This window comes from Oncorhynchus keta, chromosome 11 (genome assembly GCF_023373465.1).
Source record: "Oncorhynchus keta strain PuntledgeMale-10-30-2019 chromosome 11, Oket_V2, whole genome shotgun sequence".
Lineage (NCBI taxonomy): Eukaryota > Metazoa > Chordata > Actinopteri > Salmoniformes > Salmonidae > Oncorhynchus > Oncorhynchus keta.
This window is the reverse complement of record NC_068431.1, coordinates 44,782,193-44,912,984: the sequence shown is the minus strand read 5'-3', so window position 1 is coordinate 44,912,984 and position 130,792 is coordinate 44,782,193. Positions and strand designations below refer to the sequence as shown.

General features: G+C 43.5%; 2 protein-coding genes across 7 annotated transcripts; one reads left to right on the top strand and one right to left on the bottom strand.

The window, feature by feature from the left end:
- The first annotated feature begins 26,208 nt into the window (after nt 1–26,208).
- On the top strand, nt 26,209–36,972 carry LOC118390311 (erythropoietin-like). The gene is made up of 5 exons (XM_035780754.2): nt 26,209–26,432; nt 33,420–33,550; nt 33,749–33,835; nt 35,430–35,594; nt 36,269–36,972. Exons 1-5 carry the CDS (start codon nt 26,417–26,419, stop codon nt 36,422–36,424), a joined length of 555 nt encoding a protein of 184 aa, XP_035636647.1. The 5' UTR covers nt 26,209–26,416; the 3' UTR covers nt 36,425–36,972.
- Nucleotides 36,973–37,580: 608 nt separating this feature from the next.
- Nucleotides 37,581–117,347, bottom strand: LOC118390310 (neuroligin-2-like). Of its 6 annotated transcripts, none has more exons than XR_008060598.1 (10): nt 117,166–117,347; nt 88,962–89,790; nt 80,929–80,982; nt 73,550–73,699; nt 47,679–47,864; nt 44,745–45,010; nt 44,439–44,592; nt 42,905–43,271; nt 38,528–42,721; nt 37,581–38,373 (listed from the first exon to the last, which is right to left on the bottom strand). XR_008060598.1 is itself a non-coding variant. In XM_052457316.1 (9 exons), exons 2-9 carry the CDS (start codon nt 89,455–89,457, stop codon nt 41,797–41,799), a joined length of 2,598 nt encoding a protein of 865 aa, XP_052313276.1. In that variant the 5' UTR covers nt 89,458–89,790; nt 117,166–117,347; the 3' UTR covers nt 37,581–41,796. The 6 variants fall into 6 exon arrangements, 2 of the variants coding, with proteins under 2 accessions (XP_052313276.1, XP_052313277.1); XR_008060601.1 differs by having other exon boundaries at nt 38,556–42,721; XR_008060600.1 differs by having other exon boundaries at nt 37,581–38,681; nt 38,908–42,721.
- Nucleotides 117,348–130,792: the final 13,445 nt, after the last annotated feature.

The window sequence follows — 130,792 nt, the reverse complement described above, 5'->3', positions numbered from 1 at the left end:
GTTTGCCCTGCGAGGTGGGACAGAGAGCCCGTATATTTACCACTTATTGCTTAGCTAATAAAAAATACATAGCATACAATCGGTGACTCATTGTCATATTTATCCTGATACCAGATTCGAATTGACGCAACCCTAACAATTGGTGACCCCGAAGGTGATCTGGTGAAGGACTTCGCTGGACATTGGCGTACCAGCCAATTAGCCGTTACTGTCGTCGGATGGTGTCTCTCAAAAAGACCGGACTACCAAAAAGGTAAGCAGACACCTATTGTGAAAAAACGAAAGTTCTGCATATTGGCATTATCCAAATGTATTTTGTGAGAATACCTGTTTGACGTAAGTTACCAAATTATAATTCCCTTATACCTAGTCTAAAAATATTATAACAATGTAGACAAAACTGTGGTGAATGCAATTTTAATTGATCATCGCTATTTTGCAATGTGTAAATGAAATGTACTTGTATGAGTGGATAGTCAGGGACTACATGAGACGAATGTGAATATATGAAAAATAGTCTGGGACTATAAAGTATAAGTACTGAATGAGTGGATAGTCAGGGACTACATGTTATGAATGCGAATACATGGAAATAGTCAGGGACTATTGGGGGTAAATTACCATATGATAATGAATGCAATGTACTAGATATGTTAGGGACCTGTTGGTTTGCATGTGGGTGGGTCGGCGTACCTACTAGTGTGAGTGTGGGGGAACGGCAATATAACAGGTCAGGGACATGGGTTATATTGGAAGTAAGATAAGTTCGCCGAGTGACTGTGGTACATTGGGTATTAAGTCAGGGTACTAATACCATGTGTGAATGACCTAAGGGGTTAAAGAAGTGTCGGGGACACAGTTCATATGGAATAATTGACCTAGCGTATGATAGTACATTGAATATTGCCGTCAGGGACTGAATATTCCTAGGGGACCCACATTGCAGGATTGAGTGTGTTGAGAAATAAGGTAGATTTATTTTGCTTTTTCAATTAATTTACACAAGTATACACAGACATATGTACTACAATGTTATTAGAAGTAGAAAAGGTACTGAAAACGTTGATGTCCACGTATGTTTCCATGTTTGAGTGATTCAACCGTGTGTGATTCCAGGTTTGAGTGATTCAAACTGATGTATGTTTGCAGGTTTGAGTGATTCGAACTGATGTATGTTTGCAGGTTTGAGTGATTCGAACTGATGTATGTTTGCAGGTTTGAGTGATTCAACCGTGTGTGATTCCAGGTTTGAGTGATTCAAACTGATGTATGTTTGCAGGTTTGAGTGATTCAAACTGATGTATGTTTGCAGGTTTGAGTGATTCGAACTGATGTATGTTTGCAGGTTTGAGTGATTCGAACTGATGTATGTTTGCAGGTTTGAGTGATTCGAACTGATGTATGTTTGCAGGTTTGAGTGATTCAAACTGATGTATGTTTGCAGGTTTGAGTGATTCAACCGTGTATGTTTCCAGGTTTGAGTGATTCGAACTGATGTATGTTTGCAGGTTTGAGTGATTCGAACTGATGTATGTTTGCAGGTTTGAGTGATTCGAACTGATGTATGTTTGTAAGGTTTGAGTGATTCGAACTGACGTATGTTTGCAGGTTTGAGTGATTCGAACTGATGTATGTTTGCAGGTTTGAGTGATTCAACCGTGTGTGTTTCCAGGTTTGAGTGATTCAAACTGATGTTTGAGTGATTCAAACTGATGTATGTTTGCAGGTTTGAGTGATTCGAACTGATGTATGTTTGCAGGTTTGAGTGATTCAAACTGATGTATGTTTGCAGGTTTGAGTGATTCAACCGTGTGTGTTTCCAGGTTTGAGTGATTCAAACTGATGTATGTTTGCAGGTTTGAGTGATTCGAACTGATGTATGTTTGCAGGTTTGAGTGATTCGAACTGATGTATGTTTGCAGGTTTGAGTGATTCAAACTGATGTATGTTTGCAGGTTTGAGTGATTCGAACTGATGTATGTTTGCAGGTTTGAGTGATTCAAACTGATGTATGTTTGCAGGTTTGAGTGATTCAACCGTGTGTGTTTCCAGGTTTGAGTGATTCAAACTGATGTATGTTTGCAGGTTTGAGTGATTCGAACTGATGTATGTTTGCAGGTTTGAGTGATTCGAACTGATGTATGTTTGCAGGTTTGAGTGATTCGAACTGATGTATGATTGCAGGTTTGAGTGATTCGAACTGATGTATGTTTGCAGGTTTGAGTGATTCAAACTGATGTATGTTTGCAGGTTTGAGTGATTCAAACTGACGTATGTTTGCAGGTTTGAGTGATTCAACCGTGTGTGTTTCCAGGTTTGAGTGATTCGAACTGATGTATGTTTGCAGGTTTGAGTGATTCGAACTGATGTATGTTTGCAGGTTTGAGTGGTTCGAAATGATGTATGATTGCAGGTTTGAGTGATTCGAACGGATGTATGTTTGCAGGTTTGAGTGATTCAAACTGATGTATGATTGCAGGTTTGAGTGATTCGAACTGATGTATGTTTGCAGGTTTGAGTGATTCAAACTGATGTATGTTTGCAGGTTTGAGTGATTCAAACTGACGTATGTTTGCAGGTTTGAGTGATTCAAACTGATGTATGTTTGCAGGTTTGAGTGATTCAAACTGATGTATGTTTGCAGGTTTGAGTGATTCAACCGTGTATGTTTGCAGGTTTGAGTGATTCAAACTGATGTATGTTTGCAGGTTTGAGTGATTCGAACTGATGTATGTTTGCAGGTTTGAGTGATTCGAACTGATGTATGTTTGCAGGTTTGAGTGATTCAACCGTGTGTGTTTCCAGGTTTGAGTGATTCAAACTGATGTATGTTTGCAGGTTTGAGTGATTCGAACTGATGTATGTTTGCAGGTTTGAGTGATTCGAACTGATGTATGTTTGCAGGTTTGAGTGGTTCGAAATGATGTATGATTGCAGGTTTGAGTGATTCGAACTGATGTATGTTTGCAGGTTTGAGTGATTCGAACTGATGTATGTTTGCAGGTTTGAGTGATTCGAACTGATGTATGTTTGCAGGTTTGAGTGATTCGAACTGATGTATGTTTGCAGGTTTGAGTGATTCGAACTGATGTATGTTTGCAGGTTTGAGTGATTCGAACTGATGTATGTTTGCAGGTTTGAGTGATTCAAACTGATGTATGTTTGCAGGTTTGAGTGATTCAAACTGATGTATGTTTGCAGGTTTGAGTGATTCAAACTGATGTATGTTTGCAGGTTTGAGTGATTCAACCGTGTGTGTTTCCAGGTTTGAGTGATTCAAACTGACGTATGTTTGCAGGTTTGAGTGATTCAAACTGATGTATGATTGCAGGTTTGAGTGGTTCGAAATGATGTATGTTTGCAGGTTTGAGTGATTCGAACTGATGTATGATTGCAGGTTTGAGTGGTTCGAAATGATGTATGTTTGCAGGTTTGAGTGATTCAAACTGACGTATGTTTGCAGGTTTGAGTGATTCAACCGTGTATGTTTGCAGGTTTGAGTGATTCAAACTGATGTATGTTTGCAGGTTTGAGTGGTTCGAAATTATGTATGATTGCAGGTTTGAGTGATTCGAACTGATGTATGATTGCAGGTTTGAGTGATTCCAACTGATGTATGTTTGCAGGTTTGAGTGATTCAAACTGACGTATCTTTGCAGGTTTGAGTAATTCGAACTGATGTATGTTTGCATCGTTGAGTGATTCGAACTGATGTATGTTTGAAGGTTTGAGAGAGTCGAACCGTATGATTGTAGTACATTAGGTATTAAGTCGACGTACTAATACCAAGTTTGTATGACCTTCGGGTAAATAACAGGAGTGAGACCTAGGTTATGTTTTGAAACGGTAAAGGAGAAGTGCACGGTGTTTTCTAGACAGTGGCTAGATTGGGACACATTCTAAGGCAGCATACAATTGAACCTTATCATTTCTATTGTATTCAAATTAAAACAAGTAATTGAAATACATTAGACAATGGCTAATCAGGAGGCAGAGAAGGTATTGAAATCAGCATTAGAGACCAATGGAGGAAAAGAGGGAAAAGATTGGAGAAAGAAAGGAGAAAAATTATACAGAAGATGGATAGAAGAGGGCAGTATTGCCGGGCCCAACGGGCTCACAGTCAACGGGAGCCTGGTAGAATGCCGGATGCCCTGAAGCGTAAAACATACAAAAACTGTTCCGAGTGGAAACAGGGAGGTGAGCCGAGTAAGGGTAAAATCAAGGAAGAAATGGAGAAGGCTAAATTGAAGGAACGCATAGGATTGGCTATGCTGGAAAAACTCAAGAAAATGTGCACGGATGAAAACCCACCAAAACCACAGGGAGGTAGACTATACCCGGAACTCCCTAAAGCGCCACCACCCTATGATAGTCCACGAATAATGGCACCTGTACTGGATCTCTCAGCCACAGTAAACTAACACAAAAGACCAGATGATGGCAGCAGTGGACAAGAATGGTGCCTGGCGTCAGAGGGAAGAAAATAAGAAATACAGGCTCTGGTGGAAGCTGCCAGAGAGCTGAGCAGAGGAGTGGCTGAACTGAGTAAAGTACAGATGGAAGGAGGAAATATGAGCATAGACAGCAGGAGTGAAAGTGGATCCTCTGATAATGGAATCAGATGGACTGAGACAAGCCTAACACATACCCAAGAGGAAGAAGAGGAGCGGAGGAGAGTATGGAATGAACTCCAAGACAAACTCAGAAAGGAGGAGGGAGCAGTGAAAATACTGGAACGGAACCTGAAAGACATGGAATGGATTGAAATAAGGCGTAAGGAACAGACTAAGCTGAATCAATGCACACCGACATCAGGGCCAGGTGTACATTTCATCAGGCTGGTTACGCACAGCCAAGGAACAGAGGAATATGAAGATGGTGAAGACACACCCCGGGTTGGGCCCCCACAGTGTGAGCTTGACCAAAGATTCATCTGTGGTGGTATGTTTGCCATAAAGACTCCATTTGATCAATACCGCAATGGGATGTGGACTGCCATCAGTTGGAAATACCCCACTCAACCCAGGCCTCAGTTGATGAAATCATTGACCCTAAAAGAGGATGAAACTGTGCCGGTTTATATGAAAAAAGCCAGGATCCTGTGGAGACAGGCCTGGAATGCTGAGCCAGATTAGAATGAGATGAAACATATATTTCTGGAACAGTGCATGAAAGGGCTGCCGGACCAGGTGCGCACAGAGTGTGAAAAAGTGCTGGGGATCACTGCGAAGAATGTGATGGAATTCACTGAGATTGCACAACACCATGTGGAGCGATGGAGAGGAGGAAAAAGGAAGGAAGAGGATGAAATAAAGCAACTACAGAAGAAAGTCTTGAAGAAGCAACTGGCAGAGGATAAGCTATCAAAACAGATGCCTCTAACCAGCACTCCTCAACCTGCACCACAACCTTCTGGAGCCAACACCAGTGACACTGTTACCTGCTGTGGTGCAGACTATGGCGGGATTGATGACACCTCAAAGGAACCACCTTCTACAGCATGGCCAAGCTACAATCAAGATCCAGACAGAGGGGCTAACCTCACCTGTTATAGATGTGGAGGCTATGGTCACTGGGCACGGAGTTGTGGGCAGTCATCGGGAGTAGTCCGGAGAAGAGGTAGGGGACCTTTTGGACCCCAAAGGGGAAGAGGCCAATAGGGGACACGCAGGAACTCAGAGAGCTGGCAGGGTCAGAGAGGGGGTTCACAAGGTCAACAATACCAACAACCACAATGGATTGCAGGTTGAGTTTATTTGGAGAAAGATTGACTGAGTTACATGAAACATCGAGTAAATGTAAAACTAATGATTGGAGGGAGTACAATTCCATTTACCCAGAGACATGATATCTTATAGGGTACACTCACATATGGAATATTCAAGTTTTTATTTTCTGAGTTTAAATAGGTGAAATCTTTTGATAAAGGAATGTTTGCTGTGTCTGTCAGCGTAGTGTCCAGAGCATGGAGGCACTACCAGGCACTACTTCCGCCTTTGTGCAAGGAGGAGCAGGAGGAGTACTGCCAGAGCCCTGCAAAATGACCTCCAGCAGGCCACAAATGTACATGTGACTGCTCAAACGGTCAGAAACAGACTCCATGAGGGTGGTATGAGGGCCTGACGTCCACAGGTGGGGGTTGTGCTTACAGCCCAACACCGTGCAGGACGTTTGGCATTTGCCAGAGAACACCAAGATTGGCAAATTCGCCACTGGCGCCCTGTGCTCTTCACAGATGAAAGCAGGTTCACACTGAGCGCATGTGACAGACGTGACAGTCTAGAGACGCCGTGGAGAACGTTCTGCTGCCTGCAACATTCTCCAGCATGACCGGTTTGGCGGTGGGTCGGTAATGGTGTGGGGTGGCATTTCTTTGGGGGGGCGCACAGCCCTCCATGTGCTCGCCAGAGGTAGCCTGACTGCCATTAGGTACCGATATGAGATCCTCAGACCCCTTGTGAGACCATATGCTGGTGCGGTTGGCCCTGGGTTCCTCCTAATGCAAGGCAATGCTAGACCTCATGTGGCTGGAGTGTGTTAGCAGTTCCTGCAAGAGGAAGGCATTGATGCTATGGACTGGCCCGCCCGTTCCCCAGACCTGAATCCAATTGAGCACATCTGGGACATCATGTCTCGCTCCATCCACTAGCGCCACGTTGCACCACAGACTGTCCAGGAGTTGGCAGATGCTTTTGTCCAGGTCTGGGAGGAGATCCCTCAGGAGACCATCCGCCACCTCATCAGGAGCATGCCCAGGCATTGTAGGGAGGTCATACAGGCACGTGGAGGCCACACACACTACTGAGCCTCATTTTGACTTGTTTTAAGGACATTACATCAAAGTTGGATCAGCCTGTAGTGTGGTTTTCCACTTTAATTTTGAGTGTGACTCCAAATCCAGACCTCCATGGGTTGATAAATTTGATTTCCATTGATAATTTTAGTGTGATTTCAACTAGCACATTCAACTATGTAAAGAAAAAAGTATTTAATAAGAATATTTCATTTATTCAGTTCTAGGATGTGTTATTTTAGTGTTCCCTTTATTTTTTTGAACAGTGTAGTAAGAAACACTTCTTTGGAGGGATGGTATGACTTATGACCTCCATTGTAACCTTCCTTTGTGGTCTGATCAGCCTCATTGGAAAGCCATTTGGATGGAGAATCTAGGGTCATTTGTAATACTGATATTAAGGTAATTTAATACAAAAAGGCAGTGAAATGTACATTATAGTGTCATCATATTTTCTCTGATGAATGTGGTGTGAAAATGAGTTTGGTTTTAACACCTGTGTATAGGAGGGTGCCAGTGTACCTGTGTAATGGGGGAGGGTGTCTGTATGGGGATTACATGATAACCAACTTGGGACAGTCTTGGGATTGGAGAAGAGGGTATCCTTAGAGCATAGGGGATCCCACAAAGGTGGATAGGTTTTCCATGATATGGGGAAAACCTGGGAGCACTGTTGAACTCTGTATAGGCGATGAAATCCTACGAACCATTAAGTCCATTAAGCTTTCTGATGCAGGAACCTATACCCTCGGTCTGGAAAGGGAAGGGGTTGACACGATGGGTGTGTTCCCTGTAAAGGTGCTGCTGAGGTCACAGCGGTCCCAGATGAACCAGAGCCAGACCCAGACACACTCCTCCACCACTCCAAGCCCAACCCTGCCTCCACCAACCAAATTACCAAACCCTATCCAGGTAATTAATGTTAAGGATATCACAGATAGCGACCAATTGGGTACTGAAACTGGATATGACGTTAGGGAAAATATGTGGTTGGCATACATGCAATATACTGCCAAGACATTACAAAGGAAGGACTGTGTTATTTGTGGCCATACTAGGCCTGTATTGGCTACTCATCCATTTGCCTTGGGAAAGGGGGAAGGATGGAGGTGTATGCTGGAAAGTTTTTACCATGTTAAACCCAACTCCACCCTTTGTAAGACTCTGTCTCTACTGTTCCTGGAAGTCCCTCCTCAAAAGGCTCCATGGGGTGTTAAGGCGTACGGAGGTAACTATAGTTGCATCACTGATACAGGTAGGGGTTTTGACTATGGGCGGTTGCCTGCAGCAGATTGTAGTAATAACATAACCATTAATGCCACCGGGCCAGTGAAAGGCTTGAATCAAACTAAGGGTGTTGCTGATGTATGGTGGATGTGTGGCCCAAACAGGCATTTAAGACCTGTCCTTAGAGGTAACTGGCAGGGTACGTGTGCTTTAGCCAGTCTGATAATACCACTAACCATTATCGAAGTTACAGCTAATCAGCTCCTGGGATCTACTAGAAAAGCACCTAATGATGTTCACCCGTACTACAGATATAAGCGTGATGCACCTTGGTCTGAGGTAACAGATAATATACATTTCAACCTACTAGGTGTTCCTCGGGAATTCCAGGCCCTAAACGGGAATGATGGTTTATGGCATCTACTACCAATTCTTGGCCCCGCTATTGTGGATGCCAAACAGACCTCATGGATAAATGATATATACTATAATCAACAACGTTTTGTTAATTACACCCACACAACTCTTACTGGTATGGCTGAGCAATTGGAGGCTACTACCAGGACCGCCAGGCAGAATAGATTGACTTTAGATATGATCCTGGCCAGTCAGGGAGGGGTTTGCAAAATGTTTGGTGAACAATGTTGTACATTTATACCTAATAATACCAGTCCTGATGGGAGTATATCAAAAGCATTGGTTGGGTTGGAAAAGCTTTCTGCAGAAATGAAGGGCGTGGCTGGGGTGGAGGAGTCTGGCTGGATGTCTTGGATGGGGGTGTGGCTGGGTGAGTATGCATCACTGGTGGTTACTGGATTTCTGACCCTAATTCTTGTGTTTTTGTTATTGATGTGTTGTGCTGCTTGCATCATACCTTGTTTGAAGAAGTCTGTTACAGATGTGGTACAGGCTTCAGGTATGATGCCCTTTGCTTGATGCTTCTGAAGGAGATGCAGATACAGAATCTAACTTCCGGGGAAAGATGGGGCTAACTGAGGATGACCCCTGGTTTGCTGTGGGTGAGGTCGTGGAATGATAACTTCTTAAATACATAATGTGTCTCTTATGTGAAGGTTTGGAGTCCCTGGGTGGCAAGGAGCCCACCTGGTACAGGATAGGAGTAGCTGAGAGGACCAGATGGTTTATAATAATGCTTTGCTTTGCTTTACTCTGTTTTCCATGACCAAAGTTTTATCCTATATCTAACATGTCAATAAACAATAAAGTTTCATCCTATTTTTGGTAAGTGACACCCTTGTGGGTGTCAAAAGGGGGAGACAAAAGCATATATCATTTGTTGATTTTTTTTTCTATTTTTCTTTGTTGATTTTTCTTTTCTGTATTTCTGTAAAAAAACAAAAAAAAAACGTTTTATTATTTTCATGAAATGCTATTAACATATTACTATGTTGGGACTGCTGAAATAAAGGATAATGAGTGACACCCTTGTGGGTGTCAAAAGGGGGATTCAAAAACAGTTTATATATATGTTAATCAACAAAGGGATGTGCATCACTTCATATATTCACAAAATAAAGGTTTAAAGTTCCTGGCTTCATCAGCAACCTAGTATATCGGATGGTGTGGTTACACCCCTCGGGGGTGTAAAAAGGGGGATTATGAGGATTCTGTGTTATGCACTATAACCCGTTACCATATACAGTATGTGATTGAATATTATCTGCTGTTGGCTTGTGTGGATGTATGTGTTATGCAACATAGCTGACTTGAAACATTGTTAACAGTTTCAGGGCCATGGGCCTTTCTCATGATGGAAAATACAGAATAACATGAAGACAGGAACTGTGCAATGAGTTGGGGGGGCACATTCAGAACGTAGCTTGGATGGGGATTGTCACTGCACAGCTATTTTCAGGTCTCTCCAGATATGTTTGATTGGGTTCAAGTCCAGGCTCTGGCTGGGCCACTCAAGGACATTCAGAGACTTGTATCCCTTCTTTCTTTTCTCTCCAAAACTCTTGAACGTGCCGTCCTTGGCCAGCTCTCCCGCTATCTCTCTCAGAATGACCTTCTTGATCCAAATCAGTCAGGTTTCAAGACTAGTCATTCAACTGAGACTGCTCTTCTCTGTATCACGGAGGCGCTCCGCACTGCTAAAGCTAACTCTCTCTCCTCTGCTCTCATCCTTCTAGACCTATCGGCTGCCTTCGATACTGTGAACCATCAGATCCTCCTCTCCACCCTCTCCGAGTTGGGCATCTCCGGCGCGGCCCACGCTTGGATTGCGTCCTACCTGACAGGTCGCTCCTACCAGGTGGCGTGGCGAGAATCTGTCTCCTCACCACGCGCTCTCACCACTGGTGTCCCCCAGGGCTCTGTTCTAGGCCCTCTCCTATTCTCGCTATACACCAAGTCACTTGGCTCTGTCATAACCTCACATGGTCTCTCCTATCATTGCTATGCAGACGACACATAATTAATCTTCTCCTTTCCCCCTTCTGATGACCAGGTGGCGAATCGCATCTCTGCATGTCTGGCAGACATATCAGTGTGGATGACGGATCACCACCTCAAGCTGAACCTCGGCAAGACGGAGCTGCTCTTCCTCCCGGGGAAGGACTGCCCGTTCCATGATCTCGCCATCACGGTTGACAACTCCATTGTGTCCTCCTCCCAGAGCGCTAAGAACCTTGGCGTGATCCTGGACAACACCCTGTCGTTCTCAACTAACATCAAGGCGGTGGCCCGTTCCTGTAGGTTCATGCTCTACAACAGCAGAGTACGACCCTGCCTCACACAGGAAGCGGCGCAGGTCCTAATCCAGGCACTTGTCATCTCCCGTCTGGATTACTGCAACTCGCTGTTGGCTGGGCTCCCTGCCTGTGCCATTAAACCCCTACAACTCATCCAGAACGCTGCAGCCCGTCTGGTGTTCAACCTTCCCAAGTTCTCTCACGTCACCCTGCTCCTCCGCTCTCTCCACTGGCTTCCAGTTGAAGCTCGCATCCGCTACAAGACCATGGTGCTTGCCTACGGAGCTGTGAGGGGAACGGCACCTCAGTACCTCCAGGCTCTGATCAGGCCCTACACCCAAACAAGGGCACTGCGTTCATCCACCTCTGGCCTGCTCGCCTCCCTACCACTGAGGAAGTACAGTTCCCGCTCAGCCCAGTCAAAACTGTTCGCTGCTCTGGCCCCCAATGGTGGAACAAACTCCCCACGACGCCAGGACAGCGGAGTCAATCACCACCTTCCGGAGACACCTGAAACCCCACCTGTTTAAGGAATACCTAGGATAGGATAAAGTAATCCTTCTCACCCCCCCCCCCCTTAAAAGATTTAGATGCACTATTGTAAAGTGGCTGTTCCACTGGATGTCATAAGGTGAATGCACCAATTTGTAAGTCGCTCTGGATAAGAGCGTCTGCTAAATGACTTAAATGTAAATGTAATTGTCCTGTTGGAAGGTAAACTTTCGCCTCAGTCTGAGGTCCTGAGTGTTCTGGAGCAGGTTTTCATCAAGGATCTCTCTGCACATTGCTCCGTTCATCTTTCCCTCGATCCTGACTAGTCTCCCATTCCCTATCGCTAAAAAAACACAGTATGATGCTACCACCACCATGCTTCACCGTAGGGATAGTGCCAGGTTTCCTCCAGACGTGATGCTTGGAATTCAGGCCAAAGAGTTTGATCTTGGTTTCATCAGACCAGAGAATCTTGTTTCTCATGATTTTAGAGTCCTTTAGGTGCCTTTTGGCAAACTCCAAGTGGGCTGCCGTGTGCCTTTTACAGAGGAGTGGCTTCCGTCAGGCTACAGAGATGGTTGTCCTTCTGGAAGGATCTCCCATCTCCACAGACGAACTCTGGAGCTCTGTCAGAGTGACCATCAGGTTCTTGTTCACCTCCCTGACTAAGGCCCTTCTCTCCCGATTGTTCAGATGGGCCAGGTGTTGGGTAGAGATCACAGCAGTGATTGAATGAGGGTGTGAGGTATGAGTTGGTGTGTTCAGAGGCTTGACTTCAGTGCACGGCAGGGGTTGAGGTGTTCATAGGCTTCAGTGCAGGACAGGCTCATCATGGATGGATGGTGTTGGAGAAGAGCTCAACTCTTCCACTGAGTGCAGGACAGGATTTGACTGGGAAGACAAAAATCAATAACACAACACACTACACAGTTAGAAAAAAGAACTAAGAATGAGTTAGTCCAAGCAAGTAGTAAAATCATTGATGTGTAATAATGTGATTGTTTGTGTATATGAATAACTCTACATACAATAAATAATGAGCTACAATTGACAGGTCTACTCACAGTGCTTGGAGAGGAAACATTCAATGTGCCTGTGGATGAGAGGCCACATGAGACGTGGCTTCATTCCATGTCAGGAGAGAGTTGACAATGGTAGTGGAGTGGAGCTGTCATCACCTCTTAAACAGGGAACAGGAGGGGACTTGGCTGTAAATACAAATAGCAGATACATTCCACTACAGCAGCTCTATCACTTGGGCAACACGTTTCTCCATGAAGTTAATCTCAGACATCTCAGAATTCCTAAAGTCAAACAGACTGCTCATCTCGCCCGCTTGACACATCAAAGTAGCCCAAGAAACGTTCCTGAATGAAGCCCTGATCATCCACACCATCATCCACATCATCCGTACCTGATGATAACTGACAACTGCAAGCAGACTGGTTGTACCATAGGTCCCAGAGTGGTGTAGAAATGTTTTCTCGCTGGGGCCTGGCGTTTTTCCTTATTTGGTAACCTAACCAGGCAAACTCTGCACCCTAAAGTTTTATACGGGCTATGATGGGACCAGTTTGTCTAATCAGGTCACATGGTTCTAAAAAAATATTGGAAGAACTCTCCTGGTCCTGGGGAGGACAAAACCCTGTCAAACTGCAGCTACTTTATACTTGTTCATATATTAATTATATTTAGACGAGACTACCAAGACACAGAGACAACAACTGATAGACAATAGAACTCACAGGGCTGAGCTTGCTTTATGCATGTTTGCATAATGTAGGCCTATGCAACTGTAGGGCTTATAAAAAATGTATTCACAGTCTATGTCATCACTATTATGTTGATTGATTATTTCCAGTTAATAATTTTGGATCAAAGAAACTCAAATGTTGTATGGAACAAGCCCAATACACCACACTAGGATCATTCCCTGATCCTAATCCTTTGATTGGTTGGAGGATGTCCTCCGGAAGTGGTCATAATTACCATGTAGGTCTATGGAAGGGGTTAAGGCATACAAGCCTCCTAGGTTTTGTATCGAAGTCAATAGCTGTCCTCCGACTACACCATGGTGCTAGCCTAGAGTGTGTTGTTGAGACTATTGTAGACCTTCATTGCAAAACAGTGTGTTTTACTCAGGTATTTGGTGACCTGACTATTTAGTACAGTTTTATCTAAAAAGGAGAACTTTTTTCATGTTTAATTATTTTTTTAAATTCTGAAATTCACTGAGTAGGATGGTCCTCCCCTCCCTCCACTGATGCTGACATGTTCTGATTTACTTTCCCCATTCTCCTATGACATTTGCTTTTATCATGCTTATTCTTGGGTAATTATTTATAACCTGTTCAGGTTATTGATAGTTAGTTAGCATTATAGTACAGGTACTTTATGTAGAGATATAGAAATTGCTGTTTGAACAGGTCGTATGGTTTCCCTTTTCTCTATGAACTAATCAAAAACCACAGTTTCCTCAGAGAAGTTCCTGCACACTTTTAGAACTGGTGTTTGTCCTGACCATGTGACCTAACCAGGAAAAACTCCTAGCCCTAATTAATGCCTCATAATTAATTTCCCTCTCAGAATTAATATCCCTCTCTTCATGTCAGTCAAAGATGACTTTGACTGACATAAAGTCATCCTTCAAAATATCCCCATAACTCAGAACACGTTGAGCTCTGGTCAATTAATCAAAGTGTTTGACATGTGCATGGTAAAATTTGAATGAATGGTGTGTGAGTGTGCGCGGTACGACAATTATTGCATAAAACTTCTGGTAAACTACAGCCACTCATATCTGATGATGAGGAAGGACTATTTATTAGGCTGCCTACTGTTCTCAGTGCAATTAAACATGAGCATTTGAACATGTGATTCGTGATGTGGGAATGACAAGAACTGTGAGTATCAAGGTTACAGGTGAGTCCTGGCCAATCATATATAACACTGATTTGTATAGGGGGGAGTCGTGAATACGTTTACATTTACATTACATTTAAGTCATTTAGCAGACGCTCTTATCCAGAGCGACTTACAAATTGGTGCATTCACCTTATGACATCCAGTGGAACAGCCACTTTACAATAGTGCATCTAAATCTTTTAAGGGGGGTGAGAAGGATTACTTTATCCTATCCTAGGTATTCCTTAAAGAGGTGGGGTTTCAGGTGTCTCCGGAAGGTGGTGATTGACTCCGCTGTCCTGGCGTGTGTGTTCCACCATTGGGGAGCCAGAGCAGCGAACAGTTTTGACTGGGCTGAGCGGGAACTGTACTTCCTCAGTGGTAGGGAGGCGAGCAGGCCAGAGGTGGATGAACGCAGTGCCATTGTTTGGGTGTAGGGCCTGATCAGAGCCTGGAGGTACTGAGGTGCCGTTCCCCTCACAGCTCCGTAGGCAAGCACCATGGTCTTGTAGCGGATGCGAGCTTCAACTGGAAGCCAGTTTAAGTTTAGTGAAGGAAGTGCTGTAATGCTGACATACTGCTGAATGGTGCCGACACAGAAACAGTGACAGATGAGTGTGAAGGTACCAGGGCAGTATTAAATATGGGGCTATTTATATAGACTTAGCATGGGGTCTATATGGTGGCAGCCTTGGAGTGCTGCTGTGTGCATTTTCCTCTGGGTGCTCTGGGCCTGGTGTGGTGTGGTGGAGGACTTTAACCATGTGGACCACTGTAATGACTCCCCTACATGCTCAGCCCACCACGGGGCTACCTGGGGGGGGCAGCAACCGGAAGAAGATATGCCAGCGCCTGGAGGACAAGCACTGATTTGTCACCCTTCTATGACCCCCGCAGACACATGCCCCTCTAATCTGCCTACACCTTCAAATGGTCTGACGGGGAGAAGTGCAAGGATCCGCCCTGAGGTGAGTTAAGGTCTGGGGACAGAGGGAAGATGATCATTGTAACAATAGTTTACCCCCCCCCCCCCACCACCACCCCCCACACACACACTATGACAATTCACAGTTCTACAACTTAAATTGTGGTCTTATATGAAGAAGACTATTCTGGTCCCTTAGAAATGGACTTATATATAAACTGAAGCTCACTGTCTTGATCAGAGAATGTGTGAGCCTTTGTTTCGCCCACACATTCCATAACTCACTATCTTCCTTTAGTAATAGCATGAATCCCCGCAGTAAATATAGAGCTCTTGAATTTCACCTAATTACGGCAGTAGGTTATAATTTAAAAGATAAGATAGTAGATCGGTAGACAGTCGGGCACTGCTTTCCCGCAGTTCTGCTAACGACGGCAAGAGCAGGTGTTCGGGTACAGATTGTAAGAAGCTCTGGTAAGCAGGTGCATGGGGTTTCTCGACTAGTGATTCCGAACAGATGGGAATTAAATCAGGAAGCCCCTTTGTTAAAGAAACAGACAATGTCACACAGTATACAGTCTGATAAATAAAATCTTTGGCTTTGGAAATAAAAGATGATTGAAACACTGAGTTTTCATCATTCCTGAAATGTTACATCTGCACACCCTGTACAAAACAATCTGTATCAATAGGCACCTGCCTCGCCGATAATCAAATTGATGACCTCTCTCTCTCTCTCTGCCTCTTTCTCTCTCTCTGCCTCTCTCTCTCTCTGCCAATCTCTCTCTGCCTCTCTTTCTCTCTAGTTCTCTCTCTGCCACTCTTCCTCCTTCTAGCTGGCCTCCAGTAAAGCCAGTAGTAATATGGAGCCCTTCCACCAGTCGGCCTAGATGCACATGCGTCTCATGGACAGTCAGGCGGTGCTGGATGACTTTGCAGATGTGACCCAGAACAAGAGAGGCCAACTGAACCCAGACCAGCACCAGTCTGAGCCCCTGGAAAAGGCAGCCACCTGCACCCTGACCAACGTAGTGCCTTAGATCCGAGAGTTCAACACCGGCCCCTGGGCCCAGCATGAGGACCGCATCAGACAACACCTCAACAACTACTGCGGTGGAAATGCCTATGTCAACACCAGGAGTCACCTCGGCCGGGAACATGATCAGACGGTGACAACCAGGACTGTGTGGGCATACCAGAGTACATGTGTACGGCCTACTGCTGTCCAGACTATTACCACAATGCCCCCTACCTAGAGCGCTACCGCCTCCCCGTGTTTGGGGCCTACGGCCTGAATGATGGGGTCAACAATGCTGTGGTAGAGGTGCCTATCAAGACCCTAGAGAAGTTTCTGAAGGGACGGATGGACGTGGACAAGAACTACCAGATATTCTACAATGAAAGTGTGCCTGATGACATGTAGCCATACTAGAAAATATTTTGTCTCTAGCTAAATGATTATTATTATTATTATTATAAATGATGACAGACATAAAAGCAAGGTTGTAGTATTGTGATGTGGATGCATTTATTCATACATACACTAGAGGGCGCTTCTGACAAACGTCTGTGGTCAAATGTTTCTTCATGTTTCTTTAATCTGCTTTGAAGCGACCTTTAATGGTTATGTGATTGTGAAGAAACGCATAAGACTGATGCAACAATGTAATTTCATTTGTGTTGATTGACAAAGAGCCGGGAGGGAGAATCGTGCTGTGCTTGGTGTAACATTCATCTATTACATCCAGGGGAGAATGACTACCCCTCACAAGTTGACCGACCGCGGTACTGCAGGTATTGTCTCCAGAAAACAGGATACCCATTATACAGAATTGGGAAATGGCGATCTCCTTGGTCAATATTCATGGTATACAGTGCACTCGGAAAGTATTCAGACCCCTTGACTTTTTCCACATTTTGTTACGTTACAGCCATATTCTAAAATGGATTAAATAAAAATAAAAAATCCTCATCAAATCTACACACAATAGCTCATAATGACAGAAATATCTTATTTACATAAATATTCAGACCCCTTGCTATAAGTCTCGAAATTGAGATCAGGTGCATCCTGTTTCCACTGATCATCTTTGAGGTGTTTCTACAACTTGAGTGGAGTCCACCTGTGGTAAATTCAATTGATTGGACATGACTTGGAAAGTTCCACATTTGATAGTGCATGTCAGAGCAAAAACCAAGCCATGAGTTTGGAGGAATTGTCCGTAGAGCTCAGAGACATGATTGTGTTGAGGCAAAGATCTGGGCAAGGGCACCAAAAAATGTCTGCAGCATTGAAGGTCCCCAAGAACACAGTGGCCTCCATCTTTCTTAAATGGAATAAGTTTGGAACCACCAAGACTCTTCCTAGAACTGGTTGCCCGGCCAAACTGAGCAATTGGGGGAGAAGGGCCTTGTTCAGGGAGGTGACCAAGAACCCAATGGTCACTCTGAGAGATCCAGAGTTCTCTCTCTGGAGATGGGAGAACCTTCCAGAAGGACAGGTTCTCCCATCTGAGCCACTCCTCAGTAAAAGGCACATGGCAGCCCTCTTGGAGTTTGCTTAAAGGCATCTAAAGAATTGTCAGACCATGAGAAACAAGATTCTCTGGTCTGATGAAACCAAGATTGAACTATTTGGCCTGAATGACAAGCATCAAGTCTGGAGGAAACCTGGCACTATCCCTACGGATAAGCATGGTGGTGGCAACATCATACTGTGGGGATGTTTTTCAGCGGCAGGGACTGGGAGACTAGTCTGCATCGAGGGAATGATGAACGGAGCAAAGTACAGAGAGATCCTTGATGAAAACCTGCTCCAGAGTGCTCAGGACCTAAGACTGGGGCAAAGGTTCACCTTCCAACAGGTCAACGACCCTAAGCACACAACCAAGACAACGCAGGAGTGGCTTCAGGACAAGTCTCTGAATGTCCTTAAGTGGCCAAGCCAGAGACCAGACTCGAACCCGATCAAACATATCTGGAGAGGCCTGAAAATAGCTTTGTCACGAAGCTCCTCATCCACCCTGACAGAGCTTGAGAGGATCTGCAGAGAAGAACGGGAGAAACTCCCCAAATACAGGTGTGCCGAGCTTGTAGCATCATACCCAAGAAGACTCCAGGCTGATATTGCTGTGAAAGGTGCGTCAACAAAGGGTCTGAAAACTTATGCAAATGTCATTTCATTTTAAAAATTTGTTATGCATTTGCAAACATTTCTAAAAACCTGTTTTTGCTTTGACATTATGGGGTATTGTATGTAGACTGATGAAGAAAAAAAACAATTCAATCCATAGATACATCCATAGAATAAAGCTGTAACTTAACAAAATGTGGGGAAAAATCAAGGGGTCTGAATACGTTCCGAATGCATTGTATAAAAAAATCAGCAAACACAATCATGGTACCAGTAATTGCTTCAATTTCACCAGATGTCTTTCACCAGATGTATGTCCTTGAACTTTAAAATCCCTCAGCCTGCAATACCTCGTCAGCCGTCGACTTGAGAAAGTCAATGAGATGGAACAATACTGAGCTACCCTCCAACGTCACTTCCTAGAGTAGCTCACATTGTGTATCTAATGTTTCCAACAATTCCTCCACGTAGCAAGATGGTGACACTTCCTGACATTCTTGCGCAACTGAGCATTCTCATCGGAAACAATGAGATGACGTCATCGATGGCATTGTCACATTTTTTTTTTAATACCGTCTATGATTACATGAGAGTAGACTTAACAGTAAAATTCAGGTTCTTAGACAAGCATTACATCACTGCTGAAACATTACGCCTTGAGCCACTGGCTGTGACAGAAAACCAGAACCATTAGGAATGTAGGTCAGAGGACCGGAAAGGGTTAAATGCACCCCATTTGCAGAATTGACCAGTCATAAAAGGCTTTAAGATGCATCTGTCTCTTCTTTTCACTGCTAAAGCACAGCTGAGTGGTTCCTCTGTGGTTCCTCTGTCCTTGTTGGCACATGTAGTTTTTTTGGTCTAAACAACTCCCGCAGCGATATTTATAGATCTGTATTCCTAGAACTGCAGGTAACAGCAGGTAGTCTAGTGGTTAGAGTGTTGGGTCAGTAATTGAAAGGTTGCTGGGTGAAATCCCAAAGCTGACAAGGTAAAAAATGTGTCGTTCTGCCCCTGAACACGGCAGTTAACCCACTGTTCATAGGCCATCATTGTAAATAAGAATTTGTTCTTAACTGACTTGCCTAGTTAAATTAAAAAAACTGCAAGTCATCCCAAACAGCACAGATTATAGGCTACACATCCCCTGTATACCTGCATATGTATAAACTCCTTGTGTAGGCCTGTCTGTGCTAAATTACTTTCCACACACATAAAACAACTGAGAAAATATATTCAGCTCAATAATAAATTAGGTCTTTGAATCAATGTTCATTCAAACCACAGGGCTGGTAACCTCAGGGGCCCCCAGATAGGAACATTTGTTTTAAAACGGCTAAATATTTAGCTCAGCCTCATGGCAAATTGTGAACAAAAGCAGACGATGAGCTCAAAGAACAGCAAATAAAGATCTCTGCCTCATGACAAAAATGTGTAGAATAGCATGACTAAACAGGACAGTTTCCTCTCTGCACCGTGGCACAATGTGTTGAAATGCAGTGAGTTAGCTGATCCCCCACTCTGAAACCCCCCCAAAGTCGGTGCCCTGGGGCCCGAAACGCAGTAGCCTGGTATTGGTTACCCAAATACATCAATGCCATCTCATCTAGAAAAGACCGCTGAAGAATGACAGCCTCTAATTGCAGGTTCAGAATTCAGTGGTGAGATAAATTCATAACTGCATAGCAGTTTGCCAAAACACGACCCAGTCAAAACTTCTTTGGGAACGGGGGGCAGTATTGAGTAGCTTGGATGAATAAGGTGCCCAGAGTAAACTGCCTGCTAATCAGGCCCAGAAGCTAGAATATGCATATAATTAGTAGATTTGGATAGAAAACACAAGTTTCTAAAACTGCTTGAATGATGTCTGTGATTATAACTCATATGGCAAGCAAAAATCTGAGAAAAATCCAACCAGGAAGTGGGGAATCTGAGGTTTGTAGTTGTTTAAGTGATTGCCTATCCAATATACAGTGTAAATGGGGTCAGATTGCACTTCCTAAGGCTTCCACTAGATGTCAACAGTCTTTAGAACGTTGTTTCAGGCTTCTACCATGAAAGGGGAGCGAATAAGAGCAAAACACACATTTATTGTCTAATATGGAGTCCTGGGAGTACCATCCGGTGAAGATCATCAAAGGTTAGGGATTAATTTTAATGCTATTTCTGTCTTTTGTGATACCTCTCCTTCTTTGGAAAATGGCCGTATATGGTTTTCTGTGGCTAGGAGCTGACCTAACATAATCGCAAAGTGTGCTTTCGCCGTAAAGCCTTTTTGAAATCAGACACTGTGGCTGGATTAACAAGAAGTTTATCTTTAAAATAGTGTTTAATACTTGTATGTTTGAGGAATTTTAATTATGAGATTTCTGTTTGTTTGAATTTGGCACCCTGCAATTTCACTGGCTGTTGGCGAGGTGGGACGCTATCGTCCCACATATCCCAGAGAGGTTTTAACCTGTAATGAAAGTATTCCCCCATAGTTCTCCTCGCCTGGGCATGTTCAGTACAAAAACTTTTTAGGGAACGGTGCAGATGGAAATCTATGAACGTAACTGTAACGGTTCTCCTCGTCATCTGAGGAAGAGTAGTCAAGATCGGACCAATGCGCAGCGTGGTATGTGTCCATGTTAATATTTAATAAATCAACTGGACACTGAATAACAAAACAACAAAGAGAGTGAACGAAACAGTCCTGTAAGGTGCAAACACACAAAACAGAAAACAACTACCCACAAACACAGGTGGGAACAGGCTACCTAAGTATGGTTCTCAATCAGAGACAACGATTGCCAGCTGCCTCTAATTGGGAACCATACCAGGCCAAACACATAGAAATACAAAACCTAGACTACAAAACCTAGAATGCCCACCCCAACTCACGCCAGGACGTGACCCCCCAGAGGTGCGGACTCCGGTCGCAAAACCTAAACTCATAGGGGAGGGTCTGGGTGGGCATCTGTCCGCGGTGCCGGACAGGCGAGTCGACTCCGGCAGCGCCAGAGTGAAGGGTGACTCCGGCAGTGACTCCTCTTTCACCCCGGCTGCCAAACTAACCCTGATACAGTTGACCATCCTACCCATGCCAGATTACGGAGACATAATTTATAGATCGGCAGTTAAGGGTGCTCTCGAGCGGCTAGATGTTCTTTACCATTCGGCCATCAGATTTGCTCCTTATAGGACACATCACTGCACTCTATACTCCTCTGTAAACTGGTCATTTCTATGTAACCGTCCTCACTCCCCCCTGAAATATCTACTGCAGCCCTCATCCTCCACATACAACACCCGTTCTGCCAGTCTCATTCTGTTAAAGGTCCCCAAAGCACACACATCCCTGGGTTGCTCCTCTTTTCAGTTCGCTGCAGCTAGCGACTAGAACGAGCTGCAACAAACACTCAAACTGGACAGTTTTTTCTCAATCTCTTCATTCAAAGACTTAAGCATGGACACTCTTGTGTCTTCTTTCTGTGATGTATTGTTGTCTCCACCTTCTTGCCCTTTGTGCTGTTGTCTGTGCCCAATAATGTTTGTACCATGTTTTGTGCTACTACCATGTTGTGTTGCTACCATGTTTTTGTTATGTTGTGTTGCTACCATGCTGTGTTGTCATGTGTTGCTGCCTTGCTATGTTGTTGTCTTAGGTCTCTCTTTATGTAGTGTTGTGTTGTCTCTCTTGTTATGATGTTTGTTTTGTCCTATATTTATATTGTATTTATGTTTTATTTTTAATCCCAGGCCCCTGTTTTAATTTTAATCCCAGGCCCCTGTCCCAGAAAGAGGCCTTTTGCCTTTTGGTAGGCCGTCATTGTAAATAAGAATTTGTTCTTAACTGACTTGCCTAGGTAAATAAAGGTTAAATAAAAACAAAAATAAATAAAATGGTATTGTAGAATTCTAGTGGCGCTGTTTACTCAGTAGTGCTGAATTTCAGCCTCAGCTGAGTTTCTTTAAATCAATCAAATGTATTTATAAAGTCCTTCTTACATCAGCTGATGTCACAAAGTGCTGTACAGGAACCCAGCCTAAAACCCCAAACAGCAAGCAATGCATGTGTAGAAGCATGATGGCTAGGAAAAACTCCCCAGAAAGGCCAGAACCTAGGAAGAAACCTAGAGAGGAACCAGGCTATGAGGGGTGGCCAGTCCTCTTCTGGCTGTGCCGGGTGGAGACGATAACAGAACATGGCCAAGATGTTCAAATGTTCATAGATGACCAGCAGGGTCAAATAATAATAATCACAGGGGTTCTAGAAGGTGCAACAGTTCAGCACGTCAGGAGTAAATGTCAGTTGGCTTTTCATAGCCGATCCTTCAGAGTATCTCTACCTCTCCTGCTCTCTCTAGAGAGTGGAAAACAGCAGGTCTGGGAAAGGTAGCACGTCCGGTGAACAGGTCAGGGTTCCATAGCCGCAGGCAGAACAGTTGGAAATGGAGCAGCAGCACGACCAGGTGGACTGGGGACAGAAAGGAATCATCAGGCCAGGTAGTCCTGAGGCATGGTCCTAGGGCTCAGGTTCTCCGAAAGAGAGAAAGAAAGAATTAGAGAGAGCATACACACAGGACACCGGATAAGACAGGAGAAATACTTCAGATATAACAGACTGACCCTAGCCCCCCGACACATAAACTATTGCAGCATAAATACTGGAGGCTGAGACAGGAGGGATCGGGAGACACTGTGGCCCCGTCCGACGATTAAACATTTAGATTTTCCTTTGTACTTCCTCATTTCCACCATTTGTTTGCCATGCATCCTTGATAAAAAAAATAGCCTTCATTCCAATGCATTAGCTGTATCAGTTGATTCATCATCGTTGCTTTTGTCGGGTCAGTCAGCTGTTAAGAGAACTCATTGCTTTGTTTTTCAGGTGTGCGAGGGTATTGGAGTTCTCCTTGCTGTCTGTGGTCAGAAGAGTAGCCCGTTTATTTAGCTTCATTATTTTCTATCAATATTTGTTGTCTTTCCTGGAACAGCTGATGATGGTCGACAATATCAGTAGACAACTAGCCAATAGCTAGACACCAATACGCATCCAATCCATCCAACAAGCATATGTTAATGACAGTAGGCCTATAGATTGACTCTTTTGGTTAGAAGCATTTGATTTGGCAATGCCACAGGCCTACATTATTTTGTGTGCCCATGAAAACAGTTTTCAAGGTGAAACATAATGACATGTTACGTTGGCATAGCAACACTTACAGTGGATTTTCTGAGATCTCCAAGATTCAGGTATCGTACAGAGTTTAAGTTCAATGTTTGAATTCAGTTGTTAAATGCTTAATAATGACAAATACATGTCATTAATGTACGGAAAGAAAGGTAGTGTTTAATGTCACAGGATCTGTGAAGACTCCAAGCGTTCAACTCATGTAGGGCTATTATATTGAATGCAGGCTACCTGTTCTGCATGTGTTCATATGTGTAAAATGTCCTCGGCTGAAAGGGGAGGCTACCGGCAGTGTTTTATGCCTAGTGGAGGGTAAATGCAAGTAAACACAGTTTACCCTCCTTTTTTTTCCAGAAAAATACATTAAAAGTATAGGGAGCGTAATTATTTTCTCTCACCGCGACCGGCAATCAGAGTTTACCCAACTATTTAAAAGAAATGTTTTACCACTACATCACTGGCTACTGGTAGGCCTATTTGACGTTCATGGTAATACACAATAGCCTATACAAGTAAATTAACTGTGTGTTAGGGTGACCATCACGTTTTTTCCAGGGATGGTTTCAGACCCATTTCGGGTGTCCCGACTTTTCAGGCTACAAATAAGGTCAATTTGTCAGCATGATGCATCAATTAATGTAGACCTAATCAATGGCAATCACTGAATGTCATTAGACTCACTTTTTGGTGTGATTTGTAAACAGATGTTGATTTCCATTCGTCAAATGGTGCGAGAATACATGCAGTTTGGATGCTGGAATTATGTTGGAGTAGACAAACATGCATAACAGGTAACTTACTTTTTGAAGTGACAAATCATGTTCATGCCAAAAAGGTCATACGTTTTATCGTTAAATTATGTCTTTGTTATTAGGCTCACAACTTCTTTTTTTTAAGAGACCCCCGAATGTCACAGTGTAATTCACACCCTGACTGGATCGCCCTGCCTGTGTACCAGAGTCCTAGCTTAAAAATGGACCAATAGAAGTATAAAGAGGGGTTCCGATGGAATGTAGGAATGGCAACATGCAGGAACGCCCCGAATTGCTGGGCGCAAATGCACCCTTTTCGAGATTGAGAACAACAGATGCCGGTGACCCAGTGGCATGTATTCATGAATGCCAAGGGAAGACAGGCTTCCACAAAAAATGTACCAAGAAAAAAATGACCAATACTAAATCATTTATATTTTGTCTCTCTGAGGTTTCATAATTTCCCTTCCATTTGCAAGAGGCTGAATGTATCTCAATGGAGGAGGGTCAAGCGAAACAGCGCCCATCTGGCTCTGTATGTGTAGCCCATCTATCTGATGCTGTCTTGTCAAAAAGAGTATGATATTGTTGCTGCCCTTTGCATTGAATGCAAGGGGAGCCAGCGAGCATTTGGCCTCCCATGATATTTTAAAAAAATACAATAATATCCAAACAGCTTTGAGCTAAACTGAGTGAGCTAAACTGTGAACGGTCCTGGCACACCAAAAAAAAAAAGTGTGAAGGGAGGCCAGTTTGGATTTGGCTTCACACCAATCACACCACATCAAGCCAAATGTCATTGACAGAAAAAACATGTGAATTGTTTCATCTTGTTGTGTTGTTGTCCTCAGGTGACTAGCTAGTTAACTAAAATTGTCCCTTTCCTAAATTAGCCATGGACTGTGATAGGAGTTTGGACTTGTGGTTTTGCTTAATTATCCATACTGGCCAATGATTATGATGTTAATTCTGATCCAACCATAAATTCATACATTGTGCCTCTGGCCTGAGAGGATGGAAGTTCAATATGTAGCTAGACGTAGTAGGCAAATGTTAAGTAGCTGGCTAATCGTTTTCCATGAAAGAAAGTTAGGCTAGCGATCAAGCATTTTAGCCAGGTAGTCTAGGACAACAAAAACTAAAAGTGTGCACTGCGTAACAAAGTCATAGACTGTTTCGGCAACATGAAAAAGGAGGTTGGCAATTGCAGTTTCTCTACAAGTAGTATGAGTCAACATGTTTTTTCTCCTTATGCACACACAAACACACAAATCAGTATCACGGACTGCAACATGAATGTTTAAAGTCATCAGTGTATTAGACTAAGCATAGGTGGTTTGATGATGTTGAAATGTTGAAGTTGAAATGCTGGTGTGGTACTGTTTTCTTTGCAAATTGTGTTAATTTTCTGGTGTTCTAAATCAATAGTTGTTTAGTAGTCTGACAATCTCGGCAACATTGACTTGATTAACCATGCTGTAGGTCATGTAACTAACTGTTCGTTACATGCAATACGCTTTGTGAACTCCACCAGACATGTTGCTCTCCGTTTTTGTGATGAAACAAAGGTGTGGTTGAATCTATTCTGTGTTTTCTTATTGTCTTGGCCTTATGCCTATATATCACGGTGGCAAGTCATATGAACTAGCCTGTTATATAGAGCAAACAACGCAAGTATCACAACACATCTGTTGTAATATGTCTTTTCCCTGGCTTGGCTTCCTCAGTGACTTTACTCATGCGCTACTACTGCGGTGACCATAGCAACGAAATAAACAAACATTTTCAACATGTGAAAGAGTGAATAGTTGTAACACCAACAGCATTCATAAAAAACGTATTTAAAGGCAGGATAAAATATTAACTCAGAATTAAGTTAGAAAACAATGATTTGTTATTGTTAGACGTGACTCTGTGAACCTATAATCATATAATTGCACAGTCAGCTAAATTAGATGATCTGTTAAAGGACGTGCTGAGTTATCACCACCCAGGCTACTTTGTGTTGAGCGTGTTGGAAAGGGGAACGCGCCTCAACCAATGAAAACTGTTGGTGGGCGAGGCCAGCAAGGGGTACTTGCTCCGGTGTGCACGCGGCATTTCTTTGCGCTCGGAACAATGGACAAGGATACAGGTGGAGAAAACGTAGACGAATTTCGAGAGAATTTCTTATAGGCTGCTGGAGTGTAGGCCTACAAAATAGATAATTTGGTCACGGATGTGTTTTTTTTTACTGTGTATATTACACATTTACTTTGTTTAGCAATGCATTCTAAAAATGTTGGACCATTTTGCGAATGTCTTCCATTTCAGGTAAGATATCTATAGCACACGATTGAAACAATTCTTAATTTGATAACCATACTGTGTTGGTGATATAGCTTAAAACTGAGGCAAACATATTCAGGAGAATATATCTATCCATGAACTTTAGTGCGCAAAGTTCCAAACGCATTCTTGAAGGTTTCCAAAGTACCCTAGATTTTCAGAGGGGCGTGCCTACGGTGCCTTCGATGGTATCCGTATGGTCTCATATTTAGGTATCTTAATAATAGATGCACTATTACAACAACGTCGAATCATCATTATGGCTGTTCTCAAACGTGTGCTTCTGCCATACCATTTAGTGAATATGCCAAAAGGCTAAACAACGTTTTGAAAACCGTGCTGATATAGCTGATACCAGCTCCATTCCCCCCACTGGCCAGAATAGGCCCGTGACTTAACTTCTTCTCACTGAAGGTCAATGGTGCGTAAAGAACCCCTCAGGGTTGAATCCCCGGGGCACATTTTACGGATCAAATCGTTGTAGTTGAGGGTAAAAACTATTTTGTAACTCATTTATAGCCCTCCACATCACAATCAAGTTGGTCATGCTGGTCTATAACGCACACATGAAAGTTCTATGTGTGAATTCTATGAAGTCAAAGGAATGTCATCTATTTTCCCGTTCACAAAGCATTTATAGCTAAGCACGTCATGGTAATTAACTGTGCAGTTTGCCACTCTGATCTATAACAACAACATTAAAGGTCACTGTTAGAATTCTATGCAATCAATGTAATGTCATTTCTATTCTTCCATTCATATAAACATACCGCACTTATCAAAAAGAACACGGACACAACGCAGAATTTTCGGCCTAAAGAAAATATGAACATTTTCTAGATGAAGCACATTAAACAATTGCAGAGGACTTCGCGGAAGAATCCTACTATTGACGTTGTATATGTTTACTTTTTCTTGAATAGATTTAACACAGATTCATATTAAAAGCATTCCAATTAAATTCCCCATTTCAGACTCATAGCATTAACTATTTAAGTGAGTAAAACATACCTCCTACACAGGGTGTTAAAGCTAGTAGCTAGCTAGCCATTTCACACCGGTTACACTTACCCCCATTGTTCATTGTGGCCTGTGGAATGTTGTCCCACTCCTCTTCAATGGCTGTGCGAAGTTGCTGGATATTGACGGCAACTGGAACATGCTGTCGTACACAGTCCCAGAGCATCCCAAACATGCTCAATGGGTGACATGTCTAGTGAGTATGCAGGCCATGGAAGAACTGGGACATTTTCAGCTTCCAGGAATTGTTTACAGATTCTTGCGACATGGGTCCGTGCATTATCATGCTGAAACATGGGGTGACGGCGGCAGATGATTGGCACGACAATGGGCCATCAACAAAATTACGTGTTTTTGTTGTCTGTAGCTTATGCCTGCCCATACCATAACCCCACCGCCACCATGGGGCACTCTGTTCACAACGTTGACATCAGGAAACCGCTCGCCCACTCAATGCCATATACGTTGTGAGGCCGGTTGGACGTACTACTAAATTCTCTAAAACGATGTTGGAGGCGGCTTATGGTAGGGAAATGAACATTCAATTCTCTGACCACAGCTCTGGTGGACATTCCTGCAGTCAGCATGCCAATTGCACACTCCCTCAAAACTTGAGACATCTGTGGCATAGTGTTGTTTGACAAAACTTCACATTTTAGAGTGGCCTTTTATTGTCTCCAGCACAAGGTGTAACTGTGTAATGATCATGCTGTTTAATCAGCTTCTTAATATGCCACACCTGTAAGGTGGATGGATTACCTTGGCAAAGGTGAAATGCTCACTAAGACTAATGTAAACAAATTTGTGCACAACATTTGAGAGAAATATGCTTTTTGGCATATATAACCTTTCTGGGATCTTTTATTTCAGCTTATGAAACATGGGTCCAACACTTTGCATGTTGCGTTTATATTTTTTATTCTAGAAAAGTCCAACTGAAAAATGTAAATAGTATTAACTTTAGTAGGAATGATTATTCAGCGATGTCCTCAACATCCTCAGCAAAAAAACATTTGGTGCTAGCTACATCTATTAAATTGAAATAAGATGTTCATATTTCCTTTAACATTCTGTGTTGTGTGCATATTATTTTGATACGCCTTATTAAGTACTAGTCAAAGTTTGGACACACCTACTCATTCAAGGGGTTTTCCTTATTTGTACTATCATCTACATTGTAAAATAATAGTGAAGACATCAAAACTATGAAATAACACACATGGAATCATGTAGTAACCACAAAAGTGTTGAAGAAATCAAAATACATGTTATATTCTTCAAAGGAGCCACCCTTTGCCTTGATGGCAGCTTTGCACACTCTTGGCATTCTCTCAACCAGCTTCACCTGGAATTATTTTCCAACAGTCTTGAAGGAGTTCACACATATGCTGAGCACTTGTTGGCTGCTTTTCCTTTACTCTGCGGTCCAACTAATCCCAAACCATCTCAATTGGGTTGAGGTCGAGTGATTGTGGAGGTCATCTAGTGCAGTACTCCATCACTCCTTCTTGGTCAAATAGCCCTTACACAGCCTGGAGGTGTGTTGGGTCATTGTCCTGTTGAAAAACAAATGATAGTCCCACTAATCACAAACCAGATGGGATGGCGTATCGCTGCGTACCTTGCTGGTTAAGTGTGCCTTGAATTCTAAATAAGTCACAGACAGTGTCACCAGCAATGCACCATCACACCTCCTCCTCCATGCTTCACGGTGGGAACCACACATGTGGAGATCATCCATTCACCTACTCTGCATCTCACAAAGACACGGAAGTTGGAACCAAAAATCTCAAATTTGGACTCATCAGATCAAAGGACAGATTTCCACTGGTCTAATGTCCATTCCTTGTGTTTCTTGGCCCAAGCAAGTCTCTTTTTCTTATTGGTGGCCTTTAGTAGTTTTTTGCAGCAATTTGACCATGAAGGCCTGTTTCAGGCAGTCTCCTCTGAATAGTTGAGATGTGTCTGTTACTTGAACTCTGTGAGGTATTTATTTGGGCTGCTATTTCTGAGGTTGTTAACTGTAATGAACCTATCCTCTTTATTTTCTTGTGGCGGTCTTCATGAGAGCCAGCTTCATCATAGCGCTTGATGGCTTTTGCGAATGCACTTGAAACTTTCAAGGTTCTTGAAATGTTCCAGATTGACTGACCTTCATGTCTTAAAGTAATGATGTTTTTTCTCTTTGTTTATTTGAGCTGTTCTTGCCATAATATGGACTTGGTCTTTTACCAAATAGGGTTATCTTCTGTATACCACTCCTAGTCACAACACAACTGATTGGCTCAAATGCATCAAGAAGGAAAGAAATTCCACAAATTAACATTGAACAAGGCACACATTGTTGATTGAAATGCATTCCAGGTGACTGACTACCTTATGAAGCTGTTTGAAAGAATGCCAAGAGTGTGCAAAGCTGTCCTCAAGGCAAAGGGTGGCTACTTTGAAGAATCTAAAATCTATTTTAATTTGTTTAACACTTTTTTTGGTTACTACATGATTCCATATGTGTTATTTCATAGTTTTGATGTCTTCACTATTCTACAATGTAGAGCATAGTAAAAATCGTTGTTAAAACTTGTTTTTCAACCACTCCACACATTTCTTGTTAACAAACTATGGTTTTGGCAAGTAGTCCTGTAGCTCAGTTGGTAGAGCATGGCGCTTGTAACGCCAGGGTAGTGGGTTCGATTCCCGGGACCACCCATACGTAGAATGTATGCACACATGACTGTAAGTCGCTTTGGATAAAAGCGTCTGCTAAATGGCATATATTATTATTATATTAAGTCGACATCTACTTTGTGCATGACACAAGTAATGTTTCCAACATTTGTTTACAAACAAATTGTATCACAATTCCAGTGGGTCAGAAGTTTACATACACTAAGTTGACTGTGCCTTTAATTAAACAGCTTGGAAAATTCCAGAAATTATGTCATGGCCTTCAAAGCTTCTGATAGGCTAATTTACATAATTTGAATCAATTGGAGGTGTACCTGTGGATGTATTTCAAGGCCTACCTTCAAACTCAGTGCTTCTTTGCTTGACATCATGGGAAAATTAAAAGAAATCAGCCAAGACCTCAGAAAACAAATTGTAACCCTCCACAAGTCTGGTTCATCCTTGGGAGCAATTTCCAAATGCCTGAAGGTACCACATTCATCTATACAAACAATAGTACGCAAGAAAAAACACCATGGGACCACGCAGCCGTCATACCGCTCAGGAAGGAGACGCGTTCCGTCTACTAGAGATGAACATACTTTGGTGCGGGAAGTGCAAATCGATCCCAGAACAACAGCAAGGTACAAAAGTATCTATATCCACAGTAAAATGAGTCCTATATCGACATAACCTGAAATGCTGCTCAGCAAGGAAGATGCAAATGCTCCAAAACCATAAAAAAGCCAGACTACGGTTTGCACATGGGGACAAAGATCTAACTTTTTGGAGAAATGTCCTCTGGTCTGATAAAACAAAAATAGAACTGTTTGGCCATAATGATCATCGTTATCTTTGGAGGAAAAAGGTGGAGGCTTGCAAGCCAATTAACACCATCCCAACTGTGAAGCACTGGGGTGGCAGCATCATGTTGTGGGGGTTCTTTGCTGCAGGAGGGACTGGTGCACTTCACAAAATAGATGGCATCATGAGGTAGGAAAATTATGTGGATACATTGAAGCAACATCTCAAGACATCAGTCAGGAAGTTAAAGCTTGGTTGCAAATGGGTCTTCCAAATGGACAATGACCTCAAGCATAGTTCCAAAGTTGTGGCAAAATGGCTTAAGGACAACAAAGTCAAGGTATTGGAGTGGCCACCACAAAGCCCTGACCTCAATCCTATAGAACATGTTTGGGCAGAACTGAAAGAGCGTGTGCCAGCAAGGAGGCCTACAAACCTGACTCAGTTACACCAGCTCTGCCAGGAGGAATGGGCCAAAATTCACCCAAATTATTGTGGGAAGCTTGTGGAAGGCTACCTGAAACATTTACCCAAATTAAACAATTTAAAGGCAATGCTACCAAATACTAATCGAGTGTATGTAAACGTCTGACCCACTGGGAATGTAATGAAAGAAATAAAAGCTGAAATAAATAATTATCTCTACTATTATTCTGACATTTCACATTCTTAAAATAAAGTGGTGATCCTAACTGACCTAAGACAGGGAATTTTTACTAGGATCAAATGAAAACTGAGTTTAAATCTATTTGGCTAAGGTGTATGTAAACTCCTGACTTCAACTGTTTACAACAAATACACTGCTCAAAAACATAAAGGGAACACTAAAATAACACATCCTAGATCTGAATGAAATATTCTTATTAAATACTTTTTTCTTTACATAGTTGAATGTGCTGACAACAAAATCACACAAAAATTATCAATGGAAATCAAATTTATCAACCCATGAAGGTCTGGATTTGGAGTCACGCTCAAAATGAAAGTGGAAAACCACACTACAGGCTGATCCAACATTGCTGTAATGTCCTTAAAACAAGTCAAAATGAGGCTCAGTAGTGTGTGTGGCCTCCACGTGCCTGTATGACCTCCCTACAACGCCTGGGCATGCTCCACGGCGTCTCCAGACTGTCACGTCTGTCACATGTGCTCAGTATGAACCTGCTTTCATCTGTGAAGAGGACAGGGCGCCAATGGCGAATTTGCCAATCTTGGTGTTCTCTGGCAAATGCCAAACGTCCTGCACGGTGTTGGGCTGTAAGCACAATCCCCACCTGTGGACGTCGGGCCCTCATACCACCCTCATGGAGTCTGTTTCTGACCGTTTGAGCAGACACATGCATATTTGTGGCCTGCTGGAGGTCATTTTGCAGGGCTCTGGCAGTGGTCCTCCTGCTCCTCTTTTCACAAAGGTGGAGGTATCGGTCCTGCTGCTGGGTTGTTGCCCTCCTACGGCCTCCTCCACGTCTCCTGATGTACTGGCCTGTCTCCTGGTAGCGCCTCCATGCTCTGGACACTACGCTGACAGACACAGCAAACCTTCTTGCCACAGCTCGCATTGATGTTCCATCCTGGATGAGCTGCACTACCTGAGCCACTTGTGTGGGTTGTATAATCCGTCTCATGCTACCACTAGAGTGAAAGCACAGCCAGCATTCAAAAGTGGCCAAAACATCAGCCAGGAAGCATAGGAACTGAGAAGTGGTCTGTGGTCACCACCTGCAGAACCACTCCTTTATTGGGGGTGTCTTGCTAATTGCCTATAATTTCCACCTGTTGTCTATTCCATTTGCACAACAGCATGTGAAATTTATTGTCAATTAGTGTTGCTTCCTAAGTGGACAGTTTGATTTCACAGAAGTGTGATTGACTTGGAGCTACATTGTGTTGTTTAAGTGTTCCCTTTATTTTTTTGAGCAGTGTATATATGGGGGATTGGAAATGATGCAGACAATAACATTGATGGAAGGTACAATCTATCTGCAATATCAATACCCCCCTCCCCCCAAAAAATAAATTAGGCCAACGAGGTTTCAAATGGCACTCTATCCCAGATCTTCCAAAGTGAAAGTGGCTCATTTTTTTGTTTGATGTGGAGATAGAGCAGTGTCTGAACTAGGGCTAATGTTGTCCAACGGTGAGGAATGGAGCTAGACCTGCACCGACCTCTATGATGCGTAAAGTATGCAATGTCTCCTGTCACTCCCAAATTCGGGAAGACTATCAGGGCAATCTACCCTTCCAATGAGTTCTTGCATTGGAAAGCAAAATAGAAACCACCTAAACTAAATGCAAAACTGTTTGGACAGCCGAACAGTCGGCAGTCAGTTACTCCACAGTATTTCCAGTAAATCTGCTTAAGGGATTCCGCTAGCTGACATCCTCTGTTCTCTGGTTGACATCACAGTCTGTTATATGACTGTCTGTATCTGCTCTCAGCCACCATTTCCAGCGTCTGCCTGAGGATGTGTGTTGTTCCCCCAGGGCTGGTGGCGGTACTGCTGACGGTACTCCAGTGGGCAGGGCGAGGCCTCCCTTCTCCTGTCAGGCCCATCTGTGACCCCCGCGTTCTGGACCGCTTCATCATGGAGGCCCGTGACACAGAGACCGCTCTGGTGAGACACTGACTGACTGGGCCTAACCACCACTAGATGGACCTGGGCAACTTTTACATGTCTGGAAAATGTCACATTAGAAGTGAAATGGATGAGGATATTATTACAGTGTATTATGTACAGAGACACTTCATCTTTATTTGTGTGTCTGATCTTGCTCTAATTGTCAATCTGTCTTGCCTTCTTTCCCTCACGCAGCGAGGTTGCAAGGCAGGGTGTGGCGTGACAGGCACCTTCGTGGTTCCACTGACCAACGTTGACTTTGTGGTATTGGAGACAAAGGATGTGAGTACCTGTCTATCAGTTAAATACCTACTGTACATGAATAGCACAAGCCAGGGCCATATAGTATAGAGAGAAGTGTTTGACCCATTTCTTCTGGTTTCTCTACACAAAACATGTAAAAAAACGTGTACAAAACATTAAGAACACCTTCCTGATAAGAGCTGCAACTCCTTTTGCAGAACAGACTCAATTTGTCAGGGCATGGACTCTACGAGGTGTCGAAAGTGTTTCAGAGGGATGCTGGCCCATGTTGACTCCAATGCTTCCCACAGTTGTGTCAAGTTTTGAATCCGGTGTCATTTTGTGTATCAGTTCATAAACCACATGGAATCGGTACATTGAAAATCTCTTCACAACTATTTCTAAATCTGAATGGCACAGCTGTCTTCTTTGGTCCTTAAATGAAACTGGTATAATTTTCTTTAACTTATTTTTGGTCTTTAATACAGGGCCGACAGACAAGTTCCTTACTTTTTCCCCTTTCCACTTGCCTCTTTCATTTTTTTGCGGTAATGCTACAATTAGTTGGATGTAATTTTGGGTAGAGCAGACATTTCCATATGTTTCTCTTGCATGTGTGACATAACTCCAGCATTCATTTTTATGATATCATTATCAAAGATTAAACCGTTTTTAAACATTTCGTCGCCCAACATTTTTAAAAATCAATTTGTAATATTTGAGTTTAACCATAGTATTTGTTTATTTGAGTTTAACCATAGTATTTGTTTATTTGAGTTTAACCATAGTATTTGTTTATTTGAGTTTAACCATAGTATTTGTATATTTGAGTTTAACCATAGTATTTGTATATTTGAGTTTAACCATAGTATTTGTTTATTTGAGTTTAACCATAGTATTTGTATATTTGAGTTTAACCATAGTATTTGTTTATTTGAGTTTAACCATAGTATTTGTTTATTTGAGTTTAACCATAGTATTTGTATATTTGAGTTTAACCATAGTATTTGTATATTTGAGTTTAACCATAGTATTTGTATATTTGAGTTTAACCATAGTATTTGTTTATTTGAGTTTAACCATAGTATTTGTTTATTTGAGTTTAACCATAGTATTTGTTTATTTGAGTTTAACCATAGTATTTGTATATTTGAGTTTAACCATAGTATTTGTATATTTGAGTTTAACCATAGTATTTGTTTATTTGAGTTTAACCATAGTATTTGTTTATTTGAGTTTAACCATAGTATTTGTTTATTTGAGTTTAACCATAGTATTTGTTGTAATATTATTGTATTTTTTCTGGTGGATTAAAGTTCAATTGCGACCAGCTTTCTATGGCTTGTTTTTAAAAAGCAATATTTTTGGAGATGATTTCATTTTCAAATGACCAGAAGTGAGTGGTTGTAATCTGAATAAAGGACAAGTCCTGTATGGACTTCCATTGAGTCCATTGAGCTCTCTCTGCCAATACATTTATTTACGTACAGTGTACCCATTAATACTGGGATACATTGGCCCTAATGTGCATATGGTTCTTTTGCTATATATGGCAATGTATAATGACATATTCAGGGACTTGTGTTTTAACGTATGTGTTTATGTAATGTGTCATTTGTGTGTGTTTTCCCAGACTGAGGAGCAGGCTCTGGAGGTCCAGTCGGGGCTGTTTCTGTTCAGCCAGGCCCTGGGTGCTGTGAGGGAGTCAGTGAGCCGTGCTGCCGTAAAGAGCCTCATCGACAACAACAAGAGCAACATCCACAGCCTGGGCCAGGTGCTGCGCAGCCTCCACATCAAGGTGACTCACTGAGGACTGTGAGTGTCTCGTCTACAGCATGACCAGTGGATGGGACTGTGGTGTGAGCAGGGGTTCCGTGTGGCTCAGTTGGTAGCGCATGGTGTTTGTAACGCCAGGGTTGTGGTTTCGATCCCCACGGGGGACCGGTATGGGAAAAGTATGCACTCGCTGCTGTATGAGTGTTTACTAAAATGTAAACAGTTTGTTTACGTAAGACCAGGAGATGTTCCTGGTCTGATCAGTTGACCAGGGAAAAACTCCCGTCCCTTTTTAATTGGATGTGTCTCAGTGTGCACATACTGTTCCTCCACAGCAGAGAGCCTAGTTGTAGATTGGGATCATGGACCATGGGTACAGTCAGTCAGACGTTCCTCTCCCCTCAGCGTGCCACCACCTGCCTGCTGTGTTTGTTTGCTTCTCGGTCAGAAGCCAGGAACTTTTCAGGGTCGGGCAGTTCAGTGACTGAAACGGCATTGAGCAGGCCAGACATAGCAGTGGGAGTTATGGAAAGGGAACAGAATGTGTCTTCTATTTGGCTGCGTGTTGTTTTTGGTATGGAGTAGTGGGGCGGGAAGAGAACCTGGAATAGAACCCCTTCCACAGAACAGATGAGTGGTGCTTTCTTTTTAGGGTTTGTATGTTAGCCCTTGTTCTTCCTCTCATCCATTGAACAGGACCTGTCCCTCTCTCCAGCGCCAGCAGTAGGTGACTCAGCGACCAGGAAGGTGTCGTCCCTATCCGAGCTGCTCCGTGTCCACACCAACTTCCTACGAGGGAAGGTTCGCCTGCTGCTCACCAACGCACCTGCCTGTCAACAGAACAGCACGTGATTGGAGCTTTCCCTGAAGACAAGAGGCTGTGATTGGACCATTGTTTAGAGAGAGGATGAGGTCATTGGACTTCTGCTGAAATCTCTGAATGGACTTCCAAGTATGGAATGTGTAGACAAGGTCGTTGTTGGCTGGATAGAAACTGGTGGGAAAGTCAGTTGATGTGGGTGGAGCTGATGAGAAACCATGAACGAGTGAGAGAGAGAAAAAGGTCACTTCTACAACTCATTGACCTCATCGGTTCCTAGTACTACCTGTCAGTACCACAATGAGCTCTGATGCATGCAGCGGGAATAAGCTACAGACAGTACCCGCTGGGCACAGACGCCAATTCAATGTCTATTCCATGTTGGTTCAACTTAATTTCATTGAAATGACGTGGAAACAACATTGATTCAACCAGTTTGTGCCCAGTGGGTACAGATCATATGAGAAGATGATATATAAAGTCCTAAATCCAATGATTTCGATTTTTCATTTTATTTATACATTGTCTTAAAATGTGTTTTTTTAAAATAACTTTTGTGTTATAAATCTCTATTTTCATATACGAGTGTGTACTTGGAAGTCTTTGAACCATATTTTATGATTGATGCTCAGGTTTAACATACTGTAGTCAGTGGTTTGTGTGTTCATGTAATATGCTTGTCAGTACTGTTATAATTCAGACAATGTATTAGTCACTTCTCACTGTGTGCTCTCTGCACTCGGACTGTCTGTGTGGCCCTCCCTCCGACTTACCCTGTCTTTGGGGTCAGAGTAGACATTGTAATTTCACCACCAGGCAGCACACACAGCTCTCTGGCCTAACAAGCAGAGCACTGAGTCTGATAATGAGATCAGTTCCTAGTCGAGACCGTTCTGGACTCTGCTGCCCTCTGCTGGATAGACCTTGGCATCGTTGCCCTACTTATGCACTGGTTATACAAAGAACACAACCGGCTCTGGCTCTAAAAATATCATCATGAAATCATCTCATTATGTGTATATAGACCTAGTCATTTTCACAAAAAAACTAAACAAAAGAACACCAATCAAAGAAGATCAATAATGTCAACATGGGTAATCATTAATCAGATTAGCAACCACTCACAGATAAGCGATGATAAATCATTGGATATTGTGTGTTAAAATATAGGGAAAGCAAATATGATCATTTGTTTAAGGATATCTTTTTAATGTTCTCCAGTTCAGACACACAACATACAGTGTGTCATAGCCTCTATATGAAATGTTAACGTCATTCTTTAAACCCGTTCGTTATGCTTTCTTACAGTGTCTCAATCCTCCAGTAGGTTACGGATTCCAGACTAAATGAAAACACACAAACAGGTGCAAGTCTTTTTCGGCAACCCGGCGCAAACCTTGGAAAAGTAGAGATTTGCATCTTTGCAATGTTTTTTTTGTTTGTAACATTGAGCCAACGCCAGACTTAGTGTCACCGTGTAAACAGGTGAGAGTGTGCTTCCAGTCTGTTGGCTGTCATATCCCCGGTTTCCAAATTTCAGTCACATTTTTTTTAAATAGAAAAATACTGCCTTTTCTTTGTTCTTTTTTTGGAAACATGGGCATCTCAAATGGACAGCAAACAGGTGAGCTGATATTCCAGAAAATGACTTAAACAATGTGCATGGCAGACATTATAGTAAAGGACAGCAAAGCAACCACAACCATCAGAGTCTGAAACAATACTGAAGAGTACTGACTGAAGGTGTTGACAACATACTGTACCTGCTCTAAGCTATTCGGTAATACTATGTCACTTCTCAGGACAGTGAGTGTCACTAACAATTACCAACAGCACCACTATCAAGATTAAAGTTCCCTTGTTTTGTAGGTTTGGGTTGAGCACAGTTTCAAACCATGCCTACCTCTACCATTATCACTGCTTTCCTTTACCATTATCACTGCCTTCCTCTACCTCTACCATTATCACTGCCTTCCTCTACCTCCATCATTATCACTGCATATCTACCATTATCCCTGCCTTCCTCTACATCTAACATTATCACTGCCTTTCTCTACCACTACCATTATCCCTGCCTTCCTCTACCATTATCCCTGCCTTCCTCTACCTCTACCATTATCCCTGCCTTCCTCTACCTCTACCATTATCACTGCCTTCCTCTACCTCCATCATTATCACTGCATATCTACCATTATCCCTGCCTTCCTCTACATCTAACATTATCACTGCCTTCCTCTACCACTACCATTATCCCTGCCTTCCTCTACCATTATCACTGCCTTCCTCTACCTCTACCATTATCCCTGCCTTCCTCTACCTCCATCATTATCACTGCATGTCTACCATTATCCCTGCCTTCCTCTACATCTAACATTATCACTGCCTTCCTCTACCACTACCATTATCCCTGCCTTCCTCTAACATTATCACTGCCTTACTCTACCACTACCATTATCCCTGCCTTCCTCTACCATTATCCCTGCCTTCCTCTACCATTATCACTGCTTTCCTCTACCATTATCACTGCCTTCCTCTACCTCCATCATTATCACTGCATATCTACCATTATCCCTGCCTTCCTCTACCTCCATCATTATCACTGCTTTCCTCTACCATTATCCCTGCCATCCTCTACCATTATCATTGCATATCTACCATTATCACTGCCTATCTACCATTGTCACTGCCTTTCTTTCCTTCAGTCTCTCTCCCTATCGCTCTCCCTTTTTCCTTTCTCTCTGTATCCATATTTTCTCTCTAAATCCGCTATCTCTGCAGCTCTTACCATTGGCCACTTAACAGATGCAAAAGAACTCCTCTTAAATGAATTGTCATTCCAGACAAAAGCTGTCTTCGTGATTGATGTGGCAGTTGACAAAATGTGCAAGTAATGCCGACCGCCCCCAGAACCCCACCCACGTCCAGTATGTCCCTCCTACCCAAAAGAAACCTGAGCCATATCCCTGTCCCCACTGCTATTTATGTTGAACTCAACCATGCTAGGATTTTAGATGTAGTTTTCATTCACAGATCATTCATGTATGTTAATAACTGTTTATATGTGCCCATAACTTGTTGCACTTTGACCTTGAAAATCTAAGATATGAAAGAAAATCAAACAACAAGAGCTCAAATCAGCCGTCTGAACTTGCACCTGTTGTCACAAAGGAAAGATTTGGCCCTTCACTCATAAACCAAACCATAAACATAATATTTACAAATACCAGTTTGTTCTCTTACACTTTAACATTTTTTTTTTTACAGTTTGCTTTCTATGTGTGTTTTGTTCTTTTTCTGAGTCCCGGTTCTCTGTCCAGTCCCCTGTGATGGACCCCAGTCTATAACCCCGGAGTGTGATCATCATCATCATCATCATCATCCCAAAACAAGACAGGAAACAAAACAGGAAAAACATCCCACTAGGTGTGTTGTTTGTGTTACATGTGAGTAATGTTTATCAAATGTTTTTCTACTCAAGTTTCAGAATGTGTCCTCTGTGCACCGGCGACATGGCAGGTGCCTGCTGATGATTAGTCTCTCCATTGCCATTGTCGTTTTCAACGTCAATGTTTTCCTAACGTCGTCTCAACTTCGGTAAGAGTTTTGTTTCTCACGAATGCCCAGAGTTTGACGTGTCCCTGTGTTCAGTTGTGCAGTTGAAAGATCTGAAACGTGCGTACAAGTTTTTTTTTTCACCTTTGACCTACAGTATGTCAGTCTGAGCCCCCTTCAACAACAGAGAGAATCTCAGAACAACAGAAGAGATGAAAAGGCTGACATATCCAGTATCCAGAAACCTGTAGCACGCAGCTAAAAGTCCACTGAGGAGAGGATAAGAGTGCTTAAAACTAAGATAATTGTTCAAAGACAACCCTCATTTCCAGGAAAATATTTAGAATCATATCCATTTTTACCATTGAGGCAATTCACGTGAAATATGACATTTTCACGATTGAAAAACGAGTATTGGCCTATCATGGATAAACACTGCAAGCTGACGGAGTGGTAAAGTCCAACAATATATATTTTTTTTACAGAGGAATGATCAAAGACAATCTTCAGTTGAGACGGTAACGCGATGACCGTGCAACACTTCACAGCTGAAGAAAGAGTGAACTAAAAAGAGGGGGGGGGGGTGAGACAGGGCTTCAAACAGTCTCTCAGGGCAGCAGGTGCTCGTGGCACAGCCTCGGTGATAAGAAATGAAAAAAATATAATAAAGGACATATTTGTTCTTCTTGCTCTAATCATAGTCAATATTCATCCCCTGATACCTCTTGTGAAGTATCTACAGAACAGAACATAGTTTCCGTCATGAAGTGCACAAAGTTCAGCAGATATAGAAAAACAAAGAGAAGTGACTTTTCAAGAAGAAAAGAAAACAACAGTGAGAGAAAACAAGGCCAAACGTAAAAAACAAACACACTTTCCACTCCGATGTCCGTGCTCCGTTTAGAAAAAAGAAGAAAAAAAAAATCATGCAAAAGCTCCCAGACAGCAAACCAGTTATGAATCTTAATATTCTCTTTATATTTTTTTTACAAGGATATATTCAGTCTTTTCCCCCTTGAGTAAAGCCCAGCCACAGTGCAACACTGAATGCAAGAAAAAAACGAAACAAAGTGCGATAGATCAAAAAGAAAGATGAAACATTTGGCACTTTTTTGATGGTAATTCCTTGTTTAAGATCAAGTGAGGATGGGCCTCTCCTGGTGGTCCGTTGAACCCTCATTGAGAGAGGAGCGTTATCACAGTTCTTGGCAACAAGAATGCTGGTAAAAACGAGATATCAGAACAACCACTTTTTTCATTCATATCCTTACAATTTATCAATAATACATCATTTACATTTATGTGTTTGTATAAAAGACTCCAAAGAGGAAAAAAGGAGTCATGAAGAGGTTTATTTGAGAGAGAAAGGAGGACGAAAATGAGACTGGGAGGATTGTGTGAACGTTGCGATCAAGAGCCACAGGAACAGACAGGAAGAGAAAGTGAGTGGGAGTCAGAGAAGAAGAGAAGCAGTAATATGGGTTGAGAGAGAGAGGAAGATAGACAGAGTGAGAGAGAGGAAGAGAGTGAAATACACAGATTGTACAGACATATGAACAGATTGGAGGATGTGTGATAGAGTTGTGTTAGTTGTAATGATGGGTCTTTGTCCCAGCAGTCCACAGCCTGAGTCAGACTGAGCCATGTGTCCCAACGGTAGGGGGCGACAGCACAGCCTCACGGGGAGATTGACAGAGAACAGAACAACAGAGAGAAAAAAAGAAAAAAGCAACACAGAAAAAGAGTCCCAGGAAAAAGCTGGAGGATAATCCCAGTGAGAGAGAGAAAGAACAGGATGGGATCCATCTGGGGTGTTTGTTTGTATCTGCTGAACCACAGGTTGTGCCTGGTCCTATACGCGGGTGGTGGAGTGTTGGTGTGGCAGGGCGTTGTTGCTGTGGCCAGGGGTGGGGGTGGTGGGGGGCGGGGCGGGGGGGTAGGTGTTGAAAGGGTGGAGGGGCTGCATGCCGCTGATGGTGCTTGGGATCATGGTAATGGTGTTGGCCGTCATCAGCGGCACGTCCTCCGGTGCCCGCCGCAGGGCCAGCGTGTAGTCTGGTGGGCCCACCTGCGCCCGTAGAGGCTCCAGGTCGCCGTGGAGACCCCGGGAAGGGAGGGGCGTGCCGATGCCATGCTCCATCTCCACCCTCTGCTGCTTCATCTGCAGGGACATGAGCTCCTCCTCCTGGCTCAGCGCCAGGTCGTTGTGGGACGGGGCGCCCACCCCTCCCATGGTGGTGCCCATGCCGCGCTGGGGGGACAAGCGGCGGTGGCGTCTCTGCAGCAGCTCGTGGCGTTTGTCCCGTTTGTAGTAGAGGGCTGCGAAGGCCAGCACGTTGAGGAAGAGCAGCGAGGCGCCCACCGCCACTGTCACACTCAGCTCCGTGGAGTAGTCCCTTATCTCGTCGGGGAACGGGTTGCGGCGGGGCGGCTCGGAGGGGTCTGGCTCAGGTTCAGGGGGGTTGGTGGAGATGACGGGGTGGCGGGTGGAGCGTGCCCCAGGGGGGCCAGGTCGGTGGACGCGGGGACCTCCTCCTCCAGGCGGCAGGCGGGTGGTGATGGGGTAGATGTCCTCATGCATGGAGTGCAGGTGAGGCACCAGCTCCAGCCAGAAGGCCACCTTGTTGGCCCGGTAGTTGTCCCTGACGCGGGGCTTCAGGCCAATGTGGAGGTACTGCTTGTCCTTGGAACTGAACTTGGTCCAGATTACCTCCTCAAAGCGGTTGGGCTTGGTGTGGATGAATTTAGTGTCCTGGGGTACAGGCAGGTTGGGATCCCTTATGGGAGGGAGTGAGAGAGAGAGTGAGAGAGTGTGAGAGAGAGTGAGAGAGAGAGTGTGTGAGAGGGAGAGAGAGGAAAAGATTATCACAAGTATTGAGCATGTACTGTATGCATCTGATAAAGTTTCTAATCTGATATTTCAATGCCGTGTCTAGGTCTTGTCTAACTCCAGTACTGACCCGGTCTTGGCAAAGTTGGTCCAGTACGTCATGACCACAGCGCTGAGCATGACGTCATTCTTGGAGAAGTTACAGGGGAACAGGTCAGTGGCTCCCACCATGGGGACCCCAAACACGTAGGGCAGCTCATCCCCGTGGGCCGCATCCGCCCACTCTGGCCGGGCCTCCGTCTGGCAGTGGTGGTGCAAGGTGTAGAAGTAGACAGGAGACTGGAACTCAGCGTGCAGCTTGGCTGTGGCCACCGCTGGCGCCACCCACTGGTGATCTGTGAACAGTGCCAGCAGGGTCTTCCTCCTCATGTCTCCGTTGTCCCTGTCGGCCCAGTCTGTGTACATGAACTTTATGGTCTCCCTCAAGATGTCCTTACCTGGAGACAGAGACAGACCGAGAGCAATGTAGAGAGCAAGCAAAAGAGATTAGAGACAGAGAGAGAGAGAGAGAGAGAGAGAGAGAGAGAGAGAGAGAGAGAGAGAGAGAGAGAGAGAGAGAGAGAGACAGAGACAGAGACAGAGACAGAGAGGGGGGAGAGACAGAGAGAGGGGGGAGAGACAGAGAGAGGGGGAGAGAGAGACAGAGAGAGACACACAGAGAGAGAGAGAGAGGGGGGAGAGACAGAGCGAGAGACAGAGGGAGGAGAGAGACACACAGAGAGAGAGAGAGGGGGGGAGAGCGATAGATAGGGGGAGAGAGATATATAGGGGGAAAACAGAGGGGAGAGAAAGACAGAGGAGAGAAATAGAGAGGGGGATAGAAAGAAAGCAACAAGAGACGGGGAGGAGATGGGACAGAGAGACCTTGAATAGCCAGCAATGAAATACTAAACAATAGTAAAATAAAATATATATCTACTCTTAACACACATAGGTAACTGGAGCACTACTTCTGCTCCTGTTGGGATGTTTAACATGCAGTGGTGTAAAGTACTTGAGTAAAAATACTTCAAAGTACTACTTAAGTATTTTTGTGGGGTATCTGTACTTTACTTTTTATATTTTTGCCAAATTGTACTTCTACTTCACTACATTCCTAAAGAAAATAATGTATTTTTTACTCCATAAATTATCCCTGACACCCAAAAGTACTCTATACATTTTCACTGGAAAATGGTAGAATTCACACACTTATCAAGAGAACATTCCTGGTCATCCCTACTGCCTCCAATCTGGAGGACTCACTAAACACAAATGCTTCGTTTGAAAATTATGTCGGAGCGTTTGAGTGTGCCCCTGGCTATCCGTCAGAAAATTGTGCCGTCTGGTTTGCTTAATATAAGGATTTTGAAATGGTTTATACTTTTATTTTTGACACTTAAGTATATTTTAGCAAATGCATTTACTTTTGATACTTAAGTACATTTAAAACCAAATACTTTTAGACTTTTACTCAAGTAGTATTTTACTGGGTGACTTTCAATTTTACTTGAATCATTTTCTATTAAGGCATCTTTACTTTTACTCAAGTATGACAATTGAGTATTGTTTCCACCACTGCTAACATGTTTGTGTGTATGAGGACATTTATAACAAACTCTCACCCTCAGGGTATCCATACAGGTTGTCCACAAAGTTGGAGATGGTGTAGTCGAAGGAAGCTGCAGAGATCCCATCATCCCCCTCACTGTCGTCCACAAACTTCAGCCCTTCTCCCTGGTTCACCCCCAGCAGGATGTCATAGTTCAGGAACTCCCCCTGGTGGCAACACACACACATAGCATCACAGAACAATGGAGGAAGAAAAAGACACTGCGACAGCAACAGTAATTGCATTAACATAAGAGACTGAGGAATCCAGATATTTGTATTTTTTGTAATGGTGACTGGAGCCAGAGGCTGAGTCTGACCTGTTGCATGAGAATCTCGGGGTCGTCGGGAACCACGTCTCCATCCACCACGGGGCCGAAGGCGATGTGATACCTGGCCGGCTGGATGTCCTGGTCCACCAGCTCCCTGAAGCTCTTCCTCCTCAGACACTCCACCAGGTCGCCCGTGTCCCCGTAGCTGCAGCCTACCTTCTTAGCCAGGATCTTGGTGTACATAAGGGGCCGGTAGTTGACCGACCAGCTGGAGATGGCTGAGCCGCTCTGGGCTATGGCCCTCTGGAACAGCCCTGGGGGCCACAAGAGGGTCAGAGGACTTAGTGTAGTGTAGAATGTGTAGATCCCTGAGTGTATAAATATAAAGTGCATTCGGAAAGTTTTCAGATCCCTTCACTTTTTCCACATTTTATTACGTTACAGCCTTGTTCCAAAATGGATTAAATAGTTTCCCCCCCTTCAATCTACACACCATAACCCATAATGGCAAAGCAAAAAAACATGTTTCAAAATCTTTGTAAATCTTTATAAAAATAATAATAATGAAATATCACATTTACATAAGTATTCAGACCCTTTACTCAGTACTTTGTTGAAGCACCATTGGCAGCGATTAGCCTCAATTCTCCTTATGTATGACACTACAAGCTTGGCAAACCTGTATTTGGGGAGTTTCTCCCATTCTTCTCGGCAGATCCTCTCAAGCTCTGTCAGGTTGGATGGGGAGCGTTGCGGCACTGCTATTTAGATTTTTTTCAGAGATGTTCGAGCGGGTTCAAATCCGTGTTCTGGCTGGGCCACTCAAGGACATTCAGGGACTCAGGGTACTCTTGCGTTGTCTTGGCTGTGTGCTTAGGGTCGTTGTCCTGTTGGAAGGGGAACCTTCACCCCAGACTGAGGTCCTGAGCACTCTTGAGTAGGTTTTCATCTCTGTACTTTGCTCCGTTCCTCTTTCCCTTGATCCTGACTAGTCTCCCAGACCGTGCCGCTGAAAAACATCCCCACAGCATGATGTTGCCACCACCATGCTTCACTTTAGGGATGGTATTGGCCAGATGATGAGCAGTGCCTGGTTTCCTCCACATGTGACGCTTAGCATTCAGGGTAAAGAGTGCAATCTTGGTTTTCATGGTCTGAGAGTCCTTTAGGTGCCTTTTGGCAAACTCCAAGAGTGCTGTCATGTGCCTTTTACTGAGGAGTGGCTGGCCACTCTTCCATAAAGGCCTGATTGGTGGAGTGCTACAGAGATGTTTGTCCCATCTCCGCAGAGGAACTCTGGAGCTCTGTCACCTCCCTGACCAAGGCCCTTCTCTCCAGATTGCTCAGTTTTGCTAGGCGGCCAGCTCTAGGAAGAGTCTTGGTGGTTCCAAACTTCTTCAATCTAAGAATGACGGAGGCCACCGTGTTCTTAGGGACCTTCAATGCTGTCTCAGAGCTCCACAGCCACGGCTTGGTTTTTGCTCTGACATGCACGGTCAACAGTGGGACCTTATATAGACAGGTGTGTGCCTTTCCAAATCATGTCCAATCAAGTTTTAGAAACATCTCAAGGATGATCGATGGAAACAGGATGCACCTGAGCTCAATTTTGAGTCTCATAGTAAAGTGACTGAAAACTTATGTAAATAAGTTATTTCTGTTTTTATTTTTTTTAATACATTTACAACAACAAAAATATTTGTTTTCGCTTTGTTATTATGGGGTATTGTGCATGGATGGAGGAGCCACCACCGTGGTACCGTGAAGCATTACATATGGAGGGAGCACTGTTCCGGGTACACTACCTCTCTCCAAAGCCCCACTAAATCATTGTAAACATTAGGCTTGGCAAATCCGCTGGTTTCCTCACATCACATACGGAGGCAGCGACAAGAAAATGGCGACAGGCCCGGCACACAGCCGGAGGGGGGAGAGAGAGAGAAAGAGAGAGATAAAGAGAAAGAGAGAGAGAGATAAAGAGAAAGAGAGAGAGAAAAAGAGAGAGAAAGAGAGAGAGAGAGCACTGCTGCACCGTTATGTAAAGTGCCTTGTTGTCCCCCTGTTTTCATCTGCAGATTCTGACATTAATAATTAAGACCCCCTCCCCTCCATTCCATCCCCCATCCTCTGCAAGTGCCCCCTCCCCTGCTCCTCTCCCTATGAAATCAATTAAGACTCGTCTCAGCTGCGGCTCAAGTCCCGAGCTCAGCTCAGCTCTGCTCTCTCCTGCTCAGACAGACATCCATATTTTCAGTCCTCATTAGAGTTCTGTCAAACACCTGTCTCACATACACAGGCACACATCCATATTAACACAGTCCCAAAGTCCTGACTCACACGCCAGTCTCTCCCTCTGATAGCTACACAAACTGAGACTCCTATTCCTATACCTAAGTCAAATTCATATGGCTGTCTGGTGCATATTGATCTGATTCTACGAAACCTATTCTATGTTTCTGATAGTCGTATCCACACGGGCCGAAAGTTATATCCAATTGTATACCTCATTCAAATTCACACATCATCCTAGGGTTCAATGCCATACTACCTTGTTGCTCAGTTAGACACTATGAAACTGAGGCAAAGAGGGACATTTGTCTTTAAGAACACCTTTCTGGGTTTCCTTGGTGACACACACCTGAAGTACACTTAAAATCATCTTGGATGTTGCTATGGTAGTGAGGATGAAAATGACAGTTTGTGATAACGATGACAGGTTTGACAGTGACGGTGGGGATTGTTGTCCTAGATTCGTTTCAGTAGCAGTTTATTACATGTTTACATGTAGGCCGTACTTGGCAGCTGAACGATGAATTTCAGTACACGTCACACACAAGTAAATACATCTCAAGGCACTTTAAAAGCAACAATGGTGATGATGAGATGGCTGTCATTATAGAGGATGACTGATGAATATTTTTGATGATGTTGGCTATGCTGCTGTTGTTGCTAATGACTAAAACGATGATGACTGGTCCTTACCCTCAGAGTGGTGGGAGAGGATGAGCAGATTGACACAGGAGGCTCCGGCGCCGGAGCCAAAGATGGTGATCCTCTCTGGGTCTCCTCCAAAATGGCCAATGTTCTCATTGAGCCAACGTAGAGCCTGGATCTGGTCCAACAGACCATAGTTCCCCTTGGCTGACTGGTCCCCGGTACTCAGAAACCCTGCAGGACAGAGAGTGAGAGAGAGGGGGATGGAGGGAGGGATGAGGCATGTGAGGGTGACAAGGGTGATTCGATGACAGAGGGAATATTAATGAGAGAAGAGAGCAGAATGAGAGCAAGGAAGAAATAAGAAGGCAGAGGGGGGTTAGTTGAAGAGGAGTAGGAAGAGATTCAAGGAGAGAATACCAAATAATTTAATATTTCATCCTGGTATTTTTCTGTTCTCCACAAACAAAGATGGCAACAGCATTCGGTGACAGTGGCCTGGGTATTTACGAGGCCGCAGCTCGTTAGCATCCTCAAGTGCTTTAACAGAAACTTTGCTAGATTAGTCAAGCACTGTATTATCTGATAAAAGCAATGACACTCATTTATAATACCCTTGTCGTTAAATGAACGCAGTAAAGAGAGCTCGTTAGGAGAGGCACAGGAGACACGTTTCATATGCTTCCAATATAGTGGAAGAAATGAGTGCAAGTGGCTTGCGAAAGTATTCACGCCCTTTGGCATTTTTCCTATTATGTTGCCGTACAACTTGGAATTAAAATAGATTTTGGGGGGTTTGTATAATTTCATTTACACAACATGCCTACCGCTTTGAACATGCAAATGTTATTTTAAAGTGAAAAAAACAAGAAAAAAATCAAATAAAACTTGTGCGTGCATAACTATTCACCCCCCCCAAAGTCAATAGTTTGTAGAGCCAATTTTTGCAGCAATTATAGCTGTATGCCTCTTGGGGTATGTCTCTATAAGCTTGGCACATTTTTGCCCATTCTTCAAGGCAACAACACTTCAAGTTGGATGGGTTCCGCTAGTGAACAGCAATCTTTAAGTCATACCACAGATCCTCAATTGGATTGAGGTCTGGGCAATGAATAGGCCATTCTAAGACATTTAAATGTTTCCCCTTAAACCACTCAAGTGTTGCTTTAGCAGAATGCTTAGGGTCATTGTCCTGCTGGAAGGTGAACCTCCGCCCCAGTCTCAAATATCTGGAAGACTGAAACAGGTTTCCCTCAAGAATTTCCCTGTATTTAGCGCCATCCATCATTCCTTCAATTCTGACCAGTTTCCCAGTCCCTGCCGATGAAAAAACATCCCCACAGCATGATGTTGCCACTGTGGGATGGTGTTCTCAGGGTGAGGAGAGGTGCTGGGGTTGCGCCAGACATAGCGTTTTCCTTGATGGCCATAAAAACTAAGATGTTAGTCTCATCTGACCAGAGTACATTCCTCCATATGTTTGGGGAGTCTCCCACATGCCTTTTGGTGAACACCAAACATGTTTGATTATTATTTTCTTTAACCTGTTACTCCTACCCCCTACTTTTTCGAACATTCTGTTAAAAATCGCGCAATATTTCAGCGCCCTGCTGCTCATGGCAGGAATATAGTATATGCATATGATTAGTATGTGTGGATAGAAAACACTCAGACGTTTATAAAACTGGTTAAATCACGGCTGTGACTATAACAGAACGTGTGTTTCATCGAAAAGCGCAGGAAAATCTGATCACTGAAAATGGAAATATATATCCATCCACCACTTCAACCCATTGATAAAGGCGAACCACAATAAATGGGGCTGAGGTTGCAATACCTACAGCTTCCACACGATGTCGACAGTCTTGCCATTTGCCTAGGCTTTGTTTCTTGGTCAAACGAAGAAGAGACAAGCCATTTGTTCAAGCCTCCGACCGGATATTTTGGTTGAGATTTACCCGGACATTATTTCCAGACGGACAGCTAAAGAATATACTTCGCCTCGTGATCAATTTGATCGCTTATTAACGTTTACTAATACCTAAAGTTGCATTACAAAAGTATTTCGAAGTGTTTTGTGAAAGTTTATCGTCAACTTTTTTAATTTTAAAAAATGAAGTTACGTTATAAGACGCTATTTTTTTCTCGATTTTCACAGTCTTCATAGATCGATATCTAGGCTATATATGGACCGATTTAATCGAAAAAAAGACCTAATAGTGATTATGGGACATCTAGGAGTGCCAACAAAGAAGATGGTCAAAGGTAATGAATGTTTTAGATTTTATTTGTGCGGTTTGTGTAGCGACGACTATGCTAATTATTTTGTTTACGTCCCCTGCGGGTCTTTTGGGGTGTTACATGCTATCAGATAATAGCTTCTCATGCTTTCGCCGAAAAGTATTTTAAAAATCTGACTTGTTGCCTGGATTCACAACGAGTGTAGCTTTAATTCAATACCCTGCATGTGTATTTTAATGAACGTTTGAGTTTTAACTAGTACTATTAGCATTTAGCGTAGCACATTTGCATTTTCAGATGTCTAGATGGGACGCCTGCGTGTCAGGTAGGAGCAAGAGGTTAAGCAATGGCTTTTTCTGGCCACACTTCCATAAGCCCAGCTCTGTGGAGTGTACGGCTTAAAGTGGTCCTATGGACAGATACTCCAATCTCCGCTGTAAAGATTTGCAGCTCCTTCAGAGTTATCTTTGGTCTCTTTGTTGCCTCTCTGATTAATGCCCTCCATGCCTGGTCTGAGTTTTGGTGGGTGGCCCTCTCTTAGCAGGTTTGTTGTGGTGCCATATTCTTTCCATAGTTCAATAATGGATTTAATGGTGCTCCGTGGGATGTTCAAAGTGTCAGATATTTTTTATAACCCAACCCTGATCTGTACTTCGGCACAACTTTGTCCCTAACCTGTTTGGAGAGCTCCTTGGTCTTCATGGTGCCACTTGCTTGGTGGTGCCCCTTGCTTAGTGGTGTTCCAGACTCTGGGGCCTTTCAGAACAGGTGTAAATATACTAAGATCATGTAACAGATCATGTGACACTTAAATAAAGTCCACCTGTGTGCAATCTAACTAAATATTTGACTTCTGAAGGTAATTGGTTGCACCAAATCTTATTTATTTAGGGGCTTCATGGCAAAGGGGGTAAATACATACAGTGGGGCAAAAAAGTATTTAGTCAGCAGAAAAGGTATTTAGCCAATTGTGCAAGTTCTCCCACTTAAAAAGACGAGGCCTGTAATTCTCATCATAGGTACACTTCAACTATGACTGTAACTTCTTCTTTAAGAGACACCTCTGTCCTCCACTCGTTACCTGTATTAATGGCACCTGTTTGAACTTGTTATCAGTATAAAATACACCTGTCCACAACCTCAAACAGTCACACTCCAAACTGAACTATGGCCAAGACCAAAGAGCTGTCAAAGGACACCAGAAACAAAATTGTAGACCTGCACCAGGCTGGGAAGACTGAATCTGCGATAGGTAAGCAGCTTGGTTTGAAGAAATCAACTGTGGGAGCAATTATTAGGAAGTGGAAGACATACAAGAACACTGATAATCTCCCTCGATCTGGGGCTCCACGCAAGATCTCACCCCGTGGGGTCAAAATGATCACAAGAACGGTGAGCAAAAATCCCAGAACCACACGGGGGGACCTAGTGAATGACCTGCAGAGAGCTGGGACCAAAGTAACAAAGCCTACCATCAGTAACACACTACGCCGCCAGGGACTCAAATCCTGTAGAGCCAGACGTCCCCCTGCTTAAGACAGTACACGTCCAGGCCCGTCTGAAGTTTGCTAGAGAGCATTTGGATGATCCAGAAGAAGATTGGGAGAATGTCATATGGTCAGATGAAACCAAAATATAACTTTTTGGTAAAAACGCAACTCGTCGTGTTTGGAGGACAAAGAAAGCTGAGTTGCATCCAAAGAACACCATACCTACTGTGAAGCATGGGGGTGGAAACATCATGCTTTGGGGCTGTTTTTCTGCAAAGGGACCAGGACATCTGATCCGTGTAAAGGAAAAAATGAATGGAGCCGTGTATCGTGAGATTTTGAGTGAAAACCTCCTGCCATCAGCAAGGGCATTGAAGATGAAACGTGGCTGGGTCTTTCAGCATGACAATGATCCCAAACACACCGAAGGAGTGGCTTCGTAAGAAGCATTTCAAGGTCCTGGAGTGGTCTAGCCGTCTCCAGATCAACCCCATAGAAGATCTTTGGAGGGTGTTGAAATCTCGTGTTGCCCAGCAACAGCCCCAAAACATCACTGCTCTAGAGGAGATCTGCATGGAGGAATGGGCCAAAATACCAGCAACAGTGTGTGAAAACCTTGTGAAGACTTACAGAAATGTTTGACTTCTGTCATTGCCAACAAAGGGTATATAACAAAGTATTGAGATAAACGTTTGTTATTGACCAAATACTTATTTTCCACCATAATTTGTAAATAAATTCATAAAAAATCCTACAATGTGATTTTCTGGATTTTTTTTCTAATTTTGTCTGTGTCACGCCCTGGTCTTAGTATTTTGTGTTTTCTTTATTATTTTGGTCAGGCCAGGGTGTGACATGGGTTAATTATGTGGTGTGTTTTGTCTTGGGGTTTTTGTAGGTATTGGGATTGTGTTATAGTGGGGATATCTAGAAAAGTCTATGGTTGCCTGAAGTGGTTCTCAATCAGAGGCAGGTGTTTATCGTTGTATTTAGGCAGCCATATTCTTTGAGTGTTTCGTGGGTGATTGTTCCTGTCTCTGTGTTTGTTTGCACCAGATAGGCTGTTTAGGTTTTCACGTTTCTTGTTTTGTATTGTTCGTGTTTATTTGTTTATTAAACATGTATCAAAATTACCACGCTGCATTTTGGTCCTCCTCTCCTTCGACGGAAGAAAACCTTAACAGAATCACCCAGCACAAAAGGACCAAGCGGCGTGGTGACAGGCAGTGGCAGCAGGATCAACAAAGTCTGGATTATACGATTTGGGAGGAAATAGACAGGTGGGCGGTCGACCCAGGGAGAATGCCGGAGCCCGCCTGGGATTCGCTGGAGCAGTGCAAGGAGGGTTATAGGAGAATGGAGTTGGAGAGACGAGCACGGAAGCCCAAGAGTCAGCCCCAAAAATGTCTTGGGGGGGACAGGGAGAGTGTGGCAGAGTCAGGAGTCAGATCTGAGCCAACTCCCCCGGTTTATCGTAAGGAGCCAAGGAGGAAACCAGAACTAGAGCCGGTGTTGGAGGTGAGCGAAGCTGAGACTGAAGGAGTTAACCTCTTGAACCTCTGGGGGCAGTATTTCATTTTTGGATGAAAAACGTTCCCGTTTTAAACAAGATATTTTGTCACGAAAAGTTGCTCGACTATGCATATAATTGACAGCTTTGGAAAGAAAACACTCTGACGTTTCCAAAACTGCAAAGATATTTTCTGTGAGTGCCACAGAACTAATGCTACAGGCAAAACCAAGATGAAATTTCATACTGGAAGTGAGCCAGATTTTGAATGCGCTGTGTTCCAATCTCTCCTTATATGGCTGTGAATGCGCAAGGAATGAGCCTACACTTTCTGTCGTTTCCCCAAGGTGTCTGCAGCATTGTGCCGTATTTGTAGGCATATCATTGGAAAATTGACCATAAGAGACTACATTTACCAGGTGTCCGCTCTGTGTCCTCCGTCGAAACTATTGCGTAATCTCCAGGTGCGTGCATTTTTCCATTTAGTTCAGAGGAGAAACCAAACTGCCACGAGTGATTTATCATCGAATAGATATGTGAAAAACACCTCGAGGATTGATTCTAAACAATGTTTGCCATGTTTCTGTCGATATTATGGAGTTAATTTGGAAAAAAGTTTGCCGTTGTAATGACTGAATTTTCGGGTTTTTTTCTTAGCCAAATGTGATGAACAAATGGAACGATTTCTCCTACACAAATAATATTTTTGGAAAAACTGAACATTTGCTATCTAACTGAGAGTCTCCTCATTGAAAACATCTGAAGTTCTTCAAAGGTAAATTATTTTATTTGAATGCTTTTCTTGTTTTGTGAAAATGTTGCCTGCTGAATGCTAGGCTTAATGCTATGCTAGCTATCAATACTCTTACACAAATGCTTGTGTAGCTATGGTTGAAAAGCATTTTTTGAAAATCTGAGATGACAGTGTTGTTAACAAAAGGCTAAGCTTGTGAGCCAATATATTTATTTCATTTTATTTTCATGAATAGTTAACGTTGCGTTATGGTAATGAGCTTGAGGCTATAATTACGCTCCCGGATACGGGATTGCTAGTCGCAACAGGTTAATGGGGAAATTGGAGGAGAGAGTTAAGAGGGAGTTGCTGTGTTGGTGCATGAGGTACGGAATTCGTCCGACGGAGCGTGTCGGGGATTTGATGGCACCTGGGTCAGCTCTCCATACTCGTCCTGAGGTGCATGTTAGTCGGCTGGTAAAGATTGTGCCAGCCTCACGCACCAGGCCTCCTGTGCACCTCCCTAGCCTTGCACGTCCTGTGCCAGCCCTGCTCTCAAGATCTCCAGTACGCCTTCACGGTCCGGTCCATCCTGTGCCACCTCCACACATCAGCCCTCCGGTGGCAGCTCCCCGCACCAGGCTTCCTGTGCGTGTTCTTTGCCCAGTACCACCAGTGCCAGCACCACACACCAGGCCTTCAGTGCGCTTCGCCTGTCCAGCGCTGCCAGAGCCTTCCTCCTCTACAGCGTTGTCGGAGTCTCCCGCCTGTTCAGCGCTGCAAGGAGCTGCCAGTCTGCAAGGAGCTGCCAGTCTGCATGGAACTGCCAGTCTGCATGGAGTTACCAGTCTGCATGGAGCTGCCAGTCTGCATGGAGCAGCCAGAGCCGCCAGTCTGCATGGAGCTGCCAGTCTAAATGGAGCAGCCAGAGCCGCCAGTCAGCATGGAGCAGCCAGAGCCGCCAGTCTGCATGGAGCAGCCAGAGCCGCCAGTCTGCATGGAGCAGCCAGAGCCGCCAGTCTGCATGGAGCAGCCAGAGCCGCCAGTCTGCATGGAGCAGCCAGAGCCGCCAGTCTGCATGGAGCAGCCAGAGCCGCCAGTCTGCATGGAGCAGCCAGAGCCGCCAGTCTGCATGGAGCAGCCAGAGCCGCCAGTCTGCATGGAGCAGCCAGAGCCGCCAGTCTGCATGGAGCAGCCAGAGCCGCCAGTCTGCATGGAGCAGCCAGAGCTGCCAGTCTGCATGGAGCAGCCAGAGCCGCCAGTCAGCATGGAGCAGCCAGAGACGCCAGTCAGCATGGAGCAGCCAGAGCCGCCAGTCAGCATGGAGCAGCCAGAGCCGCCAGTCAGCATGGAGCAGCCAGAGCCGCCAGTCAGCATGGAGCAGCCAGAGCCACCAGTCAGCCAGAGCCACCAGAGCAGCCAGAGCCGCCAGTCAGCCAGGATCCGCCAGTCAGCCAGGATCCGCCAGTCAGCCAGGATCTTCCAGATCCGCCAGTCAGCCAGGATCTTCCAGATCCGCCAGTCAGCCAGGATCCGCCATCCAGCCAGGATCTGCCAGAGCCAACTACCTGCCTGAGCTTCCTCTCAGTACTGAGCTTCCTCTCAGTCCCGAGCTTCCTCTCAGTCCTGAGCTTCCTCTCAGTCCCGAGCTTCCTCTCAGTCCCGAGCTTCCTCTCAGTCCCGAGCTGCCCCTCAGTCCCGACCCGAGCTGCCCCTCAGTCCCGACCCGAGCTGCCCCTCAGTCCCGAGCTGCCCCTCAGTCCCGAGCTGCCCCTCAGTCCCGAGCTGCCTCTCAGTCCCGAGCTGCCCCTCAGTCCAGTGGGGCCCTTGGTGAGGGTTACTAGGCCAAGGTCGGAGGCAAAGGTCGCCAATCAAAGGACGCGATGCTAAGTGGACTAAGACTTTGTTGGAGTGGGGTCCACGTCCCGCGCTGGAGCCGCCACCATGGACAGGCGCCCACCCGGACCCTCCCCTATGGGTTTAGGTGTGCGGCCGGGAGTCCGCACCTTGGGGGCGGGGGGGTCCTGTCACGCCCTGGTCTTAGTATTTTGTGTTTTCTTTATTATTTTGGTCAGGCCAGGGTGTGACATGGGTTAATTATGTGGTGTGTTTTGTCTTGGGTTTTTTGTAGGTATTGGGATTGTGTTATAGTGGGGTTATCTAGAAAAGTCTATGGTTGCAGAGGCAGGTGTTTATCGTTGTTTACCATAATTTGCAAATAAATTCATTAAAAATCCTAATGTGATTTTCTGGATTTTCTTCCCTCATTTTGTCTGTCATAGTTGAAGTGTACCTATGATGAAAATTACAGGCCTCTCTCATCTTTTTAAGTGGGAGAACTTGCACAGTTGGTGGCTGACTAAATACTTTTTTGCCCCACTGTACATATATAATGCAACAAATATCTCCTTCACCATCATTGTTGGACAGCTAATTGGTGTTGCTGGTGTTTTCACATAAAACCCTGGGCACACTGGTAGCAGAGCAGCACTCTGTTATCTGTGGATCTGAGGCCTAGCTACTGCTTTACGAGACATACACACTCACACTCATCGGACTGCCTCTCTGCCTGTCTGCCTGACTCGCGGTCTGCTGGTTAATTGGTAGTTTGGACTTGATAGTTACTGGGTGGATGGTAAACAATGCCGGCAGTGATTAATACCTGTGGTACTGACATGCTACAACTGTACCAGGAGAGGAGCACACGTGTGAACTGACATGTGTTCGACATGACTTTATGAAAAGGGATTTGATAGCTAGGAAGTGGCATTCTGCGATTGGTGATTCTACATATTATACAGCGTTTTGCCAAAAACTGTATTATTGCCTGAATAATGACCTTGACAGGCAGATTAAATGGATCATGATGTGTCAGTAACAGAATCCTAGCTAAGCGTGTTGTGTAATTGATTGTCCTTGAGCAGAGCATGCCATCTTGGCTCCATGATTCCACACCATGCAGATCAAGGAAAACACCACTCCAGGAGCTACAGTACAAGGAACTACATGGGAAAATATGTTGAAATCCTTCCATGGCTCCGGGAGAGGGTTTTGTATTCTCGGTAGCCCTGTTTGTAAGGAGCAAAGGGCAGAGAGAGGGAGAGAGAGGCCTGGGGAGAGACAGAGGAACAAAGACATATGAAATGCAGCTATTCACTCATCCACTGCTGCTTAACTGCCCCCGGCACCAAAGTCAAAGAAAAGAGACCAAAATAAGACTAAACACAAAAGCAATCTGACCTCTAACCCCTGTGCGAGCGAAAGCTCTTGGCCTCCTGTGACTCAGTGACCCTACGACCCTTAAACTGTGACCCGTGCTGCTGGCCAGGACCAGAGGTGTGAAGATGTGTCAGCTCTCATAACATCCATGTGCTGAACTGTCTGCCTGCCTCTGTTGCCTGGCAACCGGCCAGAGCTACAGTCACAGAGATCTAGACACACACACATGGACTTAGAGTCAGAGACACTTGCATGCTCACATGAGCTTCTCCCCACTGCCTTTGATTGGGTAAGAGGGAATATGGTTATCTGCCAATATTTAAGATAAGTCTCCCTCTCTCCTCCTCCTCCTGCCGCTCTCTCTCCCTCTGTTTTCTTTTCCATACTCTTCCTGTCTGTTGAGTTGGGCTTCCTGCCGACTTTAGCGCTGAGAGCAGCAGTTTATGGAGGCCGAACTCATGCATATTCAATACTCGCTTTAGGTAATGGCCAAGGAACTGTGAGGAGAGTCTTCAACCTCGGAGAGCGAGAGAAGGAGAGATCTGGCAGAGAGAAAGAAAGGGGAGAGAGACACAAATGAAGGCTAGAGAGCACTAGATTGAGAGTGATTTGAACAGAAATGAAAAATATGAGACGAAGAGCTCTCTAAGCATCCACCAGACAACACTTCATGAAAAACTACCCCTTCCTGCTACTGGGACCATGGTAATACCATCACAGCTGCTGGTAATACCCTACCACACATACCAATATGAAGGTTGTTTAAAATGATCAAGTCTTATATTGCGGATGATTGATGTTTCTTCTTCAGGGGAGACGGTGAGAAACCATTATCATGAATTAATTGTAGCTTGCATAACTTAAATAGGCAACTTTATAAATCATACAACCTGGTATGTGTGGGATTGAATTGTGTGTTCTAATCATGAACTATGAGCAATGACACACACACACAGACACACACACACACACACACACACTGAAACAGTTGGCTATGAGTGGAGTCAGAGCTATGAGTGCCAATTAGGAGTAGTGATGTGCTGTTCTCCATTACAGTGGCTCAGTAAAAGCCTGCAGTGTTCACTGTTCCAAGGACAGAGCTGTCAGTGAGTGTGAATAGTTGATGTAAGATTTGTTCTGTGAAAACTGTATTTCACACCTCATGATTCATGAGGTGGGCGTGGCAGGCAGTGATCAAATCAGGTCATTAAATTAGATAAGCACGTGGTCGCCACATGTATGTAAACACCTTTGATCTGACAACTTTGATATGGATTACTTTGATGTACGTTCTGCTGCCGTGTGTGTGTGTGTGTGTGTGTGTGTGTGTGTGTGTGTGTGTGTGTGTGTGTGTGTACCCAGGTGTGAGGGGCTTGTTGTGATCCTGGGGGTAGTGTTTTGGGCTATATGTAAGACAAAAGACTTGATGCTTTTAATCAAGTAGAGTGGTCAGTGGTCAGTTGTGGGACAAAGGTGTGTTATGCCGTTGATCAGGGGCAGTGTATTAAACTATTTGAGGAACTAAGGTCTATTGTGCCTTTTGATACATTTTGTGGGGTGGAGACGAGAGGAGGGGGTTTGCCATGTTGAAACAGTTCTGGTGTTGAGGGTAGGGTTTTTGTTGGGGGGCCAGTTGAAACCATTTTGAATGAGGTGCGTTTTAGGTTCTGGGCTGAAATCCAGCATTGTAATCAAACCGGTTGGGGCGAGGCTTACATGCTGACCACACCGCTTGCGTCGCGTGTGCGAGCATGGCAAAATAAATGTAAACATACATGTTTTTCAATTATTGCACCCACACTGCTCACGTGCGCCAACGAGCGTCTGCGTTGCCAAGTGCTAAAATAGAAGTCAGTTCTATTTGTGACGCTGAAAGTGGTGCAAGTCCTGCCTCTCCCATCTCCTCATTTGTTTATAGAAGCAGATACCCATGTGCCATCTCCTCATTGGTTATACACACATGGGTGATTGAAAGTTGAACTCAGTTTGGTCGGTCGTCATGGTAATTATGAAAGTTAGATGCCAATCGCCATATAAAGTCCAAAGAAAAAATAGCCTGGAAAGAGGAGAGATGACTAGAAATGATTTGGTTGACCGTTTTGTGTGTGGATTAATTGTCGGAGTAGAGGACCTTGTGCATTTAAGGTAAAATAACAACTCAACGTTTATATCCCAGGACAAATTAGCTAGCAACAGCAAGCTGGATAAATAGGACAAATTAGCTAGAAACTGCAAGCTAGCTAGCTAAATTGCCATAAATATTTAATGCTTTTGACCCGTCCCCAAATTAATATAATTGGTTCAGAGTTTGTTTTGATATTTCAACCTGCGTGTCATAATCGCGTTTGGTGTGGGGGGACAAAATCAATTTGCACGCGGACAGTTTGGGTACGGTGTTAGGCCTCCCAGAGCATTCACACCTGGCCCAGTGGGGAATCAACAAGCAGTTGGCTGGACTTCACAGAGCCTTGGAAGTTCACTTTGATGCAATTTTTATATTAAATATTTTCACAACTCTGAGCACAAAGATTTTAAATCTGACCATCAAAATGTCTCATGTTTCAAAACAAATTCACTGCACCAAATAACTTGTTCAATTTGGATACACATTCAATCTAAGTGTCTGCTTTTCAAAATGCAATACTCACTTTACTTTTGATATGATTTATTATCAGTTAATCAAACCGTTCAAAACGGATAAGTAACAAACCAAAAGTATGTAATGCCAAGTTAACGGATATAGTTTGATAACGACTGTACACCGTACATTTCTATATTTTTACCTCATAAATGTATACATTTGAGTCAATTTATGTTGGAAGGTAAAACCAAATCATATCTGGATGTGGCTTCAAATACTACATCATAGGACAAAGTAGAAAGAGTCACTACGTGCTACAATTTGGAATTATAGTGTACAGTGCACTGCTGAAAAACCTGGGTTATATCTAACAATATATTCCACTCATTATCTGAATGCCATTGATACATTGTAAGCTGATGAATTTCAAGGAGAGAGACAGGCGATACTGTATCAGTTGACAAGTCATATAAGAAAAGGCGATCTTGTGGTGTTGCACGGAGGGCAGAAATGGCATACAACACCGTGCAACGTTTTTAAAGTAGCCAAATGCTTCACAATACTTTGCTTTACAAGGATAATGAGATTGTAAGAGTGGAATATTTCTCAACATGCTCACAACCTGCCGAGGATAGAAATAATAAAAACAATTGTATGTCAAGTTATAGTCAAATACGACATGGAATATTATATTTACCATCTACTATTCTTTCTATTCAGCACTTCAAAAAGAACAGTTTGGGAAATGTCTATGTTATATTTTTGCTATTGGGTTACATGGTAGTTAATAAGACAAGAAATGGTGAGCATATCATTATCTGCTGTATTGGATGGATTTTCCATATGTCTCCATCACACAGTTCAATGTTCACACAAACATAATACAACTATCTAGTTGATGTTTTTCATGTGCTTTATCACACAACTGAACAATCATTCAGACAAAAACACACAAGTGTTTATATTTGTGTTTTTCCATAAATCAGCTAGTCTCAAGTTGTCTCGATATGGATTTTGTTTGTAGCATCTGTTACAGTTGCATTTTTTTTAAAGATTTGTTTTCAGCACGCTTTCAGTTAAACTTTCTTTTGTCATTCATGTGAAGCAAGTTCAGGGAGTGAGTGTTGTAATAAATACAAGGAACAATGAACACGAAACACAAACAACGCACCGACACGAAAACAGAGTCAATAACACCTGAGGAAAGAACCAAGGAGAGTGACAGATTTTGGGAAGATAATCAAGGAGGTGATGGGAGACCAGGTGAGTTTCATGAGGCGCGCAAGACAATGGTGACAGGTGTGCGGGATAATCAGCAGCCTGACGAACTAGAGGCCAGAGAGTGAGTATACGTGACAATAACTGTGTGGTATGCCTCTACAATGGAATCAGTTCCTAATCTACTGAAAGTTCATGGCCAAATTATTTTATTTATCATTCCCCCAAGTGTCTTGGTACTAAAGGGTTTCTGTACCAAATCTTGGGAATCACTTTTACCCATCCTTGGATTTTGATGGATACGACATGACATTGGCAGCCCCATTTCACATGTTTATACTTCAAAAATATGTTTTTTACAGGGTAGTGAAATATTGTTTATATGCTATACTGTTGAGAATAAGGAACCTATGGTGAAACAGGAAGAAACTAATGTTTTATATACTACACATATCCAGAAGGCTCATAAACAAGTACAGTGGCTTGCGAAAGTATTCACCCCCCTTGGCATTTGTCCTTATTTGATGCCGTACAACCTGGAATTAAAATAGATATATATACAGTGCCTTGCGAAAGTATTCGGCCCCCTTGAACTTTGCGACCTTGTGCCACATTTCAGGCTTCAAACATAAAGATATAAAACTGTATTTTTTTGTGAAGAATCAACAACAAGTGGGACACAATCATGAAGTGGAACGACATTTATTGGATATTTCAAACTTTTTTAACAAATCAAAAACTAAAAAAATTGGGCATGCAAAATTATTCAGCCCCTTTACTTTCAGTGCAGCAAACTCTCTCCAGAAGTTCAGTGAGGATCTCTGAATGATCCAATGTTGACCTAAATGACTAATGATGATAAATACAATCCACCTGTGTGTAATCAAGTCTCCGTATAAATGCACCTGCACTGTGATAGTCTCAGAGGTCCGTTAAAAGCGCAGAGAGCATCATGAAGAACAAGGAACACACCAGGCAGGTCCGAGATACTGTTGTGAAGAAGTTTAAAGCCGGATTTGGATACAAAAAGATTTCCCAAGCTTTAAACATCCCAAGGAGCACTGTGCAAGCGATAATATTGAAATGGAAGGAGTATCAGACCACTGCAAATCTACCAAGACCTGGCCGTCCCTCTAAACTTTCAGCTCATACAAGGAGAAGACTGTTCAGAGATGCAGCCAAGAGGCCCATGATCACTCTGGATGAACTGCAGAGATCTACAGCTGAGGTGGGAGACTCTGTCCATAGGACAACAATCAGTCGTTTATTGCACAAATCTGGCCTTTATGGAAGAGTGGCAAGAAGAAAGCCATTTCTTAAAGATATCCATAAAAAGTGTTGTTTAAAGTTTGCCACAAGCCACCTGGGAGACACACCAAACATGTGGAAGAAGGCTCTGGTCAGATGAAACCAAAATTGAACTTTTTGGCAACAATGCAACAGTGTTGTTAACAAAAGGCTAAGCTTGAGAGCTAGCATATTGATTTCATTTAATTTGCGATTTTCATGAATAGTTAACGTTGCGTTATGGTAATGGGTTTGAGGCTGTAGTCATGATCCCGGATCCGGGTTGGCTCGACGCAAGAAGTTAATAGGCCATTCCAAGACATTTAAATGTTTCCCCTTAAACCACTCAAGTGTTGCTTTAGCAGAATGCTTAGGGTCATTGTCCTGCTGGAAGGTGATCCTCCGTCCCAGTCTCAAATCTCTGGAAGACTGAAACAGGTTTCCCTCAAGAATTTCCCTGTATTTAGCGCCATCCATCATTCCTTCAATTTTGACCAGTTTCCCAGTCCCTGCCGATGAAAAACATCCCCACAGCATGATGCTGCCACCACCATGCTTCACTGTGGGGATGGTGTTCTCGGGGTGATGTGAGGTGTTGGGTTTGCGCCAGACATAGCATTTTCCTTGATGGCCAAAAAGCTCAATTCTAGTCTCATCTGACCATAGTACATTCTTCCATATGTCTGGGGAGTCTCCCACATGCCTTTTGGCGAACACCAAACATGTTTTCCTATTATTTTCGTTAAGCAATGGCTTTTTCTGGCCACTCTTCCATAAAGCCTAGCTCTGTGGAGTGTACGGCTTAAAGTGGTCCTATAGAGAGATACTCTAATCTCCGCTGTGGAGCTTTGCAGCTCCTTCAGGGTTATCTTTGGTCTCTTTGTTGCCTCTCTGATTAATGCCCTCCTTGCCTGATCCATGAGTTTTGGTGGGTGGTCCGCTCTTGGCAGGTTTGTTGTGGTGCCATATTCTTTCCATAGTTTAATAATGGATTTAATGGTGCTCCGTGGGATGTTCAAAGTTTCAGATATTTTTTTATAACCCAACTCTGATCTCTACTTCGGCACAACTTTGTCCCTAACCTGTTTGGAGAGCTCCTTGGTCTTCATGGTGCAGCTTGCTTGGTGGTGCCCCTTGTTTAGTGGTCTTGCAAACTCTGGGTCCTTTCAGAACAGGTGTATATGTACTGAGCTCATGTGACACTTACGATTGCACACAGGTGGACTTTATTAAACTAATTATGTGACTTCTGAAGGTAATTGGTTGCGCCACATTTTATTTAGGGGCTTCATAGCAAAGGGGGTGAATACATATTCATGCACCACTTTTCAATGTATTTGAAAATATATATATTTTTAAAATTTCACTTCGGACTATTATGTGTATGTTCATTACATGAAATCCAAATAAAAATAAATGTAAATTACAGGTTGGAATGCAACAAAATAGGAAAAATGCCAAGGGGGATGAATACTTTTGCAAGGCACTGTAGTTTATTACTTTTAAAGGATGTTATAATATATATTTTAATTATCAAGATGTTAGTACTGTACTACTACACTAATACTACATTGTAACATTCTACTACTTTCTAAGATGGTAACCTTTTACACTCATACCCATATACGGGTTGTAAATGGCAGATTTGGGTACTGATAAGCACAAACTGGAACGCAGTGGCTGAAAGTAAGATTATGTAAATGACGTCAGAGCTCAGGCTCTGCGCCTCATAGCTCTGTATGGGTTTTGACTGACAGCCATTTTCTATAGGCTAGACCTACTATATTTATTTCTTAACCTTCCTAATATTAAGTATATTGCTTATCTTTCCAACAGGAGTATAGCCTTCCTGGTTGGCATGAAAATGAACCACGGGAAAATCATCTTCCATTCGCTATTTAAATTCATAGATTACATGCATTTTTTTTGCACACCTCATGTAGCCTAGCCCATAGGCCTATATGTTTTGATAAGGTTTGAATCACAACTGAAGTGGCCAAATAACTTCTTAAAATTAAGCACATTAACCTCTTCAACCTATGGGGGCGCTGTGTCATTATTGGATAAAAAGACGTGCCCGTTTTAAGCGCAATATTTTGTCACGAAAAGATGCTCGACTATGCATGGAATTGACAGCCTTGGAAAGACACAACTCTGACGTCTCCAAAACTGCAAAGATATTATCTGTGCGTGCCCCAGAACTAATGCAACAGGCAAAACCAAGATGAAGTTTCATACAGGAAATGCCCCGGATTCTGAAGGCGCTGTGTTCCAATGTCTCCTTATATGGCTGTGAATGCGCCAGGAATGAGCCTGCGCTTTCTGTATATTCCCCGAGGTGTCTGCAGCATTGTGACGTGTTTGTAGGCATATCATTGGAAGATTGGCCATAAGAGACTACATTTACCTGGTGTCCCGCCCGGTGTCCTGTGTGCGTAATCTGTAAGTCCATGCTCGTTCCATTTCTTCAGAATTGAAAGTAAAACTGCCACGATGGATTTTATCATCGATAGATATGTGAAAAACACCTTGAGGATTGATTCTAAACATCGTTTGCCATGTTTCTGTCGATATTATGGAGTTAATTTGGAAAAAAGTTCGCGTTTTAATGACTTTTTTTTCCTTACCCAAACGCAATGAACAAAACGGAGCGATTAGTCGACACAAATAATATTTTTTGTAAAAACGGAACATTTGCTATCTAACAGAGTCTCCTCATTGAAAACATCTGAAGTTCTTCAAAGGTAAATGATTTTATTTGAATGCTTTTATGGTTTTTGTGGAAAATGTTGCATGCTGAATGCTAATGCTAAATGGTACGTTAGCCATCAATACTGTTACACAAATGCTTGTTTTGCAATGGTTGAGAAGCATATTTTGAAAATCTGAGATGACAGTGTTGTTAACAAAAGGCTAAGCTTGAGAGCAAATGGATTAATTTCATTTAATTTGCGATTTTCATGAATAGTTAACGTTGTGTTATGCTAATGAGCTTGCTGATAGATTTACACAATCCTGGATACAGGTTTTTTTTCGTAGCTAAACGTGACGCAGAAAATGGAGCGATTTGTCCGAAACAAATAATCTTTCAGGAAAAACTGAACATTTGCTATCTGAGTCTCCTCATTGAAAACATCTGAAGTTCTTCAAAGGTAAATGATTTTATTTGAATGCTTTTATGGTTTTTGTGGAAAATGTTGCATGCTGAATGCTAATGCTAAATGCTACGCTAAATGCTATGTTAGCCATCAATACTGTTACTGCTTGTTTTGCAATGGTTGAGAAGCATATTTTGAAAATCTGAGATGACAGTGTTGTTAACAAAAGGCTAAGCTTGAGAGCAAATAGATTAATTTCATTTCATTTGCGATTTTCATGAATAGTTAACGTTGCGTTATGGTAATGAGCTTGAGGCTGTAGTCACGATACCGGATCCGGGATGGCTCGACTCAAGAAGTTAATCCACTTTACAAGGGGTATAGAGCCTAACTGGCATACATATGCAACGCAAGAATTTCAAGTTTGGGGGAAGATATTTTTCACCATATAAAACAAAAACAACAAAAAATCGGTCACTTTTGATAATTGTGTATTTCCGCTATTTGGCCATTCGCGCTTATAGCCTTCTGTTGTGTACACATTGCTGCGCTGTCACGTCCTGACCTTAGTTCCTTTGTTATGTTTCTTGTTTAGGTTGGTCAGGGCGTGAGTTGGGGTGGGCATTCTATGTGTTGTTCTAGTTTTGGTTTTCTATGTGTTTGGCCTGATATGGTTCTCAATCAGAGGCAGCTGTCAATCGTTGTCTCTGATTGAGAACCACACTTAGGTAGCCTGTTTTTCCCAGGCTTTTCAGTTGTTCTTTTGTTTACTTTTGTGTTTCAGTGTTCAGTTATTGAATACATTTAACATGGACACTTACCATGCTGCGCTTTGGTCCTCTTCTTCTTCCACCGCCAACGGCCGTTACATGCGCTTATAATGTGAATAAATAGCCTAAAAATGTATCAACATTTTAAGCTAAATGTTCTGATCTGCTACGTCAGCCTCATTGCGTAAAAAAGTTTTTTTGATGCTAGTGGTTGTATTAATTTGGGATCTATCGCATCCCACAACTGTCCCAGACTAATATACTGTCCCAGACTAGTATGTTTGGAATATTTATTAATTGCACAGAATAGGTCAACTTTTCTACTATGGGGATAGTAGATTGACATAGGCTAATGCTTTTGCTGTTCGTTAGGCCTACTTATGTTCTTGGCTGACGAAAAGTACATGTGAACAGTTCTTCCAATAGGACGTGTGCAGTTGCGTCCCCGTTGTGTATGTCTTCACTTGTAGCCTGTGAGAAAGACCCAATCACATGATGGAGAGCCATGTGAGTGAGAGGTGCTTCGGAGCAAGCAGCACTCAGGGAGAATATCATTCAAATGATTATATTTTGCCCGAGGGCACAACGGCCGCTGGCCGCAAAAGGCATGTATTTTATAGGTGGTTTTACGGCGACACAATTTTCAATTTGGATACACACTCAATCTAAGTATCTGCTTTTCCAAATGTAATATTTAATACATTTTTTCTACGATTTTCATGTCATTTGATAACAATACTATCACTTTGAAAACTATTACAATCAAACTGCTCAAAACTGACTCAAAATGATGTAATGCCTTGTTAATGTATATAGTTTTATAAAGGCTGTAAATCTATCAATTTGACATCAATTTATGTTGAAGGTAAAACCAATATATGGATATAAATACATCATAGAACAAAGTGGAAAGAGTCACTCTGCTACCATTTTGAATTATAGCGTAGAGTACAATAGACTGCTGAAATATCTGGGTCTACTTTTAAAAATCCACCTTTCCAGAAAAAAAGTCTCTCTCCGTTGCCACTTGTTATAGACCCCCCTCAGCCCCCAGCGGTGCCCTGGACACCATAAGTGAATTGATTGCCCCCCATCTATCCTCAGAGTCCTGACTTAGAATATGTGCACAACTACAAATACCTAGGTGTCTGGTGAGACTGCAAACTCTCCTTCCAGACTCACATTAAGCATCTTCAATCCAAAATTATATCTAGAATCGGCTTCCTATTTCGCAACAAAGCCTCCTTCACTCATGCTGCCAAACATACCCTCGTAAAACGGACTATCCTACCGATCCTTGACTTTGGCGATGTCATTTACAAAATAGCCTCCAACACTCTACACAGCAAATTGGATGTAGTCTATCACAGTGCCATCCGTTTTGTTACCAAAGCCCCATATACTACCCACCACTGCGACCTGTATGCTCTCATTGGCTTGCCCTCGCTACATATCCGTTGCCAAACCCACTAGATCCAGGTCATCTATAAGTCTTTGCTAAGTAAAGCCCCGCCTTATCTCAGCTCACTAGTCACCCTAGTAACACCCACCTGTAGCACGCGCTCCAGCAGGTATATTTCACTGGTCATACCCAAAGCCAACACCTCATTTGGCTGCCTTTCCTTCCAGTTCTCTGCTGCCAATGACTGGAACAAATTGCAAAAATCACTTAAGCTGGAGACTTATATCTCCCTCTCTAACTTTAAGCATCAGCTTACCGATCACTGTACACAGCCAATTCTGTAAATAGCTACCTCATAACTACCTCACCCCCATATTGTTATTTATCTTTTTGCTCTTTTACACCCCCGTATCTATACTTTCACATCATCATCTGCACATCTATCACTCCAGTGTTAATGGTAAATTGTAATTACTTCGCCTCTGTGGCCTATTTATTGCCTTACCTCCCTAATCTTCTACATTTGTACACACAGTATATAGATGTTTCTATTGTGTTATTGACTGTACGTTTGTTTATGTGTAACTCTGTGTTGTTGTTTTTGTCGCACTGCTTTACTTTATCTTGGCCAGGTCACAGTTGTTAATTTGAACTTCTTCTCAAGTGGCCTACCTGGTTACATTAAAAAAAATACACATTCATATAGCCCAATACACCATCCCTAGGATCACAGCAAGCCTAGGCACACACACACACACACACACACACACACACACACACACACACACACACACACACACACACACACACACACACACACACACACACACACACACACACACACAGAAATACAGTTTGACAGACCAAACTCTACATCAACTACTTGTATGTGTATCCAGCCACTTAGGTATTGTATAGGACCTAGCTAGTCTGCAGTGTGAGGGAATAGGCCCTACATACCAGAGGTCGACCGATTATGATTTTTCAACGCCGATATCGATTACTGGAGGACCAAAAAAGCCGATACCGATTAATCGGCCGATTTTTAAAAATGTGTTTGTAATAATGACAATTACAACAATACTGAATGACTACTTAATTTTAACTTAATATAATAAATCAATAAAATCAATTTAGCCTCAAGTAAATAATGAAACATGTTCAATTTGGTTTAAATAATGCAAAAACAAAGTGTTGGAGAAGAAAGTAAAAGTACAATATGTGCTATGTAAGAAAGCTAACGTTTCAGTTCCTTGCTCAGAACATGAGAACATATGAAAGCTGGTGGTTCCTTTTAACATGAGTCTTCAATATTCCCTGGTAAGAAGTTTTAGGTTGTATAGGCACTTTAGTATTGCCAGTGTAACAATATAGCTTCCGTCCCTCTCCTCGCTCCTCCCTGGGCTCGAACGAGCAACACAATGACAATTAGCATGCGCTAACTAGCTAGCCATTTCACTTCGGTTACACGAGCCTCATCTCGGGAGTTGATAGGCTTGAAGTCATAAACAGTGCAATGCTTGATGCACAACGAAGAGCTGCTGGAAAAACGCACGAAAGTGCTGTTTGAATGAATGTTTACGCGCCTGCTTCTGCCTATCACCGTTCAGTCAGATACTTAGATACTTGTATGCTCAGTCAGATTATATGCAACGCAGGACACGCTAGATAATTTCTAGTAATATCATCAACCATGTGTAGTTAACTAGTGATTATGATTGATTGTTTTTTTATAAGATAAGTTTAATGCTAGCTATCAACTTACCTTGGCTTACTGCATTCGCGTAACAGGCAGTCTCCTTGTGGAGTGCAATGAGCGAGAGGCAGGTCGTTTTGCGTTGGACTAGTTAACTGTAAGTTTGCAAGATTGGATCCCCCGAGCTGACAAGGTGAAAATCTGTCGTTCTGCCCCTGAACAAGGCAGTTAACCCACCGTTCCTAGGCCGCCATTGAAAATAACAATGTGTTCTTAACTGACTTGCCAAGTTAAATAAAAGGTATAAAAAAAAATGATTTATACTACATACCCAGTGTCTCAGATACGAACAGGACAATTATCAGGAAGTAACTGAACAAACGGCTATATGAATACATGAGTAGGTGAATAGAGCTCTACCCAGAGAGGAGAGGAGGAAGGGGGGTATGGAATGGAAAGAAAAAGGAGATGTGAAAGGCGATGGATACAAAGGAAGCATATAGATTCAATGCATTATTCAAATGGAACGTGGATGATGAAGAGTGATGGACAGATGGGATGAAGATCACGGAAGGGACTTTACATTGTCCAAACACATCTCTGTGTATCAGAGGGAGGGTACCAACCCATCATAGATACAAGGACAATAAGAGAGAGACCGAGATATACACACTGCTCAAAAAAATAAAGGGAACACTTAAACAACACAATGTAACTCCAAGTCAATCACACTTCTGTGAAATGAAACTGTCCACTGATTGACAATAAATTTCACATGCTGTTGTGCAAATGGAATAGACAACAGGTGGAAATTATGCTCTTCACAGATGAAAGCAGGTTCACACTGAGCACATGTGACAGACGTGACAGTCTGGAGACGCCATGGAGAACGTTCTGCTGCCTGCAACTTCCTCCAGCATGACCAGTTTGGCGGTGGGTCAGTCTTGGTGTAGGGTGGCATTTCTTTGGGGGGCCGCACAGCCCTCCATGTGCTCGCTAGAGGTAGCCTGACTGCCATTAGGTACCGAGATGAGATCCTCAGACCCCTTGTGAGACCATATGCTGGTGCGGTTGGCCCTGGGTTCTTCCTAATGCAAGACAATGCTAGACCTCATGTGGCTGAAGTGTGTCAGCAGTTCCTACAAGAGGAAGGCATTGATGCTATGGACTGGCCCGCCCGTTCCCCAGACCTGAATTCAATTGAGCACATCTGGGACATCATGTCTCGCTCCATCCACCAACGCCACGTTGCACCACAGACTGTCCAGGAGTTGGCGGATGCTTTTGTGTTCAGGTCTCGGAGGAGATCCCTCAGGAGACCATCCGCCACCTCATCAGGAGCATGCCCAGGCGTTGTAGGGAGTTCATACAGGCACGTGGAGGCCACACACACTACTGAGCCTCATTTTGACTTGTTTTAAGGACATTACATCAAAGTTGGATCAGCCTGTAGTGTGGTTTTCCACTTTGATTTTGAGTGTGACTCCAAATCCAGACCTCCATGGGTTGATACATTTGATTTCCATTGATAATTTGTGTGATTTTGTTGTCAGCACATTCGACTATGTAAAGAAAAAAGTATTTAATAAGAATATTTCATTCATTCAGATCTAGGATGTGTTATTTTAGTGTTCCCTTTATTTTTTTGAGCAGTGTAGTAAGAAGACTAGGAGAGATACATAGACAAAACAGAATTATAGAGACAGAGGGACAAACACAGGGGTCAGGTTGTGTATAAAATCCCTTAATGGAGGTAAATCCACAGATGTACACGTCAAATTTCCTGTGTTTGTTCTTTACAGATGGAGTATTACTGTAAGCTGTTTGTCCTCCACAGACGAGGCTGTGCTCACAGAGAAGTGCTGTGTTTTCAGACTAAATTGTTCATGGACGGTTTGCTCTTTTTAATATTGTTGTAAACACGAGCCTGTGTCTAACAACGTAAAATTGGACTCATAAGTGAAATTGCTCATTGTAAGGTAACCTTTGAGATCAACTGTATCCACCGTGGCCTTCATCGGTATCTGTGGGTTTTATAGAAACCACTATGGCATTCTGTTATTGGGCTGTTGTGCTCTCTACAATGTTATTCTGTTGTGGTATGCAGTATTGGGTTGTGGTATATTCTATTCTAGTGTGTCGTTTGACCATCTAAATGATGATTCCATACAGTAACATCACAACCCTTTCTCTTTTCATTTCATGCTTCCTCCACTCGGTTCATTTGTGCAAGCGAATTCACTCTCTCCTGACAGCCCCATGCAACAATAACCATATGATCGCAATACTGGCTCTATTTATTCAGTCTGAGCCGGGGTTGTAATTATATTGTACATCCAAACCAATAGAATGTATGCTGAAGTATTAATAACTAAAATAACTCCTCGGGTGCATCAGGAGAGAGCTGGGAATCATAATTCTGTGATTTGGTGTTTGTTGGTTGCAGAGGGAGAGAAACAAACACATGAGATTAACTCATTAAGAGTCATCCGATTTTGTCAATCAGATGGGACTGATCTGATGGAGAGAACGGGGATGAGATGAACAAAAAGAAGAAGACGAATGAGGAGGAAGAAGAAAAAAGGAGAAGGAGGAGAGCGGAGTGTTCTTGATGTGAGACAGCCCCTCTCTCTCTCCCACAGCCCAGTGACGGTGGGCCCTTTCCCAGAGTTCATTAATTAGTTAATTAGTTAATTAGTCAGAACAGATGGCTTTACAGCACAAATCAGGAGGCTGCATGGGCCTGGAGCAGCCAGGAGGAAGGTAGGGGCAAGGTGAGCAGGCAGCAGTGTTGGGGTGGAGCTCTACTGTAGGTAGGTACGAGTATACACACTCCTAACTTCACCATGCTAAACACTCCTGGACTGTACATGGCAGACATTTAGGATTTTCTCATAGACATATTCCCCCTTTCACAAATCACAAGCATATCATGAATTAACTTAACATCCACCAAGTGCTAAAAAAGAAAGTGAAACCCCTTATGTAACTGTATGTGAGTATATAGAGATGTGTGTAAGCCTATATGTGTGTGTGTGCGCGCCGTGGCCACATTGCATTAACATTTGTTTGAATGAATTTTTTTTTGTTGCTTCGCCGCAGATTTAAAAAGCACTTCTGATGGTTTATTTTTAGATTGTTCCCATCTCCCCCTTCTGTTGCTCCTTCCCTCTCTTTAGCTATGTCTCTCTGTTTCTCCCTCTCTCATCTGTCTCTATCCCCCTTCTCTGTCATCCCCTCCCTCCCTCCCTCCCATCTCTCTGTTAAAGGCACAGGCTGAAATACGGTTGGCATATGTGAGTGTGCGCGTGCATAAGTATAGGATAATACTGTGTGATTATGTGCTAAACCTATTGTAGAAATGTGGAGCAGTTGTCTCTCTCTTTTCAGGCCAAAAACGTTTTTGTCCATTGAGAGTGTGGGTGGTGAGGATGGATGGCACATTGTACTGTTACATATTCAAACATACACGCACGTATGCAAACACATACCACACACACACACACACTTCAGTACAGTAGAGTAACCCATTAAAAGCAGAACAGAGGGAGCGAGAAAGAGGAAACGGAGAGAGAGAAAGAGGAAACGGAGAGAGAGAGAGAGAGAGAGGGAGAGCGAGGTTAGTCTACTCGCCCACGTACCAAAATGTTCAACCATGTTAGAGGAATCGAGGGCACTGCATCATCTCTCTGCATCGCTCAGCAGGATCTCTCTCTACCTCTGTATGTCACTGTGTGTGTGGTGCATAAATACTGTACACTACACATGGGTAAACTGCACACAGCACACATACAGTATGTAAATCACACAGACAAAGACTACTATTTGGCTTGGGAATGATGCAAACATGGACTCCATTGAGGACTGTTTGGATCAGTGAATTAGAGGCATGCAGAGCAAGGATTAGATAGTGCATTAAGGAAACTTAAGTTCACACAGCGGATTGTTCTCACGCTCCACTCGCTAATGTTTCCAGTTTGTCAGACAGATGTAGAAAAGCATAACAGCACATGACACATGCACCTCAAAACAGGCAGGCCCAAATCTAGCAGGCAGGACAGAGCTGCTGCCAGGTGCACTTCAAACTCGCAGTATGTTCCCTCTACTGGCTGGCCCCGTCTGTCAATGCCTGTGTGGATCACGTTCCACTGTGTTTACACGAGTGGCAAAGCTTGGACTGTATCCTAAAATACTCCCATTTCTCTCTTTATGAATACTCTGATGTGTTGAGACAGGCTTGATACAATAAACCAGATCCCATTACCCAACCTGGCAACCACAATGGAGACTGTGGATGCTCTGTGGTGTACAGTACACAAACAAACAGCTGTAGAAACAAACAGGCAGTCAGCCCCTCAGAGCAGCTGACTAAACTCCTGTCCACTGGCTCAGAGTCTGTACACAGGGTCAGGGCAGAGCACACAAAACTCAGGTCACATGGTACAGCTAGGTCCAGATGGTTCTACTGTTCTGGTCATGTGATCAGGACCTAGCTGTAGACTATAACTAGGACCCAGATATATTCCTGGTCAGTCCACATCATTAGGAAAAGCGCCTCGTTCTATATAAGTGTAAATCGTCTAATTAAGGAGAGTGAAACCATAGAATAAGAGTTCTGGGACCTGATGGTGCAAGCAAAAAGTGGTGTCATAGTATGCAGACAGACAGACTCACCGAGCACGCCCAGACGGTAGTTCATGGTGACCACGATGACGTTGCCGTAGGCTGCGAGGATGCTGGCGTCGAACATGTTTCCCGTCCCCTCCATGTAGGAGCCGCCATGGATGAACAACATGACCGGCTTCTTCCGACGGTCGCGGATATCTGTGGCGAAGAACGGGACGTGGACATACACAGAAGTATGCACAAACACAAAAAGATGAGAGGATGAGAGAAAGAGAGTAGAAACACTTTAGATTTTGAGAAAGAGATGACAACTTTTGGCCTATCTACAAAAAAACAATCCACAGGAATGTCCACAGAGCCATTCACAAAAAAAGCATTCATCTGCATACAGATGTAGGATCTTAATTGGATCACTCTTTCGTTGCTGAGATTTTTCCTGCACAGGCTAAAAAGGCTTCTAAAGTTTAATTTCCACTGGCCCTAAAGGAAAAATGTATCAGTCCCTACAAAAAAAAAGCCATTAATTATAATCAACATAATAATACACATTCCCTGTTGCTGCAGGATTATTCACCTGATGTAGCAAACTGGCTCAAATTAAGATCCTACATCTGTATGTGCCTTTTGATCTCCCTCATCTTTAACTATATCCCCAAAGTTTGAAACATACACTTCTTCTGCTCATTCCTACTCTTCATACTGAACTGAGGTGACATTATAGTGTTGAAAGCTATAAGGTTGGAACCTATCCAGTACTGTCTCTTATCAATGGTTAGCCATTTTAGATATTGGAACATCGTCTTAGTGTTGTCATGGCAGTCTGTATTTTTCTGTTCCCTCTTGTAGTGTCGTGGTCCTATCTATAATAGTGTTGAAAGCTATAAGGTTGGAACCTATCCAGTACTGTCTCTTATCAATGGTTAGCCATTTTAGATATTGGAACATCGTCTTAGTGTTGTCATGGCAGTCTGTATTTTTCTGTTCCCTCTTGTAGTGTTGTGGTCCTATCTGTAAGTTTCCCTGCGTCCCCTCTCTCTGTGGTATTATGGTACAGTCTAACTCTCACTGTCCCTTCTGGTGAGTTATGGTACAGTCTGCCACGGTCTCTCCTACTGCAGTATAATGGTACGATCTGGGTTTTTCAGGGTCCCCCTCTCTTTGAGGTACTGTGGTACGGTCTGCGTGTCTTTAATAAGGCAGAGCTGCCAGTGGTTCCCAGTTAGCCTAGCGTCTGCCCTGTGGATAATTCATATGAGAGCCAGACCAAGTGGAAACATAAATAACAGCCACAGCATCTGTTTACCCTGATGACTTTCTGGAAAGAGATGGGAAAGAGAGAGGGAGAAAGATGGGAAAAGAGAGAGAGAGAGAGAGATGAGAAAATACATACTGTAACTTAGAGAACGATGGGAAAAGAGACAGGAAGGAGAGCGAGAGAAAGAAAAGAAAGAGAGAGAGGAGGAGAGATAGAAAGAAAGATACTTGGCCCCTGAACAGAGACAGAGAGAGAGAGAGGGAGTCAGCAAGAGAAGGAGAAAGAGTAATGTCACAAGAAAATGGTGGGATGGGATGAGATTAAACAAAGCGTTACAAAGTTGTACATGGCAAGGTCTCTTCACGGACACAGAGATGCATGTAGGAAAATGCACAAAAGCGCGCACACTGACACACACAGAGACACAGGCAGGCAGCTGCGATGCTGAGTCGCTATGGAAACTGCCTCCTCTCGCTCTAATAGAACCGCACCAGCCATTCCATTGCATTGACTCACTCGGAGCCTGTTGCCGTGGTAACAAATTCTACTCACGTATTTGCACACCCGCCTGCATCACAACCTGAATCTCAGGTTACACATGCACCAGAACGCATCACTCACACACCACTGCAACAATGTACAATTTATCAATACACATACATGCAGTCACCTTTTATAGAACATACAGTGCACTCGAGAGACATGAACATTCACACACAATACATTAAAGCCCTAACACACACACACTCGCACTCTTTTCTCATCTCTCCGATATTCACACTTATGCAACCAACATTGCATATGCACACACTTAGCAATGGAGGAATTCACACACTCTCCCACCCTCCATTCCCTTCCCCCCTCTCTCCGGTGTGTTGTGAGCCTCTGGTGATTTCCCAGAGGAGATGTAAACAAGTTCAATTATCCCAGCATTACCAGGCCAGCAGAGCCCTGGGTGTGATGCCTGGCTAATGGATCAGCTCTCCTCTCTGTCACCAGGCAGTCACACTCCACAAGCACATGACAAATGACACACACACACACACACACACACACACACACACACACACACACACACACACACACACACACACACACACACACACACACACACACACACACACACACACACACACACACACACACACACACACACACACACACACACACAACACACACACACGTAGCACTGGACTGGCGCTCATCTAGAGCAGAGCTAGGACACTTGGAATAGCTGGAGCAGGAAATACGTTTCCCATTTCACGGAAGTTCAGCATTCATGGCGCGATTGAAATGTAAAGCATAGTTTACTGTGAACGCCGTCTACGCACACATTGCCTTTAAATGGCATTCGGCCCTACAGCGCTGAACTTCTGCGATCAGGGTTGAACTTCTGCGATCAGGGTTGAACTTCTGCGATCAGGGTTGAACTTCTGCGATCAGGGTTGAACTTCTGCGATCAGGGTTGAACTGAGACCTTTGTCTCTGAGACTGTCGCTGTATGTCGGTTGTGTGTATGTGTGACCTCCAAGGGAAGCAAGACAATAGATCTCATTGTATAACCCACACAAAGCATTCAATTATCTCTGCGTGAATAAGAGCTAAATTAAAGTACACTGACTGTACAAAACATTAGGACCTGCTCTTTCCATGACATAGACTGACCAGGTGAATCCAGGTGAAAGCTATGGTCCTTTATTGATGTCACTTGTTAAATCCACTTCAAATCAGTGTAGATGAAGGGGAGGGGACAGGTTAAAGAAGGATTTTCCTTGAGACAATAGCAACATGGATTGTGTATGTGTGCCATTCAGAGAGTGAATGGGCAAGACAAACGATTTAAGTGCCTTTAAAAGGGGTATGGTAGTAGGTACCAGGCGCACCGGTTTGAGTGTGTCAAGAACTGCAACGCTGCTGGGTTTTTCACACTCAACAGTTTCCCGTGTGTATCAAGTATGTGCATTCTGAAATTATTCAGGTCCCTGGACGTCTTCCACATGTTGTTACTTTACAACCTCATTCTAAAATGGGTTAAATAAATTATTTTCCTCATCAATCTACACACAATACCCCATAATGACAAAGCGAATAACAGTTTTTTTTTGACATTTCAGAACATTTCTTAAGAATAAAAAACAGAGATAGGTACAGGTGCATCCTGTCTTCATTGATCATCCTTGAGATGTTTCTACAACTTGATTGGAGTCCAACTGTGGTAAATTCAATTGATTGGACATGATATGGAAAGGCACACACCTGTCTATATAAGGTTGAAGGAATAGTCCAAGACAGGATTGTGTCGATGTAAAGATCTGGGGAAGGGTACCCAACATTTTCTGCAGCATTAAAGGTCTCCAAGAACACAAAGCCCTCCATCATTCTTAAATGGAAAAAGTTTAGAACCACCAAGACTCTTCCTAGTGCTGGACGCCTGGCCAAACAGAGCATTTGGGGGAGAAGGGCCTTGGTCAGGGAGGTGACCAAGAACCTGATGGTCACTCTGACAGAGATCCAGAGTTCCTCTGTGGAGATGGGAGAACCTTCCAAAAGGACAACCGTCTCTGCAGCACTCCACCAAATCAGGCCTTTATGGTAGAGTGGCCAGACGGAAGCCACTCCTCAGTAAAAGGCATATGACAGCCCGCTTGGATTTGGCCAAATGGCACCTGAAGGACTCTCAGACCATGAGAAACAAGATTATCTGGTCTGATGACTGGTGCAAAGGTTCACCTTCCAACAGGACAACTCTAAGCCCACAGCCACGACAACGCAGGAGTTGTGGCTATGGTCATGAATGTCCTTTTGTGGCTCAGCCAGAGCCTGGACTTGAACCCGATCAAACATCTCTGGAGAGACCTGAAAATAGCTGTGCAGCAACGCTCCCCATCCAACCTGACAGAGCTTGATAGGATCTGCAGAGAAGAATGGAAGAAACTCCCTAAATACAGGTGTGCCAACCCTGTAGCATCATACCCAAGAAGACTCTAGGCTGTAATCGCTGCCAAAAGTGCTTCCACAAAGTACTGAATCCTTATGTAAATGTAAAAAAAAACATGTTTTTGCTTTGTCATTATGGGGTATTGTGTGTAGATTGATGACGAGAAAACTAACAATTCAATACATTTTCAAATAAGGCTGTAATGTAACAAAATGTGGAAAAAGTCAAGGGGTCTGAAAACTTTCCGAATGCACTGTACATGTGCGTTGGAGGTTGATTGCATGTATGTGCGTACATGTCTAACATGATTTTGCAGCATGTCTGTTCATGGTGAGTAAATATGTCTTTGAGCCACCTGCAGCAGTCTCCAGGTGTATCCGTCTCCTCAGAGAGATCTCCCTAAGTGATTGACTCACATCTTGTCAGACAGCATTTCATTAAACTATTAACAATGTTAGTAACATACCCAGTCACAGGAGCAGATTTTAGACACTGCCCCACGTATGTGGCATGCATGTAATATGCATATGTATATAATATTTACAGTACCATAGATTTTCAAGACGATTTAAGTCAAAACTGTAACTAGGCCACTTAGGAAGATTCAATGTCGTCTTGGTAAGCAACTCCAGTGTAGATTTGGCCTTGTGTTTTAGGTTATTGTCCTGCTGAAAGGTGAATTTGTCTCCCAGTGTCTGTAGGAAAGAAAACTGAAACAGGTTTTCCTCTAGGATTTTGCCTGTGCTTAGATGTATTCCAAATTGTTTTATCCAAAAAAAGACTCCCTCGTCTTTGCCAATAACAGCGTACCCATAACATGATGCAGCCACCACCATGCTTGAAAATATGAAGAGTGGTACTCTGTGATGTGTTGGATTTGCCCCCAGCAATGCTTTGTATTCAGTTGATTTCCTTGCCACAATTTTTGCAGTGCTACTTTAGTGGCTTGTTGCAAACATGATGTACGTATTGGAATATTTTGATTCTGTGCAGGCTTCCTTCTTTTCACCATTTAGGTTAGAATTGTGGAGTAACTACAATGTTGTTGATCCATCCTCAGTTCTCATATCACCACTATTAAACTAACTAACTGTCTTAAAATCACCATTGGCCTCATGGTGAAATCCCTGAACAGTTTCCTTCCTCTCCGGCAACTGAGTGAGGAAGGACGCCTGTATCTCTGTAGTGATAATTAATAACTTTGCCGTGCTCAAAGGGATATTCAGCGTCCTTTTATTCTCTTTACACATCAACCAATCGGTGCCCTTCTTTGCAAGGCATTGAAAAATCCCTGGTCTTTGTGGTTGAATCTGTGCTTGATATTCACTGCTCGACTGAGGGAACTTTTTTATTAATTTCCAACATTTTCTACAAACAAAATTCCACTGACATTATGGGGTATTATCTGTAGACCAGTGACACAAAATCTCAATTGAATCAATTTTAAATTCAGGCAGTGACACAACAAAATGTAGAAAAAGCAAAGGGGTGTGAATACTTTCTGAAGGAACTGTACATCATATATATGTAGCTGTACATCCCTTTGTACAATATATATAATTCATTCATTCTCATGGAGGTGTTGCTAAGCTTCAGCACCGGAGCGAACATGGCAGCAGTGTCTGGATTCATGTGTATGTGAGAGTGCTTGGAGGTCATATGTGCGTGTTTTCACGCATGATAAGAGTGCATGTGTTTGTGCATGATAAGAGTGCATGTGTTTGTGCATGATAAGAGTGCATGTGTTTGTGCATGATAAGAGTGCATGTGTTTGTGCATGATAAGAGTGCATGTGTTTGTGCATGATAAGACTGCATGTGTTAGTGCATGTGTTAGTGCATGATAAGAGTGCATGTGTTAGTGCATGATAAGACTGCATGTGTTAGTGCATGATAAGACTGCATGTGTTAGTGCATGATAAGACTGCATGTGTTAGTGCATGATAAGACTGCATGTGTTAGTGCATGATAAGAGTGCATGTGTTAGTGCATGATAAGAGTGCATTTGAGTGTGAGAACGTGTGTATCAATTTCCTCTCTAACCTTGCAGTGACAGTTGGGGATGAGCCTGTGTCCAGATGGGGAGAGGACAGGAGCAGTCTCACTCAGCCTGAATCCCAGGCCTACAGGGCCAACAATGCCCTCACTGTCCTGCCTGCTTCAAAACAGCCCGAAAATATTCTCCCTCTCTCCCTCTTCCCCTCTCTCCCTCTCCAAATGGATTAGCAAGCTCTGTCTCCTTTTAAAGCATAGCAATTAGAGACGGCAGCATGGGACAACACGTAAACAGCATACACACTAACACATGCACGCCCACATCATCACACGCACATATATACAAATCAGACACACAAACACCTGATCAGATGCACACACAAAGATGCACGCACACACAAAACACTATGGTAACCAGTCTGATCTTTCAAACCTCTTGATTACATAAAGTCAATGCATCTTTTTCCTGGCTAGTTTTAACAACTGATTACCTGGTTATTTGCATGTGTAATGCATGTCAGTTAGCAAGCTCCACTGCTTGTAATCCATTCAAAATGACAGCCTACAAGCCCCCCGCCCCACCACCCACCCAAACGATCATGCTTTTACTGTAAAAATCCTCCCCTATTCCCCAACAAATAACTTAATAAAGAAATGGTAAAGTAGATCAATCAAATGACCAAATCCAAATGATGGAAGGTAAAGAATATTACACAAGGTTAAATATTCACTGGCGCAAGACAGAATACAGTCAAAACAGCATGACTTTGTAAAAAGTTCTATGCATATCAAATTCTGTTTATTGGTTGATTAACCATATAGCGAAAAAGGAGAAAACTGCTCTGTGGCAAGGATGGGTGGAACAACTGAGGTGTGTGTGTGTGTGTGTGTGTGTGTGTGTGTGTGTGTGTGTGTGTGTGTGTGTGTGTGTGTGTGTGTGTGTGTGTGTGTGTGTGTGTGTGTGTGTGTGTGTGTGTGTGTGTGTGTGTGTGTGTGAGAGAGAGTCTATATCAGTCTACTTCACACCATTAACTAGTGTAGCTAGTTTTAAGTATATGGTATAAAATCATGTATAATTGTATATATTATATTATTGTGAGACGATTACAATTACAGAGAAAAATAATAAGTGATTACACTTAGACACAAACTAATAGTATAAGTTTGTTATTCAATTGAACTATCCCCTCCAAACGTTTGAAAAATACAACAAAAAGGGTAAAACATGCAACAAAAATACCTTCATCCCTCGGTTTGTTCATTGTAGACTCATCGTGTTTTTTTGTGAGTGGACCTAAGGTTCAGAAAAAAAGGGAGGGAAAAGAGAAAAGAGAAAATTCAAAAAGATTGCACTTTGCTGAAAAAGCAAAAAAACTAAAAAGTGAAGAAGAACACAAGAGGAGAAAAATGACAAAGCAGGAAGAGCAACCTCGATCTCATTTTCAAAAGTCTCCGAAACAACCCGAAAGCCAAAAGTAAGAGAGCATTACAGATACAACTTGCCCTGTGGAGACAACTAGCCTGTTCCCCTGCACAGTGCCTAGCCAAGAGCTGCCTGGTCAACGACCCCAGAGAACATCTCATTGTTTTTCTCTTCCCATTTATTCCCTACACGTTAGTGCTTTGTAGAGGAAAATCAATGAAGAGAATCAAGCCATCATTCTTTGCCGTCAGAAGGCAGACAGGGGAATGCCAACCCATCATGAAGCATGTGCCCACTTAGCCCCTTAGCCCAGCGCTGCAGCCCTCAGGCTACAGGGTATCTGGGCTCTCTACACCACGTCCATGGGGACTGGTCTGCCACTATACACAACTACACTGGAGGGGATGACCAGGGACACACACACACGTGATGAGTGTCTCTCCCTCCTCCAGTGTAACCATACAAGAAGCCGGCCAGGGAGTGGTGGTTCAGTATTTACGCAGCCATGTGAGGACTTCTGACAGGGCTCCCCTATGCCAAGGTCACAGAAGTCCACGTTCCGTTTGAATGGTGACGGCAGTTAAACGCTCCATAGGGGAAAGACAATAACGCCGCTCTCTGTAAGCCTGGCCAATATGGATCCTGTTCATTTGTTTATTGTCTCCATCTGTCAGCGGAGCGCTACATGGCCAGCCCAATCACTACACAGCTTTTATCGTCCCTCTCAATCACTGTTAGCATTTAGCACGCTAGCCTGTCCACACACACACACACAGTGTGCTAATAACATAGTGCCACCTGGCATGCTAGCTATGCTAACAACACACTCTCCCTTTATGGCGCTAACACACTCCTTACTGGGCACACAATGGTTGAATCATTTCAATGAAATTATGTCGCACCAATGTGGAATAGATGTTGAATAGACGTCTGTGTCCAGTGGATCCTCTCTCCCTGTGTGTTGGCGATACACTCTCTCGTCTAACAGACACAGTATACTCTCTGTTGGTGAGCCAGCAGCTTTATCAGTCTCACAGTGTGCTAACTACATCTCTCCCATTGTCTTCTGATGGCTCCCTTATAAGGTGCTAACAACAGCCTCTGTCACGCTGTGCCACAAAGACAGATCTATTGGCAAAACGCATGGCCAACACTCTGCACTGCTGGACGAATGGATGCTGGAACAGGGACACACCCAGAGCACCAGCACTGCTCTCTCTCTCTCTCTCTCTCTCTCTCTCTCTCTCTCTCTCTCTCTCTCTCTCTCTCTCTCTCTCTCGTCATTACTATAGTGCTTCCTCAATCCTCATTTGCAAGTGCTCTTTTATAAGGGGAGTGATCAATGTTGACCCGATTCCCTTCCGCCCCCAGTCCCCCTGGTGTAAGGGCAGGTCCAGTAAGGGGGTGGGGGTGAGGGGCGACAGGTAGACAGCCTGTAAATGGAGGGGAAGAAAGATTAGCCCCTCTGTCCAGTCAGCACTTTCCCAGCAGCACTTTAATACCACACCTAACTGCTTAATGGAGAGCACAGTGATTTCATACCTGCTCTAATACCCATTAAAAAGCTTAAGCTGCATACAGAGAGCAGCTCTGCTGAAATGGAACCCGTCTCCCTTTGAAATAGAGTGGCAGACTTCAGTTAAAGACTTTGCATGGGCGTAATGCTTCCTGGAAGCCCAATTCTGTCTCTGATGGGAGAGGAGGCTCAATCCGGGATGATTGTTGGATGTGTTTTGTTGGGATCTGTTGAGTTGTTAAAGGAGGTTTTTTTTTTTGTGTCGGAGGAGAAAATGTAATGTGCTGGAGCTCACTTTGGGACATTTTCTGCAGTGCATTTTGGGATACGACAAGCAGGTATGATAGCGTTGTTTCCTAACAGAGACATGGCTCTGTGGGGAGAGAAACAAAACAGGTTTGTCTTTGTGTTCAGCGACGATGTCAGCATGTGCAATGGTGCTACATGGGGCTGTAGCTGGGGCCTTCTCTCACATCTAATTGACAGAGCCAGTTCTACGGAGTTGTCAGCTCCACGTGGACAGCCAGCCGCTTAGAGTAGGAATTAGTTACAGCACCTAAACGCCTGCTTCAATGGCTTGACATTGAACAAGATGTCTGAGAATGGCCAAGAACACCTTAATACACACATCCATCCTTGAAACAGTCACAAATACTCCACCGGACATATGTCATACACACGTATACCATACTGCAGTATTTACATACGGTACATCAAATCAAAATCAAATGTATTCATATAGCCCTTCTTACATCAGCTGATATCTCAAAGTGCTGTACAGAAACCCAGCCTAAAACAGCAAGCAATGCATGTGTAGAACACTACATGCCTCATTTTAAAAGGGACAACCTCATTGCCACTTTCCTCATCTCTCAGCCATCAATCTCACGCCAATGAACTCATTGTTACACTTCCAGGTAAAGGATGGCGGCACAACAAGTTTTGGTAAAGAACGGTAGACACCCCTTTTGTCTGCATACTACTGAGCATGAACAGTGTTACTAGATGTGAAAGCCTTCCCTTCGGTTTCTGGACAGGTCAATAAGGGCACAAATACATTTTTCATTCCGATTATTTTACCTTGGAGAATTCTTCTGCAGCTTGGCCCCTGATTCTAACACCATTTATAAAGTGAAATTGGCAGGAAGATGCAGCCAGGATCAGTCATGGAACCAAAAGAGTGAGAAAATAAAGAAAACACATCTTACGCATAATAATCAACCACACCGATGAAAAAAACGTCTAAAGAATTTTAACAAGCTTGATTTGAATATATGTGCAGTTGAAATGTAGCTGGGTCAACAGAGGAACAGAGTATCTATTTCAGCCCTTACATGTGCTCCAATTAGGAGCTGGGCAGCAGACTGACTGACACATGATGTAATGGGCTGGCGTTCAGTGAAATCCAGTGGTCCACAGATGATCATTTAGCTCAGCTCCTGTCCCCCTCCTCCCAGTCAACACTGTTTCTCCACGGTTGAGTGAGCGTGGAGCGGCCTGAACATAAGCTGCTGTCTGCTGTCCTTCTCCATTTCCCCAGTGTGTCATGACCGTACTGTGCTGTGTGTTTGACGAGGTGTGAGACACAGCATCATGCCCTCACCGTCGTGCTTCTCCAGCGGCTCACAGTGTTCACAGTGCCATTCCCATACCCCTCCCTCCGTCCATACCTAGCTCTGTGGCCCCCGCCTGCTGAAATACGGACGATCCGACCGTCTGGGGGAAATAGGAAGGCAATGACACAGTGCTCTCTCCGAGCAGGCTGGCGGCTAATACAGTACAGGGGATTCTCCACGTGAGGAACCCAGGCACAGCTGGACTAGAAAGAGCCCCTGTGTGTGTTTGTCTCTGACATTAGGTCAGCTTTGTTTTCATTATTCTAAAAAGCAATTCAAATTTCATTGGCGTTGAGGGCGCAGCAGGCTACATAGCGGCCTGGTGGGGAAGGACATGGAACTGATTTGCATTCAGAGCCTGTGACCTCCTCTACCACAGCCCGCATAGAGAGGAGGAGGGAGGGGGGATACAAAGAGAGAGGGAGGGAGGAGCTCAGAGGCTGAGAGCAGAGGGGGTTCTGTCTGAGTATTTCCTCCTTCCACGGTACTACTCGTAAAATTGGGCAAAAGGGTGTGATGTGTGGTTTCCTCTATGGTCTGTGAGTGTTGGGTCATTCTGAGGCCTCAGATTCAGGTAGCAGATGAGGGTCCATTAGAGGGACAGTCAATAAGGGGGATACATAGAGTGGTGCACTAAACAGGCCTTGGGCGTGTGGGATATTGAACTGTGATGTGTGGAAACTGTAATAATCCATAGACCCGAAGCAAGTCAAAATAAGTCAATACTGTATGAACATGGAACATTGATATTTTCAAGAACACTCAATTGTTTCACACACAGGAAGTAATAGATGAGGACAGCGACAGGCCTGTGTGAGCAGTGACCCCTAACAATATGTGACAGAATATGACAAGAACACAAGCCACATGTAAAAAAAAACACACTTTCACTCACAGACAGGCACTCCTGTACCCTTGGGAATAACCAAATCACACACAATCCATTTTCCTCCCAAGCAGCATAACCCATAGCAACTTGACATAGAATATGATTTCAGCCAATCACAAGCCAATCGCAGGCTTCCCAATTACAGTAATCTCCCCTTCTCTCCAGCACTTACAGTATTTAGAAAAGATTTACAACATAACTCACTACCCTATTCATACACTATTTAGTGTTCAAGGTGCTGGCTCACTTGATTAAATGCAATTAATCAACAGGATGAAAAATGTCTGTTGGCCAGGTCGAGCTAGAATCCAGCAGTGTTTCTGGTGCCCCTCGTTTCCCATCCCAGCCCAAAGCTCACTTTCAAAGGCATCCCTCTTTTGTGTACATGGAATTAGATAAACCTTCAGTTTCTGGGCTAATTAGCTGTGGAGTTGTGCACTAGGCAGGAGCTAGCAGAGGTGCGACTGCTACAATACAGTACACAACGATGTCTCATTTCCCCCGAAGAACAATCCTGATCCAATTTTCACCAGATCAAGGGCTGCTGCGATAGCAAAAATAGAATCATTTGTTTGAGGTTTGTTCTTGCATCAAGAGGCAATTCACACGGTAGTTCTTCTGCAGTGTCAATTGTTATTTATTCATTTATTTATACATTCATATCAGTTTCCCCTCCCCCACCAATCATCATCACCCTACCAGTCTTCATGTGTATTATACTCTGAAGCTTGAAATGACTCTTGAGCACGTACCATCTTTCTGTTTGGCTGTGGAACATATTGATCGGATTAAAACGGAAATTAATTTGGAACACTGCCAAGACGTGGCCTGGTGGATTGTGATGTCACATCCTTCGCAGTGTATTGCTGCTGAGTAGACATCACAATGGGATTGCAAACACTCGAACTCTCTGTTACAACGCCTCATACACATTGAAATATGCATGTCGACTAAATGTAGACTGTAGCCTAAGCCCATTACATCTAGTATACTGTGTGAGCTGGGTTTTGACATATCATGGGGTGAAGCAAAGCCCAATATGTTACTACAGTAACACTATAGAGCCTAGACATTTACTTAGGTCTATAAAAAGCGTCTCTATTGTGAGGTCAGTGTTACAGTACAGGGGGGTCAACATACTGCAATTCTGTGTGAAGTCAGTACTGTGTGTGTGTGTGTATGTGTGTGTGTGTGTGTGTGTGTGTGTGTGTGTGTGTGTGTGTGTGTGTGTGTGTGTGTGTGTGTGTGTGTGTGTGTGTGTGTGTGTGTGTGTGTGTGTGTGTGTGTGTGTGTGTGTGAATGTGGTTTATGTTAAACACTACCTGCTAATTAGCTTTACTGAATACTGAACAATCTTTGAAGAAAAATCCTTCCCTTTCCAAATGTGTTTAATTGGTCCTGATTGAAGAGAATATTGAGGTTACACTGTTATGTTCCATTATGTTTTTATTAAGTCAAAATAAATCAATGCTTGGACAACTAATCGACTACAAGGGGGCAGAACCTGTCAAAAGAAAATAGTAAAACACTTTTTTTATCCCTCTCCTTAAAGCCAATCCAGAGTCTGTACTTCAACCCAACAGCAGCCCAAACTCTGGTTTGAGCTATGCTATCAATTATACAAATTTAAAAAACATGAAACAGCAGGAAATCTTACAGATTGTGCCTTTAAGTTTTTACGTCAATCTTCAGCAGTAGATTTCTGTCACATAGAATATAATCAGAGATCAGCAGACCCCCGTCAGAACACTGCTTGATGCAGATGGAAGCAGGCTGATCTGCTGAGGCAAGCACTTCTTACTGAGATGATTGGTTCGTGGCAGATAGTGGGAACCAATGAGGCTAGGATTCTCAGGCCCTCTATTGCAGTGATGCTTTGGATCAACCAATTATGACAAGCTAATGTATAGAGGTTGACCTCCATGACAACCAAGGAGATGAGCTATCATCTGTAGCATATGAAGTCTCTCAACCTGATCATAGGTTCACTGTGCTTACTGGTTACTGAGCTGAGCATGTTAACATGTCATACCTACATTATCATCTTCAGGAAAGGAATTTAACTTTCGGAGTGTGTGTGCGTGTGTGTGCGCGCATGTGTGTGTGTGTGTATTGGTGTGCTGGTCTTGAAAATAATTAAATATGAGTGCTATAAATGGCTTAACCCCAAACGGACTGGTAACACTGCCTGAAATCTGATTATAGCTAATGCTCAACTCCAATGAGATTCAGTACACAAAGGATTTGAGGAGCACAGCTGAAATTCTCAGAACCCGAATGCCCTTGATACAAGCAAGCCGACTGGGCAGCCTAAAATGGAGATACAAATCCCGTATATGTAAATGCTAAACCTAGAAGTCTCACAAGTATGTGCACAATGTTGTTTTCCCGAGCACACAGTGGGGAAACAAACAAAGCCCAGTTGGGTCAGACAATAGAGATGATCTGGTGTAAACATACAATTCACCAATTTGCTTCATTAGAGGGACATGTTTTTCCCTCTCAATACTGTGGTCTAGATTTTCGGTTGTCCCTCGCCAAGAACTCATGTTCATTTTAAGTTTATGTTATCTAGTACATTTTTGTCATTGACATGTCTCAATCCTCAAGCCATGGGTGAATATACTTCCTCAACAAATGTGGACACACAGTGAGGGAGTAGCATAGCTAACAAACACTGACCTTTTGACCGAGCCGACCCTTCAACAAAGCATGAAGCATCACTATACACTAGTGATGGGGGTTTGACAGTTATGTATCATTTTGGAGGATATTATATCAATAGTTTGGACTCCAAGGTTGTTGTTTTTTGTTGCTAGCTGGCTCTAGTCGGCTGTACCTGAACCAAGACTCCAGTATTTTTCATCCTATAGCGTGTTATCCATCTTCTTTTTAAATAGTGAGCCAACATGTTTTGAGCACTTTTATGGTTGGCCAACACTCTTTTTCTCATGCTCCCTCTCATCTCTCTGCAGCAGACATATAGTGAGAAACATGTCTGGAACGTCAAATACATATAGAATCGTGAAAATCCCAATAAATAAGTATCGTGAAAATATAGTGTATATTGATTGACACATTGCTTGATGTGTATTGATGAGTATAAAGGGCTCATTTGTGAAAGAGACCTTGGTCTCGGCATGACTCCCTGTTAAAATAAATAGAATATCCTATTGTGAGGTCCTGGGCAATTTCCAGCTCTACTATACACTGAAGCTAAAAATCCCTTGCTCTGACAGGACTGGCGTACAGTATGCATATCAAGGAAACCTTGCCTGAACAACAGACTAAACAGTAATCGAGGCTGACATGAGTGTAAGTGCTGCTATTCTTTGGTAATCTCATGGGTGTCTATTGGCTCAGCTTAAGAGCCCTTGTGTCTCTGATTACAATCTCCTGAAAGAATGATCCAAATGATACCACTCTATAAAGATGCTTCAATAGCGTTCCCTCTTGCTGGGACCAAATAACAGTTGCACTGTGACATAAAAAGGCTGAGGAGGATGACACATGTGATGCATCCTGGTCATTTTCACACTACTGTCTTACTCTGGAGTGAGATAGCCAAGAAGGACCTGCTTCTCAACCGGAGACGAAACAAACACCATGTTAGTAGTGATAGGTGTAAATGTGGTATCTTACTGCTAACCTTAAATGAACCTAACCTACTCCACACCAGTTAGAACAGGATGTGAATGAACTATCTGACCAAAACTGAGGAGATCTTTTCATCCCCAGCAGTAGAAACCCTAGACAGTCTGTCCTAGCCTGAGCCTGCCTGACTGGAAGTTTACTCTGGTCTGATAGATGGAACAGGAGCTGGACTCACCATCCTCAGTGGGCACGTAGACATTGAGGTACAGACAGTCCTCACTCTGGTTCTGAACGTAGCCTGCTGCAGCATCCAGGTTGTCAGTGAACCACACCGGCAGCATAATCTCAGGCAGTACCCCGTGTACATTCTGCGGGCATACAGGGGCAAACTGGGTGGCGTTGCGGATCTCCTGCCAGGAACCTGGTGCCTCAGGGGGCTGGAAGCGACGCTCGCCGATGGGCGGGGTGGCATAGGGCACGCCCAAGTACTGCTCCACGGGCCCCAGGATCTCGTTGTTGAGCTCCTTCCTGACGCCGCGCAGCTTGCCATAGCCCGTGGTGACCATGGGGTGTTTCCCGCTGAGGTCGGCCCGCTGACAGGAAGACAGGGTCAGGCAGAGGGCCAGGCTCAGGAGACACACCAGACACGGGTCAGACATCCTGCTGGGGCTGGAGCGCCGCGTCCCACCAGAACCCTGCCGTCTGGGACCACTCTCTGAGAAGAAGGACATGTCCTTCAGTCTTCTGGCCACAAAAACAAATTATGACCAAGAGTTCACTCGTGGGCAGAAATGGGTATAGAAAGGACCTCCAAATAACCTAAAATTAGTAGGTTATTGGAGATACTGGGATAAATAAGGTATTGGGAGGGGTGGGGGTGGGGGGTCAGAAGCAGAGGTGCAGAGTGCGTCTTCCCAGCATGGTGTGAGAAGTGAGAGAGCAGGTGTAGAGATGGGGATGGACGGGGGGCATCCTCAGCTAGACTGTCTGCTCTGGTCCATTCTCCTGAGAGCTCCAGATAGGCCAGCTGCAGACTGACAGCTCCCTCGGCCAACACGCCACACCTGGGTACACACAAGGGTCAGAGGTCATGTTTCATTAGTGGGTCTGTGTTTGGAGAGACACACACACAGAGTCATTAACTATAGCCGTTTTTAGTATTATGTAAAAACGGCAGTCCTACATCAGTTACATATGCACGTAAGATTTGCATTACATTGTGTACATTGTGCACTTGAGCTGCCATTCACATGTTCACATCTTGGATACTGTATATCCATCCATGCTACGGTACTTTGAAGTGTAAAATGCTCTCCATGTAATCGACTTGACTCTTCAGAGAACACAACAGCAATAAAAGCCCATTGACACATCAATCAGGAAGCCTAAAAAAAGCATGACACACCCCCCTCCGGTGCGTCTATGTTGGCTTCCCCCTCACAGCTTTGTTTAGTTGGTTCCTGCCTTCTCATGGTTCCACTCGAATGGGCGGCGCTAATCTGGCCCTGGCTTTGGGAGATGGAGCCGTTTAGGCGTGATAAAGGCTTTATGAGGCTAGCGCTCACTGTCTGCTGAATACCTCCCACCCCACCTCCACACCGCCCCTCACCTCCCCTGCTGCAGCCACTCCACCTGATGACAGACTAACACGCTACAGTGATGGCATATGATGCTACAACACGCTATGACAAGACAAGGATGTGAGCCCTATCAGGCTGAGCGAAAGGAGAAAGGAGCCAGCTAGCTGCCTGTAAAGACAACAATTTGGGGCAGCAGGGTAGCCTAGTGGTTAGAGTATTGGACTAGTAACCAAAAGGTTGCAAGTTCATATCCCCAAGCTGACAAGTTACCAATCTGTCGTTCTGCCCCTAAACAGGCAGTTAACCCACTGTTCCTAGGCTGTCATTGAAAATAAGAATTTGTTCTTAACTGACTTGCCTAGTTAAATAAAGGTAAAATAACTGACTCCATTTTAAGACCGGCAGGCTAGGCTGTCTGTAAATGTCATGGAAGTGACACAGCTATACTGAATGGATGTTATCGACTATGCTGTACACATTCAACTTAGTCAGGGATATAGTGTTTCCAAAATATCACTATTTTTAAAACAAGCCATAGAAAGCTGGTTGCAATTTCGGGTTAATCTACCAGAAAAGACAGAACAAATATCACAACAAAAATGATGGCTAAACTCAAATATACTAATTGCTTAAAAAATATACATTTGTTGAGAAATGTTTTTTAAAAACGGTATAATCTTTGTAAAAAATATCATAAATAGGACTGGTGGAGTTGTCACACATACAGTTATCAAAAATATGGAAACGTCTTCTCTATCCAGAATTACAACCAACTGATTGAAGCATTACCGCAAAAATGGAGGAGGCAAGTGGTAGCCAGAGAAGGAAATTGTCTGTCGGCCCTGCTTTAAAGACCAAAATTGGTTAATGAAAGTTGTGATGAATAAAAAAGTAGACCAGATTCATTTAAGGACCAAAACATTAACAGCTGAGAAATACAGGTTGCAAAATAGTTGGTAAGAGATTTTCGATGTACCGATTCCATGGCACATGGTTTATGAACTGTTACATAAAACAACGTTTTTCAATTGAAATGATACAATAACTTTGCACCCAATAGAATGTTATATAGTGTACATTCGGAAAGTATTCAGACCCCTTGACTTTTTCCACATTTTGTTACATTATAGCCTTATTCTAAAATTGATTAAATAGTTTTCCCCTTCATCTACACTCAATTGCCCATCAGGACAAAGTAATAAACAGTTTTTTTTGCAAAACTGAAACAAAACTGTAATATCACATTTACATAAGTATAAAGACTGTTTACTTAGAACTTTGTTGAAGCATCTTTGGCAGTGATTACAGCCTCAAGTCTTCTTGGGTGTGGCGCTTCTTGGGTATGAAGCTTGGCACACCTGTATTTGGGGAGTTTCTCCCATTCTTCTCAGCAGATCCTCAAGCTCTGTCAGGTTGGATGTGGAGGATTGCTGTACAGCTATTTTCAGGTCTCTCTTAGATCGGGTTCTGGGCTCTGGCTGGGCCACTCAAGGACATTCAGAGACTTGTCCCAAAGCCACTCCCGCGTTGTCTTGGCTGTGGGCTTAGGGCCGTTGTCCTGTTGGAAGGTGAACCTTCTCTCCAGTCTGAGATCCTGAGCGCTCTGGAGCAGATTTTCAACATGGATATCTCTGTACTTTGTTCCGTTCATCTTTCCCTCAATCCTGACTTGTCTGCCAGTTCCTGCCGTTGAAAAACATTCCCACTGCATGATGCTGCCACCACCATGCTTCACCGTAAGGATGATGCAAAGTTTCCTCCAGACATGACGCTTGGAATTCAGGCCAAATAGTTCAATCTTGGTTTTCATCAGACCAGAGAATCTTAGTCCTTTAGGTGGGCTGTCATGTGCCTTTTACTAAAAGTGGCTTACGTCTTGCCACTTTACCATAAAGGCCTGTGGTTCTGCAGGTGGTGACCACAGACCACAGACCACTTCTCAGTTCCTATGCTTCCTGGCTGATGTTTTGGTCACTTTTGAATGCTGGCGGTGCTTTCACTCTAGTGGTAGCATGAGACGGAGTCTACAACCCACACAAGTGGCTCAGGTAGTGCTGCTCATCCAGGGTGGCACATCAATGCGAGCTGTGGCAAGAAGGTTTGCTGTGTCTGTCAGCGTAGTGTACAGAGCATGGAGGCGCTACCAGGAGACAGGCCAGTACATCAGGAGACGTGGAGGAGGCCGTAGGAGGACAACAACGCAGCAGCAGGAGCGTTACCTCCGCCTTTGTGCAAGGAAGAGGAGGAGGAGGAGCACTGACAGAGCCCTACAAAATAACCTGCAGCAGGCCACAAATGTACATGTGTCTGCTCAAACGGTCAGAAACAGACTCCATGAGGGTGGTACGAGGGTCCGACGTCCACAGGTGGGGGTTGTGCTTACAGCCCAACACTGTGCAGGGCGTTTGGCATTTGCCAGAGAATACCAAGATTGGCAAATTCACCACTGGTGCCCTGTGCTCTTCACAGATGAAAGCAGGTTCACACTGAGCACATGAGACAGACGTGCCAGTCTGGAGATGCCGTGGAGAAAGTTCTGCTGCCTGCAACATCCTCCAGCATGACCGGTTTGGAAGTGGGTCAGTCATGGTGTGGGGTGGCATTTCTTTGGGGGGCTCGCCAGAGGTAGCCTGACTGCCATTAGGTACCGAGATGAGATCCTCAGACCCCTTGTGAGACCATATGCTGGTGCGGTTGGCCCTGGGTTCCACCTAATGCAAGACAATGCTAGACCTCATGTGGCTGGAGTGTGTCAGCAGTTCCTGCAAGAGGAAGACATTGATGCTATGGACTGGCTGAATCCAATTGAGCACATCTGGGACATCATGTCTCGCTCCATCCACAGACTGTCCAGGAGTTGGCGGATGCTTTAGTCCAGGTCTGGGAGGAGATCCCTCAGGAGATCATCCACCACCTCATCAGGAGCATGCCCAGGCGTTGTAGGGAGGTCATACAGGCACGTGGAGGCCACACACACTACTAAACCTCATTTTGACTTGCTTTAAGGGCATTACATCAAAGTTGGATTAGCCTGTAGTGTGGTTTTCCACTTTCATTTTGACTCCAAATCCAGACCTCCATGGGTTGATACATTTGATTTATATTGATAATTTTTGTGTGATTTTGTTGTCAGCACATTCAACTATGTAAACAAAAAAGTATTTAATAAGAATATTTCATTCAGATCTAGGATGTGTTATTTTAGTGTTCCCTTTATTTTTTTGAGCAGTGTATATACAGGTGTGTGCTTTTCCAAAGCATGTCCAATCAATTGAATTTACCACAGGTGGACTCTAATCAAGTTGTAAAAACATCCAGGAGGATCAATGGAAACAGGATACACCTGAGCTCAATTGCAAGTCTCATAGCAAAGGGTCTGAATACTTATGTAAATAAGGAATGAGTTTAAAAATAAAATAAATTATACATTTCTAAAAAACAGATTTTCACAATGTCATTATGAGGTATTGTGCGTAGTTTCATGAGTCATTTACATTTTTAATCCATTTTAGAATAAGAATAAGAATTTTAGAATAAGTCAAGGGGTCTGAAAAGTTTCCGAATGCTACAACCATCCCAGCTCTGCAGATTGTGCTGTAAAGAGACAGAATCATTACATCATTTGTTTTGGTACTGTCCATATGTAGCTTGAATTTGGTCACAGGTTCAAGGCTAAAGAATTGCAATATTTACCTTGCGCTAACTCTGCAAATAGCACTGCTGGGTGATAATAATCTTAGCAAAAATGTGTATCTGTAGAAACTATGAGAACAGAAAGGTTCAGAACTTTTGTGAAACAGCACAGTTGAAGAATATATGGTAATTAGAAATCAAAACAGGATGGCCTTCAGAGATAGATGGGAGGGGTTGAGGATAGCTGAAGGCTGGGACCTAAAACAAACAAACAAATAAAGACAACTAATGTCAAATATATTGTGTCTGTAAAATGTATACAGTATGTATAAGCTGGAAGTAGAAGCCTAAGTATTGAAAATATATATATTTAAAATATATACAGTACTAGTCAAAAGTTTGGACACACCAACTAATTCAAAGTTTTTTAAAACTATTTTCTACATTGTAGAATAATAGTAAAGACATCAAAACTACTACATAACACATATGGAATCATAACCACCAAAAAGTGTTAAACAAAATATATTTTATATTTGAAATTCTTCGAAATAGCCACCATTTTCTTCGATGACGGCTTCGCACACTCTTGGCATTTTCTCAACCAGCTTCATGAGGAATGCTTTTTCAACTGTCTTGAAGGAGTTCCCACATATTCTGAGCACTTGTTGCCTGCTTTTCCTTCACTCTGCGGTCCAACTCATCCCAAACCATCTCAATTGGGTTGAAGTAGGGGGATTATGGAGGCAGCACTCAGCACTCCATCAATATCATTCTTGGTCAAATAGCCCTAACACAGCCTGGAGGTGTGTTTTGGGTCATTGTCCTGTTGAAAAACAAATGATAGTCCCACTAAGTGCAAACCAGATGGGATGGCGTATCGATGCAGAATGCTGTGGTAGCCTTGCTGGTTAAGTGTGCCTTGAATTCTAAATAAATCACAGACAGTGTCACCAGCAAAGCACCATCACACCTCCTCCATGCTTCATGGTGGGAACCACACATGCATTGATCATCTGTTCACCAACTCTGCATCTCACAAAGATACAGCATTTGCAACCAAAAATCTCAAATTTGGACTCATCAGCCCAAAGGACAGATTTCCACCGGTCTAATGTCCATTGCTCGTGCTTCTTCGCCCAAGATTGTCTCTTCTTATTATTGGTGTTCTTCAGTAGTGGTTTCTTTGCAGCAATTAGACTATGAAGGCCTGATTCACGAAGTCTCCTCTGAACAGTTGATGTTGAGATGTGTCTGTTACCTAAACTCTGTGAAGCATTTATTTGGGCTGCAATTTCTGAGGTGCAGTTAACTCTAATGAACTTATCCTCTGCTACAAAGGTAACTCTGGGTCTTCCTTTCCTGCTGGCGGTCTTCATGAGAGCCAGTTTCATCATAGCGCTTGATAGTTTTTGCGACTGCACCTGAAGAAACTTTAAAAGTTCTTGAAATGTTCCTGGTTGACTAACCTTCATGTCTTAAAGTATTGATGGTATGTTGTTTCTCTTTGCTTATTTGAGCTGTTCTTGCCATAATATGGACTTGGTCTTTTACCAAATAGGGTTATCTTCTGTATACCATCCCTACCTTGTCACAACACAACTGATTGGCTCAAACACATTAATAAAGGAAAGAAATTCCACAAATAAACTTTTAACACGGCACACAGGTTAATTGAAATACATTCCAGCTGACTACCTCATGAAGCTGGTTGAGAGAATGCCAAGAGTGTGCAAAGCTTTCATCAAAGCAAAGGGTGGCTACTTTGAAGAATCTCAAATATAAAATATATTTTGATTTGTTTAACACTTTTTTGGTTACTACATGATTTCATATGTGTTATTTCATAGTTTGATGTCTTCACTATTATTCTACAATGTAGAAAATAGTAACAAAAAAAAAACTCTCGAATGAGCAGGTGTGTCCAGACTTGACTGGTACTGTATATTTCCCCAAAATATATATGGGGGATTGGAAATGATGCAGACAATTACATTGATAGAAGCCACAATCTTTCTGCAATATTAAAGCTGGGAAAAAAGTGTCACTCTTACTCTAAATGTCTGTAATTTTAAGATTCACACATTATTTGAATCTATGTAATAAAAAAAGAAAATAGATATATTTAACAATAAGAGCAATGGGGTGAAATTGTACATTTCATTACTGGAGATAAATGGAAAAAGTGAGATACATGACACTCTGTATCTGTCCTTTAAAAGGTTCAATATTGTGTGGGTCGTAACGGAGTGAGAATGTGTGATTTGAAAAGACGTTCCAAGGTTGGTATCTCAGACCGCCAAGTGGAGAGGCAGAGGAAGGAGTCAGGTGCCAACCTCTCTCACAGAGATTTACACCCAGATGAGAGACCTCTTCTGACCGATATGCCATCGGTTTGCCAGCCAACAACTACCCGTCCTGTTTTAAATATGGCCCATTAAAACAATGAAGTACGACAATGATGATTATGATCCCAGTTTGGCAGGTGTAAAAGCCAGAGCACAACTTCCTGTGTCACATTGTATATGAGGGTAATAGGACAGAGATTGAGATAAAGCATGATACATTTCTACCTTTGAAGTTTCAGCACATTGGTTTTTGAGATGTGATTGTGGACGATTGGAATTCCTATACTTGATGACTAAGGATTTGTGTATTGATCTGTGTTGATCAAATTGTTGATCTGTTTCTCAACATTATGATGTTGTGGTATTGGCGTTGGTGTCATGTTAGACTGTAATGGTTTCTCAGGGTGTATATACCTCATGACTACATCCAGATATGAGTCACCCTCGTGTTTTAATGAGATCTCTTTGCTCTGATTATTGGAGATCCTCAAATGTCGTTAGTCATGCATATTTATCAGATATAATTAGGGCCTGCTGCAATATCGCACTTGGCAAGTGGGCTGAAATTAGATTTCATAAATATGCATTTGTTTTTTTGACCCCACACCCCCCGAAAAACAAGACAAGACAAAGAGAAGGAAATGAAAGGAATATGACACACTAAACAACAATAAGGAGACATAGCTATGGCTGCATCGACCAAACCTTCATAATCACCACATGCCCACCCAGTTTTCACTCCCACAAATTAGAGAGCAGGAGACGAGGAACGAAGGTAGTTATGCTAGCAGATGACAGTACACTGTTGGCCTACCACGGGAAATTGTGCGCTATCATTAATACGGGCAACACACCTGGAGGGCATTACTAGCAGCAACCCCCCAGCCATATGCATAATATTATTGATTTTATGAAAATGGATCCACCACTATTTTCTCCCCCCAAAAAACAAGACAAAACAAGCCTAGGTACAGGCAGGCAGGCAGGCACACACACACAAACACAGTAAATTGCAGTCTGGACATAGGCATGCCAAGCATAGTTAAATTCACTAGGCTATTGATAAGGCCTAAAAATACAGTATACAATGAAAAACAAAAACAACAATATGTCTTAAATAGGCTGTCTAAACAGTTACAGGCAGCATAATTGCTCCCCGTAGGCGTATTATAGGCCTATAGACAAGGAAACTGAAGACTATGGAGGGTTTTACACCACCCAAACTATTCACAGGAGCTGGACATAGATCCAGTATGAAGAGAATGGGGAATGTCCACTCACCGTGACACTGTTCCCAGATGTAATGCTTTATAAACATCATGGAATCATCTCACAGACCATATTTGGACTTCTACAGAAATAGCAGACAAAATTGCATTGCATTCGAGCCATGTACGTTCTCAACAAACTCATGGACGGTGAATCATTCCCCCTCCCATCAAATTAAATGAAAAACAATCTGTTTGTTAAATAGGATATGGTCAGAAGCATGATATTATAAATCACATCTCTCATTCCATGAGCAAAAGGCATTGTCTGCACCCTAACCTCCACCAGAAATATCAAAATGAACTCTGAATACATTTGGAGACATTTAGCTATTAGCGCTGCTTGAACATTGGGGCACGTTTGTAAGGACACACCTCAGTTATTTCCACCACTCCCACCTCAGCGCAAGCAAGCTCTTATAATAAGGCGCCAGGGTTGGAAAATAGCAGAGTGCCAGAGAAGTGCAAGTCGAAATTGCAAAAGAGCACGTGCCTTAACTTCTGCCGAGTCTCTGAGAGACAGGTTTATTTATATATCAGCATGATAAGGTCAGCTCATAAATCACTCACAGATAATATTTCTCTCTTCGCGATGCAGTATACGTGTGTGTGTGTACAGTAAATGTGTGTGCGTATGCAGATGTCTCTCAGTCAGGGAGGTGTTGTGTGTTCTGGCCCAACAGAGTGCTAGCATTAGCGTTTAGCTCACGGGGAGGAATCCCACGTGAGCCCTTATTGATTAGCTTAGCGTGGGTTAGGGTCACATTCTACAGGGCCTGCAGTCTGACAGACTTCCTCCCCACTGCCTGCCCAGCTCCCCGAGTGTGCAAGAGCTACAGACACATACACACTCTCACACAAGATGCGGAGTATTGACTGCAGGGGGAGGGGCTAGTGCACTAAGCTCTAATTATTCCATTATCAGCTCACACAATGAGAAAGACAACACTAGCTATATCTCTAAGGAATGGCAAGGGGAAGCAATGAAACCAGCCCAAAAATTATATTACCATTGACATATTGTTCAGGCCCACCACATAGGCCTACAATATGTGTTGAAATAGGGTCAGATAGTACAAGCACCAGCAGCCCCATCAGTAGAAGTGTGTAGGGTTGTGTAAAAGGCCTACAAATGTAGGATCTTAATTTGATCACTCTTATGTTGATGAGAATTTTCATCCACAGCAGGAAATGCAAACTTGTAGTGTATTCAAGGTTTAAAAAGGCTTCTAAAGGTTGTAACTTACTTAACCTTTAACATTTCAGACATGATTTGCCCTAATGTGAAACGTAACAACCCCTACGAAAAATATCCATTAAATATAATCCACATGTATGTAATAATTGACTGTATGTTTGTTTAGGGGTGGCAGCGTAGCCTAGTGGTTAGAGCGTTGGACTCGCAACCGGAAGGTTGCGAGTTCAAACCCCTGAGCTGACAAAGTACAAATCTGTCATTCTGCCCCTGAACAGGCAGTTAAACCCACTGTTCCCAGGCCGTCATTGAAAATAAGAATATGTTCTTAACTGACTTGCCTGGTTAAATAAAGGTAAAATTATTATTATTATTATTTTTTATTATTATTATTATTTTTAAATTCCATGTGTAACTCTGTGTTGTGTCAAACTGCTTTGCTTTTTATCTTGGCCAGGTTGCAGTTGAAATTAGAACTTGTTCTCAACTAGTCTACCTGGTTAAATAAACATTTTAAAAACATTTCCTGTTGCTGCAGGATTATTTTCCTGCTGTAGCAAACTGGCTCAAATTAAGATCCTACATCTGTAACAGTCATTGTGGCTTTGTCAGGTGAAGCCGTTTGATGTAGTAATACCTTCTGCCTCCAGGACAGTTTTAGAGGTGTGTTTAAGTGGACGAATGGTCAAAGTGAACCGTGAAAACCCTGCAGAATGGTGGCGTTTGAACAAACAGCGTGTCATAAGCTTCTTTGTTTCTGCCGCCGGTGCTAAAGAAACACATGCACCGTTTCAACTATCAAGCTGTTCTGTACTCCTGTGCTCGTGTACTTCTGTGGATGTCAAGCAGTTTATAAGGCCAAAAAACAGAATGCCAACGTCTCTGGGATAACAAACTTATGTTTCAATCCACAGCAACTCAGGTGTCCGTTTCTATGAGCAGAAAACACACAGGTGCACGCACACACGCACACACACGCACACAAACACACACACACGGCAGATTTACTGCAAGTACAGTAAAACTGAAAGCTGGATAATTCAACTCTAATGTTATTCTTAGTTAATCTATCCCTGGTTAATATACAGTGGAGGGTAATATCCCCTCTCCTCTCCCACTCTGACTGAATCTCTTCTGATTCTTAGTTCAATCTATTCTTAGCAAATCTGTTCTGGACAGCAATATCCCACTGAAGGTTAATCTGTCTGAGAAAATAATCATTTTAGCATGTTATTTCTTGTTCCAGTGTTAATTTCAGGGTGACTTCATAATCACACTGAACCCCTGGGCTGTCATCCTTCATGAAGGCTGGGAGCTTCATTCCAGAATTCCCTCTGTTCAGTGTGAGCTCTCTTTCTCTCCAAGCAGCTCCACTCTGAGAAGTGCTCAGTCAAACACTACAGAGTTCCCGACCACCACCCTCAAACCCCATCTCACTCCAGCCAGGGGAATTTAGATTACAACTAAACAAAGTTCCCAATTTAAAGTTACGATATTAATTAACCCAAAGTTCAACCATGACTTCAAAATATATATTTTTTTTTAAGTTTCTAAAAATGTAAAATTATTAAAGTTTCTGGCTAGGGGATTCCTAGAGGAGCCAGTGACAAGGAGACAGAAGACCATTGAGTTCCTTTGAGATTTTATTTGTCATTATTTCTCCCAGGATGCATTCCTACAAGTCACAGCATGAGAACCAATCAGATAAACAAGTTCATGAATAATCAAATAAAAGTAAATTAAGGTTGTTAAGGAGTCAGGGAAAGAGACTAGGGACATAAAACAGCGGGCAGAAGGGAAGGTGAGACAAAAAAAATGGCTCTCCGCCGGACAATTAATGTGTCGCCCACGGTGACCACTGGTCTTTAATCTTAATGCTAGCAGCCCACATACCAGCCAGTGACCCTTCATCTGACTACCCTTCACACACATACACAAAAACACGGAAGCATTGCCCGCACACAATAATTACTGCCCAGATAATGTAGAAATCTATTGAATTTTATGTTTTGTATGCCTGTACAGTGTAGCTGTGTTCGAATAGTCATACTAACCGCACTAACCACACTATTTGTGACGTAAATTGAGTATGTAGTATGTTTATTGGTCATAGTATGGATAGAGTTAGTATGCCACAAGTTACCGGATGTCCGTACTCCATTCGCAAAAATACGAAGACTACACACAGTGGACACTATTTCCATACTTTTAGGGCCGATGACGCAATTCATCGAACTTGCCAGTATATTAACTATATGCTAACTTAACTACCCAACGTTTATTGACTTGATTATTTACGTCAATCAAGTCGTATAGTCGTGCGTTCTGAGACGCAATGAACATAAATTCGCTCTGGCCATCTACTCCGATTTCAGAGCACTCTCATCTGAATGTGCCAGAGCGCAGAATAACTGATGAATTTACGAACGCTCAACACCCATTGAATATGGCCCGTGTCAGTAAACGTCGGCAAAAAAAGCGTAATTAAATTGTTGCCAGCAGCACAGATAGTTACCAACGCTCTGGAAAAACATCTCTGCTAGGGCAGTTGTGGTCAGAATGCTCGGAACAATCCCCACTCCCCAGCCAGAGCCCCCAGTGTGCATTCTTAACTCTACCAGAGGGAAACGCTCTGAATTTACGAACGGACAATCTGGCAACTCTCTGAATTAACGAACACGCCGAAGTGTCAGGCTAGTCACTTGTTATGCTAACAAGCTAGCAAGAGGTTGCATAGCAACATCCTCAAATTCCGGTAGTACGCTCAACTGAAAGGATACCATTTGTTTACAGTATACAAAAATGAACTACTAGTACATTAGTATACACAGTATGTTAGTATGGGTATTCGAACACAGCTTATGTCTAGGCTGGCATTCGTGAGTGCCAGTGTGCGTGTTACTGAGGTACACTGGTGTGAACAATCTGGCCACACACTAATTACCATTTATCGAGGCAGCAAACTAGGTGTGTGTGTGTGTATATTGGGGGAGTGTGAGCAGTTTGACAGCTGCTTCCCCTCTAGCCACGGCTAATTTAAGGAGAGCGATCCTGGCTGAGAAGAATGGTCTGAAAGGTTGAATAATGAACCCAAGTGGCCCCATAACACAGAGCGCAGCAAAGCACAATCTAACTGACCCACTGTGTCTGCGCCAAGTCATGTCAACTGCGTTCACATGTCATGCCGGCTCTTCTATGACTGCTTACTGGTGATGTTTAATGTTCCAATTGATAGAAGGATAATCAACATTTGTAATAGATTTGAGCTGTACTCGTATCTTTCAAAGTGTATATGGAATCACTTAAAACATGACGCGGTCATGTTACACCAGCTGAGAGATGATGAATATGACTGATTATTGCAGGTTGTGTGCAGGCTGGTGTAACATGGGAGGTGGCCTGTGTATGGGGGAAAGTGATGTACCTGTAGAACGAAAGGATGAGGGGTGGTCTAAGGAGTAGTAATCACTCTGAGCCATATCAAATGCAACAGCTACACTTCATCATGGATTAAAACAGATACAGCCCTCACATACCTTCACTTGCCAAACACACACAGGCACACACACAAGTTCCAGCAAATTGGTCCATGCCTAGGGGCAAGACCTGGGAGCGAGGCAGGGGAGCTGGGAGTTTACAGCCAGGCTCAGGAGAGAGAGAAGGGGTGGAAGAGAGAGAGAGAAACAGGAAGAAAGAGAGAGAGGAATGGAGGGAGGGAGAGCAGAGCAAGGACTAAATCCTGTTTGTGTACTCTCATGTGTCTGTCAGGGTGTGTGTGGGTGTGCATGTGAATGTGCGAGTTTGGGGGTATGCCGCCGTGCATGCCAGAGACAAACAATGTGTGTGACTGGACCGGGTGCACGGCCGGGCCCATTGATGTGAGTGTATGACACACACAGGCTCAGAGTGTGGCATTTCATTTCTAAAAGCTGGACACCTTTTCATATGTCTCTGAATGAGAGGGCAGAGTAGTGCAGTGTCCTCTACTGTGGCACACACCTGCATCTCAGTCTCCCCCTTCTCTCTCTCTCTCTACCGCCATCCCTCTCTCGCTCATAGGTGCTGCAGGGGCCTGATCTATGGCATGGAGTGGCAATGTACAGATGAGAAGAGGCGAGAGGAGGATGTGTGAGAGATGCTGGGGGAATGGGAGGTGCACTCATTTCTGACGCGTGTGGCGTTCTTGCGAGCGGTTCTCGACCCGACGGAAAGAGGGCTTTGATTTAGCTGGGGGTCCAGGGCGCCCTGGATGGGCTCCATCCATCTTGTAAAGTAATTACGCTACGAGCGTTTCCATTGGAGGGAGGAGGGGGGCAGCTGGGGGATCTCAATAGCTTTGTAAATCACATTCTCTCACTAGAAACTAGAGGGAGATGGAGGCTTAGAGAGTCCTATTATATTTCAGACTTTGTAAAAAAAAGACTGTAAAACACTGCTGTCACACCTTAAAAACCCATTTAGAATTTAGGGAAAGTGCAAGGGGAGTGGGAGCTATAGCATGAGAGAGACATTGTAATGGTTCAGGTATAGCTTTACTAACTTCATTATCTTCACAGCTTTGCAGGTCTGTGTCTTGGTCAAGTTTTTTTATTATGTTTTATTGTACTTAATTTAGTTAACTAGCTATGGATTGTTATAACCTGCTTTAGCAACATTAATATACAATAGTTTGCAAAGATAGAAGCAATGTATGTATTTGACAGAGATCACGCACAAAACACATGTAAGCACGGAGGCACTCTTACACCCTGCCTCCCTCTCTCTCGGGACAAGAATGACTAAATGTGTCTTCAATGAGGTTGCCATCCTCTTCACTCTGTCTTTAGGGACAGCAATCACATCCCCCACAGTCACGGCCTGTCTTAAAGTGGACTTAGCTAGCATTAGCACGTCCACAGCCAAGTTACCCTTTCTTCCGACCCTAACATGGACAGAATGATAAGCGGTGTTAGGGCTAGTTGTCTTGGCATATATATAGATCGGGGGTCGGAAGGTTGGTCTGGCTTGATACGTTTCCCCCGAGGACCCAGCTACGTCACTCAGGCCTGCAACTGGCCTAGGGGATAAATTGCAGCAGATACGAGATTGACCACCCCTTGACTCAAACACAATACCATAGTTCCATGCCTTTTGGCGTTTGAGATATCTTAATTACTCCATACCGTCTATGTTGTCTGTAGCTTAGTTCACACAGAGTTCAAATTCTTATTTTTAGTTGGTCAGAGTTGGTGATGTCTGGATCTCTTTTTAGCAATGTCAGATACAGAACACCTTGAGGTGAACCATAGGATCAACAAAATGTGCAACTATGCGCATTGAAAAATAAAGAAATCATTGACCTATTTGGCGGTAGGTTGGCATTGTATCACTTCTACACTGATAGATGAGACATGCAATATTTGTATTCATTTTATTGCTGATAGTCGGGAACGTTTGTTTTTAAAGGCTGGAATAATTGTCTATGCCGGTTTTGGCTGAGAATCAGAACAATGTGAAATTAAAAGTTTAAATTGATATCCGGATTTGGCGCGTCTGAAACTCTTCAATCTGTCACTAAAAGACTACAGGTGCATGCTGCCAAACTCATCAGTGGGAAGGCATCCCTCACGTGTCCCTACAGCGGCGCTCTCGAGGCACAGGCAGTCTCTCAGGCCGCAGAATACTTCTCACTTAGCAGACGCTCTTAACCAGGAGCAATTAAGATTAAGTGCCTTGCTCAAGGGCACATGAACATATTTTTCACACAAGGGCACGTCAACATACTTTTCACCAAGTTGGCTCGGAGATTCGAACCGGCGATCTTTGGGTTACTGGCCCAGCACTCTTATCCGCTATGCTTTCAATTTGGTTGTTCAATAATGTCAAAAAAGGGATCTCTTTTCGGTTTCCTTTGTTTTAGCAGCAGCTCCTTCAAATAATTTATTTATGCAGTAGTTGTTTCTCAATATTTATATCAGCTGCTTCTAGGGGGGGAACAAAATGAAATATGCAAACGGCTACGAGGAGTCATATTGCTGCATGCAATGGATTTTTTTAATGACGTTACTGGTGGACAAAATGAGGAAGAGTTCTAGGACATTTCTAGTTGGCCTTGTAATCTCCATACACCTAATTTCACCTGTCCATCAATATATCTGTCCACCATACAGGTTTGGCTAACAGTACGAAGAACTTCCAGAGGACTCAACAGGTTGTTATTGTCATGAATCTTGCCCTGGAGGCAGAACTGAGCAATTTCTGCTAGATGGGCCAGCTGCAAAGTCAAAATTGTACATACCGTAAAGATTTACGAAAACAAAAATGTGCTTTTTCGTCTTTAAAGTTAGGGTTAGGCATAAGGCTTAGCAGTCTGCTTAAGGTTGAGGGTAAGGTTAGGTTTAAAATCCGATTTTATGACTGTGGCTGTACCAGCTAGTGACCACTCTGCAGAGCTGCCTCCAAGGCAAGAATCATAAATGACAACCTACGAGGGCTCAAATCACCATAGCTTATATACAGTGGGGCAAAAAAGTATTTAGTCAGCCACCAATTGTGCAAGTTCTGCACTTAAAAGGATGAGAGAGGCCTGTAATTTTCATCATAGGTACACTTCAACTATGACAGACAAAATGATAAAAACAATCCAGAAAATCACATTGTAGGATTTTTAATGAATTTATTTGCAAATTATGGTGGAAAATAAGTATTTGGTCACCTACAAACAAGCAAGATTTCTGGCTCTCACAGACCTGTAACTTCTTTTAAGAGGCTCCTCTGTCCTCCACTTGTTACCTGTATTAATGGCACCTGTTTGAACTTGTTATCAGTATAAAAGACACCTGTCCACAACCTCAAACAGTCACACTCCAAACTCCACTATGGCCAAGACCAAAGAGCTGTCAATGGACACCAGAAACAAAATTGTAGACCTGCACCAGGCTGGGAAGACTGAATCTGCAATAGGTAAGCAGCTTGGTTTGAAGAAATCAAATGTGGGAGCAATTATTAGGAAATGGAAGACATACAAAGACCACTGATAATCTACCTCGATCTGGGGCTCCACGCAAGATCTCACCCCGTGGGGTCAAAATGATCACAAGAACGGTGAGCAAAAATTCCAGAACCACACGGGGGGACCTAGTGAATGACCTGCAGAGAGTTGGGACCAAAGTAACAAAGCCTACCATCAGTAACACACTACACCGCCAGGGACTCAAATCCTGCAGTGCCAGACGTGTCCCCCTGCTTAAGACAGTACATGTCCAGGCCCTTCTGAAGTCTGCTAGAGAGCATTTGGATGATCCAGAAGAAGATTGGGAGAATGTCATATGGTCAGATGAAACCAAAATATAACTTTTTGGTAAAAACTCAACTCGTCGTGTTTGGAGGACAAAGAATGCCGAGTTGCATCCAAAGAACACCATACCTACTGTGAAGCATGGGGGTGGAAACATCATGCTTTGGGGCTGTTTTTCTGTAAAGGGCCCAGGACGACTGATCCGTGTAAAGGAAATAATTAATGGGGCCATGTATTGTGAGATTTTGAGTTAAAAACCTCCTTCCATCAGCAAGGGCATTGAAGATGAAACGTGGCTGGGTCTTTCAGCATGACAATGATCCCACCAAACACACCGCCCGGGCAACGAAGGAGTGGCTTCTTAAGAAGCATTTCAAGGTCCTGGAGTGGCCTAGCCAGTCTCCAGATCTCAACCCCATAGAAAATCTTTGGAGGGATTTGAAAGTCCGTGTTGCCCAGCAACAGCCCCAAAACATCACTGCTCTAGAGGAGATCTGCATGGAGGAATCGGCCAAAATACCAGCAATAGTGTGTGAAAACCTTGTGAAGACTTACAGAAAACGTTTGACCTCTGTCATTGCCAACAAAAGGTATATAACAAAGTATTGAGATAAATAAGTATTGTCAATAACAAAAGTTTTCCACCATGATTTGCAAATAAATTCATAAAAAATCCTACAATGTGATTTTCTGGATTTTTCTTTCTCATTTTGTCTGTCATAGTTGAAGTGTACCTATGATGAAAATTACAGGCCTCATCTTTTTAAGTGGGAGAACTTGCACAATTGGTGGCTGACTAAATACTTTTTTGCCCCACTGTATGAGAGCAGAGCAGTGATCTATGTCCTCTGAGACGCACGATACTGAGAAGAGCAGAAGTGCAAGCCATATGTCATATACGCTACAACATGGGACGTAATGTATGAACATTGATCTAATCATATATATATTATGTGAAAAGGTAATAATTGCCACAAGATAAATCAGATTTTTTTTTAAATGTTTTACTGTCTAATAGATTGGTTTTATGCTGATTTTGATATAAAAACCCCAGTGTATTGTGTCTGGTCACGGTTTCAGCAAATGTTTGGTTTTGATGTCGCCATTTTTAACTTTCAGTGGCTCAGTTGCTGCTATAGCTAGCTTCACTAGAGCCAACTGTGATTCACAGCTCTCTCTCTCCCCATGTCCAGAGTGAACCGTGTCTGCACCACCTGCCTCCGTCTTACATAAGAGCCTGAGAGTGCAAAGAAACCCTGGGCGGCAGGCGGCGCAGCACGCACACACACACACACACACACACACACACACACACACACACACACACACACACACACACACACACACACACACACACACACACACACACACACACACACACACACACACACACACAGCTGTGCAATCAGGGGATAAATGCAGGAGAGACGGTCTAAGTAGTAGGCAGGTACTATACCAAAACGAGAACCCATGATGTTGGACCCAGATGGAGTGGTTTGGAGGATGATGGAGAGCCATAGGGAGGTGGAGTGATACAGGAATATTGAGAGTGATATGGGAGTAATGAGGTTTGAAGACTAATGCAGAGCATGTAGAGAATAACCAGGTAAAATGGATGGTGACAGACAACAGTGGTGTAGAATGACATGGGGGAGGTAGAGTGATACAGGGTATTCAGGAAGGATAATATGGACAGTGACATAGGATGATGTGGAGATGGTTATGTGATACTGTTTAGAGTAGGATGTGACAGGGAGTGATTAGAGATGAGTTATGAGGAGGGTCAGGGGTCAACCAATCATAATCATTTGTCTCAAGGGCACCCCGTGTTGCTCTAAAATAAACAATCAATATACAATTTTACAATCATCACGTGACACGCAATACATAATTGGTTAGAAATGAACTTGTAGAATATCAATAGAGCGTTTGATGACGGGGCCATGTGAGAGCTGTAGAATGAACCAAGTCTTGATCAGCCTCAGCAGACATACAAAGCTTCCTTTTGATAAATGGTTAATATCCTGCATTAGTTAAGATGCTTGTTATGTGATGTATCATCATTTGGAAGGCCAGATGCTCACCTTCAGGGAGCCTTGCATGCTTTAAAACAGAGCACATTCCAGAATGTTTCATTACACAGCACTGTACACTAGCGCTTGGCGTTAAAAACTAAGTACATCACTTATAAATGGGGACACGGACGTTACTCAATTTGGGGTGAAACAAATGTGTGGCCAGGTGGCAAACCCAACCCTTGTGATGAATAATGTCCAGAGGACTTCTACACCCTTGCAAAAAAACACGTTTTGCAGTTTCACAAGTGAAAATGTACATTTGACATGCGAAATAGCTGTTTTCAAATGATGAGCTTAAAAGTGTCACGTGAAACCATATTTTTTACATGTATTAAATGTAGAGTTCATGTTCACACCACCTTTTCACATGTGAGGAGAATAACATGTTTTTTAATCTCACATGTATTTATTTATCCATTATTTTACCAGGTAAGTTGACTGAGAACAAGTTCTCATTTGCAGCAACGACCTGGGGAATAGTTACAGGGGATGAATGAGCCAATTGTAAACTGGGGATTATTAGGTGACCGTGATGGTTTGAGGGCCAGATTGGGAATTTAGCCAGGACACCGGGGTTAACACCCCTACTCTTACGATAAGTGCCATGGGATCTTTAATGACCTCAGAGAGTCAGGACACCCGTTTAACGTCCCATCCAAAAGACGGCACCCTACACAGGGCAGTCACTGCCCTGGGGCATTGGGTTATTGTTTTTAGACCAGAGGAAAGAGTGCCTCCTACTGGCCCTCCAACACCACTTCCAGCAGCATCTGGTCTCCCATCCAGGAACTGACCAGAACCAACCCTGCTTAGCTTCAGAAGCAAGCCAGCAGTGGTATGCAGGGTGGTATGCTGCTGGCAATTTCATGTGAATTGCAGTTCTACATGAAATTTGTGGTTTCACATGTTAAAACCTTTCACAGGTGAAAAACATGTGCCATTCCACATGTTAAAAAAACTCCACATGTGAAAATGAATCACATGTGAAACAATCTCATTTGCAGGTTCACATGTAAGAAAACTCCACATGTGAAAATCTCACTTTAACATGTGGAATTGCAATTTCACATGTGAAAAACAATCACATGTAAAAAATTAAATTAGCAGTTTCATGTGAAAAACTTCTGTCACTGTTTTTCAAATGAACTTTCAATTTCACGTGAAAGTAAAAATCTAATGTGCAATCTCACTGCATAGCCACATTAAACTCCACATTAACTACAATATTTGTAAACGAAGTAAAAGTAAACAAACACTGTTCAGCCTAAAAAGCATAATTTACAGTATATAATTTTGATATCATGGATGGTCCAGCCTCATACCTCAGCTTTTTACCAAAACTGAGGCAGCGAGACGCCTTTGTTAATGTTTCAATTAAGGATTGCAGCTTTAAACACCTTTAATAGAGTCGTAGTGTTGTTATATAGTGGAATCCTCTAGGGAGTGAGTTACTTTAATAGAGTCGTAGTGTTGTTATATGGTGGAATCCTCCAGGGAGTGAGTTACTTTAATAGAGTCGTAGTGTTGTTATATAGTGGAATCCTCTAGGGAGTGAGTTACTTTAATAGAGTCGTAGTGTTGTTATATGGTGGAATCCTCCAGGGAGTGAGTTACTTTAATAGAGTCGTAGTGTTGTTATATAGTGGAATCCTCTAGGGAGTGAGTTACTTTAATAGAGTCGTAGTGTTGTTATATAGTGGAATCCTCCAGGGAGTGAGTTACTTTAATAGAGTCGTAGTGTTGTTATATAGTGGAATCCTCTAGGGAGTGAGTTACTTTAATAGAGTCGTAGTGTTGTTATATAGTGGAATCCTCTAGGGAGTGAGTTACTTTAATAGAGTCGTAGTGTTGTTATATAGTGGAATCCTCTAGGGAGTGAGTTACTTTAATAGAGTCGTAGTGTTGTTATATAGTGGAATCCTCTAGGGAGTGAGTTACTTTAATAGAGTTGTAGTGTTGTTATATAGTGGAATCCTCTAGGGAGTGAGTTACTTTAATAGAGTCGTAGTGTTGTTATATAGTGGAATCCTCTAGGGAGTGAGTTACTTTAATAGAGTCGTAGTGTTGTTATATAGTGGAATCCTCTAGGGAGTGAGTTACTTTAATAGAGTCGTAGTGGTGTTATATAGTGGAATCCTCTAGGGAGTGAGTTACTTTAATAGAGTCGTAGTGTTGTTATATAGTGGAATCCTCTAGGGAGTGAGTTACTTTAATAGATATAGTGGAATCCTCTAGGGAGTGAGTTACTTTAATAGAGTATATATAGTGGAATCCTCTAGGGAGTGAGTTACTTTAATAGAGTCGTAGTGGTGTTATATAGTGGAATCCTCTAGGGAGTGAGTTACTTTAATAGAGTCGTAGTGGTGTTATATAGTGGAATCCTCTAGGGAGTGAGTTACTTTAATAGAGTCGTAGTGGTGTTATATAGTGGAATCCTCTAGGGAGTGAGTTGTTATATAGTGGAATCTTAGGGAGTGAATTTAGAGTCGTAGTGGTGTTATATAGTGGAATCCTCTAGGGAGTGAGTTATTTTAATAGAGTTGTAGTGTTGTTATATAGTGGAATCCTCTAGGGAGTGAGTTATTTTAATAGAGTTGTAGTGTTATTATATAGTGGAATCCTCTAGGGAGTGAGTTACTTTAATAGAGTCGTAGTGTTGTTATATAGTGGAATCCTCTAGGGAGTGAGTTATTTTAATAGAGTTGTAGTGTTGTTATATAGTGGAATCCTCTAGGGAGTGAGTTACTTTAATAGAGTTGTAGTGTTATTATATAGTGGAATCCTCTAGGGAGTGAGTTACTTTAATAGAGTCGTAGTGTTGTTATATAGTGGAATCCTCTAGGGAGTGAGTTACTTTAATAGAGTTGTAGTGTTGTTATATAGTGGAATCCTCTAGGGAGTGAGTTACTTTAATAGAGTCGTAGTGGTGTTATATAGTGGAATCCTCTAGGGAGTGAGTTACTTTAATAGAGTTACTTTAATAGAGTCGTAGTGTTGTGTTATATAGTGGAATCCTCTAGGGAGTGAGTTACTTTAATAGAGTTGTAGTGTTATTATATAGTGGAATCCTCTAGGGAGTGAGTTACTTTAATAGAGTCGTAGTGTTGTTATATAGTGGAATCCTCTAGGGAGTGAGTTACTTTAATAGAGTTGTAGTGTTGTTATATAGTGGAATCCTCCAGGGAGTGAGTTACTTTAATAGAGTTGTAGTGTTGTTATATAGTGGAATCCTCTAGGGAGTGAGTTACTTTAATAGAGTCGTAGTGTTGTTATATGGTGGAATCCTCCAGGGAGTGAGTTACTTTAATAGAGTCGTAGTGTTGTTATATAGTGGAATCCTCTAGGGAGTGAGTTACTTTAATAGAGTCGTAGTGTTATTATATAGTGGAATCCTCTAGGGAGTGAGTTACTTTTGTGCCATTAATATATATTATTGCAAACAAAAATAATGATATTGAAAGCAAAACATAAATAGGAAAGTATTGATAGCAAAACAAAATAGAGAGCAAATTAATTGTATATGGATGCAAGACAATTGTTTTCAAATATTTTGTTAGAAAATAAAACACCTCCCTCTTTCCTACAATTTCCCCGGTCTTTGGTTATTACACTGGCCTTTGCTTTCGCTTTCTTTTTTTCCATTTGCAAGTTCTGGCCCATTCATTCCAGCAACAAAGCTAAGCAGGGTTGGTATTGGTAGGTCCCTGGATGGGAGACCAGATGTAGCTGGAAGTGATGAAAAAAGTTCACCCGGGGAATTTCTTTTTTTCGCGAGGGAAAAAGGTGACAAATGTCAAATGTGAAACTTGACACATGTTCGAAAACCACATCTTACTCATGAGAACATTTCAAATGGGATTTGTACACACGTGTTCGAAAAAGCACATATTTTTTCACGCTGTTTTTTTGTAAGGACAGGTACAACTTAACTTTAGGGCCAATACTACAACACCTCTGTCTGCTCTGCTCTGACTCGGGCCTGCCTCTGTCTATTTGGCTATCTGCTTACCATCTGGTTTGCGCGTGTTTGTTTGCTTGGCTTGTCTCCTCCACCACTGCTGAAACCTAGTCCCTGAACTGACGCAGCAATGTAGTCCAGCTGGGATCTGAGTTTCCAAACAACTGAATAATTTAAGGCAGTTTTCAGAAAAGCAGGAATAAACTGCATTGCTGTTTTTTTCCCCAGCGGTATAATTCCCTATTCCCCAGCAATGTGATAGTGGGGCTTTCACCTGAAAGCGCATTTATTCCGCAAAAACCCACTGGCAGTCCACTGACTCCACAAACGGAAACTCCTCCCAATTATGCCTCTGTGTTTACTTGTGTTTTCCCTTCAGGTTCACCCGTCAAGCGAAGGAGCTCTATGTCCTGTGACATCAGGGCCTAACACCCACAGGAGCCGCTTACTTACCAATCCCTGGCCCCTGAAACACAGAGGGAACCAAGATTTTACACACTTTATCACACATAGAAGCTATATTCCAGCTCTGTTAAAAAGAGATTCTCTCTTCTCATAATCCTTGATTATCCCTGTAATGTGACAGGGTGAATGCAATAAGAGGTCTGGAATGTGAAATTAAGAACTGTGACATAAGCAGCCCTGTGTCATGTTGTTGGGTTGTGACTCGATAGTGACACGTAGCAGAGGAATGCTCAGGAAATAATTGCTCCCGGGTCTTGACAAAGGGACAGGCTGAGGACTGTATCTAGAGCAGTGGCCACCAACCGGTCTATCTTCAAGGCATTCATAGTCGATCGCCAAACATTTCTGTAGAAAAGCCAGAGATAAACCTTTGCGCTCCTATTTGTTTTAAATTCGTCTCGCGCTGTTGGCACCGAGTGCTAACTCAAGTGTGCCCATTGCTGGCCAGTCAGATAGCTCAAATCATGGTGCCTGGAACTTCCAAGACACCACAGCAAAGTTTCATACTAAGTGAGATTCCCAAACTGTTAAAACCAACACCAGAAAGAGACTGTCAAAGAATGCAGCTAAGAACTCCTGCTTTTATGAGTGTGTTCATGTTTAAGTTTTTATTCAGCACTGTTAACATTGTTGTTTATGAAACACTTTTACAAACCATAAAACGTGCCTCTCCCTACTTCCACTCTTGCTACAACCAACCAACCAGCACTGCAACTGCAATGAATGAGTAGCCAAATGTAGCCTGTTGATAGGCCTGCGTTGTTATTATTACCAGCTTGTTGTTTCCATTTTAATATCAAGGAATATTTGACTTTCTATGGTCATAGGAACAATATGAATTTGTGCATGAGGCAAAAATAATGCAGTGCGACTCGAGTTCCACCAATAGGTGGAAGACGGTGTCCCCTCTCTCTGGTCAGTCTCAGCGGAGGGAGGGAGAGAGCAGAGAACGTAAGAGGTGGACCCTCTGTTGCGCTCTCCCTCCCTCCGTTGAGACTGACCATCAGAAAAATCCAGTAAAAACAAAAAAGAAAATTAGTTCAATTTATGCTCAGCTGTGCCACAAGTAATACAACAGATCTATTTAGCTCACGTTTTGAAATATAATATGGTCTGAGAAGAACAATATCGCCATGCCAAGCATAGCCAATATGCTGTGATCATGTATTAGGCCTAATGCATGAACCTTATTCCTAATAGGTTAATGTTGCATAGGTTTTTACGTTTTTAATTTTTTTTCAAGTTTGAGCGGAAGATCTCAGCTTGGATTTTGACTTAGAAAGTGATCTTGACTCAGAAAAGGTTGGTGGCCGCTGATCTAGAAGCTAATTGGACAACACTGGGTTTGACTAGAGTTCCACTCCATCATTGACAATGTTGTTTTGAATCATCTCTACATTACTGGTTGGAAGGTCACAAAGCTTGTGGCATGTGGCATGTTTGACCAGTTTCCCCATTTTCTTTTCCTTGTAATACAGTAAAAGCTCAAACTTTAGTCTTCACACTCTAAATAACACGAGCACTTTCCATCAGGCCTCCATAGCCTGTCAGTCGTAGCTCACGATGGAACACAACGAAGGAAATCTCCTTAGTCAGCAGCTGCAGCGGAGGCAGGGCAGGGCAGGGGGGAGACCAGCCACTCCTCTCAGTACAGCCAGTGTTGCTCTGCGTCCCGGCAGGCATCATTAGCTTGGTTCACTGGGCCACATTTGGGGATTTGGGGTTAGGCACCCATCTGGGCAAATAACCACGGTTCATTGGGCCATGTTGAGAGCTTTTTGGAGCCTGGCACCATCACAGGCAGCTGCTGAAATATAGATCTTGCCTTGAGAAAAGTGTTGAGTCCAGCCGATGATTCACACGCTACACTGGTCTGTTTGGTGTGAAGCCTGTGAATGTAGCAAATGATGAAGAACAAAAAAAATAACAGCTGGCTCGAGTACATTGAGGTGGTGAATAGGTTAACCAAAGTGGTGCACTGAGATCAGCTGTATGTGAGAAAGGACCGTACCGACATCATTTGTATGCGCAAGAGGCAAGTATACTCTGAGATTTCCTGTCCTCTGAGGGAACTGTACGGAAGTCAGCGTAAGACAGGGTTGTACTGATATCAGCCTGATAAGTGTGTGAGAGAGGACTAGGGATCACCTGGATGGGAAATGAACCAGCACTAAAATGACCTTGTTATATACGGTGAAGACATGAAAAAAGATGGCTGCACTGGCCACACACACCTGCAAAATGCAGCGTTTTCTGTAAACAACCCTATTCATTCTACCAAGAAAAGAATGTCTACATCCACACATTTCTACTTGCCTGACATTTCACTACATATTGCCATGGAAGTTGCATATGATATGGCATGGTTATAAAGTTTCACTTAGGACAAGAAGCCGACAACTTCAAAAAAGAACAGGATATGAAAATAAAAGAACAAAACCGAGCCAACGGTCTTAAAGTTAATATCTGAGTGTGAAGGAAGCAGGCTCCACCCACCCTGATGATGGTTTAAATGGTAATCCAGCTGCAGTAGATGCCTACAAGCTGGCCCCGTGTAAAACAGAACACACATTAGTTGTGCCAGGCACCAGAGAAGAAGTGCATACTCAGGGGTTGGTGCAAACTGAACATCGGCGTACCCTTCATTATTCATCCGCTCTGAGGAAAGGCCTCATATGCATGCATCCATGATGAACTCACTGCCAGGCTACATCCCTATAGCCCCTTCTCTTCCCTGGACCTGGCCTGCTCAACACAGCCACACGACACTCCGCCAGTCTCCACACAGAGAAGATGCAGTATAGGTCTAGTAGGTGAATCTCTCTACTCCGACAGGCTAGGGTAAAGATACTCTCTCTACTCTGCCAACAAAAAAAGGTATATGGTAGATTCAATGCATCTGTTATATATGAAAATGCTATGTTTGTGCTGTGAGCATGTCAAAGTGTGAATAATGAGTGTGCCTCATAGGTGAGTGCAGACCCTTAAGCCCTACACCCTCCTTTGCATGTAGTCTTTGATTTGATGGCAGCGTTATGACACAGCGAGTGCTGCTCCAGGCATGGGGCCAGGGTACAGGCCATAGACTTAGACATAACCTGTTGGTTTTAGTCAGTGGAAAACCCCTTGTGAGTTCTAACTTTAAGTAAATCAATCATGTTGATGCCCCCCCCAGATGACAGATCCAGAATGCTGTACATTAAAAACGAGCACAACTCAAAAGGGCTCCGCAAGTTCCGTAGTTCAGGGCTCTCACTTGTAGCTCACACTTTTTCCTCGTAACCGTCCAAATCATTGGACTGATAGAATCATTCTCCATACATCATGTACACATCGCAGACGTACCCGGAGTCATTAGTGTAGTTAGGAGCACTAGCTGATTAGGAGCCCATCATTCAGATCAGTGGGCAGCGCAGAGACTGATCTGCTATCATTAAGAAGGCCAGAGTATAAACGTACCCAGGACCTCCATCTGAACAGAGGTCCTCTTGTCTGAGCTGAATTCTGCCATTGACGGAGTACTGCCCAACCAGCAATGAATATAAATGGGCCTCTCTCCTTAGACGAGAGTGTGTGCATTCACTTGCGTAGTCACAATGCACTCTCCTGTGATGTGCATCTGATCATACCTGTGTGGGAGTGTTTGTGCGGGTGTGTGTTTTACATGTGTGACTGTTAGGGCGTGTGTTGATGACAGTGATCAATATTAAAAATTGCCTTTAAAGTGGCACTCCAGTCTCCCTTTCGCCTCATTTAACACCTGATTTACTTAGCAAAAGGCACATCTCAATAGGAGGTCCAGGTAAGTCATGACATGGCACAAGTGTGTGTGGGGGGTGCTCCTCAAGTCAGTGGGAGGCCGATGACATCACGACTTCCCATCAGACTGACTCTTTGAATGCCCTACTCCTTGAAGTTACCAGTTGTGTATTAAAAAAACACAAACATGTTTTACCTTTTTGTGTGTGTACTTTACTGTATTTATACTTGGGATATCGCTTTTCAACAGGAAAAGTAAAACAAAAAGTGTCGCTGCAGGACGTTAAAAGAAATCACAAATGCAATCAAACACACGACAATCTATTTAACCTATGGTGGTGGGATCTGGCACTCCTAAGAGCACAAAGCCTACAACCATTATCTTATCAAGTGAAAAAATAAATAAGTCCCTACGTAGCCAACGGGGCTAGCGATGGGCGCAATTAAGTCCTTAAATGGCTCCTCGGTTGGTGAGCAGCACTGCCGGTCCGACTCATAGATAGGCATGTCCTGATTCAAATCAAACCTGATACCGACCGTCTTGGGTCCATTTTATTATTGGGTAAGACGGAAAGACAACTCGGCATCGCAGGTTGTTCTGCGGATAATAGCCAGCCATAATGTTACCGTCAAAACGTCAGGAGGCGACAGTTTATCAACAGGCAAAGGCCACTGATATAGCCCACCGTTGAAGGAAAACGTTACAAATTCACAGGAAGATTTGCCAATTGACATCTCGTTTGCCAACAGTGACAGTGCGCCATGATCGATACATGGGAAGAACCTATGGAGCAACCGCATCACCCAGATGCTTGCACACACATAAAAGCTATAGGAAATCATGACAATTATGTTTCAAAAAGGTAGGAATAGGCTTACCCAAAATATTCCCAATAAGCGTGAGAACGCGAGGGTCTCCCTTGAAGATGTGTCTTGTTCGCTCTCTTGTTTTATGGGGTTATGGTTTACGCCATTTCTTTCTTTTGCATGATTATTTCTCAGGAAAGTGACGTGTCGCAGGCTTTCGCACATCAATTCACCTTCTCGGTGTCGGTCTGTCTCCCCCCAAAACACCTAATGCCCCCTCCTTCTGTCTTTCCTCTTTCTGACAACACCCTTCTCTCTCTAGTCGACAGATAGCTCACCACATGTTTGATACCGTAAGAGAAAGCAGAGAAAATAAAACGATAATAAAAACCAATGCGTATAACGCATTAGCGGCTAACTCAACGCAAAGGATGCTCCTCTTCTCTCCGTCTCTCCATGGTGATACATTTCCACGGCGTATAACGCATTAGCGGCTAACTCAACGCAAAGGATGCTCGTCTTCTCTCCGTCTCTCCATGGTGATACATTTCCACGGCGCCTCCCTCTGTTGCGAGAAGGCCAACATTAACGAATTATTTAAATGAATAAAATAAAGACTCTCCAAACAGGGTTTCAGACCTCTCCTTTGCTTAGCCTACTTGCGATTCTTCGTTGATGTTTTATATTGGCTACAAAGGGGAGCTATGAATGGATCTTCCGTTTCGTTGTGGCTTCGTTTGGCATATCATAATTACTTTTACAGGATTGTTGCCTAACGATGTTCATTATTTTGCAGCCTCTCGCTCGTGAATATTCCTCGGCTGCTGCCTTAGAAGAGCTGCTTGTGTGTTTCATCTCTCTCTTTCTTTTTCTTTCTTTCTCTCTCTTTCTTTCTCTCTCTCTCTCTTTTTCTCTCTTTCTCTCTTTTTAAAACTGACACATGCTCACTCGAATTCACTCAAAGCTGCTGCAGAATGAGTGCGGTTCCCATTTTTGCCACAATAAGGATGTCTTATTATCTGCCGAAGCCACTCTGTATCTGTGAAATAATATTTACATAAATGTTGTTTTGTCCACACTCGGAGCAGTTTTAACTCTATTGAATAAAGTATATTTTCAGATGGAGATCTGCATCTGGGTGACGTCATAAAATGTTAAAGCGATAGGAACATTTTCCTTCTCCCTCGTCGACAGATAACCCATCTGAGATACAGTAGATAGCCTATGTTGCACCGGGTCTCGGTATCTTGAAATAAAGCATCTGTATTCAGTATCCAATGACTTCAATGAACCATGCTACTGTGATGTTGCATTCAGTCCTACAAAATGTGTTATAGGTATAGGCGATGCCAGAGTAGCCTATGATGCCAGAGGTTCACTTCTGTGGCACCTTGGGAGAATCTCAATTTGCATACTCCTCACATCCTCTCTCCTCGCCTCCTTCTCAAAACCTATTGGAGGAGGAGTTTCTCTGACTTTCTCATCCAATAAGTTTTGAGAAGGAGGTGAGAAGAGAGGACGCGAGGAGTATGCAATTGAGGTTTATGGCGCCGAAGGAGTGGATGTCGATTAAGGCAGCCCCCCCACACCTCTCTGATTCAGAGGGGTTGGGTTAAACGCGGAAGACACATTTCAGTTGAAGGCGTTCAGTTGTACAACTGACTAGGTATCCCCCTTTCCCTTGTGCAGGCCCTGTCTTGCTCAGTCTGAGTAAAATATATACTGTATAGCCTTGGTATTCAATGGGCTGAGGAAAGGGATATGATTATTGGCTGGTGTTTCAGTGTGCTGTTATTCTGTAGCAAGCGAAACTCAGATGTCATGTTAAAATGAGAGAGGGGGTGGGTTGTTGGGTGCTGGTGCCCCCGGGGGGACCACTCATCACAGGTAAGGGGAGAGCAGAGGACTGACAGAGAAGAGAGCTGGTGGCTGCAGGCACATCATCCGCTCTGTGAGTCCGTGTGATTAACCAGAACAACAAAGTGGAAGAGCTGCCCAAACCAGCCCCAGGGGTTTTACTCAGCAACTCTGTGTGTGTGTTTGTGTGCATGCCGTGTGTCCTATGCATGTGTGTGTACCAGGAGATCATATTCTTTAGGTTAGGACATGGGTCAATAATGCACTAGAGTTCTATGAGTTTCCATCATGAATAAACTGTTCATACACAGTTGTCCATATGAAGTTGTAAATGTATGGGTTTGTTGCCTGGTTATGTAGATGATAGCTTGCAGGTTTCTACGTCCGAGGTTGTAAATGCTAAGAAAGGTCACACACACATACTGTACACACACACACACACACACACACACACCAACCCGCCCACCCCGCCTGTGTATGTCAACAACTTTGGGCTTGATTAAATCGGTATCGCGAAAGTTCAGCGCTATAGCGCGACTGAAACATAAAAGTCATTTCAGATTGAGCTGACCTAGGCCGTGTTTACCGTGGATGCAGAGTCTCTGCGAAAGCGGGTGCATTGGCTTTTTACATTTCAATCGTGCTTGACTCAAACCTTTTATTTCAGACACATAATGTTGTTCATCTATATTCATCTCTGTCTGGGCCATGGTCTCGCAGACAGTCATCACCATACACATCATCAAATAAGGTGAGGGAGGGAGAAGAGAGATGGGAAAGGATGAGGGGAGTGAGTGGGAGAGAAACAAAACTGACAAAATAAGAGAGGGATTTGGTGAGGCACTGCGTTTCAGAACGCTGTCTGTGTAATACACTGTGTCATAATCAACTGTTTGCTTACGGTATACATTTATGTGAGGACTGGGTTAAATAGGCGGAAGTACAGGTGATTGTGAATGTACGTGTGTTGGTAGCAGGATGGCGTTTCATGTGCTCGGAGCATTTGTGTGATGCATACAAAGTGTTGTATTGGGTGTGTTTTGTAGCCAGGGCTCTGCTTGCAGTCTTTTCTGACCAGGTGCTAATTGGAGCCAGTGGCAAAACCCATCCGTTTGTTTCAATTGACTTTAGGGCAGGAGCACAAAACACTCTAATGAGCACCTAATTATACTGACCACTCTCTCTAAAGCCAAGACCACAAGACAGGACAATGCTGTTACACAAACACACACGCACACACAGACAGATACAATATACACTGAGTATACTAAACATTAGAAACACCTTCCTAATATTGAGTTGCACCCCCTTTTCGCTCAGAACAGCATCAATTCATTGCACAAGGTGTTGAAAGCGTTCCACAGGGATGCTGGCCCATGTTCAAATCAAAATCAAAATCAAATTTATTTATATAGCCCTTTGTACATCAGCTGATATCTCAAAGTGCTGTACAGAAACCCAGCCTAAAACCCCAAACAGCAAGCAATGCAGGTGTAGAAGCACGGTGGCTAGGAAAAACTCCCTAGAAAGGCCAAAACCTAGGAAGAAACCTAGAGAGGAACCAGGCTATGTGGGGTGGCCAGTCCTCTTCTGGCTGTGCCGGGTGGAGATTATAACAGAACATGGCCAAGATGTTCAAATGTTCATACATGACCAGCATGGTCGAATAATAACAAGGCAGAACAGTTGAAACTGGAGCAGCAGCACAGTCAAGTGGACCGGGGACAGCAAGGAGTCATCATGTCAGGTAGTCCTGGGGCACGGTCCTAGGGCTCAGGTCCTCCGAGAGAGAGAAAGAAAGAGAGAATTAGAGAGAGCATATGTGGGGTGGCCCGTCCTCTTCTGGCTGTGCCGGGTGGAGATTATAACAGAACATGGCCAAGATGTTCAAATATTCATAAATGACCAGCATGGTCGAATAATAGTAAGGCAGAACAGTTGAAACTGGAGCAGCAGCATGGCCAGGTGGACTGGGGACAGCAAGGAGTCATCATGTCAGGTAGTCCTGGGGCATGGTCCTAGGGCTCAGGTCCTCCGAGAGAGAGAAAGAAAGAAGGAGAGAATTAGAGAACGCACACTTAGATTCACACAGGACACCGAATAGTACAGGGGAAGTACTCCAGATATAACAAACTGACCCTAGCCCCCCGACACAAACTACTACAGCATAAATACTGGAGGCTGAGACAGGAGGGGACAGGAGACACTGTGGCCCCATCCGAGGACACCCCCGGACAGGGCCAAACAGGAAGGATATAACCCCACCCACTTTGCCAAAGCACAGCCCCCACACCACTAGAGGGATATCTTCAACCACCAACTTACCATCCTGAGACAAGGCTGAGTATAGCCCACAAAGATCTCCGCCACGGCACAGCCCAAGTGGGGGGGGGCGCCAACCCAGCAAGGATGACCACAACAGTGAATCAACCCACTCAAGTGACGCACCCCCTGCAGGGACGGCATGAGAGAGCCCCAGTAAGCCAGTGACCCAGCCCCTGTAATAGGGTTAGAGGCAGAGAATCCCAGTGGATAGAGGGGAACCGGCCAGGCAGAGACAGCAAGGGCGGTTCGTTGCTCCAGAGCCTTTCCGTTCACCTTCCCACTCCTGGGCCAGACTACACTCAATCATATGACCCACTGAAGAGATTAGTCTTCAGTAAAGACTTAAAGGTTGAGACCGAGTTTGCTTCTCTGACATGGGTAGGCAGACCGTTCCATAAAAATGGAGCTCTATAGGAGAAAGCCCTGCCTCCAGCTGTTTGCTTAGACATTCTAGGCTCCAATGTTGGTTCCAATGCTTCCCACAGTTGTGTCCAGTTGGCTGGATGTCCTTTGGGTGGTGGACCATTCTTGATACACACAGGAAACTTTTGATAGTGAAAAACCCAGCCTGGCACCTACTACCATAACCCGATCAAAGGCACTTCAATCTTTTGTCTTGTTTTACTCTCTAAATGGTACACATACACAATCCATGTCTCAATTGTCTCAAGGCTTACAAATCCTTCTTTAACCTGTCTCCTCCCCTTCATCTACACTGCTTGAAGTGGATTTAACAAGTGACATCAATAAGGGATCATAGTTTTCACCTGGATTCACCTGGTCAGTCTATGTCATGGAAAGAGCAGGTGTTCTTCATGTTTTGTCCACTCAATGTATATTATTGGGCTCTATACAGAGCTAATGCTTTATGTGCAGTGTATTTGCGAGGTGGTGTTTTTCTCTCTCAGTAAATGACTCCAGTGTGAGTGTCTCCCTCCATGGTTATGTGGGAGGGGAGAGAAGTTTGGGACATTCAACATGGCGCAGTAGAACAGTGCTCTCTGTTGGACATAACTTGTTAGTGTACCCACACACAGAAATGGATTTGAGCTTAAATCCTATTTAGGCTATACTCTATAGATGTCGTGTCAATTAATAGAGACGACTCAAACCCAGAATCTCTAGCGGCACAGGTAGCACTATGATGCAGTCCCTTAGACCACTGCGCCACTGATAAAATATACTTAAGTATCAAAAGTAAATGTATAAACCAGACAGCACAATTTTATTTTTAAAAATTGATTTACGGATAGCCAGGGCCACACTCCAACACTCAGATATAATTTACAAACGAAGCATTTGTGTTTCGTGAGTGCGTCAGATCAGAGACAGCAGGGATGACCCGGGATGTTCTCTTCATAAGTGTGTGAACCATTTTCCTGTCCTGCTAAGCATTCAGAATGTAACAAGTGCTTCTGGGTGTCAGGGAAAATGCATGGACATTATTTTCTTTAGGAATGTAGTGAAGGAAATGTAAAAGTAGTCAAAAACATCAATAGTACAATACAGATACTCAAAGTATTTTTACTTGATGATCCAGACACGGCTGCTATGTCTGTGTGTCAGGAGCAGGTGTCTGTGTCTGTGTGTCAGGAGCAGGTGTCTGTGTCTGTGTGTCAGGAGTAGGTGTCTGTGTCTGTGTGTCAGGAGTAGGTGTCTGTGTCTGTGTGTCAGGAGTAGGTGTCTGTGTCTGTGTGTCAGGAGCAGGTGTCTGTGTCTGTGTGTCAGGAGTAAGTGTCTGTGTCTGTGTGTCAGGAGCAGGTGTCTGTGTCTGTGTGTCAGGAGTAGGTGTCTGTGTCTGTGTGTCAGGAGTAGGTGTCTGTGTCTGTGTGTCAGGAGCAGGTGTCTCTGTCTGTGTGTCAGGAGCAGGTGTCTGTGTCTGTGTGTCAGGAGTAAGTGTCTGTGTCTGTGTGTCAGGAGTAGGTGTCTGTGTCTGTGTCAGGAGTAGGTGTCTGTGTCTGTGTGTCAGGAGTAAGTGTCTGTGTCTGTGTGTCAGGAGTAGGTGTCTGTGTCTGTGTGTCAGGAGCAGGTGTCTGTGTCTGTGTGTCAGGAGTAGGTGTCTGTGTCTGTGTGTCAGGAGTAGGTGTCTGTGTCTGTGTGTCAGGAGTAGGTGTCTGTGTCTGTGTGTCAGGAGTAGGTGTCTGTGTCTGTGTCGTCTCGTAAGGCTGTGTGAATCATGTTCCTCTATCCCTGTCATTTCACACTCCCACTGAATGCTTGATTATCTCACCGCACATCATTTCCTGGAGTGTTATAGTTTTTCACCGTCGGTTTTCTCTGATGAGAGGTGCGTGTTCAATCAATTTGGGTTTGAACACATTACACACACGAGTGCTTCTAAAATGATGGACCTCCTAAAAATCTAAACTCTTGCATTGTCCTCCCATTGTAAAGCAATGGACTGCCAACATCGCCGACATAGAGTATCATAAACCCAGGCAGATCGTGACTTTGAAATTGGACGTCTATCCGTGTCCTGACGTCGTCGGGAAATGCCTTTAAAACCGGCCACTCAGGGCAACAAGTTTTGGATGTTGTGGATGAGCGTAATCCAATGATTCTGGATCAGAAGGCTGCATGTTCGATCCCAGTAGTGGATACTTTAAAAATACATTTTAAAAATTACCCTATCCTTAACCCTTACCTTAACTATTCGGAATGAGTGCCTATTCCTGTCTTAACGCTAACCCTATCAAAAATGTATTTGAAACGTGGATAAACTTCTAATTCTGCAGTGAGGCTGTGAGAGCTAATTGTGGTCCACACACACACACACACACACACACACACACACACACACACACACACACACACACACACACACACACACACACACACACACACACACACACACACACACACACACACACACACACACACACACACACACACACACACCTTAGCTCTCACTCTATCACAGCTTCTCTCTCTCCAAAGCCTTGTCCTATACATGCCTGTACCTCTGAAGCCCTTGGGGAATATTGTTAGGGCTTCCTGTAATCTGTCCATGTGTTGTGGGTTTTTGGACCTGCCCATTGTCACAACCTCCACCGTTCCAATTATCTGCCTTGTCAGAGTCCCTGCTTAGGCTTCAAAGAGGACACATTTCAAGGTGACACTGCAATGGTGAAGGGGATTCTTTAAAGGGACGAACACAGGAGCTCAATAAATGATGTTTCCTCCCAAGATTGTTAGAATCTCAACTTTATTTCCTGTCTTGGAAAGGTTGGATAGAGAAATGGACACATTGAGTGAACTAAATTATAATGGTAGTTACTCTAATATGAGGCATTTGGAAAAACTTATGTATGCATTTCAACTTCTAATTAGTTCCAAAATAGGTATGGTTAAGGGAAGTTGCATGCTAAAGTATTTCAGGCTTGGAGAAAATTCACTGCAGTTCTATTTAGTTCTGTTCTGTTCACCGTGTAGTACAAAAATAGCAAAAATAGGAGTGTATGTAACTACGTATGCAATGGGTTTGTCTTTAGAAGACATTGCAGTAACGCCTGGTACAGTGCATTTACACCAGTTGACCAGAGGGTGTCGCTGTTTCCTCACCTACTGCACCCATCATCTCCTCAGCAGCAGGTCCTGCAGTGAAAGTCAGTGGGATGGAGCATGGCTCACAGTTAACAGTGACAGAAACCAAGAGTGGGACAATCCTTTTAGGATTAAACTGGTCAAATCTCTGTGTAGTTACAGTAGACTACACAAGTTGTTGCATGTATAATTAAAGTGCAATATGTCTCTATCCTACTGACAGTGTCCTCCTCAATGACCGCAATGCTCCCAAGGCTTTTAACACTCTCTACCTCCCTTCCCTTTTAATACAACTCTTCTTTCTATTGGCTGTCACATGATTGTCAGCTGTAGGCTGGAAGAAAGAGATAGAGAGAGAGAGAGTGTGAGAGAGACATAGTGTGTATGAGAGAAAGAGAGATAAGAGAGAATGAGAGCGAGAGAGACAGACAAGGAAGGAAGGAGGGAAGGAGTGTAAGAAAGAGAGGTGTGGGTGTGTGAACCATGCAGGGGGGATCTGAGTTGCAATGAGTGTCTTTGATCTCACTGACATGTCTCCATCTTATACCTCATCGATATATCTAAGTCCCCTGTCTCTCTGTTAGAAGGAAAGATTGAAGCTTCACCTTCATTTGACCTTTTACTGATGCTGAGAGGAGAGGGTGAAAAGGGAAGATGAAGGAAATTCAAAGACAAATGAGGAGTTGATGAATGTGGTTTTGATGTGAATGTTGATGAAATGTTTTATGCCAACATTAGCATCACACACACACACACACACACATGCTGTATTTAACAGTCTCACTTCCCATAACCATGTCTGTAATAGGATGAGGGAAATCGTGTTAAAGGATTTAAACCTCTGCTGCGAAGCCGTGTAGGGGTCCAAAGCTCTCGCTCTCATTCTGTTTCCCCTTCTCTCTCCTCCCCCTCTCCTTTCTCTTCCAGTCACTTAATTCTGTCACACACTGTCACTCCCACAGACTTCTGACTAACCGCAGGGGTCCCATAAGGACAACGACAAAGGCAGAAATGCAGAGAAAAGGAATTAAAGTTTGTGTTTCTCCCTCCCCCTCTCCCCAAACCCCAGTCAGAGGCACTGCTGTGCTGTGAGCAGGGTTGTCTCTGATACAGATAAGGACTGTAGTAATTGATAGTTACGTAAGGTGAGGTTCTATGCACTCGGGGCTCCTGAGTGGCGCAGCGATCTAAGGCACTGCATCTCAGTGTTAGAGGTGTCACTACAGACCCTGGTTCAATTCCAGGCTGTATCAGTCATAGGGTGCGCACAATTGCACCAGTGTCGCCTGGGTTAGGGTTTGGCAGGGGTAGGCCGTCATTGTAAATAAGAATTTGTTCTTAACTGGCTTGCCTAGTTAAATAAAGGTAAAAAAATAATAAACCCAGACCTTTTAGAGATAAAAGGGCTCCTTAACATTGCAATACCTCACTCCATGATGACAAGGAGTGAACACACTTGTTTCTCACAAATTCGGATGAGCCAGGTTTTAATGAGAGGCCTCAGGCTGATGAAGAGAGAAAGAGAGGGACCGATACAGAGAGAGAGAAATAAGCTGTGTCTCTGTCAGCTGAGGATGCTGATTGGCTGAATACCCAGGGCAAGAGATGGTGGGAGTTATCAACTAAAGCAGCATGACAGAATACTGCCACGTTTTCAAACTACCGGTAGTTTCTTTGAGAAGATATATAAAGCAATCTGTGCATTTGAACAACAGCATAAATACACCTATTTCAGCTTTGCATGACGAAAACCGATGACCACTGGTGCACTTGCTGCAACTGTTTTGAACAGATTAGATTGTACTATTTAGAATGAGCAGCCAACTCACAATCGAACAAGTGCTCTAGAGTGAACAGTCGTCACTAGTTACCAAAGCTATAAAGTCATCAAGCCGGCCTATTTCTACAATTTATCTTAAATTGTGATTTTAACCCTCAACCTAACATTAACATGTACCACACTGCTAACCTTATGCTTAAGCCTAACCTACCGTAAGGTTTTCATGAATTTTTACGACATAGTCAATTAGGACTTTGTGGCTGTGGTAACTAGTGGAAACCAACATAACAAGCATGTTCAGAAAACACATTATCTAGCTGAGGATAGCTAGCTAACATAATGCCACAGCATGATAAGCTAACCAAGTAACTTTCATTCTGAAATTATTTTATTTAGAAAGACTTGAAATTGCAATTGGAGCCAGCTAGCTAGCAAGCTGGCTGCTTATCAAAGGTAGATAACTGGTTAATTTGACAAAAAAAACGACTTCTCAATGTTCCTCAAACGTACTGTAGCTGGCTAATTAATTTCATGATGCTTTGTGATACACCCGGTTTGACGTGTTTTAGTCCACACAACATGTCGTCCTGTCACCAGTAGAACCTGATGGACAACATGGAAGGGAAACTAAATTGGCCATACTTTTTTGTCCTACCAGATCCACAATGAGAAGGTTGTAGCTTCACAGCCTTTTCTCACTGGGCACAGACTTCAACTTCTATTCCACATTAGTTCAACATAATTTCATTTAAAAACATAGAAACAATGCTGTTCCCACTGATTAATTTCCATATCCAACTTGAAGTGTCGTATTTTGAAGATGAAAGGTAATTCTAATTGAAATAGCACAATGTCAAATGGCTCCAAGTGTGTTTGAATTGAATGCACCGTAAATTCTTGGTTGGTGTTTGGTACTGATGAAACAGGAACGAACAGATATTCATCATCACCATGTCATCTCTCCTCTCCCCCTTGTTCTGATCAGACCCCCTTCTCAGTTGAAGAGGCAGACAGTGAGACACGGCACCCTTCAGTCAGGCATCATTGCCTTCACATCAATACGAATCTCCTCTGAGATTAAACACAGTTCAAGCGTTAGAAGATATTTAGTCATTTATAAATGATGTTGGAAATCAGAGCAGAGGTATGATGCCTCGTTCAGTTAAGCACTCTCGATCAATTAGAACATGACATACCTCCTTCTATGTTGCTCAGCTGAAGATGCCTATGTTTGAGTCCAATAGAGCTTAGAATGTATTACATGTAAACACAAAGGAATCGGCAGAGTCACACGTATTTTTATTCACAAAGATGGAGCGACCTTTAGCAAGACAAATGAATCCGATGACTTTGATTGGTCCTGTAATCATAGATTCATTGCTACACCACAATGAACCACTGAATCAATAGCACACGACCCTTGCTCTGTTTCTCAAGAAGGACACCATGGCTGGGTCTGTTCTGGCTGTGGCCAGCAGGAGGGGCTGGCTGCCTACACTAACCTTCTTCTTCTTTCTTCATCCGGTGGCAGCTCTGCTTGTGAGAGATAGTCACGGTGTGTGAGAAAGACCATCAAGGAGGAGAGGGAGACCAGGATGAGAGGAAATGAAGGAAGTAGAGGACAGAGGGAGAGGAGGATTGATGAAGGTGGTCCTGGGGAGGCAAAAAGATGGGAGCACTGGACAAGTGTCTGTGTGTGTGTGTGTGTGTGTGTGTATGTGTATGTATATACTGTTTATATATATATATATATATATATATATATATATATATATACATATATGTTTCAGTGGAGGCTGGTGGGAGGAAATATAGGAGGACGGGGTCATTGTAATGGCTGGAATAGAATTAATGGAACGGAATCAAACACATATGGAAACCACATGTTTGACTCCTATCCATATATTCCATTCCAGCCATTACACTGAGCCCGTCCTCCTATAGCTCCTCCCACCAGCCTCCTCTGGTATGCGGGTGTGTGTGTGTGTAATTGGGGGAATGGAAGAGCTCTCCTTAAGGACATGGCTCGATTTAGAAGTACCTCTTTCCCCCCTCTAAGAGTCTGTCTCTGTTCATGTCTTCTTTTCCTCTGTCTTCTCCTTATTGGATTTGGTCCAACTGCTTTTTCTAACTTTCCATTCTCTGCCCCCCCCCCCACCCCCCTTCCACTTCCTCCTCCTATTCTCTCCCCAAGGCTTGTCTCTGTTGGAGTTGCAGGAGGAGCTGGTGGGTATCATTTCCCACAATCAGCAGAATACAGTCCATAGCCCCCCTCCCTCACCCTGCCTCCCTCACCTTCCCTGCCTCTCCACCTCACCCCTCCACCCCCTCCATTGCCCCATGCCCAGAGGCAGAGAGAATCCCCAGCCGTCTCAGTGGGCAGAGAGAGAACACCCTATATTTCTCTCCTCCAGGGGGATCTTTCATCTTCTGATCACAGAGGATAGGACAGACAGAGAAGGAGGGATAGAGAGGATGAAACAAAGAGATGAAGAGATTGTGGGAATGTGGGAGATAAAGGGATGGATACGGATGACAGACCGAGGTGGAGAAGATTGGGGTTAAACAGATGAAAAGCACGTAGGATATTGAGGGATGAAGAATAGACTATGAGTGGGAGGGATGCTAGGACAAACAAACTGCACAACACACACACAACACACACACACACATGCACCATTCTGCCATGGATAAGAAGATTAAGGCCCTTTGAGTTTCCTGGAATGTACTCTGCTGTAGCCCCCTCTCTCTCAGTGTTGGACGCCCCAGTCTGTCACAGCTCTGGTTATGTAACCAACTAAACTACGGCCCCACAGCCCCTCAGCTGCCTGCCCGCCTGCAAGCCTCACTAACTCAGACTCTCTACTTTAGCACACACACACACACATTGTCCCAAACAGCCTGCAGCACTCTGACTGTTTACTGTCAATAGTCTGCAGCGGTAGGACACCGTCTGAAACAGTCTGGCCGTTTGACACGGTCTCAGATAATGGGAACTCTTGGCAGCTGTCTGAAGCAGCGTGACTCCTGGCTAGTTACATATTCATATACAATTAGCTGGCCTTACCTGTGCTACTGTCAACTGTCCTATCCTGTGCCATGCCCTGCCTTACTGTGCTCTGCCTGACTCCTCTATGCTCTACTGTGCTGTAACATGTTACCATGTTGAGCAGAGACAATGGGCATGGTGATAGTGTTATTGTATTGCTGGGTCATGCTGGGCCAAGCTGAGTCATGCTGGGCCATGCTGAGTCATGCTACGCCATGTTGGGCTGTGCTGAGCCATGCTGGGACAAACTGGGCCAAGCTGCACCATGCTGGACTATTTGTGTGTGTGTGACTAAACCCCTTTCGCTCTCTCATTGAGTATAGCAGGGACAATAAGCTGCAATCCTTCGGGGAACACCTTGCTCCAACGGAAGGCCTTTGTAGAGATGCTGTGATAAGGTGTTTTTCAAAGCGGAAGTCAGTGTTCCCTTCTTCTCTCCCTAATGGCATCTATCTTTCACTCTGCTCTTCTTTCTACCTACCCCCATTCCCTATTTCTCTCTATCTATCTATCTATCTATCTATCTATCTATCTATCTATCTATCTATCTATCTATCTATCTATCTATCTATCTATCTATCTATCTATCTATCTCTCTCTCTCTCTCTCTCTCTCTCTCTCTCTCTCTCTCTCTCTCTCTCTCTCTCTCTCTCTCTCTCTCTCTCTCTCTCTCTCTCTCTCTCTCTCTCTCTCTCTCTCTCTCTCTCTCTCTCTCGTTCCCTTTCTGTGGAATGTTGTTGCCTGTGTCCATTAATCTCCATTAACAGAGTGAAAGAATTCATCGTTTCTGGGGCGAAACAGAAAGGATATGGCTGCTGGAGTTTGGAGGGGTGGGGGTGTGTGGGTAGGATTTGCTGAGGAATAAATCGTGTCCATTAACTGGGTATTTTCTGTGTCTCTATCCTCCCTCTCCCCTGTCGTTTCTCCACATGTATCAGTCTGCACATGTGTCTTTCCCCCTCCCAACCCCAATAGTCCCTCATCCCCATATCCTCTCTCTCTCCATCTTTGTTCAAAGGACCCCCCAAAAAAAAAAAAAAACACAAAAAAAACATGCTAGCAAGATTTTCGGCCTCACCAGATTGGATATGTTAATTCTCTTGTGCATTGGAGTAGGTGTGTCAGATTCACTGGCTCACTAGAAT

Bases quoted from the DNA above. Each gene is read 5' to 3' on its own strand.
- LOC118390311 (XM_035780754.2), top strand. The intron at 33,551-33,748 runs GTGAGACACTGA...TCCCTCACGCAG, and splicing joins GTGACACAGAGACCGCTCTG to CGAGGTTGCAAGGCAGGGTG. The intron at 35,595-36,268 runs GTGACTCACTGA...TCCATTGAACAG, and splicing joins TGCGCAGCCTCCACATCAAG to GACCTGTCCCTCTCTCCAGC.
- LOC118390310 (XM_052457316.1), bottom strand. From the start codon at position 89,457: ATGTCCTTCTTCTCAGAGAGTGGTCCCAGACGGCAGGGTTCTGGTGGG. The intron at 47,865-73,549 runs GTGAGTCTGTCT...TCTGTCCTGCAG, and splicing joins CTACCGTCTGGGCGTGCTCG to GGTTTCTGAGTACCGGGGAC. The intron at 44,593-44,744 runs GTCAGACTCAGC...TGTTGCCACCAG, and splicing joins CCGAGATTCTCATGCAACAG to GGGGAGTTCCTGAACTATGA.